This window comes from Cyprinus carpio, chromosome B18 (genome assembly GCF_018340385.1).
Source record: "Cyprinus carpio isolate SPL01 chromosome B18, ASM1834038v1, whole genome shotgun sequence".
Taxonomy (NCBI): Eukaryota; Metazoa; Chordata; class Actinopteri; order Cypriniformes; family Cyprinidae; genus Cyprinus; species Cyprinus carpio.
The window spans coordinates 6328078-6471380 of NC_056614.1; the positions used below are offsets into that span (position 1 = coordinate 6328078).

At 36.5% G+C, this 143303-nt stretch overlaps 3 protein-coding genes across 6 annotated transcripts in view; 1 reads left to right on the plus strand and 2 right to left on the minus strand.

Moving 5' to 3' along the window:
- Positions 1 to 12357: 12357 nt before the first annotated feature.
- Positions 12358 to 114308, minus strand: veph1 (ventricular zone expressed PH domain-containing 1). Of its 4 annotated transcripts, none has more exons than XM_042743643.1 (14): positions 114173 to 114308; positions 99380 to 99694; positions 91026 to 91241; positions 89412 to 89586; positions 74057 to 74220; positions 70975 to 71184; positions 48250 to 48467; positions 46591 to 46815; positions 44987 to 45327; positions 41705 to 41844; positions 41302 to 41436; positions 27394 to 27511; positions 16625 to 16761; positions 12360 to 13711 (listed from the first exon to the last, which is right to left on the minus strand). In XM_042743643.1, the coding sequence occupies exons 2-14, from the start codon at positions 99515 to 99517 to the stop codon at positions 13475 to 13477; spliced, it is 2454 nt and encodes an 817-aa protein (XP_042599577.1). In that variant the 5' UTR covers positions 99518 to 99694; positions 114173 to 114308; the 3' UTR covers positions 12360 to 13474. The 4 variants fall into 4 exon arrangements, with proteins under 4 accessions (XP_042599580.1, XP_042599577.1, XP_042599578.1 ...); XM_042743644.1 differs by having other exon boundaries at positions 99380 to 99628; positions 114173 to 114301; XM_042743645.1 differs by having other exon boundaries at positions 99380 to 99584; positions 114173 to 114279.
- ptx3a (pentraxin 3, long a) lies at positions 78687 to 83162 on the plus strand. Its single transcript, XM_019101969.2, has 3 exons — positions 78687 to 78997; positions 80335 to 80913; positions 82416 to 83162. The coding sequence occupies exons 1-3, from the start codon at positions 78847 to 78849 to the stop codon at positions 83045 to 83047; spliced, it is 1362 nt and encodes a 453-aa protein (XP_018957514.2). The 5' UTR covers positions 78687 to 78846; the 3' UTR covers positions 83048 to 83162.
- Positions 114309 to 117290: 2982 nt separating the features above from the next.
- Positions 117291 to 143303, minus strand: part of trip12 (thyroid hormone receptor interactor 12) — a 52882-nt gene continuing 26869 nt past the window's right edge. The window contains 40 exon segments of the mRNA XM_042743647.1: positions 117291 to 118944; positions 119031 to 119134; positions 119608 to 119702; positions 123636 to 123751; positions 123845 to 124007; positions 124113 to 124277; positions 124486 to 124523; positions 124526 to 124600; positions 124766 to 124880; positions 125202 to 125300; positions 125423 to 125579; positions 125671 to 125813; positions 126328 to 126479; positions 126605 to 126732; positions 126871 to 127070; positions 127184 to 127257; positions 127346 to 127503; positions 129722 to 129873; positions 130180 to 130371; positions 131311 to 131452; positions 131576 to 131750; positions 131956 to 132056; positions 132162 to 132366; positions 132571 to 132689; positions 132913 to 133141; positions 134198 to 134351; positions 134439 to 134595; positions 134771 to 134855; positions 134858 to 134884; positions 135361 to 135532; positions 136399 to 136467; positions 136700 to 136861; positions 137097 to 137189; positions 137539 to 137634; positions 137817 to 137852; positions 138781 to 138932; positions 139023 to 139118; positions 139316 to 139399; positions 139556 to 139692; positions 141271 to 141376. Coding sequence (XP_042599581.1) covers positions 118748 to 118944; positions 119031 to 119134; positions 119608 to 119702; positions 123636 to 123751; positions 123845 to 124007; positions 124113 to 124277; positions 124486 to 124523; positions 124526 to 124600; positions 124766 to 124880; positions 125202 to 125300; positions 125423 to 125579; positions 125671 to 125813; positions 126328 to 126479; positions 126605 to 126732; positions 126871 to 127070; positions 127184 to 127257; positions 127346 to 127503; positions 129722 to 129873; positions 130180 to 130371; positions 131311 to 131452; positions 131576 to 131750; positions 131956 to 132056; positions 132162 to 132366; positions 132571 to 132689; positions 132913 to 133141; positions 134198 to 134351; positions 134439 to 134595; positions 134771 to 134855; positions 134858 to 134884; positions 135361 to 135532; positions 136399 to 136467; positions 136700 to 136861; positions 137097 to 137189; positions 137539 to 137634; positions 137817 to 137852; positions 138781 to 138932; positions 139023 to 139118; positions 139316 to 139399; positions 139556 to 139692; positions 141271 to 141376 — 5120 coding nt within the window. The 3' untranslated portion in view covers positions 117291 to 118747.

Sequence of the window (143303 nt, forward strand, 5' to 3'; positions counted from 1 at the left end):
TGCGCTACCTGTACTTAATGCTCATATGTCACATTCCTGCATGTACTTTACAGAGTAAAAGCAGTATGCGTCGGCTTTGTTTTGTTATTTACTTTAAATTTTACATTCAAGTTACAAATAAGCCTCTCTTGAGCCAGGAGTCAAATCAGGTAGAGTCATTGCTCTACAAAAAAGCTTATTAAAGCAAAATTTGAGGTAATTAAGACACATGCGGGACCCCACAGGGCCTCTAGCAAATCACAGCCAGAAGACCCAATTGAAAACACATGCTGCCTCTCATTTAGTGTACACCGACTCATGCTGTTTCTTCATCACTTCACTTTTGTCCCACTCAAGGATTTTTACATGTATCTGATTGGCTTCTAATGCAATTTCCAAATCTTTTATATTTTATTATTGTTAATTAGTGTTTTGTTTCTCTATTTTTGTTTTTCTATTTTTTCGGGTAAGTTTTGAGGGAAAGTCTGTTCTTTATTTTAATGAGTAACGGACTTAAACAAAGATGCATGATCCATGGAGAGAAGATTTTCTGCTAGTGACTGATTTGGATTCACTGTGGTTTTAAAGCGATGAATCCAAGACGTGTCTTGGCACCACAGATGTCCAAAAACAACCCCTCACAGAGTGGGATATGTGTCTCTTAGGGAGAGGAAAGATCTGGAATTCAATTGCATATTGTTATTAATACTTTGAAGTGCACTGTGCTGTGTAAGTGACAAAACATCTCAGAAGAGGATCATATTGTAGACATAGTTTTTATTTAGATAAAAGCTTGTACAGTATGTGCAGCATAAAGCATCTGAACACTGTTGAGTTAAGGCTGCTCTGTGCCTGCTTAAAATTCTGTGTGAAGACATAATGACACATAAAAGCCATGTCTGCTCTGAACCACCTCAGCCCCTAGTATCAACGACAACGTATACTCTTGAAATTGCTATGCAAATGCATTTATGCCATTAAACAGTCTGCGTAAAGATACCTACAGTAAATGCCATTTTAAAGTGCTTCTGTGCCACCTTTGCAGTGTATTTTAAGGCATCTTTATACAGCTGAGTGCCTGTACCTGTTCAAAATTCAGTTTGAAGGCACAATGTTGCATAAAAGCCACACTTAACTAATATTAAGGTCAGAGCAGGCTTAAAGCATATGTAAAGTGTAAATGCATTTATGCCACCTCTGAGAAGCATTAAAACATTATGTGTAAAGAATGTTTCAGAAGCACTTCTTTGCCTCTTTTGTGTAACTTTGGCATTAGATTAGAAGAGCACCCAAGCAAAATAGAATGAACAAATACATATTTTTGGCCAAAAACATCTGTATGCAAGCACACACATGCAAAAGCACTGTCATGTTGTACATAAAGTCAACAGGAAACATTTTTACTTCCCTCATCTGCATGAAGAAGCATATTCTACAGGAAAAATATAAAGGCGGATGTGATTTTACAGTAGAGCATGGTAATGGCAATGGCAAGGTATTGGGTTTGATTCCCAGGGTATACATGAACTGATAAAATGTTTACCTTGAAGTCACTTTGCATTAAAGCTTCTGCCATTTCCATCCATCAGGCAATGGCGCGGGAAGGGGGGTGCTGCGGGGGCTGCAGCCCCCCCCGTCATAGCATCAGCCCCCCCTGGTGGGGGGCTGTGGACTAACCTAATATTGTACTTAAAAACGTGAAAAAAATAAAAATCTTAAAAACGTGATAACAATGTGTTTAATGTGGGATTAAGATATAGTGTATAAGATATAAACTAATGATTAATTATTTTAATATGTAGAATTTGTCATGCTTTGTTCCGATCAGAATAATGGGCGTTTACTAGCCGCTCTCAAGCGCACGACCGCATGCATAATTTTTGCCACAAAGAACCGGCTGAAGAAATGATTATGAATTTGTCAAAAATAGCAAGGAGACATTTAATGGTTTATTAATAAAATGGTGTTTTCTGTGTCGCTGCAAAGACGATGCGGACTCGCCATGAACGCCAGAGAGAAATGCACATTTCATATGGATTAGGCCTACATATTCAGAGAGTAGCCTATTTCTTTTGGTTTTGAATATTTTCGTTTAAAAGTAGACATTTTTAAGCTTTCTATAATAGATAGCCTATATTTCTCAAAACTGTCTGTGAGGCACAAGCTGAGTTTCTGCGCCCTCCAGTTCACGTGCAATACAAGTGATGTGCCGGCACCTTATTACATTGACTGCTAATATATTTGCTTGTTTATTAAATACAGGCAATGGGTTGATAAAATATTGATCAAAATTAAGATACAATTTATACAAAACGAAAATCTTTTAAACAGAGTCTTTCTACAAAACAAAACTCAATAAAGTGGTCAAAATCATGTCTTACCCACTCCATGTCTCATAGGCTATTGCGCATGATGTATCATATCTTTCTCATGCTGCATGCTCACTTTCATAATAAACATTGATTAAATAAATAAATAAAAAATTACATTAGCCTATAATATTTAAACAAATATGAAACCAAATATGTTTTCTTTAATGGCTACAACACATAGCCTAAACAGTACAGAGATTTTTTTTTTTTATTATTATTTTTTTTATTTATTTTTATTAAACATCAAAGTACAAGTACATCAAGTACAATTTTTGTGTATAAAACAGTAACAATCACGCCAGGGGGAGAAGACTAGTAGAGAAATTTCATGTCGTCAGTCACAACATAATGACGTCACATATTTTCCAACCCAGCCCTCAGCCCCCCCCGCATGAAACAGCTTCCAGCGCGCCTGCCATCAGGTATTGAATGGATTTTGAAAAGCAAGTGTTTCATACCAGAATTGAGCTGGGTAGTTGCAAAGGATGGACTGAAACTACGAAAGGTGAAAAGGAAAGTAATTTTCAGATTTGCTTATTAAACCGGACATGTCACAGGCAGTACATGTAGTACAGTTTAACTTTAAAGCCAAATGCATGGCGTTCTTTTGTCACTTAATATTTTATTTTGTGTCAGTCTATAAGATTACTTAGTATATGAAACCATAATCCACACTCACATAAATAGTCTGCTTTTAAGGTTTTATTTTACACTAATCACCTGTTGGACAAAACACAAACATTTCGGCTCAAGTATATCTTCAGTGTGTCTACAGTTAACAGCTGAGGTCAAAAGTTTACATCCCCCTTTCAGAATCTGCAAAATATTATTTATTTTACCAAAATTAGATGGATCATACAAAATGCATGTTATTGTTTATTTAGTACGTACCAGAATAAGATATTTCACATAAGAGCAGGGGGGTGAAAACTTTTTAAATTTCAAGGTCAGGGTAAATTTAACGTTTTTTGTTTTCTGGGAAACATGTACTTGTCTTCTGTAGCCTCTGAAGGGCAGTACTAAATGAAAAAATATGATATTTAGGCAAAATAAGAAAAATTTAGAATCTCCATTCTGTTGAAAAGTTTTCAGCCCCCGGCTCTTAATGCATAATTTTTCCTTCTGGAGCATCAGTGAGCGTTTGAACCTTCTGTAATAGTTGCGTGTGAGTCCCTCAGTTGTCCAGTTTAACTGTTCAGGATAAATAAGGGACTCATGAACAACTGTCACTAACAACAAACAAAACAACAACAACAACAAAAAACAAAACAAAAAAACAGCTGTGGATCATTAAGGTAACAACATTATTAAGAATCAAGGGGATGTAAACTTTTGAACGGGGTCATTTTTTATAAATTCAACTATTATTTTCTCTTGTGGACTAAATGTAAACATAGTTTATGTGAAATATCTTATTCTGGTATGTACTAAATAAACAATAACATGCATTTTGTATGATCTCTCTTATTTTGGTAAAATAATTTAACATTTTGCAGATTCTGCAAATTTTTGACCTCAACTGTAACTAACTTAGAATTAGTCTCTGTTGCTCCACCATGACAACAATTGATCTGTACGAGAAAAATGACAGAAAAAGAAAAGCGCTTATACTATTGGCCACTATAACAATGCTGATATTGCAACATATTTGGATTATGATTGTTTTGTGACACGTTTTGGCATGTTTTTGCTTTGTGCATCGATTCAATAAATAATTCCTGACTGAAAGTTTCTCATATTAGTTTTTACTGTAACATATTCTTATAATTGCTTAAGAAGTGCAGGAGATAGACATAGAATTTAGTTAAATCCAGTTTGGATGGAAGTTAGTAATGCTGTTTTGGGTTTGGCTGAACTGTCACCAACTATTACAGACGCCGATGTGGCTGTATGTAAATAATCCTTCTCAAACTCTCACTGTTATTTAATTTGGAAGTTAATTTATTTACAGGATGACCTTTGCTTGTGCTTTCTTCAGCCTCAAAATAATATTTTCAGTGGAGATGGTAACCATAACCCTTTGACATTCAGTCAGCACATCATCTATGAATCCACAATGCCCAGACGGCCAGTAATCACTGGTCTTTCCTACAGATTGGGCTCATGTCTAATTCTGATTTTTAAATTTCTTATAGATTTATGAAATTAGCTAATGGCTAGCATGCAGTCATAGCAACACAAATTTCCACACACGTGATGAGCACACACAGTCCAGCTTCAAAAAACAACCAGACATTGATATACAACTTAAGCTAACAGTTCTGGACTTTGAATATAGGCTACTTCTATTTGCCAAATGTAATCTATAGCTCTGCTCCAAAACTGACTTCACTATGTCTTCTGCCTACATAGGAAACTACCTTCATCCTAACCGTCATGAAACCTTAAAGATTTGGAAGTTTTCCAAAACACTTATATGCATAGAATATATACAATTGTAAAATAGTACATTTCTATTTAGGTTAAATTCTTTTATCTACAGTATATTTTTTAGTATTTAATGATTATATGTATAACAATTGTTTCTCATCCGTCATCTTCGATGTTTTTTTTTTCACTCCTATTACATCATCTGCTTTTCTGTGAAGGATACTCGCAAAGCTGCTTTAAAAACAGCTAAAATGGTTTGTGTGTGTGTGTGTGTGTGTGTGTGAGAGAGAGAGAGAGAGAGAGAGAGAGAGAGAGACTGAAATGACACAAACCTTATGCTATTTTAGCAATACACTTCACAAGAATTTAAAGTGAGATGCAATTTAACAGCTTATCCCTCTAAAGTTTACTCAGACTTTAAATATTCATCTTAAATCCATTACACATTTTTGTCACATTAACATCTGCACTGTTACACTGCGCGCTTGTTCCAAAGTGTGGAACATTTCAAGAGTTTATTTTATAAGTTTATTTGATCTAAAAGTGGCATCAAGGGCTGCTTGGAATGATGAAGAGGAAGATTTATTGAAGTTCTTCTTCACTTATGAGAGCACTTTTCTAGGCACAAACCAAAATGTAGCCAAGTGGAAAGAACAACGCAAGCAGACCAGACCAGCCAAAGACAATAAATACTACTAGTGGCAGTTCGGACAGAACTGCTTTAACCCGCATTTTAACACCACTTAGCTTTTTTTTTTCTTCGTTATTCTAGTACAAATGAACTGTAGTCAACTTTGTCCCATGTCATCTTGAGAATCTAACTCTTGAGAATTGGTTGACATTAGGTGCTTATTGTTAGTAGAATGTCTAAAGTGGACTATTGAAATGTGTAGCCTCTAGTTTACAAATGATTGGTCAAAAATCCTGCTCATTCAGTTATGAAAAATAACAATGATCCATGCATTTGTATATGAATATGTTATTATTACGTGATGGCATCCGGTGCTGAAATGTTCAGACCATCATTCCTTTAATACCGAAGGACCATCATTACTTTTCATAACTCATTGAGCAATATGGATCTATGCACCAATGGGATGAAAAACACGTTTCTGACGAGTCCTGTTACTCATCACTGTACATTAAACATCAAATATATTCTGATTGGCTGTGACTGTGTCACGTTGCACAGCTGTTTTGTATTCAGTGCGGACAGATAAATTGGTTGAATCTGGAAACTTGCCGCATCACGCTTGGTCATGATAGTGTCAGTAGGGTCTCTATATGCTGAATGGGGGAGGCCAAACATAAATCTGTCTGCCAAGATAACTCAAGGAGAAGATTCCAGACGGAACACTATATTCTCCCAAGGGTCTTGTTCATGTTTTCCCAACTCAAGTTGGCTTTTTGAATGGTTTAATTTACTTGCAGACATACTCATGTTTGTAATGTGTATTTAGTATATATGGTGGCTGTATTTGTTTTGGAGCCAGTCCAGTGTGTCTTCGGTCTGTTATGGGGGGTTGGACATGGATATGTTTTGGCTGAACGTTGCTGTGTGTTTTGGAGGGTGTTGTGTGTCTACTATCATATGTTTAAGGGCTTTGTTTTGGATTGACTGCTGTTTAGGCACGTAGCAGCAATTTAATTTACAACCCACGTGGTCACTCTAAGATCAACTTCACAAAGTCAACATACCACACTGCTAAAAAAGAAATTAAGGGAACACAGTATATACAGTATATATATACATGGTGTGATTTGTTGGAACAGAATTATATGACAATCGTCTGTGGAAACAAAAATCATCAACCTACTGAGGGCTGGATTCAAAATCACAACGAAAATCAAAGTAAAAATTTTACATTACAGGCTGATTAGACATGCATGATTTCTTTAAAGCAACTCATAATGTAAGTCTGCAGTACTCCAGACGATGTCTAGGCATGCTCCTGAAGACCGTCTGTATCTGTGGCAACCACCTGCAAAGCCTTTCCCTTTTTGGAGTTGTCTTACTATTGCCTCTCTGGACTCCAGTCACTATTTTCGAGCAGTGTGTTATTGTTCAAACTCTGGGGTTTTCAAAATCAAAAAAAAAAAAAGTTCTTTGAAAAGAATCGGAACCGTAAGCAATTTCTAAGTTTTGGTTCCGAAAACGGTTCTGGTGCGACACGTGACCAAGTGCTGTGAGCAGACTTCCGCCAGTGTTCTGACGATTCGGCGTTTCCCGTAAAGGATGTCACAAACCAAATAACAGAAACGCCGCCCTGCCTCTTTAATTACTGAGCACATTGTTTCCAATGACGTGCACTCCACAGACGCGCCGCGTCTTTAACTACCGGACACATGTTTCCCACGACTGTACGCGCACTCGCGCTTTTGATAACTGTGCACGTCGTTTTGTCTGACTGTACATGTACCAGCAGCGCGCAGCACCTGCAGCCAATAAATTACATTATATTTGTCCTATATTGTCATTAATATACATACTGACTTTAATTTGGACCACTAAATAAATAGACTGCTATTGTTATGTAAGTATGAGGGTTAGATTATTTAGTGTACAGGTCATTTCAAGAGTGATAAACAAAGTGATAGAAAATATTTATTTTCATGCATTTTAAATGTTTAAAAATGTGGAAACCACTGATTGCATCATACCATCTCCTGACTGCATTAATATTTGTAAAATAGGGGCTTTATGGAGTGTGTGTATACATGGTTATAAGTATAACAGTTTACATTTCTTTAATTTAGAGAAATGAACAAGTGTCTTAGCCCTCAAGGGACTATTTGGCCAACCAGCTTATTTCTGCTTGAAAAGCAAAATGTTCAACAATCAACTTTGAAGCACATGATGGACTAGCATTACTCAACTTTACTTACTACCTTCCAGCAACACTACATTCAATGAAGGTAAAATAGTAAAAAAACAATAATAGTTAATTTAAATGGAACTGGAATCTGAAAATTTCTATCAATACCCAACCCTACTTATGAAGAATACTGTAATATATGTTGAATTTTGACATAGCCAACCTTTAAATTAAGTTGACAGTAAGTAATAAACAGTATTGAGCATTGAGAAGTTGAGTATTGTGCATTTTTCCTTACCACTATTTTTTAATAGCTATTTAATGATTTTAATGGAACCGGAACCGGAACCGGAACCGTTAGGCGGAACCGGAACGGGGAAATTTCTAATGATTCCCCAACCCTACCTAAGACCAACCTTTTAAAATTGTTTTCAGCCTATACCCTACAAACGTGGGACAGACCTTCAGCTTGGTCTGACGCTTTTTTTCAAAGCCACTTATGTTGCATTCAAGAAAAAAAATAATTATCAGCTCATTCATTCCCTGGGATTCAAAACCATGGCCTTGGCATCACTAGCACAATGTGCTATTCTTTGAGCTACAGGAATGACTTAGTATGTTGTGTCTTTTCTAACCAATCAGACCTGTAGTTTTCCCATTTGTATTCCATTAAAATTTTTTGACTAGCTATGTATCTATTACCAAACATTATCTAAACAACCACCAAGTATCCACTGCCAACACCTTTACCCCTTAATTAACTCAATTAAAGGTGCATCAATACTTCACTTTAACTACCATTAAAGGGTTAGTTCACCCAAAAATGGCAGTTCTGTCATTACTTACTCACCCTCATGTCCTTCCAAACCTGTAAGACCTTCATTCATCTCCAGAACACAAATTCTGGAGATATTTTTGATGAAATCCAAGAGCTTTCTGATCCTGCGTAGAGCGCAATGTAACTGAAATGTTTCCAGACCCAGAAATGTAGTTAGGACATTGTTAAAATAGTCCATGTGACATCAATGGTTCAATCGTAATTTTATGAAGCTACTAGAACACTTTTTTGTGCACAAAGAAAAATAAATAAAATAAAAACAACTTTATTCAACAATTCTTCTCCTCCTCGTCCCATTTTCCACCATTAACGAGAGTACCACGACGCATACGCGTGCTGCTGCTCATGTAGAACATGCATACGCTGTGCCTTGTTTACGAGCAGAGGCGGAAGATGGTCACTTAGAGAAAAAGAATTGCTGAATAAAGACATTATTTTTCTTTTCTTTGCTTCTCGTAGCTTCGTAAAATTACGATTGAACCACTGATGTCACATGGACTACTTTAACAACGTCCTTACTACATTTCTGGGTCTGGGAACATTTTAGATACCTTGCTCTCTTTGGAGGGTCAGAAAGCTCTCGGATTTCAACCAAAATATCTTAATTTATGTTCTGAAGATGAACGAAAGTCTTACAGGTTTGGTATGACATGAGGGTGAGTAATTATTGGCAGAATTTTCATTTTTGGGTGAACTATCCCTTTAAGTGTTTGTGATTCAAAGTAATGAAAGTAAATGCTGCTACAATAATAATTCTAATTAATTATTTATTGAAAACAAATAAATCAGTTTGCATTTCATCAAACTACACAAAAGAAAAACAAAAGTAATCTTTTATTTATTTCTTTTCATTACATTAGTGAGTAAAGGGTAGATTTAGTGAAACTGTTCATCTAAATAAACTATTTAGAAAATGTCATCTAAAATTAGTCTTCAGCAAATAGTCATATCGTTTTAAACACTTAAAATAAATACAGAAAAAAAAACAGAATTAAAACATGAATTACAATAACTAACACATATTTTGATTTTATCCAGTGTGCTTTTCATGTTCAAAATCATTACAAATTTTCATAATGTCAACGTGAATTGCTGTTTGCAACCATACATATTTCAGTGTAAATCAGTGTATTCAACAAGAAAAATGTGGAGCAGGATTTGATTTCATCTATTGAGAATTATGACCAGGACACAGGGTGTACCATACCAAAATGAAGTCAGAATATGAATTGTGTATACTAAAATAATGTTTAAATAGATTTGGCTACTCACATTATCCATTAGCTCACATGGATAATTGGATATCAAAATTCTTTGGAATAACATAATCAGATGAATATTTCACAACAAGACCAAGAACACGTCTTAAGAAAGTAAATTGGGTCAATTTCATGTTGACTAATACTTCAATATATATTTAAAAATTCTATTAACACTGAATTTCTTTGAAAAATGGCTCTCACAGTCAGTAGTTCCTTCACTGTATATTCTAGTATTAAAAAAACAAAACAAAAAAAAAAAACAAACCTTGTTCAGTAACTTATTTTAAAGAGGGCAAGAAAAGAAAAAACATCAGTATGTTCATTTGAGGAGGACTAAACCCTCCAGCATTCAAACCATGCTCATGTCACAGAGGTCATGTGCACATGTGCACACCTTCATTTAGCAAGTAACTGGACAGATATTTATACAGCTGCCTGGAAGTGCATTTCAAATCAGATGAACTAAAATCAGAAAACAAAACACTTTCAAAATAAATTGAATTTTGGCTCAGAGACCCCAACACGATGACTGTGAGAATGTTGATAGTTGGTAAATGACGTAAAACTTTGTAACAAACAATGGAAATGCAAATGTGTTTTTTGGATTTTGGTTTTTGTTGTTAACTTGAGACACCTTGCTGAGCTGAAAGCCCATCTGTTATGGGCCGGTAGGGGTGTGAGCTCTAAATAAATATTACAAGATGCTGACATGCATCCTGCCTGGATTATGTTGTCAACTCAAGTAAATAAACAAAGGAAATCAACACTGTGAAGCAAAACAAGAAACATCTGTGGACATACTTCTGTTTTCAACTACAACAGAGCTTTTCATGCCATGATTAACATCTTTTTTAGCCCTGGGTTAAAGCCAGATTTAACCCTGGGTTAAACAAAAGTTTTGCAATATTCAGACACAATGAAATACTACAGTGTAGGGGCAAAATGTTTTGTGTCAGATATCCAATCATTAATTGCTTCAATTCTTAACTCAATAAATAACCTAATTTTGAATAAAGTCATCCACAGAAGAATGAAAGTGGCCAATTTATCATAGAGAAAGCATTAAAAGATGACTACCTCAGGCAGACCCCTGTGTATAATATAACTGTGGCAAACAGGGCAGGGCCGAGAGTCGTGGGAATGGAGCGAGTGCTGATGAGAGAGACCTGCGTGCCACACGTCTCGAGTCTCAAGGAGGAACTATATAAGAAGGAGGGAGAGAGAGGATCAGGCCTGGGATACTTTATGTTTTATCTGTGCGGCAGTCGGCCATGAAGTGGCTGCTACTTGTATTGGTTCTTTTCTGAATGAAGGTTTATGGTACTGCCACGTGATATTTGATCTTTTCACGAACAACCTGTTATCTGGTTTAACCAGGGGCTAAATGTGCTGAAATATTTAATATTTAAATTAAATTGTGAACATCTTCTACACAAATCTCCCTAAATTAGGTTTATTTTACATTATTCATAACCTAGCAGTCAGAATCAAAGTGCAAAGTGGGGAATTGCACCATGCAGACTGTGTTCACTACACCTAAAAATATCTTACTTACAAACTGTAGTCTGTTACAGATTACATGATGAAAACTTTAGTTATTAACGTAATCTAGGTTACTTACTTTAGGTAATGTATTCTCTACTTTTTAGATTACTTTATATTAAACTTGTTTAACACTTACCATTAAACATACCATAATGACATAAAACAGCAAAGAGAAAGGAAATATATTCCTTAACATATTTCTTTCTTTCTTTCTTTGTGAATATAGTCAGAGCTGCATGGTTTGACACACAGTAGGATTTTTAGAAAAAAAAATAGAAAGGAAGAGGAAAACAAAGAAGAATTAGGGAGAATCACTAAATTATGAATATATGACTGCCACTGTGTGAATAATATGCAATCATGTAATCCATAAAAAAGAAACTGTAATCTGATTATACTCTAATCACAAGTACTTAATTTTTGGAATCTGATTACATAATCCATAATACATGTAGTGTTTGTCACAGGGCAGAATGTAATGTAGGAGGTCCAATGTGTCTTTGCATGACAAAATAATTATTACTATAAATGGATAAAAGGCTTAAATTTGAGTCACTGTTACTGTACAACATAACTGGTATTCATCCATGGATAAAAATCGTAGAGAAAAAGGGACAAACTTTGCCTTGAGACTTGAAAGCCCACCCCAGCGCACGAAACACAGCTCTGAAATGTATACCAGTGGAACAAATTTCTTTCACCGCCATTGTTCTGCGGTTCCCTAGATCTTTGGAGAGGTCCTCTGTGTTATTCAAGGAGACATTGATCAACATTTCTGACATGCAAGTTCCTGTGGCCAAAGAACAGTGTGTACCAAGATCTGTTTGGATTCTTCTTTGTTTTACTAGTTGATGTTGATTTTTGGTCCTTTTGTGAAATCAATCCAGCAAAATTCTTTTATTGCTGTATGTTTGTAACAGTTCACATGGTTTGTGAGCTGAGGGCTAAATGTGGTATAATATTATTGCTATCAAGATGGCAGTAAAATTCAAGATTATGAAAACTTCGGTGCTTACTTCATGCCATGTACTGAAAGGAGGGCTGTCAACTGATTTAAACCAAGGTTTCCCAAACAGGGGTACTGCAAGGAGTTTGCGGGTTGATAAAAAAGGTCATGTTTTTTTATACTGGGTTTTGTTTTTGAATATTTAGGTTGGCATTTCATTATCAAATATTAATTTTTTAGTTTACAGCACAAGTGTGTACTGTATAATAGTAATATATTTATATTTTAATCATTTAAAACATACTACCAATAATAATAATTGTAGTAGTTTTTATTATGATTAGGATTATCAACATTAGAGAACTGTGAACATGTAAATATATCATTAAATTATTGAAATATTAACTTAAAATCTCAGGGTGTAGTTCAAGTAAATACAAGTAATATTACATCTACGGGGTGTGGCTGATTAAAAAAGAGTTTGGGAACTCCTGGATTAACCCTATTCATTTCTAATAGTTCTAGTGCTAACGCATTCGGTTCCTTTTCAAGGAAAGAAAATAAAATCTGACTATTTAATTATTAGTTTCATGAATTTATGTGGATTCTGCTTATGTCGTAAATGTTACTCTTCTCTCCCAAATACCAAAAGGAAAATCACAAAACAGGATGAGACAGTAAGTCAGTATTTAACATCAAACTGAATAAATGTGGCATCGGTTTAAATAATGAAGTGCTAAAACTTACTGTATTTACTGTATGCGCTAACATGTTAACTGTGACAGCTCTAATTGTATTCGATAACTGATTCTAAATAAGTCTTCTATATTTCTCTGGAAGACAAAGATGAATTAAATCATGATTGCTGTTCTCAAAACATTAAGATATGACCCATAGAATGAGCGTCAGAAGTGTAGAACATGCGCAGCTCAGTGTTACTCAGCCTCATTGTACGTCACTCATTTTCGTTGGTCATTTCCCAAATGACGCACTTGATATTTACTTGTGGTCTTGTGCTCTTTCCTAACACATGTCTGAGAAGTCCATAAGACTGTAGGATGTCCTATTGATCATGATTCATTAGGGTTCTCATGAGGGATCCTTTTTGACCACAGTGTGCCCTTGATGCCCTTTGCCAAGCTCACCGTAACAAAGGACCAACTGAGTCTTAATGGCTTGCCATTGCAAGAATTTATGTGGAGGATGACTGCAAAGGTTGAAGGTGGCATTTGAGACAGGACGTTTGTCTCTGATGTTAATAAAGTGTCATAATAAAAAAAAAAACCTGGTAATAAGACACACCCATCTGGCTTGATAAGCCCACAGGATCCTCAGCAGAACAAGCATCACAGGTATGTTGTGGCCTCGCGGTTCTCACGTTCTTTGGCCTGGGCCACAGCCACATTGATGCACTGCAGCCACTCTTCTGCATGCTTCTCATCTTGAGCTTTCAGCACATAGGTTTTGCTGTCGGTGAAGATCTCGAAGGCTCTGGGCAGCCCGCGGTCACGCCTCTTCTTTGCAACCACCTTAACACTTTGCACTTTGCTAAGTTCAATTGTGCTGTTGTCCAGTTCGTCCTTCTGTGAGTAACAAGAGGGAAAAGGCACCTTCAATCAAAGCTAATGCTTTACACTCTAACATTCAGGAAGCTTTGCATGGACCACAGCCATGTGCATTGAGCCAGTAGTCTAAGTCAGACCCTACATATATAATATAATAATACAACATATACAACAATAATATATTATAAAAATATATACTTAGAAGCAACTGAATTTAATGTTTTTGGACAATTAATTGCATGTTAATTTAATTTAAATATTTGCAATGTAATAATTGCTTCTGTTGTCTTTGAAATACAGTTAAAGTGCACTCACTGTAAACTGAAATATACTTGAATGTCATTTCTGTTTACTTGTATGTCATGTATTTAAATGTATTTATAATTACACATTTTTAATGATGATTTTGAAGTTTAGTAATTTTTTTTTATATATATTAAAGGGTTAGTTCACCCATAAATGAAAATTAGGCTGCATTTTACTCACCCCCGAGGCATCCTAGGTGTATATGACTTTCTTCTTTCAGACGAATCCAGTCAGAGTTATATTAAAAATGGTCTTTGATCTTTCAAGCTGTTTAATGCCACTCAGCAGGTGTTGCATGCATCAGTCCAAAAGAAGTTAAATAAATAGTGCCCATCCATTAAAAAAAGTGTATCACACGCCTCTGGGGGGTGAACAAAGGGCTCCTGTGGTGAATCGATGTGTTTTTTTTTGTATTAGTCAAAACGTAATAATCGATTTAATGTAACTTGAGGAACAGTGAGCATAAGCTAGATTAAAGTGATTATTATGTTTTGAATATGGATATTTTTCTTATAAAAACACATCGATTCGCCACAGGAGGCCTTTGTTCACCCCCCGGAGCTGTGTGATACACTTTTTTTTATGGATGGGTTCTTTTTATTTAACTTCTTTTGGACTGAAGCAATGGAACTCCCACTGAGTGGCATTAAACAGCTTGAAAGATCAAAGACAATTTTTAATATAACTCCGACTGGATTTGTCTGAAAGAAGAAAATCATAAACACCTAGGATGCCATGGGGGTGAGTAAAATGCAGCCTAATTTTCATTTTTGGGTGAACTAACCCTTTAACAAACTACCTTATAATCAGGTACTTTACATGTTCTTTACTAAGTCAACACATCATAATAAGTGTACTTCTTTAAAGCACAACATACATTTTACATGTTAAAACATCATGATTTAAAGGTGCGTTAAAGTAAAACTTTTAAGTTGTACAAGGGTTATGGTGCATTTGCATTATACACAATCTTGTGATGACTAGTCCACCCCTAATTCCTGATGGGAAAACACAATGGATGGGGTTTAGGCTATGGGGTTTTCGGTTGGAGGATCAAAGTGTGCATGTCCTCTCTTGATGGTTCCAGTTCTCTTACTCTATTGTTCTGCCTGTCTCTCAACTTGTTTTTAAGAGGCGCTGCACAAAGTTTGCCAGAAATGAGGCTTATTGTTGTTTGTTTCCACTGATGAGAATAAGCACCATTAAAATGAAAGAAAAACTACAGAACTGCAAGCAAATTAAAGGCATAATAAAAACAAGATACCGTGACAAGAGGCCAAATTGTCCTCAAAATCATATTGAAAGAGCTTGTGTCATGGCTGATAAAATGAAGACTCTGTCAAGACTTTGCAAAATAAAATCACTGTAGCAATGCATTGCTTTTCCAAATTAAGATTTACAATGAATCAAGATTTAATGTGCTTATGACGCTGACAAATGAATTCATTTTTACTAAAAAGCTTTTGCTGGCTTTCTGTCAGAATACTGCGTGACTGACTGATCTTAGCTTTTTAGTCACTCTTTGCATGTCATGGTTTTGGTTATGAATTCTCTTCTGCACAACCCTAAATGGCTCCAAGTTAAATGGACGCATATTAAACTGGGTCTTTGCTTTCTTTAAACACAACAGAGAGATTGTGACAAGCCATTTTAGTTTGATTTAGTTCAAGTAAATCCCTTCAAGGGAACATTTTGGTGAATCTCAATATTAAGTGATGGGTTTTTATAAAGAACTGATCATCTTCCATAAAGCATGGTACTAGACTAATAAAATTACTAGTGAGCCATTAGCTCCTAGATTAAAACATCTAAAACTAAAATACTTTTTTAGTCACCAGATATTGCTCAATATAGATGGTGGTTCAGGAACACTGTTTTTCATGCTCGTAATCTTTTGCAGTGGGTGAAGGTTCACAGGCAGATGCAAGAACACTAGTTTTCTTAAAAAATAAAAAAAAAAAGAGGACATTTGGCCCCTAATTAGAATGATACACTAACAAACACATTTTTTGAGGACTTGATTTGATTGAAAACAAATTAATTAAACGATTAGTCATGCAAAAACTGACATTTTCTCTGCATTCCCTCACTGTCATGACATTCTAAACCTATGACTTATTTTTTTCCATAGAACACAAAATCAGATTTATGGTCACCTTGCTCTATTCAGTATATTGAAAGCAGACCAGTGATCAGAGCTAGCAATTCAATAGCTTTGTGTGAGAAACAGACATAAATTTAAGTCATAGTTCACTAATAATCAGTATTGCTCTCAGTTTTCATTGTGTTTTTCAAACGTGCTCCTTTGCAAAGAAAATAGCATTTGGCATTGATGTCAAACTTTGGTTGACACGTCTAAAAGTGGCATGAAAAGAAGACTGAGCAAACAGCTTAAATTTTGGTTTGGTTCTTACACAGGGATATTATTTGACTTCTGAAGATCTGAAACATAATGCACAAGTTGTATGGAATATGTTTGGAATGAAGGTTTGAAAAATAAAAAAAATATATATATTTTTGAAGTGTTCTATGCTCACCAAGGTGAGTAAATGATTTTCTTAAGAGTCTTGACAGTAAGGAATGCATAAATAATACATCCTGTAGTCTTGTGAATAAGACACTTACTGATTTTCCTCTTCGGAAGAGAAGCTGGTTGCCGGCGAGGGTGAAATAACGTGTTTTCCACCTCTTGATGAACTTCCAGCGCACTTGTTTCTCCTTCAGCTTCCCCTCAATGAGTGGCTGGCCGTCCTGGTTAACAACTGAGCAGAAAGAGTAAAAAATGAAATGGTCAGAAAATGTTAAAATAGAGGGAAGAATCACAGAAGTTGTGTGGACTACTGTAATTGTGTTTTTATGATGTTATGATGAAATGAGGATGTGAGTAAATGATGAACTGAAATTTATAGGACAAGCCCTATAACATTAGCCCCTTTCGCAGAGTAATGACAGTAAATTACCGTAAAATTACCAGAATGACTTTTCTGGAAAACACACAAAATCAGCTGTTCACAATAAATAAATAAATAATTGAGTCAATTTCGTTGTTTTTTTGTGAGAGTAATTTAGTTAATCAGCACCAAAATACCAGTGAACTCTGTGATGTCAGTTATCAGAAATTATGCTGTGTTTTTAATTCATTAGCTCAGATGTGGAGAAATGCTTAAGTTAACTTTCCAATTTGATAATTTGTTACTTTTGAATGATATGTGTTAGAAGATGATCACACAGAACACCACACAATAGTATCTAACTGAAGAGACACAATGCTGATGAATGGAAAAGATTGGAAAGCACAACACAATGATCAAAGACGTCCAAATAACACACATTTACATAGAAAAACTATTTAAAAATAAAACGTAAACAGCCAGGAATAACATCACGTCTGTCAGAACTTTATGACTGACCCAAAGCAGACTTCTTCCGTCAGCGTCCATGTGTAGTCATTCCAGTAATCGTATTTTTTTTTGTCCACACATAGCATGTTACTGGTTATTTACTGGTAATGTTAAAACTTCTCATATCGGAAAATCACTGAAACTGATTTACCGGTATTTCTGAAAAGGTCCTGTTCACACATTACATTTTCTCTAAAGAGTGTTTTTTAAGTAAAGATAGCATGTGTAAAAGCCCATAGAAAACGGGGATATTTTCTTAGCGATGGAAACTGAAATATTCTATTCTCTTAAACAGTCATCCTCTTCTGGACCTACTCCATGCTATTTACACACACAGAGATTTAAGGGTGAAGTTTTCTCATTAGACAAACAAAAGAGCGTTGCCCAGTGTTTACCACCACGTTGCTATATCTGGTGTGCTTCAGGCACGGTGAATATTTTGTCTCCTGCCTGTGTTTGCTGGGTCTGTCTGAACTACACAAAGCGTATCACAGATCTCTCATGGGTCTATTTCAGTTAAACAGGAAGCTGTGTTATAGTCCTTCCACGATGGTACAAAGCAGCCCATTGTTTGAGTTTTCCTTTTTTTCAGCAAGGAAAACAGATGAGAATCTGCAGCGCTTTGATAGCCCGCTTAAGATTAAGCAAGACTGCTCTCTGATAATCACCTAACTATGATCCCAGCTAGCAGAAATTAAGTCCATGGTGTATTTGAGAACACTGGAGCGCTGATTGGACCTGCCTCAGTTCCCTGGAAAACAAAAAAGGGCCATTTGTTTTTTAGTGTAACCCTGGGTAAGCTTGGGTTAATTAAGCCTTTACATTATTTCTAGCGTGATTAATCCCTGTGTATTTCGGTTGTAAACATTCATGTTTAAGTTTTTTACTGTGTTTATTTTTAAGAGTGGTCACCTATATTTATAACCTTCAGTATTCAAATATGGGTAAGCAAAATCAGTCGTTTTGATTGGTTTGTAAATGTAATGGTCAAACCCCCTTAACTGGTTGGTGTATTCTGATTGGTGGATTAAGATCCTTTTTAAGGGAAGAACCGTTGAATGACAGGAGGAGAAGAGAGAGAGAAAACTTGAGTTTTGTTTTATCCACAATTGTTATGGTGTGTTAAACTTGCTATTTTGTTATAAAGTAGGTGTTTTTAGCAAGAATTTATCTGTCAGTGTTTAGACAGCGTTTCTTGTGTTGTTGTTTGTTTTATATTTTTTTATTTTTTGAGGGGTTTTTTATAGACTAAGGGCCCTATCATACACCCGGCGCAAAGCAGCGCAAGACACGGCGCAAGTGTTTTTGCTAGTTTCAGCCCGATGCAGTTCTCATTTCCCCGTCATGCGGCGCGTTGTTTAAATAGCAAATGCATTTGCAACCATTTGTGTGCCCATGGGCGTGCTGGTATTAAAAAGAGGTGTGTTCAGGCGCATTGTTGGCACGTTGCTATTTTGAGGAACTGAAAATATACTGCGCCATAGACCAACTCAAACCTGGTCCAAAGTCTGGTGCAATATTTTTTCTTTGTTTTTTAAGGAGAACGTTAATATAGGTGGGTCCAAAGTGCTTATTACACACACAGGGACGCACAGCAGCAAACAAACTTGCCAAATATTAAAAGTTTAAGGATTACAATGTAAAATAATATTATTGTGTAGGCTACATAAATATAAAAATGCCTACATAATGGATAGTCATCGCATGTATCAGAATTAGGTTACGAGCACGAGCAGCTCCTCTCTGGAGACGCGTTCTGTCATTACGCGTGAAAATTCTGCTGTGTAAATAGCAAATCCGTCATGGCACGAGCACAACTGGCTCTTAAAGGGAATGGGATATGACACTATGATTGGTTAATTGCACGTTGCACCCAAAAAAACACCCATTACTCATTAAGAGAATAGGGACAACCCGTTTAGACCATGCGCCAGGGCACGCCAACCATTTTCCCGCCGTTAAACTAGCAAAAGTGTATTCGGACACGCCCTGAGTGCACCTGCGCCGTGTGCTTTAGACCATGCGCTTAGATCATTAAAATAGGGCCCTTAGTGTCTCACACGCAGCATTGTTTACATTGGGACGGGAAGTCGCTTGTTACAAGTGTCTGTGTATGGATCATCAAGAGACGGAGAGCGTGTTGAGGACATTGCTGAACAACGGAGTATTTAAGAGCGCTGATCGGCATTTATTACAAGTTTCTCCAGCATCGATAAAGAAGTGTTGAACCCCAGATAGTGCACGGATTCCGCGAGAGAATTCAGAGTTCCTCTGGCATCGCTGGATACACCGCATCAAGGGAGAGCTCACAATTACCTTTGGAGCAAGAGAGGACTTGAGCGAAGTGATCTTCATGCTCGACCGCTTGCCATTCACTTGCATTGTGGTACTCTGAATTTTTTTTATTTTGCTCAGTTAGAGTGAAGTGGATCGTTTTGTGTAGTGGTGCACGATAAATATCGGCCGATAATTAATGCTCATCTAAAAGTAAAGCCGGTTCTCTTATCAGCGGTGAATTCCATCAGGTGCATGATTTCACAAAGAGCAGCTGTTACTACACAGAGCCATTGTTAAATGACAAGCTGCGCAAATACACGCTGATAATGAACTTGGATTTGCGCATTTTTTAATTTAACAGCTTGTTAGTTAACAACGGCTCTGTGTAGTAAACACAGCTCTACCTGATGGAATTTACCGCTGATTAGAGAAGCGGCTTTACTGACGAGATGCGCATTAATTATTGGCCGATATTTATTGTGCACCCCTAGTTTTGCATTTTAATCGGCCACAACACACCCTAGCAACGATCCAGATCCAATTCAGTCAATTTTAAGTGAGAAGTTTCCTTTACTGAATTGTTGTCATTGATACAGTACTGATAATGTTTATAGTCTATTTTGTTACCTTTTTACACAGTCTATTCATTTATCTATTTGTTTATTTATTGACATATTTATCTATTTCTTTCTTTTTATTTATTTATTTACATTTACATATGTATTTGACTATTTATTTATTTACTTATTTATTTTGATAATAAAACCTTATAGTTTTTATACTTACCCAAACTTACCTGGTGTATTTACCTGGATTTACCATATTAGTTTAGTATTAGTGTATTATATTAGTGTATTAGTTTATAATACTAGTCGAGAGACATATCACCAGATCCCGGTGCTGCACCCTAACAGAACTTGAGAGCCGTAACTCTCAAGAGGGCAGGGGGCGCTACATTAGGTTAGTATAATAATTTAATTCTGGGATATAAAAGGCATATTCTTAAAAATTAAGCCATTTTCTTTGCACATAACCCTGAGAAAATGTTGTTCTGTTATTAAAATTTGTTAAACATATAAAACATAAAACACATTGAATGCCAATTCAACAGATTATGTCAAAACAATGATGTATTGGGTGTCGGATACACTTGGTACAGTGGTACAGCCAAAATCATAATTTTTCAATTTCACATTGGCAGAACAAATGAGAAGCTTTAGAGGAGATAATTGTTGTTCTGGTTTTTTGGTTTTTTAAATTTATGAATTTGTGTGGATTTCTGTGCTGGTAATGAGTGATGATAAATTGAATTAGTGAGTGTTTATCCCATGAGCAATATAATAATTCTCTATTATGAATTCCAAATAAATTATTTTTCATTTTACTTAGATTTTTTTTTTTTCGACCTCTCTGCCTTTCTCTGGCATGCATGAATCAAAGCATTTGTACTGTACTGTGAGAACATGAGCAAAATAAATGTAATATCTATTTTTTGTAAATCCCAGAATATTAAAAACATCTGTGCTGCATTCTGCATTAAATTTGTTTGGCTAGAATGATTTCTGTTCTCTGTTTATTTTATTGTGTATATGTTACTGTATTTGAAAAATGAGTTTGTCTGTTTGTGGTTATGAAATTGAAACATACACTATGATAAGAGCAGAGGCCAAAACTGATGCTCGGCAAGTCCAAAGCAAGGAATTTTGATCTTTCTGAAATTACACGATGTCCCAAAGCATTGTAGCTGTTTGTGATGCACTCAAATGTGCTCTCCCATCACAAGCTAAGTACAAACCTGCAGTAAACAGTATATTATACTAATTTGGATGCAGCCCATTTAGAAATCTGGATTATGGCAGTTCCAATTCACATCTAGCACAGCAAGCAAAAAGGCCAATGGGAAAAGAGTTTGAGTAAGAGGTTTGGAGCACTATGTTACCAATACATCAATATATCTTCTGAGGTAAGTACTGTTTATTCCAGTTCTCCTACAATTGTAAATTTCTGCAATGAGGATATTGCAAGTCGATGTTGTTTATGGTGGGCTGTTGTTTATTTTTGTGCTGGTTTTTTTTTTTTGTTTGTTGATGTATGTTATAGATTTTTCTCTGGGCTTTGGCCAGTGTTCTGCTTTACTGTTGATTTAGAGTAACTAAAGAAAGAAGCTCTGATAGTCAGACAGGATTCTGGCAATTCCTGCTGAGAATGTGGATTCACTTCTGTAGCATTTAATGGACAGGGTTTCACATATTTTAGCAAAGTTGGAGTACATCCAACTCCATGTTGAAAACAACAAATAGGATAAAGGTTCATGCTGAGAATGTGGATTTGAAGAGGTTAAATTATATATATATATATTATATATATATATATATATATATATAGATATATATAGATATATATATATATATATATAGAGAGAGAGAGAGAGAGAGAGAGAGAGAGGAGAGAGAGAGTCATGTTTATATTGTTTTATTGTGTTTTATTTACATATATATATATAGAGAGAGAGAGAGAGAGAGAGAGAGAGAAACAAGGGAGAGAGAGGGATAAAGGTTCAAGAGTTTATATGGGGCTTTGAAAATTTTAATTTTAGGATATAGTAAAATAATGTCAATTTACAAAATTAGCTGTAAGATTAGAGATTAAATTCTGGTTATAATGGGTATTTCTATCTATAAGTTCCTGTTGGAAATTTAGGTACCAGTTTATATTAGGTGTCTGTAATTACCATGTACTTATGTCTAAATAAATTAAAATAATGAAAAAAAAACAATCTATAAAATGGATACATGAATGAATGTTAGGTATAATGTACCTATTGCGTTCTTGTTGAATTGCAAAACATAGTTACACTTTATTTTAAGGCATCCTTTTTTACAGTGTAATTATACAGTACATTTAAGAACTGAGTAATATTAATGAACTACATGTACTAACTATATGGTTAGCTTTAGAATTAGGGTTTGGGTTAGGGTTGCGTGCATGTAATTATCAGGGTTGTATCGATCCATTGATATAGATTGACACATCGATCAAATGTCTAACGATACAACGTATCGATGCCACGTGTAAAATATCAATACCTGTAGTATAAATAGGCACCTTGTTTTGGCAATGTCCATATTTTCAAGCACTGTCCGTCTATGCATTACTGCCAATGCGTGTGTTCTCATCCAAACTCATGTGTCAGGACTCACTTTCTTGACTGTTGTCTGATTACTGCTCTTATGTGTGACATTGATTTTTTTTTTATTATTGTTCGTATTATTTATTGTTCTTTATTATTTAAAAAAAGGGTAAGATAAATGTTCAAGTTATATATTTTGGTTGCATTTGAGAGTTAATAAAAATGTAGATGGTTGTTTAAAATAGGTACATAACATCATAATATCGATAAATCGATCTATATATTACTGAATCGAATGGTATCGCAATCATATTGTATAATTTTAAGAGGTATTGGCAAATATATCGCTGGGTATAAGAATCAATATTGTATTGTATCATGACAAACCCTCCGATTTACACCCCTAGTAATTATGCACAGTTGATTTCATGGATGCATTAGACTGTTTTAACATGACTTAGCACGTGAAATTTCCCACTCATAATAAAGGTCACACACTTGATCTGGTATGTTCTTTTGGGGTGGACACTGATCAACTAGACAGTAGTGACTTTTGTTTATCAGTGATCATAAGCTTCTCACTTTTAATTTAAATGTTCCACTTTTAAGTGGTACTCAAACAAGGGTCATTAGTTTTAGAAATGTCAAGAATCTTAAACTTTGACAGTCTCTCCTGCCTGATCTCAGAGCACTCAGCTGTTGAAACTGTTGATCACTATAATTCTATTTTGTCATCTGCTTTGGATGAATTAGCCCCTAGGAGATAACGTGTTGTTTCATTTAGTAAATCTTCTCCTTGGTACACTAATGAATTAAGGGCTATGAAGATGAAAAGCAGGCAGCTTGAACGCCAATATAAGAAATCAGGTTTAACTGTTCATAAGCTTATGTATGACAGTCATTTGAGTCAATACGCTGAAGCACTCAAAGCAGCAAGAACAAAGTACTACTCATTTATCATTAGTGGTGGTGCTGCAAACCCTTATAAGACTTTTAAGACGATCAACAGCCTTCTTGCACCAATCAAGTCACCAATTTGTTCCTCTGTGCAGGAGTGTAACAAGTTTCTTAGTTTCTTCATGGAAAAAAATGAAAATATCTATAAGTCTATCAGTTTGGTACCTTGCTCTGCAGTTCCTGTGATCTTTCCACCTAGTTTTCCTGAAAGTGCATTTTCTAGTTTTAACAACTCCACTCACACTTGTCATCCAACAAGCTTTTTGAACCTTTTCAGTCTGGGTTTAGAAAGGGACACAGTACAGAGACAGCCCTGGTTCGAGTTATGAACGATCTGCTTGTCTAAGCTGACTCTGGAGCCTCCACCATCCTGGTCTTGTTGGATTTTAGTGCTGCATTTGATACAGTGTGCCATTCTATCCTGATAAACAGGCTGGAGAGATGGCTTGGTATCACTGGTACGGTGCTTAACTGGTTTAAATCCTACCTTACTGATCGTTCCCAGTTTGTTGTCTTGAGAAACAAATTTTGGACATTGGACAGATCTGTCATGGTGTTCCTCAGGGATCTGTAATGGGTCCTATATTGTTTAGTGTGTATATGCTTCCTTTGGGACAAATTATTATGAAATATTGTTTGGGGTATCACTTTTATGCTGATGACACCCAAATTTACATCAGCTCCAAGTCTGATCCTACTCTCACCTCAACAATTCTTTCAGAGTGTGCGCTGGAAATAAAAACGTGGATGCACCATAACTTTTTAAAACTGAATTGTTCTAAAACAGAGGTTCTACTCATTGGCACACCAGCGGCTATTTGTAAGGGTAGCAATCTTAATTTGATTATGGATGACAGTGTAGTACTTCCATCTGCTCAGGCTCGTAACCTTGGAGTGATTTTTGACACTCATCTGACACTAGACTCTCACATTAAGAATATTACAAAATCTGCTTTCCAAAGGCGTGGTTTATAGTTTGCACTGGCTTCCTGTACAGTCACGTATTGTTTTTAAAACTCTAACATTAACATACAAAGCTATACATGGAACTGCCCCTTCTTATATTTGTGACTTAGTCACCTGTTACACATCTTCTCGTTCCCTTCAGTCTGCTGATTCTCTTACTCTTCAACAGCCTCCATATAGATTAAAATCTATGGGGGAGAGAGCTTTCTCTGTTGCTGCACCTAGGTTATGGAACGCGCTTCCCGTTGCTGTTAGAGATGCTCACACACTAGCCAGTTTTAAGAAGCTGTTAAAAACAAAAATTGCTTTTATGGACTGTCAGTAATATTCCATTGTGTTGTACTGTAATGTGTATTTTATGATTTATAGTTTCTACCTTGTATTGCATTTATTGTAGTTTTGTATTTTATGTGTTTGTAGCGCTTTGGGTTCTAGAAAACGCATTATAAATAAAATGTATTATTATTATTATTATTATTATTATTATTAAATTACTGTTATTATAATAGTAAGTACATGTAAAGTGCAACAAGGACACCTTACAATAGTGTTACCCAAAACACTTTTGCTGCTATTGAGGACGGATGCAGTTAAGGTTAGTGACAGGTTTGGTGCTACAGTTAGGTTCAAGAGTGGGTTAAGGTGTAGGAGTAGGAACAACAGTGTAATTATAGAGGTTTTAAGTTTCAGGTTTGTTTGTATAGTGCTTTTCATGATACACATCTTTGCAAATCAGCTTTTACAGAAAATCTTAAGTTTCTACATTATATTATATATAATTAGATAGGACAGTGAGAGTAAAGAAGCCAACAGCCAGGATGCACCTCATGAAAATTCTGCAGCAAAGTAAGCAGCATCATATTGGTAGTTTTGAAGCTGTATCACTGCATTCTCTCCCCCTTGTTTGAATTTCTCATTAATGTCCGAGCCGAACTCTGGAGCATTCTCAAAGCACATAATGTGCTTTATGAGCTGATGACACATCAGACTTCTGTCAGACCGTAACACTGCCAAGGTATGTGCTTCATGTCCAAGCTGTGCTTACTCTTCCCAAAGTCCTTATTTCTGTAAACATTCACCTTGCTCTATTAAAAATCAGTATGGCTCTCTGCTAATGGAAACTTTCCCACATTCCAAATAAGTAGAAAGGAGGTAGAATGTGTGTGACAATGAGCGGCTCTTGCTATTGAGGTTTCAATGAGTCTTTTATTCGCACCTTGGCTGCTGGATAGTGGTTGTGTAAAAACTTTTCCTGTTTCATTAAAGTGTCTCTTTGTGGCCTAAACATTTGCTTTCTGAAGTAAAAAGTGACGTCATCAAAATTTCAAGAACTGCAGCAATCCAATACTCCACCAAACAGCAGTGAACAATTTTAACATCCATCTCTGGGGGTGTAAAATATTAAAAGTATAAAAACATGAAGAGTAACAACCAAAAACCAGAGTAAAGACCCAAAGCCTAGAAATACTGTCTACTGAGCATAAAATATTAGAAGTGCTAGTAAATTAGCAGCTAGTAATGTCACTGTTCCGGAAATTAGCCATATTAGTTATGACAAACAAAAATGATCCAAATAGATTAAGTAAACTTCCATTTAACAAATTTCAATTGATTACATATATTAAAATATCATTGTGAAAAAAAAAATTGTTTTGTATTGTGTTGATTTTAATTAGCTAGTAGTCACACAAATCTACAAATCACACAAAACTACATTGACATTCTGATGAAACCTATGAAGCAATTAAGCTATTTTTTTTTACAGGAACACATTGTTTTAGACCTCACTACGCAAACTGCACCGACGGCAGTGCAGAAGCTCTGTTAAACACATGGAAAACGATGGCGTGTTTCAGCAATATCAATGCTGAGACCTGTGACTTTCTTTTTTTTTCAGTGATTCAAATGCCTATAAATGATCTCAGATGAAATAGCCATGCTCCATGTGCATCAATTTACAATATGTTTTATTGTTTTTGGTAAACATTCAGGCCAGAGGCAAAAACCTTCTTCATTGTATGTAATTGGTTCTAGTGGAAAAAGCACATCTGTATGTCTGGAGAAGATTCAAAACAAAGCAACAGTAATTCTGGATGCACTTGAATGGGATCAGAAGCCTCTTTGTCTAAATGATGAACATCCTAATGCTGAACTGATGTAAACTATCTCATCTACAGAAACAAGACAAACCACTTTCTCTCCTATTTTTTGTTTCTTTCTTCTACTCATGGAAAGCAGACTTCAGCAATCCTAACAGAGGACTGAAGCTGTATGTGACATCTGGAGTCCTGATGTGCTTTTGCAAAATCATGTCGCCGCTAATCATTAACGTCAGAGAAGGATAAACTGTAACTCTTTTAAAATCATGACTGTTATTCACTGATAATCTTGCCCTCTAGTGAGCTGTTAACAGCTGTGACAGGATTGAGTTAGCGAGATGAACTCGAGAACCAGATCAGCCCAATTTGTGAATGAATCATTAAGACCATTTTTGTGAACAGCATCAACTGATTCATTAAAAGACTCACCATTACTTCTCTCACACATCAGGGACTAAGTTTGGTTATTTGCAACTGAATAACCTTGGTATATTGTCGTAGGTTTGACTCATTGATTGTGTGCATGTGTTTATACAAGACCAACAAGAAGCAAATCTCATTTACCTGTGGCTTTCTCAGGGTTACTGCACATGAAACAGAGCCAACCACCCTCCTCTTCACTGTAGCTGAACAGGTCAAAGAAACGAACCTCCTCCAGATACATCTGCAAACTGTCCACATCCTAAGAGTGAATACATAGAAGGAGTGATGAAATTTAGCAGATGAAGCTACAGCACTGAAGATTACACACAAGAGAAAGTGTCATTAGCTATCACATTTCTTTTGCACATTTTAATGGAATAGCATAGACGCCAGGGCTGTGCGATTAATCGAAATCTAATCGCAATCGCGATTTGAGACGTTGCGGTTTTGCTAATCACAAAGCCTGCGATGTGGACGCAATATTAATCTGTTCCAGAGCATATGCATGACTGCCAGCCTTGAGCGGCAGCCTTACTAACCAACAGAGTGAGCACTCCTCTGTCCTTCTCCCCAGTCAGCACTGGTCTAACCAACTGAGTATACGCAAACCATTCAAAAAAAAAAAAAAAAAAGTGGGAGAGAGACAGAGTGACATTATGGCGTCTACAGGATCGATAGTTAGGCAAATTAAAACTAAAGAAAAACATATGTAACTTAAGCTTCTAAATGACAGATAACGAACAAAAAAGGTAATTTGCAAGAGCTGCGTCAAAACACATATCAAGAGTTCCCTTATAGGTTCTGCTTTCAGTAGAGGAGAATAAAATATACATTCTTAGATGTTTTTGTTAGTACATGAACGTTATCTTGCACATTTTATCTCCCCAACAGATTAATCTGAAAGAAGTTTATAATGCATGTTCACTATTCCCAATTTAAAAGACTGCACACACAGCCTGTGTCTCTGAATGCTTCTCATACTCGCTGCTCTCTGCCCCACGCGGTGCCATTCACACTTGCCGCACTCACGCAGCCTGTTTCGTAATGCTCGTTTATACTCGCACGCGATGCAATGGTGCTTTTGAAGCCTACTGACCACGCGGATGGGAGGCACACGGTCGTCCACTCAGAGCCTCCGCGCACACTCTCTGATGACGATTTTTACGTCACGCCTACCATAGCAGACTCGCGGACATGGAAAGTATAATACAGGCTTAACTGCTTGCTAATTTCACTTGGATGAAATGAAACATTCAGCACATTTTACACTTCTTAAAATCCCAAATACTTAAAAATGAATTAATCAGCCTATGTAACATGTAATACTTTAATGATTGACTAAGGAAATACAGTTAATTTATAAAATAATTATATTTCCAGTGAAATTAAGAAATTAAGTTAATTCTGTAAAAGTAATAATACCATTATAATCTTGCCAAACAAACAAACAAACAATATAACCCCTCCCAAAACACAATAGAAAATTGAATGGATTTCAGGGTTATAGCCTAATGGGAATAGTATTGGTTTTAATGTAAACTATAATGGTGTCTATTTGATGTATTCTACTGGTGGGATGTAATATGGCAGACGGCAGCTAATAGAACAACAGTAATTCCTATTGGAAATTAATGCTCAAAAACAAAAAGGAATTTTGTAATGGTTTAATGGAAATAATTTCTGTTATGGTTTATATTGTTTTTTTGTTTGTTTTTTTCAGCAGGGTAACGATACCCATACTGTGCTGCACACTATTGACAATTTTGAGCTGAAGCTTGACTTTGCAAAATTTAAATCGCAAATCAAATCGCAATATCTGTCAAAAAAAATCGCAATTAGTCAAACGACTTTGTTGTGTTGTGATATGCTGTGGAAAGCTTATTTATTCAGCTTTCAGATGATGTATAAATCTCAATTTTGAAAAATTGACATGTAAGACCAGGGTCACAACTGAGGGTCAAGTGGGTAAAATGTCTATAAGCAGGACAGACTTTTGATATAGTTATCCTTAGTGCTGTCAAACGATTATTTGCATCCAAAATAAACGTTTTTGTATACATAAAATGTGTGTGTACTGTGCATATTTATTATGTTTATATAAATACACACTTGCACGTATATATTTAAGAAATTTTATATTTGTATATTAAATATATTTATATATAATATAAATTATATAAATGTAAATATAATATACAATTATAAATATATATAAATTATAAATATAAATAATGTAATTGTAAATATTTTCAAAATATATGCTGTACGAGTGTGTATTTATAATAATTATTATACACAGTACACACACATATGTTAAAAATATATATATATTTTGGATGCGATTAATCATGATTAATCATTAAACAGCACTAGTTATCCTACAATCTGTCTCTGAAGTCTTTGTGGAAAGCCATCAATGGACTGAAACAACTGCGTAATGACAATTTGGGATTTACTTTACATCAACAGCACACCTAGACACCAATGAACAATGATAGTCATCATCTGAATGTGCTTACTAGATTTTCCAATGGATGTGAGGGTATGTGGCCTTTAGGAAGAGCAGTCTGTCAAAATGAAGACAACCAATGATATTTGAAAATTACCTGTTTTTACAAAATAAGCGAAGTGACTTTTATACTGAGTTGAGGTATTCTGAAAATAGACAATCATAAACAAGAAAAAAGAGTTGGGAGAAAAACAAGGATTTTTCAGAAGTCCTTTCCGAGAAATTACACTCACTGGCTTGTGCATTGCCTCCACCCTTAAAGGGAGAGTTTATATAAAAATGAAAACTCTGACATCTATTACTCACCCTCATGTCGTTCCAAAGCGATATTCATTCATCTTTGAAACACAGATGAAGATATTTTTTTATGAAACATGACAGATCACTGTGAAAGAAAAAAAGTTTGTTCTTGTGCATTAAGAATGTATGGCTAAGCTGCCATTGACCATATTTGATGGGCTTAAATCATTGTTCAAAAAGTCAATGACTTCTGATGAAATTTTGGTTGAATGGTCTTTCACTGGCGGGACAGAAACCAACATTCTTCAAAACATTTTTTGTGTTCTGCAGATGAGTCATACAGATCATAAAGTGATGACAGAATTTCCAATTTTGGGTGAGCTATCGCTTTAAAATTATAAAGCTTGAGTAATACAGAGCTTTTTTTATTATTTTCTTAGAGTTCCAGGGAACTATTCCATTAAGGTCTGATTTTCTACTTTCTGCATTACACACAGTTTCACCTCAAGCGAATAAAACCAGGTCATCAGTCATTACAGCTTTGTCAGACCTGAGGCTCAGAGAGATGAATGGAAAGAGTTTTCACCATCTCCTTCAGCATGGCAGCGCATTACTTAGATTAAGGTGGGGGACACAGTAAAGCCAACTTCCCCTGACAACAGACCAACGCCAAATTTGTTGGAAAAGAAACTGGTTCCAGAAACCTGTTTCAAGCCCTTAGAACTTCCATTAGAACTACATGATACAACTAATTGAGACCTAAGAGTAGTCTGACACAAGGGGTAGACAAGAGTTTAATTTTCACCTATCCTGTGAGTGACTATCACAATTGAGAGCTTTTATTTCTCTGAGTTTAAAGCAAAGGCAGATGAAAGACCATCCATCACACATCTTATGTTTAAATTTCTTTTTTCGCTTGCCTGTAGATTGATGCAAGTCATTATCGAACCCCCAAGGACAACCTCTCTGGCAAGAACAGTCAAGTCATCTTACTATTGCTCTGCCATTACTTATTTCAAGCCAACTAAATCAGTGTAAGAATCGAGCAAGAAATGTACTGTGCATTTGATTATTTGTGCCATGAAAACCTTTCAAATAGCACAAATTACATCTGATGTATTTTTTACAGATGAGTCAAGTACATAGATCTAAATGAGGGCCATGTGTGTGTATGTGTACATGTTCTCACATGTGGAGTCTAATAAGGGATATTTGTGCTATGGTTTATGTTCATTATTAAATGCTGGGCTCCAAAAATCTGAGCTGAAGAGGATTTGCCCAAATCATTCACTCTAAGGTAGTGGCCTTGAACTGGTGGCTAACCCAAAATTAGGCTCCAGGTTTCAGGGTTCTGTCACTTCGGTTGCACTTATTCTTTGCTTCCTGACTAAGAATTCATATATTGAAGGCTGTTAAGAATTCAAAAATCCGGGGAGTGTCGCTAAAGGTTAATGCTCTATCGTTTTGGAAATATCCCCTACACAAACCCAACATACATTATAACATAATATTCTGCAAGCAATTGTGTAAATTTTATAAATCAAAACTCTGTACCTGTAAATCATACTTTGTTTGAAAAGGAATGAAAGAATTTTACTGCCTTTAGTGTTCATTTCAACTGGAAACTGCAGTGATTCATACATATAGGTACGTTTTTTTTTTTTTTTTCAGTTTTGCAGGAATGTATATAGAGGCACGTATTTTCCAATGAGTCTATGTTGCTTGCCAGGCCTTTTGTTTTTGTTGAGCACCTGCCTTTCTTTGGCTTTCATGTTTTGTGCAGCACATGGCTTATGAAGATGCTCATTGGCCATGTGCTTTCATATGGTCATGCTTTGTGTGAGCACACAACTTCTGTTTGTTTCTATATGCCATTTGTTATCCTATCTTTAATCTTAACTGCACCCTTCTAGTTTATCCCACCTGTCCTCCTTTATTTACATTGTCTAATGTTGCTGTGTTGCCTGGTCCTGTCCTGCCTGGTTGTTGATTCAGTGATTTTGTTCTTATTTTTAAACTTTATTTTTGAATTCATAAAAAGCCCACTGCACCCTGCACACTCTTTGTGTCCAAACCCAACCATGCCAGCAGGTCTGTTCGTGTTGCGAACAGCTGGGAAAAACTATGGCAAATGCAAATAACATAAGTTAACTAACCATATAAATAATGCATAATTAGGATAGCAATATATCAATCATTAAAAAATTACGGTATTTCAAAGGATATGTTTTATATTGTCAAAGGTTGAACATCCATACAAATATTAGGGGTGTCCCCGAATCAGAATTTTTCGAATCTTGCTGATAGTTGAATCATATGTTTGGGGGCAGGGCAAAATACATTACCAAGAGTCAATTCAGACATTCGATAGTCATAATAACTGACATTAACACATTGGGAATATGTGTAACGGACGCCTCACAGATACAAACGGGGTAAATAATGTTTTGATTAAAAGATAGTTAACATGAAACGTCATTATAACGTTATGTAGCCTATATGACAGTAGTAATTAATGTTCTGCATTTCTGTTTTGAGCTGAGCGCACTGAAGATGACCAATATAGTGACGCATTTGATAGCAGGCCTTCAATCAATGGGATTTAACTCATTATTTATCTCATATAGAATACGCTTCGCTATTTATACAACATAACGTTAATATTACGACTTATAGGCTATCTGCACAGAATGCCCCGAATGCACATGAACGTGTCTGCGCGACTCTGAATGAACTCCTTTTGTGGATACGTTCTTCACACAACAACGTGCAGAAACACGGCAACTAAACTCTAAAAATGTAAAGCGTTTTATTATTATAGTGTTCTCATTATAATGTAATGTATATGACAGTCCCATTCATAGTTATTAATATTCTACATTGTTGTTTGTCCTGCTCACGCTGCACGCTGAAGAGACAACTTTTATTACCGTAGTACTACAATGAAGTGCTTGACCTAACCAAATGCATCTTATATAAGATAAATAATATACACGATATATATAAACTGGATGAAATGTTTTGAAATCACTTGTGCCCTACCTGATCGAAAAAAAATCCAGTCTTTTGCTCTGTCTTGTTAAAGTTTAAAATCCCTGCCACCGAGATGCTCCTTTGTCGGTCAAGGATTATGGAAAGTGAAACTTAAAACTATAGGGGTGGTTGGATTTATTTACGCATGTTAAAATGTTTATTTGAAGCTTCCTTTTTAACTTTTTGGGAGAAAACTGGTAGTTCTATGTGAAATCAGACATTGAGCACCCTATAGCCAAAATGGCATGATCATAACACCACACAAATATTCGAGATTGGTAGTCGAATCAGGGTCCTCCTATCAAAGCATCGAATCGTCAACTATTCGGGGTCACCCCTAACAAATGTTATGATATTTCAGTGAAACTTTGTCTCTTTTCCTATTTTCCTATTCAGACTTTGTCTTGTTAATAATTCTGCATACTGTTGATGGGCCAATCCCCTACTAATGGTAATAATTCACATAATTGATTTTGAGGATTGTGTTACCTACAATATATATGTCTTGCTGAACACTTGTCTAAGGCAAAATCTCACAAAAATGGCAGTTTGTCATGGTTAAATCAAAGTTAATAATAAAGATGGTAAAAGGAGGAACAGACATCTGCATCAGTATAATTAGATTGTAGACAGGCCATGTGCTGGTGATGTATTTGTACATGTAGACTTTCAAAGATTCTTTCAAAATTACACAATCAGCAGAACACTTGACAAATTGACTGTAAATGGTAGTTAAAGCTGATGTGTGTCATTGTTTGGATGGTAATATACTTTTGCCTATCTCAGTTTAATGTGCACTGACAACTTTAAGGAGCCATTTCTTAGGTTGATTTCCCACAAGAGTGTAAACACTGTGTCTCTGTAATGGTATGAAAAAATCTCTATATTTGAGTGGCTTAGTATTTCAACTTCTGGCTCCACCAATGGCATGACTGCTTATATAAATGACATCGTACAGCAACATCATTCAGATGACCAGCTGGAAAGTGTGTGGTTCACTCATAACATATTTTTTAACTCAGTGCATTACATTTTTAGATTTTTGTTGATTTATTTAGTTGTTTGTGAATTCAATGCATTTTTTTTTAGAGTTAGGTTGATTTACATGCAGTAGTAAAGGGCAGATGAAGCCACGTGACCCACGACTAGCTGAAAAAGACCCAAAACATATCTTGATTATTTTTAGCCATTTTTTTTATATATATTTAATTATATTTGGGGACGTTGTGGCCTTATGCGAGTTCGAGTCTCGGGCCAACAGGAATTGTAGGTGGGGGGGTGGGGGTGGGGGGGGTGAATGTTCCGTGCTCTCTCCACCCTCAGTACCACGAATGAGGTGCCCTTGAGCAAGGCACCAAACCCCCAACTGCTCCCCGGGCACCGCAGCATAAATGGCTGCCCACTGGTGTGTGTGCACTTTGGATGGGTTATCACGTACACAGTGTTTCCCATTCATTAACTAAGACTGTGGCGGCCCGTTCATAATTAACCGAAGATATATTTATACTTATAACATAAAAGTTAACGTTGTGTTTCATGCCATTGCTTTGGCAAGTATCCTTCAAACGAATTAAAACCGTTAGCGTAATATGACTTATCAAGTCTGTTTGTGCTGCTTGTTTCAAAGTGAAGCGCGCACATTGAGTGGGGATTTCCGCATCTCAGAGCAGCTCCGTTCACAGTGAATGCAGTGAACTCCGTTTTTGAATGTGCTGTGAGTTTAGCACGTTTGGGAATGCAACGGCCACCAGTTATGTATAATTTGCATATTTGCTACATTTTCAACATTTTAATGGGCAAATGTTTACAGTATTTAATTAAATTAGTAATGTTTGTAAACCTGTTTTCACAGAAGTTTTTTTCCGCCAAAATAAAAGTTCAACTGAAGTTTCCACCAAAATAAAAGCTCAAGGGTTTATCTCTTGCGAGCATGGCCTAAAATCAACAAATGAGCACAGAGAAAATACTGTACAGGTACAGCAAGCTCACTGTTCGAAAGAGAAAAATATAAATATTGGGGTGGGGGTTTATATGAATGTATTTCTGAAGGGAACTGACTTCACAAAAGTTTTGATTTTTTTCTCCTCTTATCACTGCTGATCCTTAAGCGCCACCTGCTGTCAGAGAGTGAATTTGCGCTCTCAATCAGACTGTCTGTTTTTGTTTAATGCAGGTTTTATCTTTGTATCTTTATTTGTATAGTGATTAAAATGCAGTGTTTTTTTTTTTTTTTTAAATATGTTTAGTTGTTGTAGTAGTAGCAACTGCCCGTTTTTTTGCAAAAACAGTTTCATGGCAAGGAAAAATATTTATGGCCAGTAAATTTTCTCAAGTCAACAGCCACTGGCAGATGAGAAAGTTAGTTTTAGGCCCTGCTTGCAAGTGTAGAAATTAGGACAAAAGTATTGCAATTTCCCTACAGTAGAGTAAGGTAAAATAATATAACTGAAAAAAAAAAGTAAAAAAATAATTATTTTCATTTATTTCACAGTGCAATTGTTTTACAATATATGGCTATTACTGTCATAGGAATAATAATATAAAATTTTTATTATTATTGTTTTATTTTTATTTGTTTGGCTTCCAAATTCACCAGTGAGACTGAGACACTACATCACAACTAAAAAGAGGGTTGAGTCCCCTTTAAATTTCAAGAACAAGTACATTCACCTTTCACCCCAAGGTGCACCAGATGTATGAATTTAACTTTAAAATGTACCAAATGTTCTTACCGGGGGCATGCCCCCAGACCCCCGTAGAGGGATCGAGGACCACCCACCACAGTCTCACAAAATCCTGTGGGAAACACTGACATACATTATTTATTTAATATAAGATGCATTTGGTTGAGTTACACTGCAGAAAAGTTGTATCATTGTATGCCTACCACAGTGATTATTCCTTCAATGTGCAGTGCAAGCAGCTCAAACAACAATGCAGAATATTAATAACTATGACCCATGTGACATCAGTGGTTCAATACTTTTTGTGTGCAAAGAAAACAAAAATGACGACTTTATTCAAAAATTTCTTCTCTTCTGTGCCAGACTTAGACGGGCATTCACAACAGCACCACGGTGCATCGTGGTCATGGTAATCAACATGGTACTTTCATGAATGGCAGTGGAGACTGATTGGAAGAGATTGTTGAATAAAGTCTTTTTTTCTTTGCACACAAAAAGTATTTCTGTAGCTTCATAAAATTACGGTTGAACCACTGATGTCACATGGGCTATTTAAATGATGTCCTTACTAGGTTTCTGGACCTTGAACATAGTAGTTGTGTTGCTGTCTATGCAGGGTAAGAAAGCTCTTGGATTTCATCAAATATAGCTTATTTTGTGTTCAGAAGATGAACGAAGGTCTTATGGGTTTGGAACGACAAGAGGGTGAGTAATTAATGTCAGAATTTTCATTTTTGTGTGAACTATCCCTTTAAGTTAAAAGTGATCATGTGGCTGGTGCCATGCCATGAACCCTACCCCCACAGCAAACAGAACCAAACTGTGGCTCCAAAACTATGACATGAACTAAACCATGGCACTGGTATTTCGTTACACCCCTACTCCGCCATCTAAATTTTAATGACAGATCTTGGCATTTTAATGACATGCCTTCAATACAAAAACTATTAAGAAGTGCACAAACTCACAAACTCAGTCTGTAAACTGATGACTCAAGATGACTTGAGTGACACACAGGAAATGATGAGTCAGTATGATGAATCACAGAGACATATAACACATTGAGGGTGGTTGGATAATTAACAGAGAGGTCCCCGATAGCATTTAAAACACCTGGAAGTTAATCTTCCCTTTCTTTTTCTGATCCAAAATGTTGGGCAATCCGGGCCGGCAGCCCGCCAGCTTTGGGAAACAAGAGCTGAACAATGAGACTACGCTATTCTAGTATGTCAAAAGAAACACGTCAACACCAACCTTGACTCTCAAAACCCCAGTGTACATATGCACCGAAAACGCTAAGACCCAGATGTGCAAAAGCTTCAGGGTAGGACAGCAAAAAACCATGGGGCTTACTACATGCTAGCTAACATGTCATCATTATCCTGTGGAGACCAGAAAAATAATAGAGGTCCTTCTGTTTGTAATGGATACTATTGCAACACTCTTCCCAGTGTCCTTTTATAGAGCGTTAGTCTGGCTAACACACACAACACATGCACATATACACTCACACAGGGATGGTAATAGGATCCCATCCACCAGTCAGTAAAATACAGTGATGTGAGGCAGAGGGGCTTTTCTATATTCTCTAAGCAGTTTTCATTATTTATTATTATTTCAGTGTGATCTATCATTAGCAAAGTGACACACTTATAATGCCTTCAATATGTTGTGTGGTAAAAATTCCTCAAAGACCTCCTACAATTTTATTTTTGTCCACTTAATTTTTTTCTGAGTAGAGAAAAAAAAAATCAAATAGTTGCAAAGGCATATTGTTGGCAAGTTTAACTCACACTCTCTCAAGCCTGTGAGGCATATGACCCTGTGCTTTCTACCATTTAATCCAATTTCCACGGCCCACTCTGATCGATTAAAACTCAAGGTTTACACATGATTTTTGCCACCTGTCCACCCAGCCGACTCAACCAAATCTACACTAGCAGACTCAAATTCTTGCTGTTACACTGTCCTTAAAGATTGGAAACAAACTGATAAAACAAATTATTCTGTTGTGTATTTGGGGAACTTTCCTCATTATGAACAGTACAATTAGCACTCAAACTCAATGCTTAAATGTGTTTATACCTGACAGTTTTTTTTTCTCTTGTACAGTTTTGTAAAAAATGTCAAATAAATTCAAACCTTATGCAAACACTGTGGAATGAAATGTAGCACTGTAAAAAGAATGTGTCACGCTATAGCAGAATGAACACACGAAGAAGATGAAGATGCAAGCAGTCTTTTAATAAATCCACAAGAGGGTAAATCCACGACAGGCAAGCAGGACACACACATAGTGATGTAGTAGACCAGATAACCAAACAGTGAACTGACTTCAACTTAAATAGGAGAACTAATGAGGGACAGACAGATGAGGATGATTAACAAGACACGGGTGAACTAATCAAAGAGAGACAGAAACTGGGTCAATGAACATCTGAGGGATGAAAACACAACAAAAACAGTTCTGGGGTGTAACAGAATGATTGTAATGGCAAAAGACTGCAAAAATGCTACAGTAAAAACCTGCTAATCTGATTAACAGTAAGATCCCCCTTACTATACACAGAGCTAACTGGACATTTTGTGTAATTTTACACTAAAAGAGCGAGCCATCTTATAATTAACAGTGAAAAAAAAAACGTAAATTGAGATTCCCAGATTCCCTATATATAACACTTCACATTTTCTTTGTTTTATTAACATTATATTAATTAAATAAAATGATTTTTATGTAAATTATGCTCAAACCATAAATCTTAAAATATTGCTGCTATATTTTTACGGTAATACCAATTGCTGTTTTTTTTTTTCAGTAAATTTAACTGATTTTTTTTCACAATGTAGTGCAATGAAATACTATGATGCATACAATGATACACACTGAGATGCATCAAAACTGACAGTTACATTATAGCCAGTTTCTAATTTTCTTTAGTTTTGAACTTAATGTATTAACAAAAGGGTAGTTTCACATTTTACTCTTGTGAATACATAAAAATTTTTTTTATGCATTTAGCAGACACTTTTATCCAAAGCAACTTACAGTGCATTCAGGCTAACAATTTTTTTTGTTTGTGTTCCCTGGGAATCAAACCCACAACCTTTTGCGCTGCTAACACAATGCCCTACCACTGAACCACAGGAACATTGTTTGGAATATTTGTCAGGGTAAGTTATTTTTCCCATAAAGTCAAACTCTGTGTAGACAAACCGTAAAATCTTTACCACAAAAACCTACTGAACATTTCCACCGTTACTGGCCAGGAAAATAGACACCTTTTGTAATGCCCCAATACATGGACATTTGTCTCACTATATGGGGTCAGATATGTCTACAGTATGTCTATACAGTACAAAATCATTTCAAAACAGCACGGAAAAAATAAAATTTTTTATTATATGAACTTTTCAATGCTGGCTAAGGCTGTCTCTTTAAGTGTAGGCCAGAGAATAAATCAAAGGAAATGTCAGGGGTTAGGACATAATTTGAGGGTTGTTTATGAGTGCATTCAAGATGGGTTTGCTAGTGTCCTGCCTCGTATTTTTGAATGTGCATATGTGCCCAACATAAACAGATTCCATATGTGTTATGTGCACTCAAAGTTCTTCACTGGACGATAAATGACCTCAGATTTATAGATGGGTTTGGTAGTGTCGTGAGACAGCATAAAAACACAAAAGACAACAGCTGTACTTTGTAATTATTCCAAAGTTGACATTTACGATGTTTGATAAGATCATCTGAGCACTTGGATTTACATGGCACCATGAAGAGGAAATGACCTAAGGTAAACATTCCCGTCTCAGCAGCTATCATGACCTCTGAACCGACACAATTTGCACGACATGGCTATAAGTTGGGCTCTGCGATGCTAAATATCTACACTGTTAAAAATACAGCTTCCAAAATGGTGTTTCTGCAGTAATGCCATAGAAGAACCATTTTTGGGTTCTTAAAAGAACTGTTTTTTTTCTTAGCGTAAAGAACATTTTAATAATCCAATGTACCTTCTGTGCAATGTAAAGGTTCTATGAATGTTAAAGGTTATTCACGGAACCATAAATGCCAATTAAAACCTTTAATTTTAAGAGTGTACTATATTTTAGTGCTTTCTTTATTGATCTCCACAGAGAACTTTGACTTGTACAGCAAGGTTGCTGTTAACACATGCATAAATAGTTTCCACTGTGGTAACCCATACCTTCTCCTCAAAGTCATAAATGTAATCCTTGATCAGGATCAGACATACTTTTCCTATCATGCCGGGCCACTTCTTCCTCATTTGTCCTGCATCGAGGAAGGGGGAGGATGACAGATTTTTCCTTCTTATTTAATCTATTTTAGAGCTGGGGATTATCAACAGAAATCAATATAAATCATTTATTACATTATCTATATACACTACTACTAAACGTTTTGAATATTTATTAAGTTTTTATGAGTCAATGCTCACTAAAGCTTAACTTATTCTGTCAAAAATACACTAAAACAGTTATACTGTGAAATATTATTACAATTTAAACGTTTTTATTTTCATATATTTTAAAATATAAAAATATTACAAAATAAATGTATCCCTATGGTGGCAAAGCTAAATTTTCAGCAGCCATTACTCCAGTTTTCAGTGCTAATATGCTGATGCTTGGTTATACTGTAATTGGCAAAATCAAAATGTGACAATATGCACTTTTGATGTGAAAAATGAATCGAGATACGGTATTAACAAAGTCCCTTTAAGACAAGTCATGTCACTCGGCGGCCATCTTTGAAATGCCTCTTGGGCATCCAAGTGCAACTCCTATCTCATTGAATGGGGAAACATCAAATTCTACAAAACTGTACACTAGGCTTGCGATTAAATTTCATATTTGAAATCACCAAAGAAAACTGTCATAAATGTTGTTTATTTTGCTCAAATAGCATTATAAAAAGCTTATTATTCAGGCTAGATCAGCCAGTGCGCATGCGCAGTCCTGAGCGCACGTCTCAGAACGCTGACTGTTTCTATAGCAACCGGGACGCTTCTAACGGCAGCTGCAGTGACGCGCTGACATTACCGATTAGCAATTGGCTCCTTCATTCAGAAGGCGGGGCTTCCTGCGATTGAGCGGCCATATTGAGCGTTGCATTTTTCCCCATTCAAAACTATACGAGTGACATGTCTTGGGTATTCTATAGTCTTTGGTATTAATCACAATATAGAGTTATAAGGATGGTCACTCTAGTGGTCACCCGCACATACTGTTTCCACCTGGTGTTTCAAATGAGTCTCTTGTAAGCACCTGTGTTCAGCTTTCATTGAGAAAACTAAGGCTATTGGCCATTTACAAAATTGCATGGGAAAAAGTATTAACATCCCTGCTATTGCACGTGATAAAGCATTATGAAATCGTTACAATGTCATATGACTTTAGTCAAGTTTGACTCAAAATCAGATGCACTGGTGTGTGAAGCCAAATCCAGTGTCATTGCTGAGTGAATGGATACATGTTGGTTCATATAAGTATGTGTTTGTGTGTGTGAGTGAGTGAGTGAGTGACAGACAGGTAGAGCACAAGAGAAACTGTTGAGGACTTTACCTTCTTGTGAGGAACAGTTGTCTGGGTCATGGCCAGTTCAAAGCTGTGAGCTCCAGTCAGCTGTGTTTTCTCCCAAAGTTTCCTCAGCTGCTTAACACACTCATCCTGACAGCACAACGCCTCGCTCACTTTACTCTGCACACAGACATGATACAGTGCTAGCTTGCCAGAATACACGCTACTCATAATTAGTGGTGTTTGCTAAGACAAGAATCACACTGACCGCTGCTCATGGTCAGATGAGATTAACCACTAAGTCAAAGTAATAAAATGAGGAACAAAGAAACACATTATAGATAATAGAACAAGTGGATGGTCCTTGTAATAGCTAAATAGCTAAACAAGTACAAACACACACACATTGCCACACAACTTGTGTCACAAAAACCTGTCTGACTGTTACCTGCAGTGCCAGTAGCATGATTTGGATCCAGAGGTGTGGCTGAGGGCTACACAGTGAGAAACAGGACTTCCCATAGAGGCAGTAGTGTCCTTTCAGTGGACAGGAGAAGGACAGCTTAGCTACACAGCCATGATGTGAGTCTGGAGAACAAACACACATAAACACAGGAGCTTGAGTTGCTTATGAATCCCTTTGCCAGAAACGGAATCTATTTCCCCAAACCACAAAATATCCTAAAATAAACTCCCAGCAGCTAAACGGCTCCATCTTTTAATACAATAGTGTAGTCAGATTCCAAACCACTGCAGAAGAAACAACTGAGTATTTATCAGTAAAACCAGACACTCGTAATGTTTTAGAGCGTTTTTAGACCTGTAGATCATTTGCTTTGTTCTGAAACAATGCTACATTTAGTCGATCTCGGGCTGATTGCCATGTTCATGTATGCCACAATGAACCAAACTAAGGGATTTAGTTTAACTTGGGATAATTCAAAACACCCTTAGTGAAATATGATTGAATATTGTCTAAATAAGTATTTCGGAATTTTGTGACAGTCTTATTTGCAATCATTAAATTGTTCCACATATATACTTGCATTATACTGGCCCAGTCCACCTAGTCTCAGCCTCCAGGCGACATGACAATGGATGGATGACTACCCATCTGATGCATTTTACATGTTGGTCACATGGTTGGGAGGTTTATGTTATTTATTTATTTGGTTGTGCTATTTGAGACTCTCAATCTCATATACTGGCATTCCAATCAGCCATTGTGAAGCCTATTTCGGTAAACTGCTACTCATAACTGTGTAATTTTGTTCTGTATATTGATTATTCAAATCACTTAAAATCAGCTTCTCTATAAACATCATTCATCATCCATTCTCTTTGGCCTTTATTGACACTATATGAGTGAGGGAGATGAAGAGTGAAGTTAGTATCGTATTGCGTTTATGTATTTGGGTTTGTATATGTGACCCTGCCAGTGTAGCATTGTGTTGAATTTTGATTGTCTCTCGATTTTTGTTTTTTGTTTATTAAATTTGGATTGTAGTTTTGTTTTGGTTTTCATATCATTTTTTATTTTTATTTTACTCAATGACATGTGGATTATGCACCAACTGTTTAATGAAAAACAAAACAATGAAAGAAGTGAGAAACTGTAGTTGGGCCTCTTAGAATAACTAAATCCTGATGGGCTGGAGATAAATGAGTGTATTCTTGTAAAAGAAAAGGAGTTCATGGAACTGGGAAGAGCAGCTTCTGTGAGACAAAGTAGAATGTGGACAAGCATATTACACTTTGGAATTAATGGTGTTCTTAGTGATTCAAATCTTTTGACTGTGCTTATTAAAAAGATTCAGTCAGATTAGTTTACTGACTTGTTCAGTGACTCTTTCTGTAAGTAACATAAATATACCAGTAGGTGGCAACCAATGAATGTTTTCTATTGAGCAAGTCATTGTATTACTTACTTAACAAGTTTGTTCAAGTCTTGCATGTCTACAGATCTCCTAAGAGACTCTAAAATTAATGTTTAAACAAACTTTTTATCCACAATAAAGCAGTGACAATAAAGCAAATGCATTTTTGTCCTTTTTGTTGACATCTCTTAGCATGCCTTATCAAACTATACAAAAAATATATGAGTTTCAAAAAACATCTTTATGTCTTTTTGCATATAAAAATTGATCTAACTCTTCTTCCTAAAAGACTCAAACACTTTCTCATGTAGTGAAGAGGCATGTTTGTTGCCAGCCAATGAAATCACATCCACACTTGAACGCTGTTTACTCACTCTAATTGTGCACTTCAAAAGGGACTAAATGCTAAAAATATATCATAAACGACTAGAGCAGAACACCAGAGAACTGCTCTCTGCTTGTGAAGTCTGACAATAATTGGCAACAATTACTGAGAACAATCAAATAGCCTAATGACAAAAAAAATAATAACAATATTATTGTCAAATAATGACAACAAATCTCGCACAAAATCCTCTGTGACAGCTTTACCACACATGACTATGACAGTAGCTGATCCTCCATGATGTGAGTATGGTTGCACTGAATCCCTCACACTGACACACTCACAAGCACACTCACATGTATTCCGCTGGTTCAGCAGGTCGCCGACTGATTGATTACCTAACAGTTTCTTTGTGGGAGAGCTGTTGAATAATGTGAAGGGGGGGCAGAGACATAGGCCAGTGCAGAGGAGATGTTAAAATAGCTTTGCATCTGGATACCAGAGCCAAGCTGCCCTTCAATCTGTCTGCCACCCTCAGCTGAACTACAGCATGTCACATTCAGTGCACTAATAGATGATAATTAGTGGTGTTTGTAAAGGCAAGCATCACTCTAACTATTGTTTAGACTTATGGATTTGAACAAAATCTTAACTTTATGAATTTAACAAACATGTAACTCATCCTGCACTGCACTACTGATATGAATCAAATCATTCAACTTTTTCTAAGCAACTGAACTTCTAGATGCCTGATGGACAATATAACAGGTGAAAAATCCAATATACTTGAGAATGAGGGTCAGGACCCTCAGGACAGCTGACTCCTGAATCTTTTCATATTCTTCATATTGTGTGTGGTGGTTCACAGCAGTGACAGAAATTAGGGGATGTTACTAAACGTTTTTAAAATGACATTTTGAATATTAAAATATCAAATTAATTAGAAAAAAAAAGAAATTATACTTTGAATAGGTGGCTGCAAGTCACTTAATGAGTGAGTCATTGATTCATTCATTCTACAAATTTGTTCAAACAGCTGAATCATTCAAAAACAAATCAAGTCACTGTCTTCGAAGTCACAACATCGATATCACATTTGGAATTCATATTAAGGAAAAAATTGCACTCGTGTTGTGATATTGTGCAACTATTCTGGTGTTTTCAAGTCTGCTTTCTTGCATACTCTGTGGCGGCCAAGAAACAAGACCGCGAAATGGGCTGATGGTGCAATAAGTGTCTCAGTGAAAATCATCCTATTTGCTAAGTTTAATGGTATTCTAATATGTAACTGGTGTGATTACATTTCTAACATATTTCAAAATTTTCTCCTCGGGTTTCTAAAACAACAACAAAAAACTGAACTAGAAGCTGACCTGAAATTCAGTCTTGTATAAACACATTCATGTTTAAATTAATTCCCACGTCCAAAGTAAATTCTGGATGAGATTTCTCCATCTGCACTGCTCATAAATGCAAGGTATTTTTTAACGTGTTACTGTGTGGATTGCTGTAAGATTTGACAGTTTACCTTCAATGACACAGTGCTCAGGTATGGGGATTTGCTTGATTATTTCGGCACAGAAGTTTTTGATTTCTTCCATGTTGTCTCTTAGGTGGATCCAGAGTCTATCTCCCTCCCGGGGGTCTCCAACCACCACCTTTTGCCCTTCACCATTTGGAGATGTTTCAGGTTGAGTGTCTGTGAGTTTGTTGTTCTCCTGCAGGGTTGTGAGGGCAGGACGGGTCTCTGGGCTGGGAATGGCCTCACAGACATCGAGTTCTGTGCTCAGATCCACCCCTTCTCCCTCTGGACTGCTGTCAGAGTTAATGGATCGTGTGCGTACAGCGTGAAGAGCCAGACTCTTTGACCTGAACACGAGAGAACCGCACACGTCAAAATACAAAAAAAGAGTCAATTTATTTTAGGCTGTGAGTTATTAAAAAGTGCCATACTCTCTTGTGTATGTAGTATTCACATTTTTGCAGTGTTGAATTTTGCTAAATCAAATGTAAGACTTTAAATGTAAGACATACATAAATAAAATTAATACCATATGTATATAAAGAATGATGAGTGCTATTTAACCCTCTGGAGTCGATTAACACGGATACGCGTTTTGTGGCATATTCTCCTGATAAGACCGAAAAGAACTTAAATTACACTTTCAGATTTGATCGTACAGATAAGAGCAATACATCAATCGAATCTGTAAAGAGTCTACTTTTATTTGTATACACACATAATAACAACAAAACTGTGTGCACTTATAAAATAAAGAAAACAAACAGAGTGCGCTGTCTGCCGCCTTGGTTCTGCGTGATCTTCATTTAGAAACACGTCATTAAAACGAACTGTAACTCAGCAAATACTCAACATAGAGACATGAGAGAGATATCTATAGAAAGCTAGACATTTCTACTTTTAAACTGAGCAAGTCTTTTCGAAAACAAGTATTCTGTGTTAAAGTAATCCATATGGAAACAATGCAATGTCCAGTCTTTCACATCTCCCTTCATTATATCTAATGCGATCACACCCACGTGCCGAGCGCGCTATTAATATTATAATGGTCCACGTGAAGCATGCGGCTGTAAACACCCCCATAACAGCAAACAATGCAGCGAGACTGTACTTCATGTTTTTTAAATGTTACTGTTCGCTTCGCGCTGAGAGGAATGAGACATAATTCACCTCAATATGACCGCTGAGAGGAATAAGATTTGGATTACCTCAGAAAGAAGAATGAAGCGGCTTGACCCAGCAGAGATAAACATGAGTAAGTCTTTTTTATTATTAATTTACTTGTATTAGTTTTCATATAACTTGTACACATTTTACTGGTTAGACTTTTTCCAAAATATAATTCCTGACTAAATGTATAATAAAAACCTTCACCATACATTCTACTATTCCATTCCATGTACAAACATAAAAATGTTTCATTCAAGTTTCAACATTTATTACATGTTAAGCTGTTCATGCAATATACCGCAAAAAGGAATAACTACAAGGCATATCAGTGCAGAGATTTGATTGACTATTTTGGTGGATATTTATTTATCTATAGGAAGGTCTATTTCAGCTATTATAAACTTTTAATTTATTCCTAAATTCCCACAGGTCAGGCCCACCTGTTGAACCTCATCTCTCTGCGCTCATCTCGCGCTGCCTGACCCAGGCTGTAGCGTCTCTGAGGACCAGGAGAAGCACCCTCTTCCTCAAATTCCTCCACCTCATCGCCCATCTTCTGCTCGAAAGCCTGGATCTTCACCTGCAGACGCTGGTTCTCAGCAAACATGTCAGAACCAGACTCAGCTTCACACGGCCTGGACAAATCCTCCACCTTCTCCTCCTCTCTGATGCACAAAGATAAAGGCAGAGTTCAGAATGGAATACAACTGCACTGCCTAGTGTATACTGAACAGTATGTGCTGCTTACTTTTTAACAGTGTTTGAAATAGTACTGACAGTAGGTAATACTTAATTTTACAGTGACCTTGTTACACATTTCATTACTATACTTACTATAGTAATAACAGTAAATTCTGCATAATTACGATCAAGTACATCAAACCCTAAAATACACTATAAAAAATGTATTTAAACTGTAAAAGACCCTAAAAATGCTACAGTAAAAGACCTGTTAATTGGTTAATGCTAAGTTCCTTTACTATAAAGAAAAACTGTAATAGATCTGACAGGAAGTTTAATGTAATTTAACAGTAAAAAACTGTTAAATGTACAGTTTGTGGAAGTGAAAAGAACAGTCAGATTATAATTTCCAGTGTAAAACTGTAAACTAACATTTCCAAGATTCCCTGTCTGACACTGGCATTATGTTTAAATAATTGGGTTTCTTAACAATTCATGTTATCAGTTATATATATATATATATTTGGGTTTTATGCTACAACTCTTGTTTAATTAATGTTTATTGCATTATTTTAGTGTGATGTGTTATAATTATGGTGTTTTGTATTTTTGTGTACTACACTGTGCACCTCCTATATACTGGTATTTACCTCAGCTTGAAAAGCTACTTGTAAAGAACTTTAATTCTTCCTCCTATTGATATTAATTGCTTAATTTAGGTTTAAATTACATTTTAATTTACAGTCTAAACTGCCAGTTTAAATAAAGTTTATTGTCAATAAACAAAAATACAAGACTAATGTCATTGCCACGTAATAAAAATGGTTTATTCCAAACATAAAAACAATTTCTTTGTAGTTGAAATAAAGATTTTGGAAAGCAATTCTGGAAAAGAAGATAAGTGAGAACAAAGGGAGAAAGAATATAAAATTTGAAAACGGACAGTTCTATGCTGTCCCTTCTAATAATTGTAAAATGAAGCAATCAATAAATACCCCCCCCCCCTAAAAAAATATAAACACTATCCAGTATTTCATTTCGTAGATTTCTCTTTATTCGTCATCTTTTCTACGCAACCTATTTTCCTCATGAGAGAACAAATTAAGTCTTAGAAACAGAGAAATGAACAAAATGTTTCTATCAGGAGTACATCTTTACCTCACTGGACTTTTAGCAATGAAACTGCCAAAGCACAGATTAGCTGAAGTATTTTGCAATTGTTAAGGTTGACATTCAGTCAAAGGCCTGCAGATTAGGGAGCTTTTAAATAGAAGTTATTCCATCTTAATAAAATGTCAATTACTTCAATAAAACTAATCACCTGTGTGGTTTAAAAAACAAATACTGGAAGATGTCAAGGTTATTTAGGAAATCTAAGCAAGTGACATAATTGGGAAAATTGTGTGTTGTGTGACTACCTGCTAAGTGTGCTGTCAGCCTCCAGCGTGCGGCCCAGCAGTCGAGCGATGGCGGTGAAACTGTTGCTGATGCGGTAGATGTCTTTTACTCCGCCGCCCAGGATGGAGGTGTAGCGATCGGTCAGGCAGCGGATTTCCAGCAGTAGTGTGTGATGGGCACTGTGATCCATACTTGCTAACAGAGACACCAGATACTGCAGCGCTGCACGAGCCTGGACCTGCACATGAGAGTTAAAATGTGTGTGACAGGTGTGACACTGAAGGCTGGAGTTATGGCTGCAGGAATTACATTAAAAACGTGTACATTATTGTGTAATGTTAATCCCTTACTGATTGTTATAACCGATAACATACAGTATTCCTAAACATTTTAACATTTTAATAATTTATTATTTTCTAAATTTTGAATATAATTATTTAACCCTTTTAAAAGGTATTTTATTAAAATGGAGCAGTAATCGTACTGAATGATTAACAGGTACCTCAACGTATACCATTTAACATGGAACATGGCTTATAAAGCACAAGAAACCTGGAACAAAATTATTGGAAGCATTATAGGACATGTAGTGCAATAAATAATATTTTAAAATATTAAGAAAGGTCCAGAAATAGAGTAAGATGACAGCATGATGACTTCCCTGAAAGGAAGTTCCTATAAACGTACACAACAGGGACTACATTACGTCTTGCACAATGTGTGTGTGTCTGGCTTTGGCTGTAAGCATCTCAAAACACTATTTTCCATTCCTATTTTAAACTTATATGGGGATTTGATTCAAAACATGTTTTTTGCCCAAGTCAGAGTGGTGACTCAAAGCAAAAACTAAATCAAACTGAAAAGGGGGGATAATAAATTATCATACTGGCATCAGCAATCGAATTCCCCTTTGAAAACATAAGATTTTTATATCATGATGTACTACGGATGTGTCAGATTCTGGATGTAAAAGGTCAAAAACAACCTCTGATATCATATACAGACTGATCTATCGCCATCCCATGATGCAAAATCTCAAGGTCTAAAGAAACAGTTTATCCATCAACGTGAAAAAAAAAAAAAAACTACTGTAAACAACTGTTTGTCATGATGTCCTGTTTCTTTAACTCTTCTTGAACATTTTTTAAATCAAAGTAAAATACTCTGAATAAAAATTCATGCTCATAATAGAATGTATTTTTGAGTAAACAGAACACAAAATGAGTTTCACATCACTGGCTTGTGTGTGTATGAATACAGTCATGTATACTTTTTAGCGATAGAGAAAATATCTAAAATCACAATATAGCCTTTTTTTCTACAATTCTAAGAAAAAATATAAGAATTGTAATATATAAACTCAGAATTCTGACTTTTGCTGAAAATCTGTAGTTCTTAATTCTTGTTACATCTCACAATTCTGTTTTTCCCCCTCCATGGAATAAAAAAATGAGAAAGGCAATTGCAAATGTAATTGCAAATGTATTTAACTTATTAATTATGGTAACAATATTGATTTCATTAATAAATCTAAATTAGTTTTTTCTCCCCATTACACCTATTTACACCTATTTACACATTTAAATCTATCTGCAATGATCTCAATCCAGTGAACCTGACATGGTCAAAAAATAAAAAAAAATCATCAGATGCATCAACCAGGCAATTCCCCTGCAGAATTAGCTCCACTGGATATTATCCCAACTCCTAAAAACATTACAAGTTGGCGCTTTGGTGGTGATGACTATATGATTATAGCCTATGATGCCAGGTTCAAGTGTTGGATTTTGCTGAATTAGGTAAGACAGTGGTCGCTATTTATTATTCATGTTGGCTGCCATTCGAATGGAAAACCAAAGCACGCCTGCAGTATATGCTCTTGAGTCATTTAAATAATTATCAATATGACGTAAGTTGGCCTGCTGGTATGTGATAGTGGCTCTCTAAATTGGGGTTTCTACAGTCTTAATGTCAGAATTGTTATGCAGTCAGATGTGCACACTGAATAAATGTTAATCATTACATTGATTTCCAATAGGCACATTTGAAAATATGCATTTCTGGTCATTCTTTATATAAACGTAATGGTCCCAAAACTGTGCTTCTCGTTTCCTAAACTCAAACACAAAAGGTACAATTTCAACAGTAAAGTGAAGATATCAAGACACAGCAATCACAAAATGACAAGATGGAGCTAGTAACAATAAAAAAAGTTTCTGCAGTTTCTGTTCAACTCAAATGAGGGATTCAGATTCTTGGCCTACACATGTGAATTTTACAGGTTGAGTTCATATGTAAACATCTGGTTGTGTTTAAATCTGATATGAGTTTTTGGCCAGAGATCAAGTCAAGAGTGCCAAGAAAAGCCTTGGCCAGCTAACTCTGTCCCGTAGACATCGGGCTGAGCTCTGGCTCGATAAACCAACACACTCCATCTTACTGTAATCTCTGTTTACCATCACCACAAATTTGTGTTTGGCCTAATAAGATCACTTTCATCAAAATTTCATTATGTTAAAACTATCGGACAAATTTCATGCAGCAATACCTTGCACAGTTTTCAGTTAAATAGGTCTTAAATTTGATAAAAACTGAAATAATGGCTTTAGCATGTTCACATGTGCTAATACTGTATCCATGTCAGACAGACAGATCTTTGGCAGTGAACTGAATATGCTCTAACGATAATAGAGAAAGACTGTTATTGTTGCATTTTATTGCAGAATTGTTTTGGTACCAAAGCAAGACTTTTGACATCCCTATTGGTTATGATGCTGCCTCAGAAAGTAGCTCACAATTTCGAAAATAAATAAATAAAATAAAATAAACATGCAAATGCTTGAATCTATTTTCTTAACTGGATTCAAAAATACCTCAGTGCTGTGATGCATGTGTTTAGATGTACATTTTATACACTGACAAAAAAGGATATAGGATTTACATTAAAGAAATTATCACTAGTATATTTCACAAATAGTTACAAAGAAATGGTCATTCACATGTAATTAAATGTGAAATTTTGAAGTAGAAAGACTGAAGTAGTACTTTCTTGTAAAACATATTCCAATAATCTTGGATAGTTTACAACTTCAAAAAATAATTTTATAATGTGTACAAATGTTTATTTTGCATCTTACGGTATGGTCAGTAAAAGTGATTAAATATTACAAAATATTTGGTAAAAAGCTCTCCAGACATGTCATCATTCTTTTTATGTATGTCGTCTAGGGATGCAACGATTATAGATTTTGTTGGTATGATTATTGTCTGAGAAATAATCACAGTTTTACGATTATGATGATTATTATGCATTTATAATGTATACAAACACCTGGACACTCTTAAGATATTAAAGTGTTATTATTGCTGCATTTTGAAACAGAAATAACACAGTATCCAATAATACAGTACAAAATAATAATAATAAAGACAAACAAAAGTCCATCTCTCCAACTGGAATTAAAAAAACTAAACATCCATGTCAGTATTTCCCTTTTGAAAATAACTAATGAAAATAGATTACAAAAGTATTTAGTGTTTTTTGTTTGTACATTCTTTAAATTTCTTTTGGACCTGAGGCAGAGAACTGGAAACAATTTTTTTGTTGGTTTTTGACATGAATAATACTGTAAAAGGGATAATTAAATAACAATGCTAATGAAGTACTATTAATATAAGACTATTAACTTTATTTATTCCACAGGGCAAACTATTAATAATGAGAGGAATACGCTGAACTATTATTGTAATCAACTGTCATCCATACATATTCATTTTAATAATTTTTATAATAATTCATATGATTTTACATGTGGTCTGAGAAAATAATTTCTATTATTTTGGTTTGTGAGATTGGAGATTGCGCTGCACACACAATCATTCAGGAGGACACAAACTTTTTGTGAACCCTGCCCCATGACTTTTATTAATAAAATAGCTTAGATACTGAATTGCTACATTATATTCATCAGCAATGAGAGGGTAAAATCACTATTGAACTAAACACATGTTTGTAGAGAGACGCGCTGACGCAGGTTTACACACACACACACACACACACACACACACACACACACACACACACACACACACACACACGCACTTCCCTCTCTCTCGCTCACATGATCAAATAATTAATTCAAGTAGCTAAATGTTATAATTAATTAATTCAAATAAATGTAATCTTACCGCATTATTTCATCATTCGCTCTTTAGCAGCAGTTTTTATGGCAATATTTAAATGACACCCTGGTCATACTCCCACACTTTTTTTTCATTCATTGCTCTGGTGGAAATAAAGGATCGCTGTTTGGTTCCTCTGTCATAGTGAATCTAGTGTGTGTAGTATCCTCCTTGTCTCTGATAAACACAGCATTTTAAGCTGGTGCACCGCTAGTGTCAATTTTTCTGTGCAATAGAAACACTCGGTGTAGCGGAGCATTTACAATTAATTAACTGTGACATTTCAAAGCGCGGTTAATTGTGAAACCAGTTAATTGCTGCATCCCTAATGTGGTCAAGGCAAAAATGCTCGTAATAGCTCTGGTGACACTATAGCTGTGGCTTCTAAACGCTTGTGTTGAAGTTTTGTTCAGAGCGCTTCAAATTTAAAGAAATATGTGAATAGGACTGCAACCTTCAGTGTTCATATAAACAGAACTTGAGAATCTGAGTGTTGTTGTAGAACAACAAAAAACAATGCTTGTCTAAGGAGAGCAGCATGAGTGATGAAGGTAGAGGAGATCTGTCTCAGCACTGTTCTGTTTACAGACTAAAGCTTTTAGGCTGTGAATTATAGTGATTGATTTGTTCGTCTGTGTGACTCAGTTAAGAGTCAGCTGAAATTCAAACTGAGCTAATTAGATCAACAACCTTTTCCCTTTGATAGGGCATGAACAGTTCCACCCACTTCATAACTGTACAGCTCATTACAGTATTATCATGGGTCTCAAAAGGATAGTTCATCCAAAAATGAATATTATGTCATAATTTATGTCTTCCTCATGTTGTTCCAAACCTGTATGACTTTAGTTCTTCTGTGAAAATATGACGTATTGCAGAATATCCACTGTGCCCTTTTTTTTAATTCTATTACATCCACATTGGACATTCTGCAGAATATTTTTTTGACGGGTTGCACAAAATGACATGAGGATGAAGTAATGAAAAACTTTTTTGGAGAACTATCTCCAGAACAATTATATGTTAGAGCATCAGTGCGTAATTGCATTTTGTTTTTAGGTATACTAAAAAATAAAGAGTGAAATATTTTGTGTATATATACATATGTGATTTACCCAAATTATTTTTTTACCAAAACACTGAAATCACAAATGAAAGTTTTCATTTAGCTGAAAAGCAGAGCCAGAAATTAACAATGAAAACAGTCACTTTTAGGCCCTTTTTTAAAAATATTTAATTTAATTAATTACATGACATGGTGATTAATTAATCTAATTAATCACATATTAATCACACATCATATACATAAAGATACTTTTAAATCCCAATACTGTTACATGAGAAAAGCATGAAATAAATATTACAAAAAGTAGCTTTTTTTTAACCTCTTGTCTTGTCATGTCTTAATGAGTAGCCTAAGTCACTGAATTCATTCGATTAATTCAAACGACTGAATCATTCAGGAAATGCCTGACACTGCATATGGGCAATAATTCATATCTCTGTATTTTTTGGGCGATTTGCGATATACAGTATCTATCTCTGCATTTTCGTTTTTGCACTTCTAACAGAAAAATTTAAATATTTCCATGGCTTTCTAACATTTACAGATGGAGAATATACCTGTGAAATGTAAGTTATGCATTCAGAAAGACAGCACATCTCAAACATATTATACAGCACCTAGTGTCTCTGTCAGCAGCACATGAAGCCTTTTTGTCAGAGCATATGACGGGCCGAGCCGTTTAAACTAATATGCGAAACGAAACTATAAACTATGACTTACCAGTTTTTAAAGGCCTTAATATGAAGCTTGTCACATGTTTAGAACAAACTGGATTATGCATCTTCTCCACAGCAGCTCAGTCTGTGTCCTCCGCTATATTTTCAGATGTGCTCGAATCAAACTACTCTATATCGATATAAAAGCTATTGCCTCATATCGAATCGCTTATAAAGAAAATACTGATATATTGTACAAACTCGATATACCAGCCAGCCCTAGTATAACATCAAAGTACCATGAGAGCTAAAGAAAGCAAACGACTCCATATGTTCTCAAATTTTAAAGTTGCATCCCCTCATTGAAGAAGAAATCTATCTTGTTTTCAGCTGTGACAATGATTGCTTATCAGGATCAAATAAAGCTGGATTTCCAAAAGTATGTGAATTTCACGGCATAAACTCTGCATCATTGTTGCAGTATACTTGCACAACATTCTTGAATAAATTATTTATGCACACTGGTCTGTTATTGTAGGGACATCGACTTTACTTTTTCACACCGCTAAACATGAAGCTGGACAAAACAAACTGATTGGTTGCTTTAGATATCTGTCAGATGGACGTTGGCCAATAAAATGTGCGATGGAGCCCAGGCCTTCTGCCGTCTGGTTACATTTGACTAGGATCCTCTAGGATGGATGCTACTGCATTCTTAAAAATAATTTAGTAGCTGTAGTGTTGTGTTGTAGTTGTTGTGTGTAATTTCTATGTCACCGGTGATACCAAATGCATTTTGGAATCTGTTTGAGTGGGCAGACTGGGTTAGAGAAAAGAATTCACTCTGAGTCTGGGATGGAACTATATTTATCCAACTAATGATAGATAGGGAGAGTGTTTAAAAACAATCAAACCTTTGGTCCTGGTAGTGATGCAGAAATGACAAGCAAAATCATTTAAAAAAAATTAGCTGCTTTACATGCAAGGAAACACATTTCCTAACTCCCTGTGAAATGTTGACAATGAGCCAATTTTGCAATTAAATACCAACTGAACAAGTAGATGTTAGTTGGTTTTTAAGATTTGAGAAGAAATATTTTGGGAAACATTCCTCCTGTCTTGCACATTTCTGGATGGACATAAATGATTTCTCATAGCAGATTCTAGCTATTCTACGTTTTTTAATAGACGCTGGGTGCCTGCATTCCCAGTTAAGCTTTATATTTGAGTTACCCATCAAGAGTGATTAAAGCTTCTGTCTGTTTAAATTTAAACTGCAGTCTGGGTGCTTAGTGTGTATTTCATGAAGAGCTGGCTGAGATGCAGGTAATCATAACACTTACCACAGCTGGATGCTTATCGTCCATTTTCTAAATGTTTATATTTCATAAGTCTTTTAGCTGATGATGTCAGAAAATAAACACTTGGCCTTTCTTTCTGCACTGTGGTAAATCTAAGCTTTATGGATTTTGTTCTTATTTTCACATACATATACTTTTTAATGATGTTTTAAACATGCCAAACAAACTTGCTCAGTTTTTTTCTGTCAGTCCTAATTTGTAGATCGGTTTGGACGGTATGCAAACTGCAGCGGATCGAGTGTGTTGGGGAGGCTGGTTTTTATGTTGTGCATGACTAACCTCTCAAAGCACTTCATCATGATTGGAGTCAGTGCTATGGGACGGTAGTCATTAAGACAAGACACAGGTGATTTTTTTGGTACCGGTATGATGGTTGTGGATTTGAGACATGTGGGGACGACTGCCTGGCTCAGTGAGGTGTTTATCTGTTAGGACATCTGTCAGCTGTGCAGCACAGTTTTTCAGTACATGGCCAGGTATGTCGTCAGGACCCGCAGCCTTGCATGGGTTAATCCTAGATAGGGTCTTCCTTACATCGGCTGGAGACAGACAGAGCACCTGGTCATTGGGAGGTATGGGCAGTTTTTGTGCAGGTGTGTCATTCTGCATTTCAAACCGTGAATAAAAGTGGTTGAGTGCATCCGGGAGTGATGTGTTAATATCACACCAAACTAGGGATGGGTATCATTTATATATCGCCATATGCTGCGTATGCTCTTCTGTATTATCCTTGTGGCGCGGCTGATACAGAAGAGCATATGTAGCATACGGTGATATGGAGAGGCACAGAGGAGAGTGTTGACAAAGGAATTGTTGAATAAAGTCGTTATTTTTGTGTTCTTCTCTTACAAAAAGTATTCTTGTCGCTTCATAACATTACGGTTGAACCACTGATGGCAGATGGACTATTCTGACGATATCTTTCATACTTTTCTGGACCTTGACAGTGTAACTTACTTGGCAGTCCATGGGACAGTCACAGGCCTCCCGGTTTTCATCCAAAATATCTTAAATTGTGTTCCGAAGCCGAACTAAGCTTTTACGGGTTTGGAACGTCATGGGGATAAGTGATTATTGACAAAATTTTCATTTTGGGGTGGAGTATCCCTTTAACATTAACCTTCTGAAGTCGGCTAACGCGGATACGTGCTTTGAGGCGAATTCTCATGATAAGAACGAAAAGAACTTCAATTACACTTTCAGTTTTGATCGTACTGATAAAAGCAATACATCAAACGAATCTGTAAAGAGTCTACTTTTATTTGTTTACACACATGATAACAACAAAACTTTGTGCATTTATAAAATAAAGAAAACAACAAGGTGCGCTGTCTGCAGCCTTGGTCTGCAGTGATCTTTATTTAGAAACACGTCATTAAAATGAACTGTAACTCAATGAATACTCAACACAGAGACATGAGAGATATACAGTATCTATAGAAAGCTTGACATGTATACTTTTAAACTAAGCAAGTGCTACCAAAAACAAATATTCTGTAATAAAGTAATCCACATGAAAACAACGCAATGTCCATCTTTTACGTCTCCCTTCATTATATCTAATGCGACCACGCCCACGGACAGAGAGCGCTATTGTTATTATAAGCGTCCACGTGAAGCTCGCGGCGGGTAACCGCCCTCATCAGAGCAAACAAAGCAGCGAGACTGTACTTCACGTAGGAATAAGACATAATTCACCTCAATAAGACCGCTGAGAGGAATTCAATTTGGATTACCTCAGAAAGAATGAAGCGGCTTAACCAAGAAGAGATCATAAGCATGAGTAAGTCTTTTTTATTATTAATCTACTTGTATTAGTTTTCATATAACTTGTACACATTTTACTTGTTAGACTTTTTCCAAAATATAATTCCTGACTAAATGTATAATCAGGTGAAACATTATGAAGTTTCATTTACATCATCTCAATGTTTCACGATGCCAGGATGTTTTTTTTATTTTATTTTTTTATGTTCTATAACATAGACAGCTCTGGTGTACATATATTTAATGTGTTATACCCCGTCATTGGTGTTTGCAATCGTCTGAGGTCAAAAAAAAAAAATAATAAAAAAATTCTATCAAGCTGTAAATATCACTGACAATAAATGTTCTATGTGGTAATTGTGTTCTTTTTTTTTTCCTGTAAATTACTAAAAGTATCAGTGACCATCATGATAATGGTAATAATGCAGTTTATTTGTGTAAACAGCATGCTTACTTTTTTATTTCAGATAAATAATAACTTGTTGCAAAGCGAGCCAATGCAAATAAGCAGCCCACTCAGGAATCTGAGCTAGCTAAGACCAATCGAGGCACACACTCCTATCTCTTCAAAGTCTCTTCAAAAAAGTATGTTCTTCAGAGCACATAAACAATATACATTTTGGAAATGCCAGGTATGTGACGTTCATTTATATATTTCAACATGACACATGAGCCTGCATTTATTTGATCCAAAATACAGAAAGTTGCATTTGCAAAAGCAGTAATATTGTATTCTATTTAAAATAACTGCTTTCTATTTGAATATATTTTAAAATTAAATTTATTCCTGTGATCAAAGCTAAATTTTCAGCATCATTACTCCAATCTTACTCCAAATGTAACAATATACACTATACCATTCAAAAGCTTGGAGTCAGTACTATACATAGAAATTAAAACTTTTATTTAGCACACACATGATGATAAATAAAAACAATTAATACAATAAATGTTACAAACAATGCTGTTCTTTCAATTTATCAAAAAAAAAAAATTACCTGAAAAAAAAAAAACATTCTCAGCTCTTTTCAACATTAATAATAATAATAATAACAATAAATGTTTTTTTTTTTTTTGAGTAGCAAATCAGAATATTAGAAGGATTTCTGAAGGATCGTGTGACTGGAGTAATGATGCTAAAAATTCAGCTTTGATTGTTCCTAATAATTTTTTTAACTGCACTCGCAAGTGAATCTCAAGTTATTTTGGGGGATAATTAAATATATTCTAAATAAACTACAAACATAAAAATATATACACATTCTTTCTTGTAACTCTTCCCTCTCAGTCACACACCTGGCTGATTATGGGCTCATTATGCAGCTCATTATGTGGGCCGATGTCTTCTCAGGTGTGAATCACACAAATATTCACGGTCAATCATGTCAGCTCACATATGCCCTTTTGAAACAAAAAGTGTCTTAGAAAATTTAAATCAATCTATTGTTTTCTGTGAGTGTGTAAACAAGATGATTTTCACATTTTGAAGCAAAAATTCTAGGCTACAAGCTTCAGGATTGACAGTTTTGTGAACAAATATTCTGTGTGTGTTTTATGGCCTTATTTTAGTGACTTAAAATTTTCAGGTTTTCCCTAACCACGCATAAATGTTGTTTTCTAAAAAACACAAACATGTACATTCATGCTATTTACATATTATTGTAGCCCAGTTTGTACTGAATACAGTGTTTTCAGACTTTAGCCATGTATATGTTTAAAAGAAACTGAAAAAAAAAGCACCAAAGTCAGGGGATGTCAAAACTTCTCCAGGCCCCCAAAACCCCCTTAGACCTCAGAGGGTTAAACCGCATAAACACATTTCATTACTCCAAATACACAAAATAATGTTCTTTTTAGCAACATCATATGACCACTTTAAACTGTTTTTTTCCTCATATTTTTACATTTACAAATGCTTATTTAAAAAAAAGTGGTCACTAGATCTACATTTTTATTTATGGTTTTGCACTTATCACTTCGAATGTGCTAAGAAATGGCTGTTCAATCCAAATCAGAAAAAAAAAAATTATATTTGTAATTCAATTAGAAGTGCTTTATGGGCAATAGCAGACAAATACATCCTTTCTTTGTATCCTTGTGTAGATGTTGTGCAAAAGTGGTCAGGTTTATTTGCTTTAAAAGATCACTGAGGTAGCTGGACCTATTTATTTATTTTAATTTGTGTGTTTTTCCTCATTATTTTATTTAACTTTTTTTATTAACTTGATTATGTAGGCTATTTATCCATTTTGTTGCCAGAGAGAGCCCACCCACACACTCTTTTAAATGGTTTGTTAAAGTTGTTGTGTTTTGTAGCTGTGTCACTGCTTGTTTGGACAGACAAATCGCTTGTCTCTGATATTATCGAATTGTGTCAGGTTAGCTTTCCTGTTTAATAGCTTCTCGGAAAACTTCAAAACAATTTTCTGATGAACTGTTTTTGGAAGCTGCTGTAGCATGTTACAGAACACCCCTGGTGATTGTGCCTGAGTCATTATTGCAAATAATCTACTTGTTCTTGAGTCATTAGGAGGAAAACAGATGTTACAGATATCACAGTTAGGCAAAACATGCAAAGCCAAATCAAAGCCGACAATTGTGCCATTTACTGGCACCGATAAAAACAGGCACTGTTCAGAAACATTCACTTGATGCCCCACACTGTGGTTCCCACATTGACTAGCTGCCCTGTTTCATCATTCAGATTGGAGTAAACATCCTTTAATTCTAAGAAACGTCCCAAAAGAATTATACAGAAAGCATGAACAAGAGGCAAGCTTGCACACTGAACCCTATAACAACAGAATGACACACGCCATTGCAACAAAGAACAAAGAATTCACCTGAGACATACCAGTCATGGAATTAGAGTGTCTTCCATAACCAACTCTTTTAATACTAAAAACCAGGGCTTGAAAATAAATAAATAAACAAATAAATAAATCGGTTCACTCTGAGTAGAATCAATATTTTAATGTTTCTGTTCCTCTGTATTGTTACAGTTCTGAAACCCGTTTAAGTAGAAAAAATACTGGTTAATAATTTTTTTTTTATTCTTTGCCTATAATAATAATAATAATAATAATAATAAAGTACAGCATTTTTTTTTTTTTTACTCAAAAAGAAAAAAAAAAAACCTGTGCATAGTCATAGCCAATACAGCATCATCTTTTCTAGATTCTGGCCAAATGTAGGCTACTAAAAATTGTTAATGCTTAAAGGACATTAAAGAATTTGTTTAAAGATATTTAAAAATGTTTGCTGCATTGTTAAAAAATGCTACTTGTAAAAAAATTCGTTTTGAGAGGAAAAAAACAAAAGTCGCGTATAGGCTCAGAAATAGTCAGAAATAGCCCAATATAGGCTAAAATGCCAGCAAAGCAAAATATTTGCAAACATTCTAAACACAGGTGTTAGTTTCCTTCTCTCCATGACAAATCCTCTAAAGTTAAGGCACTTTAAAGCGTTTAGGTTATATAAACATCAAGCCAACAAATTAAGGTGAAACTGATGCCTACCTCTCTCATTCGGCACAATTCCAAATGTTTCCATATTTGCATTGAATCTGAATGCTAAAATATTATGTATATAGGCTTTGTAGGCCTACTTCACTCGCATCGACGTAAAACACCATACTTTACATTCGTTTTGCTAATCTGTCAATGATTAAAGTGAAATATATTTCGTGTATAGGCTTATATATGCCTTTTTATGTAAGCCTATTGTTTTATTCAGTTTTCTCCATTCACAGAAGCACTGCAGGTGTGTGTGATCTGTTGAATCCATCTTACGCTTTCCTCAGATAAACTCTAATGCCAGGGCATTGCCACTGCAACTTAGCCTACTTATGATGATTTCACAGCTGACCGCTGCCATTTCACTCATTGGATGCATAAGCATCACATTTCATAGGCCGTACTACTAGAATTTGTGGTTGATAGCAAATTTCAAATATTAAATGGAACAATAAAATAACATTATTAACCGGTTAATGGCCAATTAAAATTTTCTATTCTGTTCGGGAACTATAAAATATGATTTTGTTTTGGGTTCTTTTCGGGTCATGAGTCCAGTCTGTTACTCTTCCTGCACACCACCAGAAGTTGTTAGCACCACAATGATACATTTCACCCCAAACTACATTTCCCATAATCCATTTCACTGATTGCAGACACTATAAAGGTCATACACAAATGCACCCACATTGCGAAGTATTGCCTAGGCTGTAGCATTCTAGTCTTAACGGTTTCCCTGTTACCTGTGTTCTTGCCTTGCCTGCTGTGGGTTTTGAACTTTGAACTGTTTATCTGTTTTTTGGATTGTTTTGCTGCTCTTGACCTTTTGCCTGCTTGTGGATTACTCTTTTGTCTTGCCCTTGATGCTAATGTTTGCTGGTGATCAACCCTTGCCTGTTTGACCTCACTACTCTCAATAAAGCCTGCATTTGGATCCGACCCCAAATCACATTTGTTACAGTTCCTGTCAAAATTTAGTTTGTTTCCGGTTTTCGTTCCTTGAGCTGGTTCAGAGCCCTGCCAAAAACCTAATATTTAGCTGTGCCCCATTTCAAAAAATAAACATGACTTAACATCATAATTTGGACTCTTTCCTCAGCATTTTTTTCTCACATTTAAAATAAACATTACCAAATGCAAAGCATTTTTACTTGTATAACTAAAAGTGCAATTAGTTTTGTTTGTTTTTTTTTTTTACTTTTTTGTATTCCCCCAAGACAAAATATACACATGCATCATGATTTTTGGCAAGGATTACATTGTTTACATCATCACTATCAACACTTCGGAAAGTTTGAGAAATAAACTCTCCTGTCTACTTCACAGATAGTCAAACTCTCAACAACAACAAACCACATTTACAACTGCAGAAATAAATTAGTTGCAGCACTTTGCATAACTAAAATGGATCAAAAGAAAGACAAATAAATCAACTTGTCCTCTCAAAACCAAAGATGTCATCAAACATGCTCTCAAATCATTGCAATCCCTTCACAAACAACATTTAGGAGGACATCTGCAAATAAACAAGTGGAGAGGAGGAAAGTATACAGCTAAACATTTATTTATTTTGATGTGTTGCATCTAAAAACAACTCGCTTGTTTGCCTCATACTGTTGTTGACCAGCTGCAGGGCCAATTCATATGTGTTTTCTGTGGTTCATGCAGGTTTAATAGACGTGTCACACATCACCAGAAGGAAATGAGTATGAGGGCCAGGGAGAAATCTGATTAAATTAATCTCTTATAAAAGATGCAATAATTTCTTCAAGATTTGGTGGGAAAGTAAGGAAAGTATTCAAAACCACAAGTAAAGTACATAATGACACTTACAAAAAGTATTGTGTCTGTATCTGATGGCAATACCACACTGACCACCACATTCATATACTATGGTTTGGGTGAGTCTTACATAAACAGTCAAGCAATGTCATATTTCACCCTTTAATGAAATTTAAGAAAAAATAAAATTTTGGAATATAAATTAAATATGTTTCCTCAGTCTGGCCCCCAAAAAGACCCTCTCAGCCTCTGGGCCAATGCACTCCGTCCCCCTTTGCCCCTGGTTGTGACACCCCTGGCTACTGTCCACTGAACATGAAACAAGACAAAACTGTAGTTGAATATATTTACAAAGTTTGCTTTCAGAATTCAAATAAAAACACGTGACTCAAAATGTAAATGTGGTTGACTGCAGTTTATAATGGAGTGGTATAATTAACCAAAAAAAAAATGTGTTGTAGCCAAAAAAAATTACATGCTAAATCAATTAAATCCAGCCTATTTTCGCCTTTAACTACAACATTTTATTTCCCAGAAGGAGCAGGAACACTTTGAGAAATGCAGATTCGCAGCATGTGGTGCTACGCAGAGAAAAGGGTGCAATTTAGCACCAATAGTCTGATCTATTCTCCACGGTGGTTGAGCATGTGTGTGTGCGCATGCATTTGCGCATGAGTTTGTTTTTGTGTGAAATGTTGAGTGGCTCACGTTTCAGTGGCGCCTTTCTAAAACCATGTTAACACTTCTTTTTGGTCTTTTTATTCTGCTGTCTCCTTTATTTTCCCCTCCGCAAATATGAAAGGAAGAATCAACCTTTATAGCATTCAGCAATTTGGCACATTTACATGTGAATGTTTAACAAGCCAACACTGTCTCACAAAGCTTTGTGAATGCAGGAAAGGCAGCCACATGAAGCCAGTTAGGAAAAAAATGGCCATTTTCTCAACAGACCTAACCAGAAATCTTATATATACATTTGTCAAGTCTACATACCCATCGCAGCATCTATAAAATAGTTTTCTCTAGGTTTGTGATTGGTTTTGGAAGATTATTTCATTCTTTCAGAGATACATCATGGTTGTACAGAAGTAAAAACTAAAGATGGTGCCCTATTTCCTAGATTATTTTGCTGCTAGGGCATATGGGAGCTCTGAGTAGGTCCACTCAGAAAGTAACTGGATTTAAACCTCCTTCAGCTCGTGCCATTTTATCTCCACATGGCCCTGATCACAACTGGTCAGACCGTGGTCCATCTCCAGAGCAAACACATTAGGTAACATTGAAAAACGTCCAAGTATGCTGCAGGTATCGGTTTACCAAACAGATAGAGAAAGAAAGGAAGAATGCTAGAGCTCTCTCTCTACACTAGTGATGACGTGTTAGAGTAAAATGATTTCTCATCCCTCGGCACAGCAAGCAGGCTTTAGAACACCTCAGGGATGAGCAAAGCTTAGTAATGCTGACACATCCAGAACTGTGTCAACACTTCCAGGCTACTTAATTAACATAAAAAAGATGACACAAAAAAGTGAGTAGAGGCATTAGTGATTAAATTTCTGATAACAGATACTGAAGTAGCTGAAAGTGGAACAAAAGCATATTTTAGTTGGGGGAGCTAAAGAAAAATGAACTAGATTTTACAGTTTCTGAGGAAAATGTGAATGGTGTTTGCTAATGCTATAGTCACCTACATAATACCAGGGTGCTGAAGGTGGTTGCTAAAACTCCAATTCAATTAGATGATATAGGATTTAAGACTGTACATCTATACTAGGGATGTCAACGATTAATCGACGATCAATTAATTGTCGCTAAGAGATGCAATCGATTAAAGCTGCGTTTGGCTCATGCACACTCAACACGTGCGAACGGCTGTGAGTGATGATGACGGTATATAAATGCATCATCATTCATTCACAAAGTACAAATTAAGCTTTTAATGTGATTTAAACTTTTTAAAAGTACATTAAAATAGAAACAACACAAGTTCTTCAACATGGAAAGCAATAGAAATGTAGTTACTAAGTAATTTCCCCAGATAACTGTTTCATATTGTGCGCTTTGCAGGGCTGCGGGACACAGGACAGAAAGGCTATCCTACAACTTGTTAATTCGTTCCTACGACTTTTGTGGCAACTGTCCAACTGTCCATGTTTCATTAATTTTGTTCCCTAAATAACCCATGATTTAACTGAAATAAGGGAACAAATTCATAAATCAAACGAATTCTTAATTTATTATAAAATCTTTAATTTCCCTTCCCGCATGTTTACCACAGTAAGAGATGCGAAAACAGTGATTAAAAGTGAAAGACAATAAAATAACCTGCAAAATTAGAGGGTTAGACTGTGAAGATTTAGGAAAAGAAACAATGCCTAAATGTTATTGAATTTGTGGAAATTTGTGACCAACCGGCAAACCAGAACAAAGCAGCGTAAATGTAGGCTATGGGCTCGAACGGCATCCAGAGGCATGGTGGCGATCTAACATTTTCCAGTTAACCTATTATTCCTCTAATAAACAAAGTTTTTATACCACACTTGTCATAATTAGAGCTTATAATTTGTAAATAAATAGTTGCTGGATTCAAAACAGCAATTAATAGGCGCTGTGACCGACACTGACAGTACGTTTTCCCGGAGCATTGAATGATGTCACTAAATGGTGATGCCACAACAAGCAGCGTTCACAAGTTTCTGCATGGACCTAACTAGGGCACAGGTTCTCAAGCCCTGGGACAAAATGGGATACTTTAAGGAAAATGTATAGCCTATATAAGTAATAGGGCTAACATAAAAATGACATTTTGTTTTCATAATTTTTTTTTTTTAATTATGCGAAATATATCTAACTTAATTAAGATAACGGATTTAAAGCTGTTTCAATCGCGCCAGAGCCTGGCACACACGTATTCCAGCAATTCAAACTAACATCGCAGTCTGTTCATTATCAAAATAAAATAGTCAACCAAACATTTAAAAGGTTACAGTGGTCAGTTTAAATAGACCGTAGTATACCGGTTCACTCTGCTGTTGTGCCAAGGACGTATTTGCTCATGTGAAGAGGATCTTTTCCGTCTAAATGCGAATGCATGTAAGTGCAAGCCTAGTTTACATTATAAATAATAGTTTAACATTCAAATGCATTGCGAAAATGGAAACATTTGGATTTGTGCCGAATGAGACGTGAGCAATAACCTCCAACCTCCAAAGGGTGCAATTTAGCACCAATAGTCTGATCTATTCTCCACGGTGGTTGAGCATGTGTGTGTGCGCATGCATTTGCGCATGTGTTTGTTTTTGTGTGAAATGTTCAGTGGCTCACGTTTCAGAGACGCCTTTCAAAAACCATGTCAACACTTCTTTTTGGTCTTTTTCTTCTGCTGTCTCCTTTAATTGTCCCTCCGCAAATATGAAAGGAAAAAACAACTTTTTCAGCATTCAGCAGTTTGGCACATACACATTAATGTCATTTAATGCATGTAAGTGCAAGCCTAGTTTACATTATAAATAATAGTTTAACATTCAAATGCATTGCGAAAATGGAAACATTTGGATTTGTGCCGAATGAGACGTGAGCAATAACCTCCAAATAAATCTAGGCAAAGCCGCGCTCGCTCGTCCTCATATGCAAGCATGCACTGTCACGATCTAATGCACTGTATGCCGGATTTTTAAAAACAATATATATATATATATATATATATATATATATATATATATATATATATATATATATATATATATATATATATATATATGACCATTGTCTGATTTATCATAGTTCAATCACTTCTAAAAGTTATAGCACACCTTTCAACAACTTTATTCGAGGTCCATAGTACATTTTTAGAGTTTAGGATTAAGGATTTGTTACTAAATCCCTATGAAATAGTTTAAGACAGGGTTCCTCAATAGGCAGAATAGAAAAATGTTTGGTTCACGCTAATTTCAAATAATGTGGCATGGAAATTCAAACGCAGCATCAGAAAATGACATTAACTTACATTGTGTCTACACCGGATGCGAGCGGCACGGTGCGGCGCGACAAAATACAATATAACTTATTATAATCAGTGATGCTGTATACACTTGATGTGGCACAGCGCGACAAATCCCCGACAGAAAACTGCTGACTCGTTCTATTTATGACATGCTGACCCAAAGTTCAAATGATTTGCAATGCTTTGTCGCATCCAGTGTAGAAATACGACGTGACAGCAAAAACATGGCAAGTGTGAAGTAAAGAAAAGTGGACACTGAAAATAGATGATTCAAATGTGATTGGACTGAACAGTTTTGAGTGAGTGAGTGAGTGATACCATCTTTGTTATTGATGTTGGCAGTGAGTTCACAGTTTTAACGTAAGTTTGCTTTAGCCTAATTTATTTTCAAGATCTGAGGTAAAATATCTATTGTTGCTTTCACTATGGCTATAAAGTTCACGCAAAATAATATTTAAACTCACATTAGACACTTTTAACATTAAATAAACAACATAATCATTACCTGAGATTATCACTGTCATATTTTGTATGTTGTTCCTGCCGTGACGTCGCAGAATACATTTCTAAAATAGAATTCCGTGTCGCTTATTGTCACGTGTTGCTGTCGCGGGTGGTTAGAACAAAATCTACATGGAAAAGATATTTTTTATCGCATCACGTCTGGTTGGGACACACAGTTTGATCCCCCCAAAAAATCGAAGTATAAAAATATTAATGCTGACAGATCTAATAATTGAATATGCAATTAGGGAAAGTGGAGAGAAGAGATCCAGTCTGGAGATGAGCAGGAACAGTTGATTTGCATGGCAGACATGGAGATCCAGATTTTTTGTTTGTTCATTTGTTTTTAATATCTAACAGGCAAAGTTCTTCTATATCTAAATGCAAAATTGTCCATAATTATTATAAAGACTATACTGGGGGGAAAATCTTTTGATTATTTTAACAAAAGCAACAATAATATAATAATTGCAATAACAATAATAATTTATATATATATATATATATATATATATATATATATATATATATATATATATATATATATATATATATATATATATATATATATATATATAATAACTCTGTAGAATGGCCCAACTCACACACACACATATATATATATATATATATATATAAATATATATTGGTCAGTGGCCCTTGGCTTGGTATTGTTGGCAGAATTCAGCCCTCGGCGAAAATTAATTGAGGAACCCTGGTTTAAGATATAGTAATGATAAATTAGAAACCATTCATGAGTGTAAAACAAACTATAAGTGATACATGAATAAGAACAGCCAAATGTAAATTCTTTTGATTTAAATTCACCATGGAAATAAAGAGAAATTAGAAAGAGAGTAAAAAAAACAGAGGTGTAAAGAGAGGAAGACAAACGCTGCAAAAATAGGAAGTCTAGTGAAAACACGTTTACTAAAACAACAGACCAAAAAAAGTAAAGTCCATTTTATACTCTCCTGATTTCTCTAACATGATGGAATAGCTCTTATAATGATGCAAAACTCTGAAACAAACAGTCCAGGGTGCCAATACACCAAGACAAAGATACCACGGGATCCACACATGAACACAAACACACACATACACAAACACAGGGATTCACGTTCCTCATTCATCTTAACTCTTCACTGCTTGCTACAATAACCATAATGTTGCCCAGATCTGCTTTGGAATCCCCCATAAAGAAACCAGGAGAAAAAAAACACTGCATGGCTGTTTCAGCAAATAACTTCAATTCCAACAGAAATGTGTGAGTGTCACGTCTAATAAAGATCACAGCAGTTTTAACATGCTACAACTCCTCTCTGTTTCTCTACATTAACCACTAAAGCAACACCACTACAGTCATCAAAGTACCACTTGTGTAAAATTTTCACCTCTATCAACAATAATTCTCACAGTGATTACTGTCAAACTTCCGAGGTTCCTGTTGGCATGCATATTACCTACATCCCTGATTCTTGAGAAGTACTGAGATAGTTCTCTTCAGCAGAAAACTTTTTGCAAAATATTGTACTGCCAGCCAGTCAGTGAAGCAAAATAAATAAACTGTTATGTAATGTTAACAAAATAATAAATTAATTAAAACTATTGCATTATGTGAGAAGAACAAGCCCTGCCAGTGCTACAAGTGGAATGAAACATTGGCATTTTAACAATAAGATAATACGCAGATAAGAGGCTATTACTGCAAAAGGTTGTGGGTAGTGTGTCATGGCATAATCTGGATAATGCTTGCTTGTAGCTTTTCACATAACTCTTGTTTATTAATTCTGAATGCACTATTTTTTAGTACTGGACTAACTAAACATGAGCACTACATTTTAAAAGGTGTATTCAATAGTTTGTTGGTAATTTTAAAAGTTGTATGTATCATTGTATCATTAAGAAATGAACAGTGTTTTTGTGAAGAGTCACCTGAATAGTACACATGGTAAAATGTGACCTGCAATGTTTCACTAAATCACTTTCTTTAAGGGAATTAATTATTGTGCAGAGTGCACTCTAAAAAGCACTTGTATCAGTGTTACTACAAAAAGAATTATCAATTTAGAAACAAAAATGTTCGGCAGTAGAGTGCCTACTACCTTTGTGGTATTGGCACTTAAAAAATATAGAAAAGTGATGCATATACTAAAGACCTACTGAATGCCACTTTAAAATGAAGCAACAAATATAAATACTTTTTGACACACAAGAGGTCATAATTGTTTAGTATTAAAGCACTGTACCAGTCTAATGAATCTTGGGACATACAGTCGTGGCCAAAAGTTTTGAGAATTACATAAATATTGGAAATTGGAAAAGTTGCTGCTTAAGTTTTTATAATAGCAATTTGCATATACTCCAGAATGTTATGAAGAGTGATCAGATGAATTGCATAGTCCTTCTTTGCCATGAAAATTAACTTAATCCCAAAAAAACCTTTCCACTGCATTTCATTGCTGTCATTAAAAGACCTGCTGAGATCATTTCAGTAATCATCTTGTTAACTCAGGTGAGAATGTTGACGAGCACAAGGCTGGAGATCATTATGTCAGGCTGATTGGGTTAGAATGGCAGACTTGACATGTTAAAAGGAGGGTGATGCTTGAAATCATTGTTCTTCCATTGTTAACCATGGTGACCTGCAAAGAAACGCGTGCAGCCATTATTGCGTTGCATAAAAATGGCTTCATAAGCAAGGATATTGTGGCTACTAAGATTGCACCTAAATCAACAATTTATAGGTTCATCAAGAACTTCAAGGAAAGAGGTTCAATTCTTGTAAAGAAGGCTTCAGGGCGTCCAAGAAAGTCCAGCAAGCGCCAGGATCGTCTCCTAAAGAGGATTCAGCTGCGGGATCGGAGTGCCACCAGTGCAGAGCTTGCTCAGGAATGGCAGCAGGCAGGTGTGAGCGCATCTGCACGCTCAGTGAGGCGAAGACTTTTGGAAGATGGCCTGGTGTCAAGAAGGGCAGCAAAGAAGCCACTTCTCTCCAAAAAAAAACATCAGGGACAGATTGATCTTCTGCAGAAAGTATAGTGAATGGACTGCTGAGGACTGGGGCAAAGTCATATTCTCCGATAAAGCCCCTTTCCGATTGTTTTGGGCATCTGGAAAAAGGCTTGTCCAGAGAAGAAAAGGTGAGCGCTACCATCAGTCCTGTGTCATGCCAACAGTAAAGCATCCTGACACCATTCATGTGTGGGGTTGGTTCTCATCCAAGGGAGTGGGCTCACTCACAATTCTGCCCAAAAACACAGCCATGAATAAAGAATGGTACCAAAACACCCTCCAACAGCAACTTCTTCTAACAACCCAACAACAGTTTGGTGAAGAACAATGCATTTTCCAGCACGATGGAGCACCGTGCCATAAGCCAAAAGTGATAACTAAGTGGCTCGGGGACCAGAATGTTGAAATTTTGAGTCCATGGCCTGGAAACTCCCCAGATCTTAATCCCATTGAGAACTTGTGGTCAATCCTCAAGAGGCGGGTGGACAAACAAAAACCCACTAATTCTGACAAACTTCAAGAAGTTATTATGAAAGAATGGGTTGCTATCAGTCAGGATTTGGCCCAGGAGTTGATTGAGAGCATGCCCAGTCGAACTGCAGAGGTCTTGAAAAAGAAGGGCCAACACTGCAAATACTGACTCTTTTCATAAATGTCATGTAATTGTCGATAAAAGCCTTTGAAACGTATGAAGTGCTTGTAATTATATTTCAGTACATCACAGAAACAACTGAAACAAAGATCTAAAAGCAGTTTAGCAGCAAACTTTTTGAAAACTAATATTTATGTAATTCTCAAAACTTTTGGCCACGACTGTACAGTATGACCAAGCGCATTAAGTGTTCAACTAGTTGGATTTGATGCTTGAACATGTATTGTGATGTAAATGCCCACCTCACTAGTCAGACCCACTGCCCCATGGATCTTAGCGATGTGTCCCAACAACCAAGGGTTCTTCTGACCCACATTTCTTAGGGTGGACAGGAAGGGAACGAGAGAGGCAGGGCTTGCCTGAGCCACGTTCACCAACACACCCAAGGTAGTGTCACTTAGATCACTGTCACTGATGTAACCAATCAATGATGGCACCAAAGACGACAAAACCTGAGGAGACAAAAAAAAGGGTGGGACAAAATTAGACATTATGTTGGTTTAAAAATATGTTTGGCTAATGTTTAATGTTTATATTGCTTTACTTCTGAATTAACCCCATTGGACTGAATGGAATTTAATTAAATTCCTTTGACTTTATAACTCATGATTGCTCAAAAACAGTCCAAATTTATGAAACCTACATATCAAAACAATATTAAAAAAAAAAAAAATTTTACTTGCATAACTTTAACTTTCAGTTGATAAAAGTGACACATATTTAATGCTGCAGTGGTTTGTCAATAGGTGTTCATATTCATGTTTACCAAGTCCCAAAAGTGTGAGATATGGGGAAAAATTTAGATATATCTTACAAATGTTTCTTAAATTAATTTAATTTCATAGATAATATAACAAAAAGTATTTTTGACACCCTAACATAAAATGTACAGCTTTTTTAAAATTTTTAGATCTCTTAAAAATAAAAATTGTAAAAGAAAATCTGGAATGAATGAGAGAAGTAATTATTAAATAAATAAATAAATGTTTTGAGCGCATTAAAGGGATAGTTCACACAAAAATGAAAATACTATCATTAATTCCTCACTCATGTAAGTGCGTGGTGCAGCTGAAACAGAACTTTCTTTGCGCACAAAGTATTTTCGTAGCTTCGAAAAATTACAATTGATCCACTGATGTCACATGGGTTATTTTAACGACGTTTCTGTGCCTTGATCATGGTAGAATCCTTGCGGTCTATGAGAGGGACAGAGAACTCTCAGGATTCATCAAAAATATCTTTATCTGTGTTCTGAAGATGAACAAATGTCTTATAGGTTTGGAACGACATGAGGATGAGTAATTAATGACAGAATTTTCATTTTTGGGTGAACTATCCCTTTAAAGCACTTCTGCAGTTCTCTGTGGGGGCACATAAGGACATGTTATCTGGCCTCTTGACAGTCAGGGTGTAATAACATAGTAAAAACACCACAAACACACTCATTTGGTCCTGAACTTTTCTTTCATCAGAGGTCCCTTATGGATGTTATCGTGCTGTGTAAAGAACCACAGCACTCTGGTTGGTAGATTTCAATGCCACCCACTCATTAACCAGAGTCTCTGGTTGCTATATGAGTTTGCAGAGAAAAACTAGTGAACACAGTAACAGGAGAAAAAAATGTGGAGCAGAAGGAAACTCGCAATCACCCTCCCGTAATGGACAGTTTATCTAGATTTATCTGTATTTTATTTATATGTATTTTTTAGCTTAGAAAAGAACAGTGACTCACAGAAGAAATATAGATCATCAGTGAAATCTTGTGCTGGTTGACATTCATGTCTGACAAACTGCAGTGACGAATAGAGGCAGATGAGCCACATGGGTTACATGAGCTCTTTTCTCCAGAATGAAATGAATCCAACTACACCCTTTAGCAAGGATTTGCTTAATCCTCTCATTTTTCCTTCTGAAACACTTCACCTTTGAATTGGCAGTGGTTGAGAGGACAAAGAGAGGATCTGGTAGAGCTGGGAGGGCAGCAGACAGGACGTCCTGTGAGAAGCAGGATTCCCAGCCTCTGTCAGGAAGTGAAAACCTCTGACTAGTCTTTATTAATCCTGTTTGCTTCCAAATCGCTGTATAAACTAGCAGCAATGGGACAGAGAGAGTCTGGGGTATCTCCTCTCCCACATGATTTCTGATTTACTATAAAAGAAAGTTACTGATGTATTATGAAATTCTATGTTAGTCTATGCTGGCAGGTGCTGGATCAGGTGTTGTTCAAGTTGGCAGACTGGTATATCATCAAAGGATCCTAGCTGGTGAAGCTGAAATATGACCAACGACAAGTATTGTTGGTTATGCCAGATAATATACACTGTGTATATAATGTCTGCATGGATGCAAATAAAGAATTAGTATTTCTTTAGATTCATGGTTAGCCTATTCATTGAGTGTCACCAGATAGTACAGAATTTAGAGATATATGCACATAGATTATAAATGTAATGTTAAAATAAAGGGAATGAAAAAAATATATTTTACTACTATGTGAGGCTATAACCATATTTTAGATTAGTGATAAAATTAAATAATCAGCCATTAAAAAATCCACTTTTTTAAGCACTAATCTGAATATTGGGATGATATATTCCTCTGCAATATCCCCTCAGTGTCTGTGATGGATTTGGCTCAGGAATGACAATATTAATCCTTGAAAATAGTAAAAAAAAAATTATTGAATTCTCATTTCCTATTTTGGTAAATGTAAATGAAAGGAAATTACAACAGATAGGCTACATTACTGTAAAATAATGACTCATAATCTTTCCTAATCTTACTACTATCCAGGCATCCAGTGTGTTCACTGATGAGATGAGTGATATGCATCTGCTTATAACCCAATGCAAAATTAACTCCTCATGACTAATGCATTCTTCTGACTCCACGCATCTGCTATTTGCCAGTAGGCTGCTCCTCAAATCTCCCTCAAAAAGCATTTCAGATGACTGGTTCTGTTTCTGCCAAAACTGTGGTTTCCTCTTTTCTTTTCCTGTAAATTTGTCTTCAGTCAGAGCCAGGGGGAGCCAGCAGTTTAGGATGTGCTTTCTGATATTTCCCCATCCATTTGGCGTTTGCTCAACTATGGTATCGCCAGAGGTGTCAACCATTAAACTGTTTTACTGTGTTTGACCTTGTACTGCAGCTGTCTGCTTTAAAATAAATGCTAAATCACTCAATTCATACTCATTTATTTATCAACCCCTCCACTCCCTTGGTGACCTTTTTAATTCTTTTACAGAATAACTCACCTTGACCAGACTTCATCCTCAAACAGCACGTTCATTCTTTCGCTCACTCATTTGTCTCTCTTTCACTCACCAGGGGGTGAAGGTCAGAGATCATCTGCAGAAGTCTGAGCAGGTGCTGTCTACTGGCCTGGTCCAGCTGGGACATCATCGCCGTCAGCTCACGGATGTGTTGATGGATGGGCTCTGATTGTCGTGGATACACAGATGGCAGCACTCTCAACAGCATGGCATTACCTATCAAAATCAATAATTAATCAATATAGCACACTTCTCATATACAAAAGTGAGCCATAATTTATGTCCAAATACCATAGTTATTGTTAGTAAAGTTACACACACACACACATACATATATATATATACATATGTATATATACATATTATTTACATGACTAAATGTAAACATATACATATATACATATATACATATATATATATATATATATATATATATATATATATATATATATATATATATATATATATATATATATATATATAAAACACGATAGATGACCTGAACCTCCAAAACTGAGTGAGGGCTGATTCATCATTTAAGCCCTTTTCTTGATAAATGCACTGTTGTTGTATGGATTTAATTGCTCTTTGTTTCCTTATTAAATTAGTTCAAAATGTCAAGCCTTGCTGTTTAAGCAGACACACAAATGGCAAAAATTATCTCACAGAGTAAAAAAAGACTTACAACATAAAGATAGAAAATGATTTGTACTACAACAAAAACAGAAAGCTTTGGAATTTGAAATTAAATTTAGGTCTTTTAAAAGGCCCACTTTATCTTTAACCTGGTGAATCTGAGCACAAGAAAGATCTCGGTTTGCCGTTTGACCTCCAGTGGAGCTCCATGAAATAAGTGAGGGAACAGGAAGTGAAAAGACACCATGATGCTAGATCATGGAGTTGAGGGGGGAACGGATGGCACCAGTACCAATAAAATCATAGCAGAGGGTTTCAAGTACCGGTCAGTAACCTCTGAAGTGTGACAATTACAACAAAATGGGACACGTTTACTACTGCAGTCTAAAAATCCACTTGAAAAACAGATCAGATTTGCAGGCAGAGGAAAATGATCATTTACAGTACACCTAAATTTTTAAATAAAAGATTGTGTAACATCACTCCAAAATTTCCCCTTATATGTTATGCAATGGCCCTTTGAAAAGTTTACTGGAAGATTATGGTAAACAGACTTTGACAAATTAGTTTACCGATTTCCATGACCCAGCTGTTACTAACACCCTGATTTAATGCCATGAACGATTTTTACAGATCATCCACTTAACTGCAAAAAAATTACACTTCATCAGAAACAAAAAATATGGTAGGAAACTCCCACCCAACATCAACAACAAATCTAATCTCTGCTCTGGCAAGCCATCTAAGTCAGGGCGGTCGGTTAGCGGACATAATTCTGTAAATGAGATGTTTCGCATGGCTCAGGGGGACATTTAGGATTGCAGAAGACCTGCCCACCTGTTTCTACACACAGCGGGTTATGTTAATGAAGGATTAGTGTTATAAATAACCTTTCATAATGAGACAGCTGGGGAAACGTTGCTGGCCCTAGACAGTTCATAAGAAATATCGACATTCTTTTCTTTGCCAGGTGTTTTGGCAGAAGGTATCTCTAGATACCTTTTTAGAGAAATATTAACCACTAACGAGCACAACTAAAAGCTAGTAACCAAGTTAAGCAAGATATAGCCGCTTCCCTAGAGTTTTTCTACATACACATGTATGAGATCTTAGTTCCCCCAGTCATGAGAGCAAAAATTGTGCCAAAAAAGAAAACCACAGCTGATCTGACAATATCTTGTTATTATTATTATTGTCTGATGTAGATCACTATAGTTATTAAATAGTTTTATATAGCTTATTATATATATATATATATATATATATATATATATATATATATATATATATACACACACATAAATACATTACAGTTTATTACAGTACCAGATATGTAAGTAAATGATTGAATATGTATTACATTACACATATTACACATAAGTTAAAATATGTTTTGTTTTATTTCGATATCACTGAATCCATCGCTATCAATTCACAAGACCTATTTTTATAACTGATTAAAGCTTAACCAAGTAACCAAAAGTAAGAATTCTCCTTGAAAAGCAATCCATTCTCAAAAGGATACATTAAACCACTCCACAGCTGTTTTTAACTGTATAATTCTTGTCTGCACAGCATCTATTGTAAATATATCATTGCATCTAGCCTGAAATATTCCTTTTAATCAGCAGTTACACATTTGGTTCAGTACAACAGATAACAATGTGCACTCCATGTACAATAAATTACAAAAATTGATTTCAAGGGAATGATAAACATACAGGTGTTCATTTTAATATTTCCTTCCTGCTCAGTCCACTTTTTGGGTTGTAGGTGTGAGGTTGTCATGGATTATACTGTGCATTTTAAAACTAGATTAGAGGACTTCATTGTCCGAGCTTTGCCGTCAATTATGGTGTAGGTTCTGTTAGAATTTCATGATCAGCACTTTTCATTCCAAGGTGGCAGACTGACGGCATTAGCCAAAGCTGACCTTCCACTGTGTTCCCTTCAGACAACAAGACCAGTCATTCACATTTGTACCATCCAGTAACCCTGGCCCGAGTTCACATTCAGATACGCCTCCATACTTTTTGCACCAGGGAACAAGAAGTAGATGTTCTCAGTAGGGAACAACATTAATGTGGAAAATCAAACACTGTGGGGTATGATCTTCATCAGAGAACATTCATGCAGAACAGAGAATGTGTTGATAAGTGAAATTTTGTTAATGGACTAATGTTTCATGTAAAGCTCACATTTTGGAAAGATTTGTTGGCATGCTGATGTTGTCGCAAACCTGGCTGCGTAAGCAGAAAAATCCATCCGTTGAAGTTTAAGGGATTTTGTGTTGCAGACATATTAATGTCGACCTCACAAAGGGTACGTCATGGGACCTTTCTGTTTCGATAAAGTGCCACTTGTGCCTGCTTATGAAATATATCAGCCATGCATCAGTCCAAAAAGTTCAGAAGGCATTAAATCATTTGCAGTTGGGTATGGAGTCTTTGTTTCTGAGTAAATGTGCATGACTGTGAAATTGGCGCCTGTGATTTGCACCAAAATGACAGCAAATTTCTATGACTCAAACCCCAGCACCCCCAGGAAAGAAAAACAGAATCTGAGCCTTTCTGACAAGCATGTTTTCTTTAAGATTTATCAACCGTAATAATCAGGATCCATTATTTCTATACAGTACAAACCCAAAATAATAGATTATTTATTTTAAAACACATCATTCATTAATAAGATGAATTATGAGACCATGAGAATGAACAAAATGTTTTCTGCCATTTAAAAAAGTTAGAGTTAGGTTTTTGAACAGTGGCCCTTATCGGCAGATCTTAATCGAGAACCGGAAGCATGTCTGGTTTTCCAAGAGTGGGATATGGACTGGAGAAAAGGAGTTGGGACTAGTAAAATGAGGGGAGGTTAAGGCTTGGATTTATACCTATTCACAATTTCTAACAATTTTAATCACTGGTGGTGACAAGATCACTGTACTTACTGTACTGTAGTTGCTAGTAAGTGTTGCTAGATGTGTTTCTGTCACTGGATGCCCTCCCTGTTGAAAAAAAAACTGCATATGCTGGTTAGGTATGTTTTGAAGCATAGCAACTGGTTTGAGCTGGTTTAAGTTGGTCCTTAGATGGATGGTCATGAGCTGGTTTATCTTGTCATGTGCTGGTCCTAAGCTGGGGTGCATTTCTCAAAAACAAATTATAGTCACAAATTATGTCATTACCAATAGAGTTCAATGGAATTAACAACCATAGTTAGCTAAGATGGTTTTTGGAAATGCACCCCAGGTTATCTCCTGCTCAGGACCAGTTTAAACCAGATCATGACCAACTAAGGACCAGCTTAAACCAGCTCAAACCAGCTGCCATGCTTCAAAACATACCCAACCAGCATATGCTGTTTTTTTCAACAGGGCTGTCATCATTGGTAAGCTTAACTTGCCCTAGCTTTTAAAAATCTGATTACAAATGAGATGCATTGCAGGTACAGACAAGAGATTCTGTCTCACAAGAGCTGGAGCCTATGCTCAATTGCCTACACTTCTTGTGGTACAGTAGTTGCAACATTAGATCCTTGTTAAAATTTTTCAACTTCATCAGAAATATGACTATGAAATTAAGGGCTGGGGGTAGGAACGGGTTGGAGGGGGTATGTCTAAAGATTAAGATACCAGTTAGATGAAGGAAGAGGGGTCACGGGAAATATTTCTAATAGACATTAAGTGTCAAGGTTATAACTAGGAGTTGGCTTTCGGATAGAGACTACAGGTTAGATTAGTGTTCTTTAATAATATTTATCCATTCATTTCCCTCTGATTCTAGGGGTTAGTTACAGTAAGGAATTAGGTATTACAGAAATTCCTATGACTTTTCCAAGCCACCATTTCAAAATTCACTGGTACTTTCCCTTTCAGGCTTTCAACTTATACCTCTTTCCCAACCTTCTCCCCCAATCTCTCTCTCTCTCTTTTGCAGGAGCAGTACAACAATTTGCCTACCCATACCTCCAACGAAGAATTTCTCACTGGAGCTAACTCTCTCTCCCCCACCTCTTTCTCTCTCTCTTTCTGAGCGTAATGTTTATATAGACCACAGAGCTCCTCTATCAGGCTCAGTTCCCTTTTAGCTGCAGTTCACCAAACAAGCAGGAGTCCAGCCAACCGATTGCTCAGCATCTAACAAGGAGGGCCACCAGAGAGAAAAGAGACAATTATACACAAACACTGAGCCTTGTTAATATTCACACATGGCCAGCACGTCAAAGCGGACATTCCTCCAGGCCATGTGTCTGGTGGTTTCATTGTCCAAGGCAGTACCTGAGAATTATGAGGATGATATCGATGTTAACTTCGGACCCAATTATTTTAACGAGATAACTGAGGAGGACCAGATGGAAGGTGAGTAACCAATAAAAATAAATAAATAAATAAATAAATAAATATATATATATATATTCCATTGTGATCAGTACTGTTAGCTGTGAGTTACGGAGACATGCAAGTGGTGACAGGACAAATAAACTATCAGCGTGTGTGAGGAAACGTCTTTCAGAGAGGTGTTACATTAACAAGGAAAAAGTCAAAGTAAACAAATAATGTGACTCAATGGGATCGTGTGTTTAAACATTTGTGAATGCAGGAATATTTGTTGCAGTATTTGTTGAAGTGTAACAGAATTCATGTCTTGTGCCATGACATAAATGAATGTTTTGTTTGTTGAAGAGGTTATACTTTGATTGTGTCTTGCCTTTGGAGTATACTGTATGCCTCTGAAAACAGGAAAAAAATTGACGGAAAAAGAAAAATAGAATGAAGCAGATAATAAAAAAATAATAATAATAATAATTAACCACTTTGATCCAAGAAAAAAAAAACAGCTAAACAAAATAAACAAACTTTTTGAAAAAACAATTTTTAGGTTAAACCTCTTAAATGTCACCCGTCCCCTCTGTGGGATGCCTAAGTTTACTTTACTATATTACAATTAAATCCTAACCTAATCATGACAAACTGTATATCGTTGGAAAGGTCTAAGACTCCTAAATAGATATTTTACCAATGTTTTTTTGTTAAAAATGATGTAGGAAAAGTAATAGATTTATTTATGACAAGAGTGCACCGTCAAAAATCTACATCATAAAAGGAGTTCTGTCCTTTGTCAAAAAAAAAAAAAGTATTTTTCATTGCCTTTTTCTCTATCACACTTTAGAAATCATCAGAAATTATATATCAGCTGAAAATTTAAAATCTCAAAATTCATCCTTTAAAACCCATTTTAAAATCAGACATTTCATTATGAAAATGGTACATCAATATCATATTACAAAATGTTTTCATTCATGAATTATAAAAATTTAAGTTTGGATCGTGCACTTTCACGTCTATGTTCAAAAATGTAAGTGAGAGTTAAGGGGTTAATTTAAATTAAAAGATGATCATTATTTTTAAATTGAGTATTCTACTTTATAAGTGAAAATGTCCTTATAAGCGACCCTAGATATGTGTTCTGAATTCTATATGAGTTTTCCAGATCTACACATTTAATCAACTATGAATTGACTTAGCTGCAGTATTTCATATAGTTCACAGAGTTCCACAGGACCATGATGAACTTTCCGCTGCTAACACTTCAAACTCAATGGTGTCACCATAAGTACATATAAAAACCATGTCATCTGAACTCATGTTCTCTTTCTACATTCCTCTCCTTTCCTTTCCCTTGATTTCTCTCTCAGGGGAGACCCCCACACCTTCCCCTGAACCCTGCAAAGGCCCAGTCTTCACTAAGTGGGATAAGCTCTTCACAATGCTGGAAAATTCCCAAATGAAAGAGAACATGCTCCTGCAGTATACCGATGATATCATCAAGGTGGAGCTGCAGAGTCTGAGAGAAGAGATGTTACAGTTTGTGGCACAGTACGGTGGCTCTTGCGCATCTGCGGTTGAGAGCTCGGTTCGACGGGCTGGGATTCAAACAGAGACGCGTTTGCAGAATGTGATGGACCGTGTGCGAGAGGTCTCAGCTGATCAGTCTACGCAGCATGATGCAGCCCTGCAGCAGCTACTGGCTGCTAGTGTAAACCAGGCTGCACGGCTTGAGCGACTGGAGAACGACTGTTTAAAATGGCGGGGAAGAGGTCTGGCCTCCCAAGCCAAGAGCGTCCAGACCCGACATCTCATGCAAGAAGTGAGCGAGACAGAGAATGGAGGTAGGCTGGAGAAGACTCTGGCACCCATCTCCAATGAGCTGCAAACCATCCGGGAACAGCTGACCCTTTACACCAAATCAGTCTTTGCAAACAGCCTTCCATCAGGTGAGACATCTAAGTTATAGAAAGCAATATTAGTCAATATTTTTACCACTTTATTGAGAGGCGCATAGAGCAAAAAAAAAAAAAAGAGCAAGAAATGGCACAGATAACAGACCACACTGTGTATAGAAAGGTTAGATTTATGCGCATTTAGATTTATGCCATAGGACCTAAACAAAACATCATGAACCAATTCCTACCAATTCCTTTGCAGGTATGTTGCTTTATATGAGTTAATCTTCTGAGGTCAATTTGGATAGGACTAAAAAAAGACTGGCAAGATGACGATTATGTTTGGTTGATACAGATGATTCTGGTTTGGTGCTATACATTTTGAGCTGTAAATCTGTGATTTATGCAATAGACATGTTAGCATGTCAACTCACACAACCTCTGAGCAGACCACCATCACCCCAAGGAGGTTGATACCACCAAAATCTGATAAATGTTTAACCCCCCAAGACATTCCCCAAGCTCCTATTGAGTTGGGAAACAAACTTTGTTTGCATCAAGAGAGCTTTCACCTTGTCAGTAAGCCAGATACAGTTTCTAGTCAGCTTTAACTAAAAATGATTTAATCTGCGAATGCCCATGCCTCCTGCATTAAATAGCTTTGTAGAGGTAGAGTAAATGAAAGACAGAGGGAGGTATAATTATGAACAGCAATGCAGGGCGACCACACCAAAGCATCCAGGGGGGAAAACAGAACCAGATGAGACTGTTTAGAGAATGACTTAGCCTTCTTCCATTCTCCCACAGCAGGAAACCCAAGACAAATGTAATGAAAATATTGTAAGCTACGGTGGGATAGGAGAGCCGTGGCCTGTCATAGCAAAGCAATCACCCATAGGAGAGAGAATGTACCAATCCCATTAACCAAGCCCCCTTCAATCCCTTTCCGTTTTACAAGCCTTCCATTGTAATTGAGTTTCTTCTGGTTGAAGGTCCTCTCAATGGTTATGCCAGCTAATCGTGCACAAAACTGACCATCCATATAAAACATGCTCATGCAAACATGAACTTATAAAAGACAACTGCACAGGGATGATCATAGTTGGGTTATACCTGATCATTTAGCAGTGAATAAATGCTAAAAGCACAAGAAAAAGAAGTCTCTTGATCTTTGTCGCTCTTTGGGAGGCTCAGCAGAAACAAATCCTGGACAGGATCCACTAAATGTTTACAATGTAACTCATTACTTGGAGAACCCCCATTAAAATATAAAGGATGCGCTGAAGATTACATCACAAAACATTTTTATTATTTACACTTTGTGATGAACCCTCCTCGAAAGATTTATGTGAAGGTTAGACAGATAAAATCATGAGCCTTCAGTGATGCAATCGTATGTACCTATTGATAGGTTGAGTGGTGTATTGGTTCTCCCTCTGAATTAAATAGGGTAACAGACATTAAAACAGATCAATTCTGTTCCTTCTAACAGCGCGTAATCTAAGTTTGTTAACACTCTCCCTTTCCTTCTCTCAATTCTTCTTCCTTTCCAGGCTGTGACACTGGGCTGCTCTTCCCCACACGTTCATCTACAGCTTATGTTGAAGTCTCACCCAAGACACCCTTTCAGAACAATGCGGTCACCATTTGCCTGTGGGTGAAACCAACTCAGGTGCTCAACAAGACCATCCTCTTCTCTTACAGTACAACTGGCAATGCCTACGAACTCCAGCTGGTGTTGAATGGACAGAGTGTCTTCTTTACCGTCGATGGTGAAACCCATTTGGTGCAAGCTTCAGGGGCAGCTCAAGAGGGTCAGTGGGTGCACATTTGTGCAGTCTGGAGCTCACATCAGGGCTTGGCTTCACTGTGGGTGAATGGTAAACAGTCTGCAAGCTCTCCTGGAGTGGCTGAAGGTCATGAGTTACGCAGCAAAGGAAGCATACTATTGGGGCAAGAGTATGGACGTTTCTTCAGGCATCTTAGTATCCCAGACACTTTTGATGCGGAGCTGGCCTTTACAGGGAAGATGACTGGAGTGAACATGTGGGACCGCGTTTTGGATTCAAAGGAGATATCTCAGCAAGCGCGGCTGGATGGGAGTGGTTGTGGTATCCGTGGTAATGTGGTGGCATGGGGTGTTTCTGACATTGAGCCAAAAGGGGGTGTCAAGTTAATATACTAAATTTCTCTACTGTCTTAACCACCTGAGCCCTGTAGACCAATCAGCTGAGCTCCTACAAGCACATATTAAGAACCTGCTTTGCTACACCTGCACAAAACAATAATTATTCTTTCCTTAAATGTGCAAAAAATGCTCCCTTATAGGGAAAATGTGATTTAGCATGTTGAAATTGTTATTTTGGTTGGACTGGATTTAGTTTATATCATATATAAGTTTTTTTTTTTTATTTGATACTGTTCTGTTTTACAAGAATGTTTAATACAAAATGGAGGAATTTTAAAAAATATATATATTATGTATCGTCAAACTATTTATCTTGATTTGTAATGTTTACATTCAGATTTGACTTAATTTTTAATCTATTTGTATTGTAATACTTCAGTCCATTGTTATTTTTATGCTTCTTTTTCAAACTATAGGCTCTATTACATATCTTGTGATTGCCATTTTAAAATATTTTGTTATATGAGTTCTGCTAATTAATAACTTTTTTTTGTCTTTGGTTTGTATTTTTACCACAAGACGGATGTTATGTTTTGATGACGGAGCTGTGGAAAATGTTTACAAATTGCAACTTTATTTTTTTGTTTCCGCTGATGTGATTAAATGTATTGTGTTTTTTTTTTGTGTGTGTGTGTGTGTGTGTTTTTTTTTTTTTTTTTTGGTTGTTGTGTTTATATTGTTTTGATTATGAGGTTAATGTGTATTTTTAATGTATATAGATTTTTTTGTGGGTTTTGGAAAACAAACCATATTAGATGATTTTAAACTAAAAATAAAAACATTGTCATTCAGGATCTTTTGAATGAAAAAAGATCAAGAGGTGAGTGTTTTAGTTAATAGCGTATAACAGTTAATTTTGATATATAAGTTATTTAGTGATCCAATACATTATGGTTCCATAACCAACAGCCAAATCATTCTTAAATTAAAACTTTGTAAAGAGTTTACCAGTGAGATTGTGAAAAATGTCAGTAAGTGAGTGTGGCCTCGTCCCATTAACCAACAAAAAGTTGTTTCATTTGAAAGCTGAAAATTCTGCTGAAATTTTGCACCCCAACATAACAGGAAACAGGATTAGTGAATATCGAGTATCAGTTTTAATATATCTTGTTTTGTTTAGAAAAGAACTGACCTTTTAGTTCCATTGTACCTCTTTTCCTTTCACCCTGTGACATATTTTTATAAAATGTTAAATTTAAAGAAAAAAAAAAATACACAAACAAAAGATAAGTTTTTTAGTGGCAGAGCAAGTGAGTACATTTTGACAAAAGATTATGAGGACAATTTTTTTTTTTTTTTTTGGAATATTATGCTCAATGATGATGAAACTTGTACAATAATATTGTGTATTAAAAAAATCAAGTAAATCAGGTAATCAAAAACGAGACATTACAGCACCGGCCACATTAAGTGTCTGGTATTTTAAACGTGTAACATGCACCATAACCAAGGATCTGGATGACACTGGTCACGGGTCAGCATAAAAGAGGAACAAATCATTGGCTTTGCAAAAGCACTCAGGCCTCAGACTGATTAGTGGATCCAGATGGTGGTAGGGAGACTACATTCTTGAAGGGATATTTCTAATAATGAGCATTGCTGGAGGGAGTTTGGGAGCTATTCAAAAGCTTTAATGTTTTAAAGATGCTATTTTCCATCTCTACCTTTCCTGCTCCTGTAGTGAGTGTACACAGCAGGGCAGATGTGTCTCTAACACACTCCAGACCACTACAAACACTCATCGTACCTCCGACATGACTTCAGCATGAGACCCCTGTGTCAACATAGTAAGGAAACATGAGAGCTCATGGTGAAAAAGAGACTAAGTGATTGTTTAAATTGTTGACTGTCCTGCTGAAAAGAGCAGCATACACTATCTTTTGTCATGGTGGTGGTGTCACATCTAGTTTTCTACACTAATCTACACTAAAAAAAAATTTTGAGTAGGTTTTTTTGTTGTTGTTGTTGTTGTTGTTGTTGTTATTTTTACCACCAGTAGCCATTAAGTCATTGCTGAAGTAAAGCTGGTCGATGGTCTTCTCTTCTTTATTTACTTACCATTTTAAATGTTTGATTTTCAAAAAGCCATTTGTCAGAATGAGCCTGGCCTGAGCATTAAATAGACCATGAAATTTGTAATCTAATTGTCGTACCAATGAAGTAGTTGTTTTTATGAATCACTGCTCTACCCTTCCCTTTGTATTGTTCAGCATTTAGAACCCCTCAATGGTACCCCACAAAACCTAACCTGAACCCCATTACCTCACCACACTTCCTGCTTCACGGACTATGAAGAGGTTGCACATTACTGGTTTTCTGTAAACCCTTGGGAAGTAGGACCAGGGTGGTGTTAATGAGAAAAGGGGAAAGGAGACTGATTAGGAGGACAGACCCCAATGGGAGGCTTGAGGAAGGACAAGTTTGTGCTATTAAGTTCTAAAAATCCAATAAGCTGGTCCTCTGTAGTTGCTCTGCTACAATGCATGGCATATGCAGAAACCACAAAACCTGATATGATTATACTGGAAATAAAGACTACTGCTGTAAGTTAAACCAAGTATTGCAATATCACTGAGTCATGCTATATTTCGGCAAGGAAATGTAGACCACTAATTCCTCGAGAGTTGAAGATTCTGGTGTTGTTCTTGTGTCCTGTGCTGTGCTGTGCAGATTTTGAGAAAGAGCGAGTTGGGTAAGTGCTCTGTTTTCTATTTCTAGTGCAAGCTGGATTCATTCAACTCGTGTATTGGCTTTCTTCTGGAGTGCTGTGATGGTACAAGATGTAATCAAAGGAGGCCTGAGAGCGTATTTACACATTGCATAGGGCATATGGAAACCCAAACATTTCAATGCAAGCTGCTTCGCTGTAGTGGTCAGCCAACTGTCGACTGTACCTCAGGCTACAAAAACCTGGGCAACTGTTGAGTGGAAGTTGTCATGACAGTTTCAAAACTGAGAGTTACGTAACCAGTTCTTGGATGAACATAATGGTCAAGCAGCAAGCCCAGTTTTAAGACAATACACTTCATTTAGATCTCGAACCCCCATGAACAGTTGAATAATACAAATTAAAACCAAAGAGGGACCTTCATCTGAGGCAATGTTTTTTGTGTTGGAAAGAAGCAGAATGTTGGATTTTCAAGGTGTTTTTAAAATAAAGTGTCATAGTATTCAAAGCATCTTCTGTACTCCTATTTTTCTTTATAAGCAAATTGATAAGGATCTAATTTATACAATACATTCTCTCTCAATTTCTCTGTCACAATACGCGATATGTAAAAGTGATTTTATCACTATGGACGTTAACGCCACTGGTCTAAAGTCATTATTTTCCTCTGCTGGATGTTTTTTTGGAACAGGGATAATGACTGTTTTTTTCCATTTTATAGGAATAATTCCAGTGTCGAGTGATAATTGAAATAATGGACTCCAGGTTGGAGTTAATTCATCAGCAAATGTTTTAAGTAAAAGAGCTGAAATACTATCCGGCCCACTGGACTTTTTGGTATGCAGCCTTTTAAAAAAATTAGCAGCAGCACTTGCGTCCACCACAATTCTATTCTTTGTGAAATCACGTTACTGAACTCAGCAAATCTCTACATTTATCAATACTACCACTCCCAGTCAGTTCAAAACGATTATAAAAGCTATTAAATTCATTTGCTTTTTCAAGTTCATTTAAAATATGTATTTCTTTCTCATTTGAATTTAAATTTATCATTCTTCTAACAACATCCCACAACTTTTTATTATTTGAAGTTGAAATAGCTTCTCTAACACGTAAATTGTGTTGCTCTCTTGCCTCCCTCAATTTTCTCATTAGTTCCCTTTGAATTTCTCTAAACTCCATTATTGTTTTTAAAAGCTTGATTTCTCTGCCTAATATATTCCTTATTATTTGGATAAATCTTAATGGTCTTTTTGGGACCACAGTAATAACACAAAAGTGAATATACCCTGTAATCACCTCCGCAATACTGCCAATATTGTCATCTTAATAAAAACGTCCCAATTTGTAGCCAGAAAACAATCATTTTATTTCCCTGTTTCAGTATTTATTCTGTGGCTCAATTAAAAAGCATTTACAATACTGTTGTCCTTTGGCTGACCCAAACTACAATATATGACAATGACTGAGGTCAACGTAAATTTGAGCACACTATTCCCTAATGAAGCCATGTTTGTTTTTCGCCTCTGACTCTGATGACTCTGGCCAACGAACTCCCCAATCGACCCTTCCTTTATAACAGAGTTTTAACACTAGAAGTAGAACCACACCAATGAGATCTTTATCTTCTATGGGCAACGATTTGCGTGTGTGGAGTGTTTGAACAGCTGAGTGTATTTTGGCACATACACCATGTTAAATATACCATCAATTCCTCGTATGACTCATAAAAAATGCTAATCTTTCATTAAAAAACACTCAATTACATGTACTTTAATCAGTTTAGAACAATGGATGTAATAAAGTTTGTTTCATTGTGAATGTCTCAAATGACCCATTTAACTGAGTGGTTTTGGGACCAGAAACCAGAACCACACACAGTGCGGGCCAGGAAGACCACATGTCATCTACACTACGCCAATGCTGTGGGTGGCACACTAGTGCTTTGGAAACTAAACAGTCACCAGTCTCTCTGTGTGGATATTCTTGCAAAGGCACAAAGGAACTGCTTCTCTAATTACCACAAAGGCAATGAGGTGCACAGTCTGGAAAGCACTGAATCTTGGGGAATATGATTGTTTTTTACCTTCAATGACTCACCATTCTATTCTACTGCGTAATCAAATACAGTTGACTTTGCCAAGTAGGACGTGTTCCTGGATCAACATCTGTTGTTGATCCTGGAACAATATTTTTGTCAAACAAACACAGCCATAAGCCTAACAATTAACTACCCTAGCCCTAAACCCAGTTATATACCTAACAATGTTTCCTAAGTAGGATCAATGCAACAAGTTCATCTGTCTAGAATAAATGTGAAACTGGTATACCATGATACACAGCCTATCAGAAAATATTTCATTTTTATTCAGGGCGTTCTTACTCTTAACTCGTCACATATTAACTCTTGGTCAGGATCCCTCGGCCTCACTTTTCAACACTCAGGAAACCCCTTTAGCGTCAGGTCATGATGCATGTGTAAAAGTTTACATTTTATTTTAAAAAAATGTAAATTGTATAAATATTCATACTTTCATAGGTATTGGGGCATTTAACCCCACTCCTACCCTAAACCTATCCACTTCTTAACAACATAAATACTTAACAGGCAAAATCACAGGTATGTATTGTATAAATATTTATTTACAGGTATTTATTAATACTCCAATATGTAATTTCATCATGGCGATATACTACCATGTCCATAGTGTCTGTGTATGCTGACAAAGGTTTCTCATTGTAAGAAATGGAGCACATTGCACATCGAAAAACAGTGCTAAAGTTGTACCCTGGGCGTTAAAAAATGACGCAGAGGGATCCTGACCAGGTGTCAGTATATGTGACAAATTGGGAGTGAGAATGTGTTGGTTTATTGTAAAGTTATAAAGAAGGACAAATGAGATTTCAAGATGGGCAGAGTTACCCACGTTAACTTTAATGAGATTTCAAGATGGGCAGAGTTACCCACGTTGTTTTTTTTCTTTTGTGGATCATTATTTAATGTCTATGCACGTTAACTTTGATGACAGAATTGAAGAATCCCTTTTAGCTACTGTCAAATGTTCCTTTCGGTTTAAGTTTTTGGTTGTTAGGAAAAGAAGTCCTATTTTTTTTGATTGAAGAGAATGATATAATAAGATGATGAAGATTTTTTATCTTTTGTCACTTTAACAAGCCGTGCCTGGTTACACAATGTCAAATGTGACTGTTACATTGTTTTGTTGGATCATGTGGCATTTGGGACAAATCACCATAACCGTTGGTGCATTTAGCGTGTCTATGGCATGTAGGTTTTTTAGTGTGTATGGTATCTAATTGACATAACCTGACCCCTCTCACCCCATGTTGATAACAGGTTAAACTTGGTGACTTTGCAATCCAAGGGTTGTGAGTTCGAGATAAAGAGGCAGGAATTTTGTAGGTGGGGGGAGTGAAGTACAGCTCTCTCTACCTTCAATACAACGACTGAGGTGCCCTTGAGCAAGACACAGAACCCCCAACTGCTCCCCAGCTGCTGGAGCAAAAATGGCTGCCCACTGCTCCGGGTGTGTGTTCACGGTGTGTGTGTGTTCACTGCTGTGTGTGTGCACTTTGGATGGGTTAAAAGCAGAGCACGAATTCCAAGTATGGGTCACCATACTTGGCTGTATGTCACTTTCACTTTTTTTTCACTTTCCCATGTTGCACCCCTACCTCCCAGCACGCTGCAGGTGATGGCCTCTGTGTGTTGGGCCAGGAGTTCTGCTTTAGCAATGGCAGCCAGTGACAAGTAGCTGGACATGTTTCTGCTCAGCTCTTGGTTCCCCTGTTTCAAGAACCGCACTGCCACAGGGACCGCTAATGCCATCACTGGAGGCCTGTTGTAATTCTGGAAAAAAAAATTAAAAAATAAACCTGCATTGTCTCATATTCTTTCACTTAACCATAAAATGTTTACTAGTTACCACCAATACAAACATTGAAGCCTGAATTGAAACGCTAAATTAGAAGTTTCATTCAAATAAAGCAAAATCAATATACCAGCGTGTGCTAATTCTGTATGCCAATAAAGATTTTAATAGATTTAGGGAGTGATCACAAATGGTTTAGCTGGCTGTATAACCGCCAAAAATAACAAGAGATACTATGATAGGCATGAAAGGCAGCAGTAAACATATCAAACGATTAAAATGAACTAAACACATAAAGTATGTGAAATGTTCTGCTGCCCCCTAGTGTAGAAGATGTGAACATGTCAGATTGAAAATCAGATGGATATTGAAAGAAATGGAAAGTCATTTTATCATTACTATACTACACAGCAAGTACATTTGATATATGTGGTCAAAATAAAATAATTCAAATTTATGTTTAAATCTTAACAGTTTGAGTGCCATAATTAGTGAATTATTCAAAAATATTGATGAATCTAATTACTGTACATTATAGACATATAATAACGTATGAGTATGAATTTCATTTCTTTTGTAGCAAATGAAAAGATTTTCCTTTACTGTAAAAAGCATGGGCATTCACATTCTTGCCTAAAGGGAAAAGGTCCTTGAATATCAGAACTAAAACTTTAAAAGGTATGACGTAGACCAAACAACTTCCAAAGAACCCAAGCTAATTATAAAACACCCACTTGAATATGTGACTGCTGCTCAGATCAAAGAGCCCTTCCACAAATAGTTCTGAAGAACTCAGGCATAAGACTGTTCAAGCTGCAGATCTCTAATGAATACTGATCTCCACCACTACCCAGAATGCTTCACTGTAGCTGAGCCTCTCTCTAAGCCCTGCTCTAAGATTCATATGTGGCTACTTATGTAAGTGAATGCGCGTGTGTGTGTGTGTGTGTGTGTGTGTGTGTGTGTGTGTGTGTGTGTGTGAGAAAGAGAGAGAGAGACATAAAAATATAAAAAGAAAGAGAGGAGAGAGGAGTCAATGAGTGGAAGGATGTGGGAAATCTGACAAATATGGACCCTTTTCACATTTCTGGGGCTCTCAGAAGCGAAAGTCATCATAGTTGTAGTCTTAGCCTCAGACATCAGAATGACTGATGCACAAGTCACACAAAATGAGAAACACTTCAGGAGTTTTGAAGTCATCGTCTGATTGGTTTTTCTGGGAGAAGTGAATGTCAATGAGCCTGTTTAGTAAAGACATCACACATTTTTCTTTTTATGTTCATGGTTATGCTGCACTTTTTAGACCAACTGTGCCCTGACTATTACCGTGAGGAATCTGCTGTCATGTTTATAGGCTAAATGTAGGGAAATCATTAAGGGTCATTTGTGTGCTTTGGCCCTTAAGTGTTGCTCCTACCTGCAGGATGCAGCTGGTGATGTCGGAGGCGATCTTGGCATGGGGTGTGTCTTCGTCTTTGCCCTGCGGCTGGAGGTTATGCTCGAGACAAGACTCCCATAGTGACACAAGAGCTGCTCCGTGCCTCTCGATTGAACCTGTTTCCCTAATGGCTGTAGTGATGCGTGTGATGCAGATCTCCACCACCGCTTGGTCGTTGTCATTGGTCAAGTAGTCCTGCAACCAATCATAAATCACATAACCGAATGAAAGAGATGTGCATTTAAGTCTCTTACATGTTGCAAATTTTCAAGTACTTAAGAAACCTTAACAGTAGAAAACACAATCAAATGGTAGAAATTTTATGTTTTTTATACTGAGATATATCTATGACTTAATTTTAAAACATCCAACACCTAAAAGAAAACTATAGTCTACTCTGCAAACTGATTTGATTTAGTTTGACCACACCGTGTGTAAATGCCAAGCTGATGTGGAGTCACAGCTTTATAGATGTTCATTTATTGGTTATTTTGAAATACATTGCATTTGTATTACTGTTTTAAATCTTTTGTTTTTACCTCTTTATTATACAACATGAAGTTGTTTTGCACTGATTTATCATTCATTTACTATAAATCTTTGTTTTGGTTTGCATCCACCCTGTTTGAATAAAAGAAAAAAAGTTTATTTCATTTCTGAAATATTATAATCCAGTGAATAGGCCTTCTTACATTGTTATGTAATATATAAAACATTCATGGACTGATATCCATCCACTGACTGTTAAGCTACAGAGTATTTACATGCAAACAGCTTTATTTAGATTTTTGAAAGCATGAAATATCTTTAAACTTGAAAGTTTGGTAGCAAATATTTTCATCTTTGTGGTGTGACATGTTCAGAATGATAATGTTATGCAAGTGACTGTGGAAAGGAGGACACTGTAGGCCCTGGAGAGAGAAATACAAGAGAAGAGAGAATGAGAGGAAGAGAGAATGAGAGAAGGCTACCCCTGAGACGCTGGATGAGCCCAAATCTGTTTACAAAAGCCAGCCAGAACAAAGAAGCCCAATGAGGCAAGAGAAACTGGATTTATCACGCTCAGTGACACCAACATTCCTTTCAAACTTGTCTCATTTAAATATAAAATGTGCTAAATGTGAAAATGGAGGTCACCTTATTCAAATTATTCAGATTTGCAGTGCTGACAGGGTCAGTGATCAGCCAGAACAAGCCATATGCTCTCTAACTTCACTTTAACAGCATAACATCAACTAGGCATGTGATCAGCTAAGGAAAAAAAAATAAGGAAAACCCATTCAATATGACAATATAATAATAACCATTTATTATAATTATTATATTTTCAGATAAAGATAAATATATTAGTTGCAACCATTGTACAGTAAAATAAAGAAATTGAAAAAAAATATTAAGTAATTATGTAAGCAATTATAAAAGTAATTATGTAAGCAATTCATTTTACAGAAGAATAAAGTTTTATAATTTGGCAGTAAACCACAGACCTTAAAAGATTTTCTTTTCTTGACAACAGATTTATAATAGATCCTCATCCACGCATGTTGCTTTTTTAAGTGTTTATTATGAGTAGGGCTGGGCAATAAAAAATATCATATTGAGATTTAAATAAAATTTGATAGCTCTGGTCTTTTTAACTTGATGTGGATTAATCTAATAGACTGTCATACAAAAGAAATAGCAGAAACAGCCAGTCAGTGCATGTCAATTATAAGTTTGCATGTTCTGCATGTCTCTGTGACGTAGTGATTCTAGCTATGACTTTTAACTCAAATCACACTTCACAGAACAGTACAAAACAAAAATAACCGCACTTTTTTTTCCCTGTTTCTTTTTAATTTAACTCAAAATGGGGCTTATTTCTTTTTACAATATCCCTTGCTTTTTTTTCAAAGCACGTTAAAGTAGACAGCCAATAAACAACCAAAAATAAACCATCTCATGAATTAATTCACCACATAGGACAGCATCAAGGGATCATACAACTTTCAAATGAGAAAGAATAATACACAGGTCTACGAGTCATCAATAGATATCAAGCTCAATAAATATAAATATTCCAACACAGGTAAATAATCCAAAACAGTACTTCGGTGCATCCAATCTCAAAGTCCATAATTAAAGCAACCCAACATAACTTATCAACTCATATAACATTAATTCATAACACAGCAACATATGGTTCTCTCAACAGTTTTGATGACTCTTTTGAATGTTTGTATTCTTAAATGGAGGGTTCAAAGGAAAAATAATTGATGTTTGTGTGTGTGTGTGTGTGTGTGTGTGTGTTAGATGTCCGTTAGACCCATCTTTTCCGAGAGTCAATGATGAGTAAATAGCTTCATGGAGATCATAGATAACTGAACTGTTCAAGGCCTACCTGGAGTCCAACGCACAGTCAGGGGATTTTGCGGTCCAGCCAAGACAATATGACCTCACTCAAAGTGCAGCATTCCAATCCCGCGTAGTTCAAACACAGCTGATAAACGAATGGCATACCAAGCATCTAACCACTCGTCCACCGTGCAGCCAGCGAAACTCCTGTAACACTGTAGTCTTCAATCTTGTGGTTCCATTGTCAGCGGCTTTACTTCACAGCGCTTACTGTCTGATGATTCAGATTTCATATGGCCCAGACACCACGAGGAAAGGAGCAGCTTGCAGGAATTGTAGATTCCAGGCACTCCTCCGCAGTGCAGCAAACAAAAGCTTTAAGACAGTCGTTTCCAGTTGCGTGGTTTCAGGTTTTGCACATTTTAAATGTCTACGATCTCCAAGCACTTCATAATTATTACTCTCAGTTCAGCAAACAAAATTTACTCAGAGGCCACAACTCCCCTCTCACGTGCACCCACACACCTGTCTTTAAATTGATTTGATTTCTCCATTTCCTCCAGCCTACTGACTCCTCCCACTTGATGCATTGCATTTTGGGCTTTGTAGTTTGTTTCCCGTCACATCTCTCTGTCAATTAGTGGTAAGGTTTTTTCTATTACACAAACTCAAACACATGTAACGCTCATGGTTCTGTCTCATTATATGAGGGCAGTCCATATGAAATTGCTCTGAGCTGCTCTGAGAATCACTTCACAATTTTCTCACCATTTCATTTTCATTTAAAAAAAAAAAAAACTACTCAAATACACACTGAAACTCAAAAGATCTTTGCAACAAACTGATAAAATAAAAGTCTGTATATTAAATAGTTCTTTTATCACACATTACTGTTGATAGAATTCATGATAAAAAATTACCAGCCAACCATTTCATATACTCAACAGCACTAATTTTCAGTCACTTAGCAAGTGTTTATTTTGTATTAGGCTACTTACAACTGTAATGTACAATATGCTGATAAATAGCAGCGTCCTGACCGACTCATGGTTGAATTTTGAGTTGAATGCTGTGCTTTAATTTTTATATTACCACAATACAAAAACAAATTTGTTTATTTTAATTTAACTTTTTAATTTACTTTAGTTTCTTGAATTAACTTTTTCAGTTATTTCATGTAGAGCAGCACGATTCTGGATACATTTAGAATTACTTTAGTTTCTTGAATTACAACAAAATAAGATCACGATTCTTCAGTTTCGGTGTGATCATGCTTGTCAAATTGACAGTCAAATCATTGTCATTTAGGAATAAGATAGTGTGGGCATTTGAATCGAGACTGCAATTATTTAAAGTTTAATCATGCAACTCTACCACATCACCAAATATGGTTTCCTGTACAAGAGAGATGAGGGAATCAAATGAAGAGTCAGAATGATGGTCTGACCGGAACTTGAAAGATCTTTTCACTGAAATTAGTCAAATGAACACTACTTTGCAGGAGGTAGCAAGTGATGTGATAACTATTAAAGCGACTACTACAGAACTTAAAGAGGTGATTAGTTCTGTACAGGCCAGACTCAACGGCAAAGAAGCCGAGAATAGCATCTAGCATCTAGAAGATTCAACAAATCTCCTGACTGGTGATACTGAGAAGATGGCAAAACTTGTGGACGAACTCTGGAATAAAGCTGAGGATTTAGAAAATAGCAGCAGGTGGAATAACATCAAAATAATCTGCCTTAAAGATGGGAAAGAAGAAGGCTGCAAAATGAACGAGTATGTCCAAAAGATCCTGTCAGAGGGGCTCGGGTTGACGGGGTCGGAGTTCGAGATTGAAAGGAGTCATCGGGGCTTAGGGCCAAAGCCTAATGATTATCAACGTCCCCGGGTCGTGCTGGTGAAATTTCTACGTTATACAGCAAGGAAGAAAGTCCTGGCAGCAGCAAAAAAGAGCAAGGGATTTGAATGGGAGGAATGTAGGCTTTCCATTTTCGAGGTGTCGAGAGAGAGAGCATTGATGAGGAAAAAATTCTCTGCAGCAAAGAAGTTACTCTGGGTCCATGAAGTTCGACATACAAGTTCATCCAGCCACTCTGAAGTTTACTTGGGAAGGAAAAAAGCAGAGTTTTACTGACCACATAGAAGCGGAGAGATATATAAAGGAGCACATCCAACTACAAGGAGGGGACAAGTAAATTGCTGTGACTGGAAATATGTAAGTCGAAGTATTATGATACGTTGTTGAAATGGTGGGTCGAGAAAAGCTTTGGGGTCTGTTTTCCCAAGTCAGCGAGTGCGCTCTGACCGCGAGCATCACGGATCAAATGTGTGACCCAGAAGTGGGCTCACTGCCCCTTAAGCGCAGTGTTTTGAGTTTAGTTTTTTCTCCTTTATTTGTTTTCTGTATGTTTTTCAAGGTTTCATTGTTCACAAAAATGTTGGAAGTTAAATAATTGGTTTTCTATCAGAAATGACTGTGGGTATAATACCAGTTTATATTTTAAAGGTTTATTTCTTATTTATTTTTGGAACTTAAGCAAGTTCCATTAGAGCACAACAGGTGCACAGTTTTACACAGTGTGTGATGGATAGACAATGTATAAATATCATATCTTGTAATATAAATGGCTGTGGGTCACCTGTTAAAAGAAAAAAAAATACTTGCATATCTTAAGATCAGAAAAACTGACATTGCCTTTTTACAAGAAATGCATTTTAAAGATGAAAAGGAAGCTTTGAAACTTAGATGTGATTGGGTCGGACATGTGTTTCATAATTCGGTGTCAAGCAAGTGGAGTGAAGTAGCCAAACTAGTGAGAAAGAAAATACATTTTGTATTGATGAATAAACACAAAGACAAGGAAGGTCATATACTTTGCATAGAAGCAAAGCTCAACAATGTTAAAGTAGTGTTTTGCAATGTATATGCACCAAATAAGGAGGAGCCTGAATTAAACAAAATATTAGCCAACCTCGAGGGACATGTTATACTTGGAGGTGACTTTAATCAAACTATGGATGGCATCCTGGACAGAAGTCAAAACAACATCAGATCAATCCCCAGAGATAGGGCTGCTATTCACACTCTTAAAGATGACAATGGATTTTTGGATATTTGGAGACTGGTTAATCCACGTGAACAAGAATACACATACTTCTCAAATTGTCACAAGACCTTTTCAATAATTGATTAACTCTTTAATTGACTCTGTTGCTGATTGTATAATTGGAGTAATAGGATTAAATAGATCATGCACATGTGGAATTAAAATTAGAAGTAAATGTAGATTTTAAGAAACGGGGGACGTGAAGACTAAATACCTTTATGCTGGAGGATAAGGTCTTTGTAGATTCATTGCAGGATGACATAAAGATGTTTTTTGAACTTAATATTGGGTCAACTCAGAGATTAGCAACAGTATGGGATGCCTGCAAAAGCATTTATTGGGGAAAATGTATTGCGTATGCAAGTAGGAAAAAAAAGATTTTCATGAATTCTTTAATAAAAAAGCAGAATATGCATTATTTAGATTGAAGACCAAGTATTATGAGTTGGCAAAAAGCTGGGAAACTGGGACAGATAAAGCAACATGATGCATGCCACGTCATACCTGCAGTTAAGGAGGGAAATAAGGTGCTCACCTCCAACAAAGAATTTAATAGGGTTTTCAACCAGTACTATTCAAACTGTACACATCAGAATCCATTTACAGTCAGAAGGATTTAAAAGACTTTCTAGCTAATGTTACATTGCCCACTTTAACCCCTGACCAATGAGCCTCAACAGATGGACCTATTACACAAGAGGAGGTCAGAACTGTTATAATGTCTTTGAAACCTGGAAAATCACCAGGCTCTGACGAATTCCCAGTAGAATTTTATAAGAAGTTTGTTGATGAGTTGACCCCAATATTAACTGAGGTATATGCAGAGATACTTGAGGATGATATGCTGACTGACAGTTTTAATGAAGCCTTAATATCACTCATACCAACACCGGATAGAGATACGATGGATCCTGCTAATTACCGTGCCATAAGTTTATTAAATGTAGATTAAGTGTTAAAAATTATTACCCACACGATAAGAAAGTATTTTACCTAAAATTATACACAGAGATCAGGTGGGATTCATTAAAATCTTCGTCTGACAATATGAGAAGGCTATTACATCTCATGTGGATGAATCATTCTAATCTTGATCCCATTGCTGCAATATCACTTGATGCGGAAAAGGCCTTCGATAGGGTGGAGTGGGGGATTCTTTTTGAGGCTTTAGAAAAATATGGCTTTGGTTCAGGTTTTGTGAAGTTGGTTAAATTTCTTTACTCCCATCCTAAAACAGCTGTAATTACTAATGGAATAACATCATCCTTTTTTAATCTATCTAGGTCCACCCGCCAAGGCTGCCCTCGTAGTCCACTATTTTTTACATTAGTTTTGGAAGTGCTTGCTTCAATGATTATAGAGGAACCAAGAATTAAAGGTGTATTTGCAGGGGAAAGAGAACATAAATTACTGTTATATGCCGATGACATACTGCTAGTAGTTAAAGACCCTGCATGTTCCTTAACAGTACTCCTTAAAGAGTTACTCCATCCCAAAATGAAAATTTTGTCATTAATCCCTTACCCCAATTCGTTCCAAACCCGTAAAAGCTTCTTTCGTCTTCAGAACACAATTTAACATATTTTGGATGAAAATCGGGAGGCTTGAGACTGTCCCATAGACTGCCAAATAAATAACAGTGTCAAGGTCGTATCCTTGTACGCCATCTGCGTACTGCTCAGATTTGTCAAAATGGCACTACGCTGATTTGGAGAAACACAGAGGAGAGGAATTGTTGAATAAAGTAGTTATTTTTGTTTTCTCCATGTACAAAAAGTTTTTTTGTGGGAAGGTAAAAGACCCCAGGATTGGCGTTGTGAACTACCAAGACCCCTTCAAAAATCATCTAAATTTTATCAACTCAGTTTAAGGATTGGTGATAAGAACTGTGAAAACTTTGGCAAAGAGACATTAATTGTGACAGATAAGGACACTTAAAACAGAATTTTCTCCTACTGTGGAAGGTACATAAAGGAAGCCAGAGGTAAATTTATCCAGTATAAGGTATTACATAGGTATTATTATACACCAGTGCAACTTTTTAGAATGGGTTGTCTGATTGATAATAAATGCTGGAAATGTAAACTAGAAACTGGCACATACATTCATCCTCTCTGGCAATGTTCAAAGATTCAACCTTTTTGGGAAATTGTGTTGAAATATCTTGGAAGATGTTTGGGATTTGACTTCCCAGTTTCATCAAGGATTTGTCTTTTAGGAGATAAATCTGAGATTCCTCAGATTAAAAATAACGAGTTTTCCCTTGTTAATGTAGGTGTAATCACAGCAGTACGACAGATACTTCGATTTTGGAAAGATATTCAATGTCCTTCACTTAAAATGTGTATATGATAGAGAATGTATCGTATGAAAAAATGTTCGCTAAAGTGAATGGAAATCACATGGATGTTGACATGTGGGAGAATTTTATTCAGATTGTTACTTCAGGCATGGATCTAGTTTCAGTCATCCTTTGAAGTGTGACTTGCTTACCCTGTTGTGCATTTAAGTGTCATTTCTATTATTATTATTAATATTATTTATTATAATTACTTTTGTTTGTTTTGTATACAGTGCATTTATTTATTTAATTGTGTACTGGTATGTTTTGTTATGTATAAAGAAAACCAATAAAAACTTAATAAAAAAAAAAAAATACTTTTGTTTGTTTTGTATACAGTGCATTTATTTATTTATGACCTCCCAGACGTGGTCCTTTTCCTTCACCACCCTGTCTAATCTTAACCTGACTGTCTAAGCTTTGGTCTTGTTTGGAAAAAACAACACCATTGTAGTAAAATTCTAGAAGGACTTTGTTTTTTTGACCCCTTTAAAACTATTTAAGAATGTTGTGTCATGAATTTACTATTTTGGGATAAGAGTACTCACTGGTGAACAGGATATGACTTTGATTTCCTCCAGGGCTTGGGACAGACAGTCTTCAATCTCGCTGTCATCCAGAGAGAAGAGGTCTCCTGCACGGGACAGGTCTCTCTGTCCCAGCACTAGACGGAAAAGCTGGTGCATTCTGGGACAGGCTCAAACTTGAGCAGGCTGCCCCTGCCCTGTGTTACCACGATGACTTGACATGCTCCTGAAATGCGCCCAGTATACATGCATCAGACTAACACCTACAATCTGAGACAGAGAATGGAAACAGAAGAGAGAGAGAGGAAAAGTGATCAAAGTAGTGAAGAAAGACAACTATGAGGAAGATGAATTAAGGGGAAAAAGGAAAAAAAAGAAAAGACGGAGTGAGAGACAATACAAGAAAAAGACAGTTAAACTTTCATTTTTTCATTGCATTTAAACTTTCTTTGTAAACTTTGCAAATTTTTTATTAAGGGCAGTAGGGTTATACTTAGACTTCCAAACCTGAAATGATATTCTTTAAAACTATAACATTTAAAATAAAAGAGAAATAGTTCACCAAAAATTCAAAATTATTAGTATGGTTTTTTTCAAAACAATATCCAGACTGCAAATATTTTTTTAGATGATATTTTTATCTAAACACTTTATAAAATATAAAATAACTATAAAAATAAAAAACACTTTTGATACTTGAAATAAAATAAAATTTAAATGAAATAAAATAATAATAAAACACACACACACAAAAAAAATACTAAAAATTTAGCCTACTCCGTTTAAATGGAATTCAGAAAAATTAAAACAGGAAAAAAAGGGAGTCCAGAAAATTTTAACAGAAAAAAATTATTTTGGGAAAAAAATAATAATGTAACATGACATAAACAACATGATAACTGTAAGTATATGATGCTTGATTCTTTCGAATACTTCTCTTTTTAATGGCTCTTTTTAATTCTCTTTTTAAAAATACAGCATAACACTTCGGAACGAGGTAAATGAATAAGCAAGTTGAATAAGTAAAGTCAGGATTTTCATTTTCACTAGTCCTTGTATGCGTAAAAAATGGCTTATGCCTCTAAAGTGAACCTGGATGGAACTCCAGGCTGTCAAGTTTTCTGTTAGTAAAATTTACTCAGAAAACAATTCTGCCAGTGTTTTCCTCGGAGTTAATCTGTAATGTGTTAAACCCGTACCTGCCAGACTCCATCATTCATTAGAGAGTGTAAAATGTCACACTTTCAGTCACATACTGTACTCTGCGTACATGAATCACTGTAAAGAATGGCTGTGTTTTGATATTTCTAGGAAGGGTCTATGGGATGTTTTTTGTTTTGATTGTTTTATGAGGATTGACTGTCATTCGTTTATCTTGGTTATACTGCAAGTTTACAAGTTATCAAAACATGCAGCTTTCCTTGACGGCAATCTTGTGTATGAAACAGCTTGATTCACAATATTCTGTTGCCAGAATACTGGCAAGACTCAGCAACGAATGAAAATCTGTGTGTCAAAAATAATATTTTATTTTGAGATATAAATGTGTTTGTTTTGTGGTTTTTTTTTTTTTTTTTCAGTGATCCAAACGGATCATAGGTCCTGCCAATCAGAAGGCATTATGAGGCAGGCAGCCAATGGTATGTCAGAGTCGCTGAGGAGGTGACAACACAGATGCACTTCACACCCCGTCTTCGCATTCCAGAGCTGAGCATCGCTAGGATACCACAGCAAGAAAGCTCACGGACCCTTCGGAGGTCTGACTAAACCATTAATACTCAAAAACAATCACAATGACTTTATCAGGGCAAGCACAACAGGCTCCTAGTCTGTCAGCCTCTATTTAAAGCTGAGAAAATATATTGTCCAGCTGCTTATGCAGCAATGACTACTTTTACATGCGCACAAATAATGCGATTATTTCCAATAGTCAGAGTAAGGACTTAATCGCATCATGATGTTTACATGCAGGGCTCCAAACAAAAAAAATCGAGCAAGGAGCCACTGGCTCCTATAAGAAAAAAACTTACGAGCCAAATAATTTTTTTAGGTGCCACAGAATAAACGTGTTTTATTTATTTTATGATTATTATTATTTATTTATTTACATTTCAATCATACTGTCATGTGTTTATGTCTCATCTTTTCTTGAGTTTATCAGCATTTTAATCCATCTTGTAGATCCATCTTGTAGAGTCTGTACCAGTATCATGGAGCATAAGCATCACTTGGCCACTGAGTGTAGCTTGGGCTCCTCCTACATGAGACATTTCAGTAAGCTGTACTGTAGGCTCTCTTATAAAATAGCCTACCTTTTGATGTTAATTCATGTTCACTATGTACTATATTAGTAAAGAGAAAGATTAAATGGGTTCACTTAAGGAGAGTGAACGAAGGCCGACCGTCGGCTTGGTGTGTTCCAGGAATAATTTTAAAGCTGGTACTTTTTATTAAAAAGTGACAAAGCACAGAGCTTTTTGCGATTAATGGACGGCAGTTGCACTTCAAATAATGAAGTTCACGCATTAAAAGAACACAGACCAAGATCTTGTTTAGAAGAAGCCTTATTAGTAATTATTATAAACGAGAATTGTTAACGATATTGCCAATATTCACACAGCTGACAGCTTTACATGTTCTAGTTTGTTCAAGTTGTGCACGAAATAGACGCTGTATTTTCTGCACGTTCCCTTCTTCCGTCTCCGTCATCTCGCTGCACAGCGGAGCTGCGTTTATCAGACTGTGTGCGTCAGCACTGATGTGCGGCAGAGATGAGGACTGTTTGAAACTCTCTTTTTCCACTAAAACTTTAATGTGCATCGTCTCAGTTTAATAGCCTACGTGAACATAACAAAAGATCTGATCGCAAATCAATTAGGAAAAAAGGCATTAGATTCAAATTTTTAAGTTGTTACATGTAAATATATACCCAGATAGCAATAACACTTGGGCTGATTCTGGCTGAAATGCGTCTCTGTCGGTTCAGTCTCGGCATCGGTGAGAAGATAATGGACCAGAGCCACGCCGACTCTACAAAACACTTCTGGCTGACAGACGGCTTTCTCTCTATGGGCCAATCTCGGCTGAAAGCTGTTGTACACGCGGCAGGTCCACACTCGGTGTAGTTGTGTGTATTAACCTTCGGCACGAGTTCGTTTTATCATAGACGGGGCGCTGCTAGAATGAATCAAATCATCCGCCTGAGAAAACTTTTTTAGCGGTGAAATCCTGAGGAGCTTTCGGCGGGTAGTCGCCAGTGGCGACCTCAGCAAAAACGTCACTCGCAAATTAATATTTATGGTCGCAAATGCGACTGTTTTAGTCGCAGTTTGGAGCCCTGAAATTGTGAGAGTAAGTAATTAGTAGATTTATGTTTTTTGTCGCAATTGTTATTGTTTTCTAAGAATTGTGTTTATTTTTTACTGCCATTATTCATACACCTCACTACACATCACAAATGATGGACTCAGAAAGAGCTGGTTCCTTATTGGCCACTGTTTTAATTTATTTACATCTAAGGCAAAACATATTTGTACGGTTGGAGGCATTTCCATGCTTTTTTGTCACCATGTGATGGCAATTCGCTTGCCTACGCTGCCGTCACATTCTACTCGCCGTTTCTGGATGAGGGTATAAGGAACAGAGAGGGCTGCAAGTTGTGTTTTCCCCAGAAATGCAATACTTTCTTCTCCGCCATAGTTTCTAATCTGCATATTATTACAGGTGCATCTCACGTCATTCATGTATGTCACGAGCACATGCGCACTTTGGTCAGAGCGGCAATACTGCAAATAAGGTCTTTACATGTCTGTATATTTCGATTAAAATCGGGGTACACCACCTATGTTAATACAATTATGCTTGTTGCGATTAAAGTATTGTGTTTACATGAGGTAAATTTTAATTGCAACATTGTCAAAATTTCATTATAATTGCATTAAGAGGGTGTATGTAAATGCACTCATTTACCCTCGTCTTACTCCACAAAAGGCTTTTAACTAGGGATGCACCGAATATTCGGCAACCAAAATTATTCGGCTGAAAATAGCAAAAAAATATCTTTCTGTGTTCAGCCGAATAAGCGAAAAGGCCAAATAATATGTACCGAACAATGACTAACGCAACCAAATAGAGGCATGCACTAATGCAGCGAAAATGATCTCAAACGATTAGTAAATAAACTGCAGAATTGTTATTGTTTCTAATGCACGCACAAATTGTGTGTATTCTGATGGTGCTGCACGAGCTCGCGGCGCCAGGGTTCAAAGTCCAAAGCGCGAGGAAAATCTGCACTGGACTTGTTACTCGTCAGTTGCTAAGTAATGTTTTTGTGATTTTTTTTAAAGGCATGTGACAATGTGATACGTGCGACAAACATCTTCCCAAATTCGTAATGAAAATCATTTAGAAATCTGCATGCTGTTGTCAACAGAAAGAAGCACTGAGATCTTCCTGTTGGTTTCTGCCAAAAAAAATCTGAAAAAGCAACAACTCCATCAACATTCATAAATGATAGTATTGTAATTTAACTGTCGTTCTGTAAAATAAAATAAAAAAGTAAGCCAATAATAATGATAATAATAATTACCCTACAACAGCTCTATTAATACATTTCAAAATTGGGATCTGTAATATACTAATGTTTTAAAAGAAGTCTCTTCTGCTCAGCAAGGCTGCCTTTATTTGTACAGTAAAAAATACATGCCTGATCCAAGTCTCAAAAATGGCCAAAAAATATTATTTATATAGCAAAGGAATACACATGCATGCGTCATTGTATTGTTGTGAATGTGCATCAAAGTCTGACATGGAAGAGAAGAAATTGTTGAATAAAGTCGTTTTAAAACGTCTGTGCATTAAAAGCAGTAGATGACAAAACTATAGCATGTTTAGAATAAACTTAATCTTATTGTGTGTTGACATGGATATATATATATGTTTGTGCATTTATACTAGTCTTATACTAGCTTTTATATATATATATATATATATATATATATATATATATATATATATATATATATATATATATATATATATATATATATATATATAAAGCTAGTATAAAACTAGTATAAATGAACAAACACATGATGGCCCTATAATTTGTAACTTGATTGAACAGAAAGCAGGTCACTGGTTCTGGTCTCTTAAACAATCACCCAGTCACAATTCAGTTACAATTAATCTTCAGGATACGGCTCAGCAATCTCAGGAATTCAGTCTTTAAAAAAATGCTGGCATACACACGCTTCAGTGCACACATGCATGCACAAAAGTGCTAGAATGAAAAGCAAAGCACCTCCACAAACTAGCTAGTTTGTTCTTTGTGCACTGAAGTTGTGTTGAAATTATGTGAATTTATGCTGTGAGTTTATCCGGCTTGCCTCATGTAGTAAGTTCCCACTAAAACACAGTACTTAATCATTAAATGTAATAAATATTTTCGTATGTAAATAACATTCAGAATCTGTATTTGAAATAAATTGCAAACTATAAATACTGCTAAAAGAAAAAAAAACACAGGAAATTATATTTATTTCTTAAGCTTTTCAGATAAGTTTAATGGTGCACCAGAAAAATATTTAGTAGCGCAAAAGTCCAAACTTTGTTTCCATTTATATCGCAACTAACTTTCGCACAGCTGGTGCATCCAGCACCTAGAAACGATGCAGAACACCCTACCACCTAGCAAGTTAGCAACCACTCAGCATAGTGCGGAGGAAAATCACCTATAACTTGGGAAAATGTAGAAAGGCAGAGCATATCACGTTAAGGACCACTGATTGCCTGAAAGTTTGACCTATGTAAAGATCACTAACTAAACGTAATCTTTTCTTAAGGGAAGAGAGACTGACTAACATTGAGTCTTTTGTAGTCTCGTCTCCTCTACTGCAGTAATGGGCACCTGTTGATCACAGTCCCCTTATGGAGATGTTCATGCTGCTGAGAGCAGATAGAAGAACATCCTTCTGATCATTACATTATACCAATTCACACGTTTTGTTTACATCGTGCCCTTATAGAGAAAGAGTCAGATCACAACACACGGTTTGTGTATGCTGTCCCAGAGAGGGTGGGAGTGAGTTTCAGTCAAAGAGACTGCTCCAGTCTCCAGTCAAAGAGAGGCTTTGTGTGGCAGGGCTGAGGGTGGGAGTATAGTGCCCATTCATACATTCCTTCACCATCGCAATCAAAACAATGCAGCCCGCCAGATAAATGTCCTTTGAATTATGCCATTTAATTTCAGATGTTTGGAGCAGAACTGTAGTTGATTGTATCCAAACTGCTTATGTTGTTTTCGTCAATTCATGTTTGTTTGAAAAAAAGAGGTTGATGATTAAAGTAAAATGTAAGCTAGTAATGCAAGATAAAAAAAAAAAAAACTTTTTATTTTTTTCCCAGGTTTGGTGCTTTGCATTTTAATAGTTTGATTACTATTATTATTATTAGTATTATTTTTACAATCAAAAAGGGTGTCTAATCAGTTGAATTTGGAAAACTTTAACAATTTAACAATTCACTAGAATTTGTTTGATTTGACATAAATCCTCTGTTGTTTGTTTTAATTTTTCTGGATTCTGTTATTTACGATTTGATAGAAATTCTTTATCAAAAATGGTGGTAATCAAATGAATGCATAAAACTTTAACAATTTAATTAAACTTTCAAAGAGTCATCAAATGAATTTGTATAATTCCTTTTTGTTTTTTTGGCAAACAAAGTGCTGTACAAGTTAGGGGCTTTTCACACTGAAAGGGAAAATTCAGCGCGATGATGCTTTTGAATCGAAACAAAAGATCCCTATGCGGCTATTCACACCAGGCACAATTACGATAAAAGCAAGGATTTTTTTTTCCCGTCCGGTGTGTCAATTTTTTCCCCGTTGCTCCACGATGAAGCGAGCCGTCCAATCAGATTTGAGCTTAGATCACATACCCAGAGCAGCTGAGAATGCCGAGTTCCTGTTTTCTTGGGTATCTGAGAACAGATTTATTCTCACATGTTTTTAATATAATTTCTAAATTCTTCATTGAATTATGTGATCTGGAGTGTCCGTTTTCTTCCACGTGCACGAGTGTTATGAGTCAGAGCACGTTAACTCTCTAGATCTTCCGTGTTTAAAAAAATGAGTGAAACATTTTTCCACACATGAAATATGAACGCAAATAAACATATGATTATGACGATATATTTTCTGTATGTTTCTGACATTAAGCAGTGAGGCGTCATTACACATAGCCTACAAAGAGTGCATGTCTGCCTATTATAAATCAAAATCAACTATAGATCACAATCGAAAGTTATTACAAGCACTCGATGATTGTTTATAGTGGTTTTTAAGCAAAAACATTAGTAATCACACATGTTCAAACGTGGCTTGATGCCAATTGTAGCCTACTTATATTTATATTTAAGATGTTTCCTTTAAGCATTATAGATAGTTTGTGTTTCTGGCGTAGAACCAAACTTTATTTAGTTATATTTAATGCTGTATATTGAGCAATGCATGATGTTAAATCAATGTATGAGATACATATCTAGCATCTAGCACCACCTAGCGTGCAGGCAGAAGGCGATCAATCGTTTCATGCTCGGTGTGAAAGAAACGTTTGTCTGGGATTCGCCTCGCTTTTTCGCATCGCGCTCAGTGTGAAAAGGCCTTTACTCTTTAAAATCAAAACACTGATTAGGTTAATAACTGCATTATTTTTAGATTATTATATTTATGTATAGTAATACATTTTTTTCATACTTTTTTCAGGTTAAACAAAACATTTATTTTGACGAGTTGTTGTGAAGACCTTTTGAATTTGTGTGTGTATATATGACAAATGTTTTTTATCAAATGAAATGGTGAGATGCTGTTGAAGTGAAATCTCAGAGTATATGTGGTGATGGTGTTTTTTTTTTAATGTTATAGTATATTGTGGTGTAGTGTGATGAAAACATCAAGAATGCCATATGTGCTTGTTTGCTTGAGTGTGTGTAGTTGACGAAACCATGCCATTTATTCAGAGAAACGCAAAACATACAGATCTTACATTTAGCCTAGTCTTTTTATGTGTTTTTAGTCTTTTTATTTTAAGTGTTCAGCACTACTTTTAAATTACTCATTCAATATTTTCCAAATTGCATTTTTATATGCCTGGATTCTGCACTTCCATCCATGTTTTACACATCACAGAAATAATAGGGCACTAATAGTGAACCTGATATGTAACCATCCTTGAGAATTAATTGGGTATAAAATGTAATGGGTAAATTGAATGTAAGCATGTCAAGATCACTTTTCACTCAAAATCAAAAGCAGAAATAAGAAATTGTATGAAAATTTATAGGGATGCACCGAATGTTCTGCAACCAGAATTGTATTGCTAAATAAGCGAAAAGACCGAATAAGTTGTACCGAACAATGATGTGACGTGATCAGTGTTGGGCAAGTTTTCTGTGTGGGTTTATTAAGTTTTGTGGTTTATTATTTTTAAAGTAATCACATTACTGTTCTGATTACTTTATTTCAAAAGTAATTAGTAATTAGTTAGATTACTAGTTACCTTTCTTTTTTCTCCATGAAATTTATGAAATCCCAGCATACACGCTCCCGATAAATATATGTTATTAAAGCATCAACAGTCACAGAACACTGTTATTTTTAACTAAAGTAAGTGGCTGCTGCGTGAATGCCAGCAAAGAGCGATGCATTTATAATCTCTAAAATACATCTCCGTTAATCGCAATCTCACAAATGTGTTATAACACAATAAAAATATGCATAATGAATCTTTCATAATGTCTACAATTCATGTTATAATGAGAGGATTCGTGAGCACACAAATTTAAGCACTGCATTGCTCACGTGTTAGAGCCTAAATAGAATCTGTCAAAAAATTCTTATTAAAAAGTAGGACTTTTCTAAGAGTAGTAGACTTTTATAAAGAAGCTAAAAGCAACTTTCAGTAAAGTCTATGACTTGATTCTTAAGTGTTGACTGAGTTGACGTGTTGTGAAATAAGGACTACAATGATGTCAACACAAAATGGCTGACCTTGACCTCTGAATCAGCCAATAGTGAGCCTGCTCATGTAAAGTCACAGCAGCACAACACTAATAATTTAATGTAACTACAATAAAATCATTTAATTAAGACACTGAAAAATGTTAATATTTAAACATATTTTTTTAAACGCTTTGCATTGTGTAAAATCATCACAAATTATTACTGATGCTTCGGTTTTTAATTGGTACTGTATGTCTCCTCGTTTACAGTTGGAGCAATGATGTGAACATGAGTTCCATTAGTGGCTCCAACAACTCCAGGAAAGCCCACAATCCTCATAAAAGTGGCTTGTTTTTGCAATATGGTTTGGCAGTCAGTTGGAAAGTTAATTAACTGCCATATAGTAGTGGCCAAAAGTGAGGTCCGGCCTAGGAAATTGGACATCGTCACCTTTAAATAAATAAATAAATAAATGTGCAAGAATTTGTAAGCATATTGCATAGTTGCTTGGAGTCAGTTGTTTTATTTGTGATAATAATGCAATGCCAAATTGTGCAGTCAATACTTTTAGCATGCTGTCATACAAAGAAATTATGAACACATGCAAAAATAACAGGACCAATGAAATATTGATAACTTATGTTGTAGTCAGTGTGCAAAATCTGCAAATGTTTCCAATTTAAATATAAATATAGATCAGTGAACTCACCTTTATGAGGTCATCTAGCAACATTAAGTGACCAGTTTTAGATACTTTCAATTGAAAGCAGTTGGCAAAACTGGTCTTTTTTTTAATGGTTTAAGTGAAATGTGGGGTCATTTAAAAAAAATAATAATAATAATAAATCCACACATCACTTTTGGCCACTGTTGTGTTTGGTGGGGTTAGTGGCACAATATGTAAGACCCTGCTTACTGTGTCATCACCAGTGTATTGCTGCATTTTTCCAATTTTCCAGCCAAAAAAATAAATTTATTACTACATTTCTGCAGTTAGAGCACTGACATGTTGAGTGGAAGAGGTTAATTAAATTTCTTACTTTGTCAGTTACAAAAAAATAACAAAAATACATAAAAAATGACTTTTTGATCTTGACAATCAAGTTTGTATCGTTTTATCAACTCCATATCATTGAATAACTCCAATATGTCATATCTTTGCTGGAAAGTGTTTGTCTCCTCCTCTTGCTGCCATCTTGTTACTCCTAACGAGGTTAGGAGACCTCTTCAGCTCTCTTAAATAATTCAGGAGCTGAGACCTAGACTTAACATTTACAAACATTTATGAATCACTCTAATTCTTAAGTCGTAATTTTTAGAATTTTGACACACTTAGGACTAAAATTGTACTCTGAGTGGCTTTATACATATGGCCCCAGGTCTCTAATCCACTGGCACTTGACTCGACAGCTACATCCTTTTTACTATCTCTAGATTATAAAACACTGCATTCTGTCAGCAATGTAACGCGGCAGTAACGTATAGAGACCTTGGCTTGTAACTATACTCTAATTACTATTTTGAAAATTATAAAACTTCAGATTACTCCGTTACTAAAAAAGTAATCAAATTACAGTAACGCGTTACTGCCCAACACTGGACGTGATCAAATATAATAATAATTACAACAGCTCTATTAATACATTTATTATAACATTCACACATAGTGTTCAAATTGGGATCTGTAATATATTCTAATGTTTTAAAAGAAGTCTCTTCTGCTCAGCAAGGCTGCATTTATTTGTACAGTAAGAAAATACATGCCTGATTGAAGAAGGGGGCCTCAAAAATGGCCAAAACATATTATTTTACTAACTTATTAATTTTAATTAAACTGTGCTTTGTTGATATGTCTGCTAGAATTTTAAAAAATAGCAAGACAAAAAATTTGCCTATTTAATTTATGCAATGGTGAAAAAATTGGCAAAATATATGAAAATACGGGAAAAAAAACATTTTCGGTATTCACCCTTCGGTCCAGTGTTTCATTTTGTTCGGCTTCAGCCAAGAATTTTCATTTTGGTGCACCCCTAAAATTTTACAGTAAAATTTTGATTTTTTTTTTTTTTTTTTTACAAATAAAAATACACAAGCATTAACTAAATTCAACATACACTACATTGTAATGTAATGTAAAAACACAATATAATAACTGGCTATAATTGGCTCACAGTACAGAAATGTGTTGAATTAGGATAATGCTAATAGGCTTCATATTATTTTTCTTCAAAATATCATTTCTTACTTCTGTACAAAATGAACAGGCACATGTTGATTTTTTACCCTTTCACACATTTTTGTTGCAAAGTGGGTCACACATGCTGGCATGCGTGCAGTGTATGCTTTACATTATCTCATTATGCAGATGCGGCAGAAAAGTCTCAGGAAGACATGTGTTTATGTTGAAAGGTGGTTCACACATGCTGGCATGCGTGTAATTTGCTAAATATGCTTATGAAGGAATCAGCATGAACAGCTAGCAAAGATGTTGCATTATTTATGGTCTGCAGTACTGCAGCTGCTGTGCAGGAGTGGATGACAGGAACAATGCTGGAAGCTGTCGGCATCTCATATGCTGCACATGAAGTACAGATACTCACACATTTCTTGCAGTGGCCTTTCTTTCATTCCTGCACACACATCCACACAACACTACCATGGCTCAACAGACAAGTTCCAGCTTTGGTATGGGAACAGATATGGGAAAATACTGCATTTTAAGCAAACGTGCACAATGCCACATGCACATCTCAAGATTCTCTATGGCTACATGACGAATGCAGCTGATGCCACTTCTGTCCTGACTCCTGAGTGATTTTTTTTATTGTTAAATGAGAGATTTTGGTAAATTTTGGTGAAATTTATTTGTGTGTAGAAAACTGCTATTTTGGATGAAAACCTGGAGGCTTGAGACTGTCCCATAAACTGCTAAGTAAATAACAGTGTCGAGGTCCATAAAAGGTATGAAAGTCGTGGTCAGAATACTGCATCTGCCATCAGACGTGCAATCTGGATTATATGAAGCTACGGGAACACTTTTTGTAAGCAAAGAAAACAAAAATAACGACTTTATTCAACAATTCCTTTGTCAACGGTCTCCTCTGTGTCTCTCCATATCACGTATGCTGTGTATGCTCTTTTGTGTCATCCGCGGCACAAGGATGCACTGTTTTATTTAAAATCAAAGCTAAATACACGTAGAAACAGCGCATCCTTGTGGCGCGGATGACACTGTTATTTATTTGGCAGTCTATGAGTTAATTCAGAGACATTCCCTTGAGGATTTATGAATACGAGTTAGCAAATCTTTAGCCATCCACTAGGGGGCAATCGGACTCCCACTGCTAGTCGACAGTTAGAGCAGAGTTGGCTTGAGTATCAGTCACGCTTATTGACAGTGTAAGATGATTTACGGTTAGCCGTGTCGGAAATCCAACCACGGATTGGCATGTTGTTATCTCAGAAACACGCTCAGCCATCACACTGAATCAGGTAAACTGGTTATACATTTATGTTTCAGTATAATTACGCACGCTATACCAGGAGCGGTTCTAAACCCTTTTAGGTGGGTTTCAGCCCCCTGTCACCTTAGCCCCCCAAACTATCTTAACAATCAGGCCAATGCTGCTTCCTCAAGAAAGTTTTGTTTTAAGTCTTGTCAGTTTAAACACTAAAGTAATTTTAAGCCATTTAAGCCCAAGACATTTCAATGCGGTAACTTACTCATGCGCTGTGATAAAGCGTTTCTATGCGCACCGCGCTCACACATGTGAAGTGCACAAACAGATTGCCTTCTCGGACAGCAGGTGAATACCAATGGTTGTCTTGACAAGTATCCTTGTAAGCACAGTCGGTTGTTTTAAGTGAACGTAAACAGTAAAGAAAATATCACATTTACATCAGTATAACAGATCCGTGCATTTCTTATGTAAATAATGTTAATCACAAAGAGCAAAAGAAAACTTTATTTGCTGCTTTAACAGCTTTAATGGATATTTTTGCGTTATGTTAATGTTAATAAAGTAATTCAGTTTGAATATGGTTGAGGGGGCACGAGTGAAATTAGACAAACTTGTGGGGGGCATGTCCTTAAAGGTTGAAAACCCCTAGTCTATGGGACAGTCTCAAGCCTCCAGGTTTTCATCCAAAATATCTTAAATTGTGTTCCAAAGATGAATGTGATTAATGACAAAATTTTTATTTTGGGATGGAAAACCCACAAAATTTCCCCATCTTATGTGAAAACGACCTCAGTAATATTGTTCAACTTTAATAATATTGGCTTGATTTTATTTTTATTTTATTTTTTTAACTTTGCAGTGGATTATTTATTAAGAATAACAGGTAACATTATATTTGTAAAATAATTAAATTCGATTTCAATTCTATTTCTATTAAAAATTATATTCCATGTCCATATATTTCAGAAGAGTAGCTACGTAACTAAATTATTTATTGTTCTGTGTGTGAACAATGTAATATTGAGTTGACTGATGCTAATCATGTGAAATGCTGATAGCCATAGCAACGTTTTATGTTGAAACATGAACGCCAACAGCCAAGCAAGCGATAGCTACTTTCGACAAAATATTAGAAATATGTTTAGTAAACCTGTCATTAAAAAATAAATAACTTCTTGTTATTTATATACATTATATTAAACAATTAATATGCGAATAAGGCTTGTGTGAGTAACTGCAGTGGAGATAGACACACTCCTATCAAACAATTAGAATGAGTTAAGTCACATAACGTACCTCTGTCTGTGTGAAGAAACCAGCTTTGAATTAAGTTTTAACTAACCAAATAGTTTTTTAGTACGGTGTTAAGACATTATAGATAAATACACATTTCTCCTTTATCATCCCGCTTTCTATGAGCGTGCACGGTCCCTCATCCCACTCTGACTCTGAATGTTCGTTGAAATGCCCGCGAAAATTAGTACAACTGATTTGTTTGTTTTGAACAGTTCGATTCAACGATTCGGTTCATAAACCCGATTCAGAAATCCATCACGTGGTCTCTAGCATCCAATCATCGCTAGTTTACCATTTACAGTCTATTTAATTTTCACCTTTATTGCTATAAAGCAGTATGTCGTAGTTTTAATGTGTTGATGAATCCGCTATACAGTGGTAAATTCGTTTTATTTGTAACATTTCTTCTATTTTGTTATTAAAGTAATTTGCTTTTCTTATTAATGACAACGTGAAGAACGGTTTGAGAATTAGGATACAGCAAAAAGTGTCATTGGAAGGTGAGTTGACTCGGGAATCGCTCGATCTGTGAACAACAGACTGCCCAGTTCCGATTCACTACCAACTCGTTCAGGTTTTGTGAACCGGTTCAATCAATTCATTGAAAAAGGCAGATTCAAAAAACGATTCGTTGACGAACTGTTGCCAATGTGACTATCGATGGAATGCGCGCGGAAACCTTGCAGCACCAACGGTAATATAAGATCATTATTCATCCTTCAAGACTGACTTTATGCAGCAGCACAGCCGCTAGACCGAGCTAGAATAAGAATACGAACCATATTTGCCTAACAAAACAACTTTATTTAGGATATTATTGAGATCCTTTGCACGTGACTGTGTAACGTTATTCAGAGTGACCGCGTCCACAACAGTTAACGTTACATTAGTTTTAGTCCAAATTTGAACACATCGACATACATCGAGTTCACTGAATCTTATTTCAAGCAGATGGATGTTGTTTCTCGCACCCCTCAGATCAACTTTAGCTGGGGCACATTTCCTCAAGCATCATATCAGCAAATACAGGCTCTCGAAATACTCAAGGTCACTCACCCTTTCTGTCCAGCAGTCCGTGGCTCTGCAGCTGAGATGAAAACATGAACGCGAAATGTTGGTTTTCTGAGGAGTCCAAGGCGAGATGCTGTGTTCCTACCAACTTCTCCCGCAAGACGCAGGTTTATTTTTCCAGTCAGTCACCGGAGAGCCGTGTGGCCAGAGCTGGAGTTACATTCAGCAACAGGTGCATGTCTGTTACATTCGCATTCTCCCCTGAATATCGTGAACATTTCCATCACACATCAAACTATACACTGCGTGGTGGAAATGACATCGACATTCTCTACATCCTAAACACACAAACCGTAAATCTTTTTGTAAAAGTTCACAAAACTAAATAACACTGCTTAAAAGATATTTACCTTGACTTTTCTTTGTTTCACACATTTATGTTTCATATGATCTCAGTCTGGTTGGTTCCTTAGTAAACAAGTACACTACAGTGTTGAAGAACCTATTGACATGGCTTTATTTATTTATCTTTGTTCAGATTATTTTTACATCAGTTGTTTTAGTCGTATGCATTGAGGGGAAAAAAAATATATATAGGTATAGAAAATGTTTTGGAAATCCATTTTAGTGTTACATTTATATATTTTCTTTTTAAATCAAGCGCTGGTTTTAAAATCCATGTATAAACAATATTTATTTTGTTACCGTATAAATCAGTCTCGGAGTTCACATAAACATGTCAATGTGAGAAAACACATTTGGACTGATTGATTCACCATTATAAAATTATACATTTCAAAAAATTATATGAAAAGTAAAATAAGTATAGTTATTCTTGGTTTATCATTTCCTTAAACTAAAACACATTGAAGTACTAATTTATGGTTTACTATATTTATAATTACATCTTTTATAAACTAACTATTAAGGTCTATAAACTTACAGAGAAAGTTGGATAAAAATAAGATTAAAATATGTTTTTAAGTTGGTGTATGTATTAAGGGAGTTTTAAAACATTAAAATAATTTGTGAATCAATCTTATATGTTGAAAAACGTTTACCAGGTTAGTTTTACCCACCAGGTTTTTCTCCAGCTCTCTGGCGCCCTCATCTGTCCGTGAAAAGAAAACGCAACCATTCCCCGCCAGTACCTTTAGATGACGGATTGGAATGAAACGATTCATTTTAGTAAAACTGAAAAAACATTATATTTAACACAAGTGACCTGATTGTCATGTAAATTAAATTTAATTATTGTGATTTGTGAGTGACTTCAACTAAATTCAGGTGCAACATTTGGCATATTTTAGCTATGTGTTAGACTTTACACCTACTAGAATATTAATTTAGATGCAATGTAAAGATTGCTTGTATTTAGTCCAAAATATCTTGGTCATGTTATGTGTTTTAACATTTACGAAACCCTTAAAATACAGAAATGTAAACAACAAATCTTTCTACCAAGGGTCTACATTTGGACACATTTAGACCTATTTAAGTAGGCCTTCTTGTTTGGCGGTAATAGCAGTAACAGTACTTTAAAATAACTATGACAATACTATTATAAATTAAATATTCCCGACAGTACAGGACACAACAATAAGCACGGCCCATGACCCGGGGATAGCTTGAAAGACACTTGGGACAGGTGTCAGAATTTCACAACTTTATCATCTGCATGTGTTTTTAAAAAATAGTTCACTTAAAATAATAAAACTGCTGAAAATCATCCAAGATGTAAATCAGTTTGTTTCTTCACAGATTTGGAGAAATGTAGCATTACATCACTTGCTCAGTAATGGGCTTCTGCAGTGAATGGGTGCCGTCAGAATGAGTCCAAACTGCTAAAAATGCCACAATAATCCACATGACGTCCATCAATTAATGTCTTGTGAAGTAAGAATCTGTTTGTAAGAAACAAATTCATCATTAAGGTGATTTAACTTTGAACCGTTGCTTTCTAGCCAAAATACCAATCCATTGTAATACTTTCTCCAGTGAAAAGTCCATGCCCAGTTGTCTTCTCCCATCAAAATCCATATATTTGTTTAGAAGCATTTTATAAAAGGATCTTGATCTGTGCTTATTTCTCTCCTGATTCAGAAAAGATGACTGGAGAATGCAATATTATGAATAAAGGAATCAGCAGCTAAAGTTAAACTGCCTTGATGGGTTTATTACAAACATGCAGCTTGTAGATTATTATGCGGTTTTGATCAGCTGTTTGGACTCTCATTCTGACGGCACCCATTCACTGCAGAGAATCCACTGGAGGGAAAGTGATAGAACGCTACAGGAAATTTCTGTTTCGATAAAAAACTCATTTACAGTACATCTTGGATGGCCTGAGGCATTTTCAGAAAATAACTAATCCTTTGAGTCACACCAATTTCATCAATCAAGAGACGTTTCCAAGTAGGTCTAACAGGAAATTGAAATGCACTTATCAAATGTAAAATAATACACACTGTATAAATGAAGTTGTTAGCTCATTTTGCTGTATGCTGCTCCATGCAAGTGCTGTGCATGTGAAAACATTACACAAGGCAACATTCCTCCCAAATTTACAATGTGCTTTCCCACCAGAATAAAAGCTCTATGGTTTAACGTTTCAAAGCAAATAAATTGAGACAGCCATAAATATTTGCACTGTAGTCTTAAATGTTGTTAACCCTCCCCAAATAAGAAAACCAACCAATATTCACAGCTCAAATACAGCAAATTTATTGCATTTCTTTCATATCTGTAACTAGCTAAATTATTTCATCAGGGTACTTTAACTCATATACTGCTGGGGAAGTCGTGGCCTAATGGTTAGAGTTTGACTCCTAACCCTAAGGTTGTGGGTTTGAGTCTCTGGCTGGCAATACCACGACTGAGATGCCCTTGAGCAAGACACCAAACCCCCAACTGCTCCTCGGGCGCCGCAGTATAAACGGCTGCCCACTGCTCCAGGTGTGTGTTCACGGTGTGTGTGTGCACTTTGGATGGGTTAAACGCAGAGCACGAATTCTGAGTATGGGTTACCATACTGGGCTGTATGTCACTTTCACTCATTCAGAAGAAAGTTTCTCTCTTACACTTCACTGACTAAAGGCAACTACTCATCTGCTTTTGACGCTTGACATGTTCATTTTATACTTTAACCAACACCAGCACAGACTGAGTCAAACAATTACTTTATTTATGTTCAGGTAAAAACATGAACCTGATGCAGTAAATTATTGCAGATCTTAGAAACCAGCACATGAACAATGAGGACAGGAGAGCGCACAGCAGCACCTCCTCCTGGCCACAGACTGCAGTGCACACCACGGTTTGTTCCAAGCCAGCAGCGCAAAAATAAACTACAGCAAGAGGGGAAAAAAGAAACAATAGAAAATTAAAAAAACCAACAAAAAATAAGGGGCAGACAATCCCACCTCAAACCGGGTGTGAAACCTGCATATAAACTTTATTTTATTTAATGAACTTTTTTTTTTTCTTTTTTTTTTTGAAATGCTATCTGGCCATGAAACCATAAAATAAGACCAGCCAATTATTTTAAATGAATTTCTTGTGCTCAGCTACATTATGGGATTAAAGCCTGGCTTCACCAGCCAAGCAACTTCAAAGTCCCCAGAAGTCCAGCAGAGGCACACTACTATAACCATGTAGGAGTCTATTCATCCAACACAATCAATACATCTTTTCAACATGGAGCTGACACTTTATGTGAAATGTCGGCCAGAAAACAAATCCAATTTGGGTTAAAAAAAAAAAAACAAATAATAATAATTATAATAATAATAATAATAATATAATAAAGATACTACACTTCCAACACTACCTGCATTCAACCACCTGGAACTCTCTTGCACGTTCAAAATTCTCTCAAATAAAAAGGAGGGCAAAAAAGTGACACACAAGAGGAGAGAGAGAAAATAAACAACAAAGTGGAACCAAAATGTAACAAGACGTTCGGGGGTATAATACAGAACAGAGGGGAAACTGGGCAGGAGAGCACACAGCTATTCTATCAAATGTGTCGAATAAGCAAAATCTGCAAATGTTTGTCTGTACAAATGATCTTTGGAGCTATAGGAACCCTCGCCGGTTTGATGGATGCCCCCTCCCCAACAGGAACACACAGTGAAGATGTCATTCACCAGGAGAAAAAAAAACATCCCTTTTTTTCTTGATACATCAGAAAGCAACGCAAGTTTTAAAATGTCACCTAGGTTTTCTCCTTTTTTTTTTTTCGCTTGAACATTTCTCAACTACTGATATATTTTATAATCTGCTCTGAAGTTTTTTTTTTAAATGTTTCTTTAAAAAAAATTCTCCTTTTTTTAATATGAGTCGCATAACACCCTTTCCTCCTGGTCAGGAGTCAAAAGGAAGTCTCTTATGTTCTATGGTTTAGTTTCTGCAAGCTGCTTTTCTTTAAACAAGTAGGCTGTACATATTTTGCCTCGATGTTGGTGTTTGTTTAAAAAAAAGAAAAAAAGGAAAGAAAAGAAAAAGAGCAGGAAAAAAGGAAAGAGGAAGAGGAACTCTAAAGGAAGAAGTCACGATTTGTGTGGTTCTGCAGTGAGTTGATTGAAGGCCATTTTGAGTGAGAGGGTGCAGGAGGTGAGATCAAGACAGATGGAAAGACTGCTGGCCCTCGCGCGCAGCAATCAACAGTTTCTCGCGCATGATCTCGATGCTGGAGTAATCCGGCAGTTTCAGGTAGTTCACACACGTCATCACCGATGGAAGGAAGTCGTCCGGGTTCTCTGTCGACTCGAACGTCTTCCGAACGATGGTGAGGGGAGGGTTTAAACTCCGGAATCCTGAGAAGAAAACAAAGATGGAGGCCACGTTATCTGAGAATATCTCCCTGACGGCTGATTCTCTGTGGATTGAAATGGTTCCTCACCTCCGACAGGAAGTCTGGGGCTACCTGTGACAAACTGCAGGAAAAGTCTCTGCTGCTCTGCATCAAAACTGCTCAGCACCTCAAACAGGAACCGCACTGCACGGCTACAGACACAACAAAATCTGTCATTCATACAGCCAGGGACGTGTGACGTGTGATTATAATGCATGTTGTGATTACAAAGAATGAGCGTTATTGAGGCTGGAACACACTACACAAGCTAAAAATCTGTTCACATTTTAAAACACAAGGCATCAAACACTTGCCAACTTAGTAAATGAGTTGGCATGGCAAGTAATGCCTTAATGCCAACTTAGTTACAGAGAGAACTGGTCATCATACACTACCAGACATCAAGTCATTAAAAATGCAAACTTAATTAAAGCAATGCTAGGAGACAAATAAATGAAATTAATGTTTTGTACAATCAGCTCAAAATATGAAATGTGTCTGATGCCCTTTGACTGGATAGAACCAATGGCTTTGACTATGGTCAACTAGCGTTGAGTCCTTCAGACTGCAAATCAGGGCAAAAGTCCCATAGTGCATTCAGGCCTACGCAGGCATGACTGTATACCTGTCATGTGTGTAGCCGTGGTCTGGTCTGCAGCACTCCATTAGTGTCTTCACATCCCAGGACTCTGACTTACTGCCACATAACAACTGATCCAGCTGGAGAGCACATGAAAAGAAAAAAATTTAACTAAACACAAATTTCATTGCAAAACCACCAGTTAAAAAGGTCATGAATGGCATATTTTTTTCCCGCTACAACGTTAAAAAGTAGTCATGATTTAAGTTTAATCATTTTAGTTCTCTGATTTGAACACTCTGCAAAGCGTTGTTATTGTAGTAGTATTTATATATTACAGTATTTATTTTTATTTTTGGTTTTAAATTTTTTTAATTAAAATTTGGTCGCATACCTTGTCAGTGTTGTGCGCTTACTTAGCCCTTTGTTGTGATAAACAGTTAAGTGTGTTCAGCTGAATTCAATTTCCGTTTTGTACAACAGGTATAAAAAAGGTTAGTATATCGCGGCAGCACTCCTGTGAAGACCGAAGAGTGTAAAGACCATCATCTCTACCGTGCGACACCAAGCAAAGGGATATAAGTATCGCTTTTGATTCATCCTTTTTCCTATTACTTGTTTCACTTCTGTTTCAGTTTTTATAACCAATTCTTACTATGTGTTTCCAGATCCCTACCATCACTACCACTCACAAACCACGCATCACACACTGTAGGCAGTGCAATCCTAACAACTTTGCCTGTGTCTGCTAATACGCTACTTTCTTTTTCTATTGGTCTCTGGAATTGCCAGTGCGCTGTAAACAAAGCCGATTTCATTACTTCTATTATTAGTCATTCAAAGCTAAATCTCATGGACCTGACAGAGACCTGGATCAAACCAGAGGACACTGCTACACCTGCAGCCCTCTCCAATAATTTCTCATTTTCCCACTCCCCCCATTCGACTGGAAGAGGCGGAGGTTCTGGTCTGCTTATCTCTAATGATTGGAAATTTAATCTTTTACCATCTTTGGGTATCAACAGCTCCTTTGAATCTCATTAAGTTACTATTACCTGTCATGTTTGCTTTCTTCCCCTAAACTGTTAGCATATTTTGATGCTAACAGTGCTACTGATACTTTCTGCTCCACTCTTACATCCCTTGTATTCCAGGCCAGCCCGTACCACCCCTTTTACCCCTTGGCTATCTGATGTTTTCCACAAACACTGTTCTAAGCTCAGGGATGCTGAAAGGGTGTGGTGCAAATCCAAAATCCTACTGACCTTAATGTGTATCAGTCACTCCTCTCTTCCTTCTCTGCTCATGTCTCCACTGCCATAAAATTAACAATTCGTCTAACTCTCGCATGCTCTTTAAAACATTTTCCTCACTCCTTTGTCCTCCTCTTCCCCTTCCTTCATCAACTCTAATAGCAGACGACTTAGCCCCATTTTTCATTAATAAAATTAAAAACATCAGTGCACAATTTTCCACACCACAATCTGTCAAGCACATCTTACCAGCAAACATACACTTGTTCACATCCTTCACTCTCTGAGGCAGAGGTCTCCAAACTCATCCTTTCTAATCATCCTACTACTTGTCCGCTTGATCCTATTCCATCTCATCTCCTTAAAGCCATTTCTCCTGCAGTTGTACCTCCACTCACTCACATAGTTAACACATCCCTTCACACTGGTGTTTTTCCCTCAACATTTAGACAGGCTCATATAACCCCACTACTTACGAAACCCACCCTTAACCCATCTCTTTTAGAGAACTACAGACCAGTTTCTCTTATTCCTTTCATTGCAAAAACACTTGAATGAGCTGTATTTACCCAAGTCTTTGTCTTTCTCACACAGAACAACCTCCTTGACAGCAACCAGTCTGGTTTCAGAAGTGGACATGCAACCGAGACTGCCTTGCTCTCAGTTGTTGAAGCCCTAAGACTGGCAAGAGCGGATTCCAAATCTTCAACACTTATCTTGCTGGATCTGTCTGCTGCTTTTGACAGTGTCAACCACCAGATCCTCCTGTCAACCCTATTGGCAAAGGTCATCTCAGGAACCGCACTCCAGTGGTTTGAGTCTTATCTATCAGATAAGTCTTACAAAGTATCTTGTAGAAGGGAGGTGTCCAAGTCGCAACAATAACTACTGGGGTGCCTCAGGGCTCAGTTCTTGGACCACTTCTCTTCTCTGTCTACATGGCATCATTAGGTTCTGTCATTCATAAACATGTTTTTTCTTATCATTGGTATGCTGATGACACTCAACTCTTATTTCATCCTGATGATCCGATGATAGCTGCTCGCATCTCAGCCTGTCTAAAAGACATTTCTTGCTGGATGAAGGACCATTACCCTCAACTCAACCTTGCCAAGACAGAACTGCTTGTGGTTCCAGCAAACTCATCGTTTCATCACAATTTCACCATCCAGTTAGGCACATCAACCATAACTCCTTCAATAACAGCCAGAAACCTTGAAGCTATGATTGATGATAAGATCAAGATCAGGCCCTTTCTTTCGGAACATGTTTCACAACTCCTTGTCCAAGCTCTTGTTCTGTCCAGGCTTGTCTATTGCAGTGCTCTCTTGGCAGGTCTTCCAACCACTTCTATCAAACCTTTATAATTAATCCAGAACGCGGCAGCAAGATTCATTTTTAATGAGCCAAAAAGAATCCAAGTCACACCTCTGTTTATCAATTTGCAAGGCATTGATGTTTACCTAGAAAACCACCACTGGCTCTGCACCCCTTTATTTAAATTCATTACTTCAGACTTATGTGCCATCTAGAAGCTTGCATTCTGCAAGTGAATGACGCTTGATTGAGCCATCCTAAAGAAGCACAAAATCACTTTTACGGACTTGTAAATTAAATGTTCCCTCCTGGTGGAATGGGCTGCCCAACTCAATCCGAGCAGCTGTGTCCTTAGCCATCTTCAAGAATCGGCTAAAAACACATCTTTATTTGACCCTCTAACTCCAGCACTCTATTCTAATTCTATTCTTAAAAAAAAAAAAATGTCCCTTTTAGACTTGCACTCTACTGATTTGCTGCTTGTTTTCTAAAAAATAAATAAATAAATAAATAAAACACTTACCACTAGCTCTCTAAACTTTTTGTATTCTATCTGTTATCTTTTAATTTATTATAGTTAAAAGCAAAAAGACCTCTAACACTAGCTTGCTATATTTTTCTATTCTATCTGTTTTCTTTTTATATATTATATTATTTAAAAAACCCTTGCTATGTGTACTGCGTTAAGCTAACAGACTTGTTATAGCACTTGTATAGCATTGCTCTTTTGTTGATTTTGATTGCTCCCATTGTCCTCATTTGCAAGTCACTTTGGATAAAAGCGTCTGCTAAATGATAATGCAATTTTTGTGCTTTTTAAATATTTCTATTTTTTATTTCAGTTTCAGTTCTTTAATTTAGTACTTCAACTTATTTTATTTCAGTTAGTTACCAACGCAATTTCTTTTTAAGCTTACATTTTTCATCTAATATTTAAATATTTATTTTACTTCTATTTCAATTAAAGCATTTGTTGTTGTTTTTTGTTTTTTTTTACCTTGAAATATCAGTTTCAAAATCATTCTGATGATACTCCGACTTCAAGTAAGGTGTTTCTTTCACAGTCCCCCCCAAACATTTGTTCTTAGAATATGTAAATTTGGTAAGCGGGTATGAAATTCACAAAACAATGCACTTGTACAGCTGATCAGTGTAATTATGATAGTGACACTGAGAGCTCACACTGCTTAAAAAAAATGACAGCTCCAGCAATTATAGGGTAAGAGCATTCTTTGCTTTCTGTATAAAATTAAATCAGAATTTGATAAATTACATATTTTATTGGTACTAAAAAGTTGACAGCTTAGTCACTGGCTTGAGTTTACTTGCATGTAAAAAATTAGGTAAAATTTGAATTCTCCATTCATGACACCTTTGGCACACCATTTAAAACTTGTCTACAACTGAACTAAATCCTTCACGTGCAATGAGAAGAATAAATCCAACAAATGCAGCAGGAATCTGTGGCACCTTCAGTGCTTGGTCTTTAAAAAAAGCACTCACCTCTTCAGGATAGAAGTACTGCAGGTGTTGCAGAGGGAAGACAGACTCAAATCCTTCCCTAAACGACTCAAACTGCCGAGAGACGCCCTCATTGAGTGTCCAGTAGACCACCAACTACAGACAGATGGATCTTGAGGTTGTGAGCTTAGGACAGACACAACAGGATACGTTGAAGGTTAGGTGTGTTGGTTTTGTTTAGTTAAATGATGTGATGTGTTAGTTTATTTTGTGAATTGTTATTGGGAGGTCTTTGCCCCCTTTCTTCAGCTCGATGTTTGGGAATCCAGGCAGAGTGAAGTCCAGGCCCAGATCTTCCACCGAGCAGCCATTCATGTTGAGACTCTCCAAGGCCTGCTGTAGGGTCTCCCGTGTCTGACAAATACAGACAGTTACAATACAAAAAACAGTCCAAGTGTTGGTTGGTTTTGAGTGTTTCATGTCTCTATGTGTCATGTAGAGTTAGCAGCCAGTGCTCACATGTGATCTGTCCTGCTCTATTCTCTTCTTCTGGCGGATGATGTCCTCCAGGTGCTGGATGGATTTGGCAACGCCAGGATCAATGTTGACCAGATCATGAGAGCTGATGGATGATTCATGCCTCAGCATCCACTTATAGAATGGCAAACCTAGAGGCAAGTCCAACTAGAGACAAAACCTAGAGGCAAGTCCAACTAGAGACAGAAACACATCTCAATTAACAAGATTCAATGACATGATGTTATTTTTTTTGTTTTTAAATTTTATGATGTAGTGGATTGTTTTTAAATTTAAAAAGTTTTGTATTTCTGGTGTTTTTGTTTTGTTTTTTTTTTTTATTGTCCTTAAGTCATTTTGTCACGAGTAAACATACCAATCTGAAGTCCATGATCGCTTTAGCCATGGGTTTGAGATGGTTTGGTAGTTTTTTTTGATTTGGGCAAACAACCCTCTGGAACTGAACATATACTTGGTACCCTCCTGCCTCCCTGCTCAGAGACAGACGGAGTGAGTGTGAGGGGGAGAGAGAGAGCGAGAGAGAGAGAGAGAGACAGACAGACAGACAGAAGAAACAAGCTTAGTGAAGAGCAGTAGAATGCTATTTGCATTACACTGGAAACAGTGCTCAAAATTGACAAATATGTGAGAGTTACCTTTAGGGTTGGAGAGAGTGACTTCCTCTCCTCTCCAAAGACCTAAATCTGCCCTCTGTAACTCCTGTGACACCAGAGCATAGAACTCTTGCGTAGGTCCAAGGCCTGTTAGAACCTGAGACCCGTTCCCACCTGAGACACAGAGAGAAGACCGATGGAAGTAAAGTGGGATTTGAGGAGAAGTAGAGTCTTATTTAAAATCGCACTGGCTGAAATACACAGACTCCATGGCCTAGTGAAATAACAGTGGTGGCAAACAGTCAGTATGTTTATAGCGAGCTACCAGAACACCACCACATCCGCGGGGCCTCCTGTTTGTTACTGTAACACAGTAACGCAAGAACACAAACAATATGGTTGAAATGCACTGGTCAAGAATTTGTGTCTGTGTATTTATGTAGATTATGTTTCTGGCCTAATCGTCGGTCATGTGTACCTCGTTCTCGTATTGAATTTCCAGCATGGCTCTGGAACTCCCGAGATCTTGCATTACTGACTCTGCTTGCTTCAGGAGCTCATCACGGTTTATCGTTCTCTATACATACAAAACAAAGAATAAGAGAATGTTAGAAAGTTGTTTGTGAATACATACCTCTGCTACGGCATACATAAAGCAATTACAGCATGCAAATGATTAAACAGGAATTTTAGGGCAACCTTCTTCCTGTCAAGGCGTGGAGCGACACGGCTGTCTTGTGAGTCAGACTGGTTAATCTCTGGGTTGGTGTCGAGCAGGCGCTGCATGGCGCGATCGCGGTCAAACGCCGTCACGTAGAAGAGCATCTGCCGCGTGTCAAACGGGAAGAAGAATGGACTAGGGAAGAGAAGATTAAAGGTGTAAAAAAGTACAGACCAGATAGTTTAAGACCGCATGAATGAAAAGAGTAAGATGAAGTTTGCAGTACCAGGTCTTGCCGAGCTCGGTAAGCCAGGTGGGGATGTTCCCTGTCATGATGACCAGTGGATCCTGCAACTGTCTGTTGGCCTTTGCTGTCAGTTTACTGTTGATAAATTCACCATTGGGAATGATCTCTTTACATGCAGCATTCTGGGGAAAAGAGACTGATCAATGTAAAATCTACTCTGTTTGATTGTTTTATTATTGGGTGAATCTCACTGAAATATGTCCAGGGGCCTGTTTCATAAAACAAGTTTACCAAATAAGCCAGGGGTCAGTTGCAAAAACTGTTTAGACTAGTCTTAAAAAGTTTGTCAACTAATTGTTTTTCTACAAGACTGGTCATAATACTGATTACCCCTTGGCCACTAGTTGGTCAAACTAGTTCTTAAGACAGTCTTAACATGAGGGCTAAGTTTATGCAACTTGCCCCAGGTTTATTTCAGTTAGTCTGACTTACTGTCAGTTGATTTGTTCGAAATAGGTCAGACTAACTGAAATAAGCCTGGCTTATTTGGTAAATTTGTTTTATGGAACAGGCCCACACCAAATCAAACATTTAAAAAAAAAATTTAAATCTATTTTTAATTATTATCATAAGCATACATTCTGATAGAGTTCTGATAGTGGTATGAATGGAAGTGTTCTTGAACATGGTACTCACATCGTACAGGTAGAACCAGTATCTACTGATGGAGTGCAGGACCCTCAGCAGCAGAATCACCTCCATTGAAGGGTCATCAAAAGTGATGCCCTCTGGAGGATCACTAATGAGGTATGACTCTAATAGGTTTGTCACACTGGGACACACACCCTCTGAAAACACACAAACACAAAACAAATCTAGTCTGAATAAAGATGGATTCCAAGGCAGCCCTTATTAAACTCTTATACAGCTTTTATAGGTTATCAGTACACATATGCACATGATATTTCCCTACCATGCCACAGTTCGTCCTGTTTCTTGGCATTTCGAGGGGAGGTTTTAGTGGGAGCTGTCTGTGCGCGACCCCTCTTCCCTCCGACAGTGTCTTTACAGCCATCTTCATCCTCTCTGACTGGCTTATACCTGTAACACACACACACAAACAAGTATTTACACGCACTATGAATACATAATAGTTCAAATAATAGGGTTGCAGACCTGCAAACATTAGTGACTGTGCAGTTTCTGAAAGAGTGAGAAAATGGCGTGCAACTTGTGTACCATATAGTGTGTGTTTTGGTCCAGATGCCAGCCCGTCCCAGAGGATTTGCTTCATCATCTGTGCTCTCTCGCTCTTCTTCAGCCTGCAAGCTGAACTGCCTGACAGCCTGATAAACAGTCATGTTGTATGGCAGCAGGTGCTCTCCTATGTAGAACTGCAGTCTGTGACGTACACTCCCAGAATTCAAGAACTGGGCAGCCTTTGGGAAGCGGTAGTCCAGAGTATTAAAAAAATGGGCAGCATTTTGGAAACATTTTGAGATTTTGGTATTAGTTAATATTTTAATATTTTCATGAAAACAATCATCCATACCAAAGATTCATCAATCTCATCATCAGAACCATCATCATCACTATCTTCATCCTCCTCCCTGATCCTTCCATACCCTGTGGAGACCGCAAAAGTCAAAATCTCATCTGAGAACTCAGAAACCAGAGAACTGAGAACATCATGTTCAGATTCTTGCATGTTTACCTCTAACCACAAGGTATCTCTCAATAGCCTGTACCAGGGCCAAGGGGTCAATTTTGACTGGCCCGCCCTTCCACTGTTTTACATTGGTGCAGTCTGGGTGTCTTTGCAGCTGGCACTTCAGCTGATGTGTGTTGAAGAACTTAAGGGCTTGTGAACCCCTGCAAACAAAAGAATAACAATCAGCATGAGATAAAAAGATATAAAAACATGTAGATTGCTACCATATTAAATATTTAGTTTGAATCCATAAAAATACAAATTATGTATTACAATTTTAAACTTATGTTTTAAATTGCTTTAAAGCAGCAATTTTTCCATCAGACTCATTTGTTATATGTGACCCTGGACCACAAAACCAGTCATAAGTAGCAGGGGTGTATTTGTAGCAACAGCGAAAATACATTGTAAGGGTCAAAATTATTACTTTTTCTTTTATGCCAAAAATCATTAGGATATTAAGCAAAGATTATGTTCCTTGAAGATATTTTGTAAATTTTCTACCATAAATATCAAAACTTAATTTTTGATTAGTAATCTATTGGTGTGACCCCAAATAGGTGACGATTCGATGATTTGATAGGAGGATCCTGATTCGACTACCAATCTCACAGTCGAATATTCCCAAACAAAAATAACAATTTATTCAACAGTCTTCCGCCGTTTTGGAGAGCACCAAAGAACATAATCAACAATCAGCATTGTTGACATTAAGGGCAAAGAGCATGCATGAATGTAATCTGCGTAATCAGCATTGTTTACGCTTAGGGGAGAGCATGCATATGCGTTCTGATACTCTCTAAAAATGCAGAAGACAGTAACTCAGGGGAGGAGAATTGTTGAATAAATTATGTTATTTTTGTTTTCTTTGCACTCAAAAAGTATTCTCGTAGCTTTGCAAAACTGAATTTGATCCACTGATGACTCATGGACTTTTTTAATGACTTCCTTGCTACATTTCTGGACCTGGGAACATTACAGTTGCGTTGCTGTCTACGGACGGTCAGAGAGCTCTCATATTCCATCAAAAGTATCTTAATTTGTGTTAAAAGGAGGTCTTACGGGTTTGGAACAACATGAGGGTGAGTAATTAATGACAGAATTTTCATTTTTGGGTGAACTAACCCTTTCAGATAATGCTGTAAATAAGAACCTGAAAAGAAAGAAGCTTTAAATAAATATTTTAATGTGGGTGAATAAATCCAACCACCCCTATAGATTTAAGTTTCACTTTCCATAATCCTTGACCAACAAAGGAGCATCTTGGCGGCAAGGATTTAATTCTTTAACAAGACACAAACTGACACAGGCAGAGTGAGAGATTGGCAGAGTGGATATTTGGATCAGGTAGGGTACACAAGTGATTTCAACACATCTTAGCCGGTGTATATACATCATAAATATATTATTTCTCTCATATAAATTGCATCTGGTTGAGTTGCGCTGCAGTAAAGCACTTCATTGTAGTACTAAGGTGATTATCTCTAAAGTGTAGATTAATAACTATGACTGGGACTGTCATACACGTAACATTATAATGAGAACCATATTATAATAAAAAGATGTGAATTTTAAGAGTTTAGTTGCCGTATTTCTGCATGTTGTTGCTTGAAGAACGTGTCCACAAAAGGAGTTCATTCAGAGCCGTTCAGAAACATTCATTTCTGCATTCAGTTAGCCTATAAGTTGCAATATTAACGTAAGGTTGTATAAATAATGAAGTGTATTATATATGAGATAAATTATCAGTTAAATCGCTGTTGTAAGCAGACCGTCTCCGATGTCACAAAAATTGCCTGCACACGGACGGGGTGCGCGGCTGTCCGTGAGCCCTCCTGATGACACAATGCGGACTGTGCATGGACGTGGATGGCCGAAGTATACTTTGGCCTTTACACATTTTCCGAATGTGTTAACGTCATTAATTATGACTGTCAAATGTTTGACTTGACTCTTGGTTATGTATTTTATCCTCCGCCCCGCCCCCAAACATTTGAAGTGGATCAAAATCTTCTAATCAAAGTAGTCCTAAAACCAAAATGCATTCTTGTCCAAGTACAACTTGAACTTTTTTGATCCACTTCAAATTTTAACTACTGTAGATGTATCTCGACCAAATATTGTTGTATCATAAACCACACATCAATGGAAAGCTTATTTATTCAGCTTTCAGATTATGTATAAATATCAATTAAAATTTTTTTTTACCCTTTTAACTGGTTTTGTGGTCCATGGTTACATATAATCTTAGCTTTTGGTTTGATTTCATATTAACAATTAAAAAAAAAAAAAAAGAATTTGAAAGCTAAATTTAAATGGAAAGATAAGTTGATGTATTTACAACAGGAAAATTAAAGAAGATAGTACAGAGGGAATTACCTGCTTCCGTTGCCGTTCCCACTGGGAAAATCATGCACTTTAACAGGAAACTGTTCCATCTGACTAAGGCAGTTGTTCATCTTGTGCACCAATGCCAGCAGTGGGCCATTCTCTGTTAGGTCTAAACGCCCCAGAGGTTCCTGCCCTGGTATCTGAATCACATATAACATACAATGAGTCACACTGATCACACCAGTAACTACTACAAACAAACAGCCCAATTAACTTGTCAAATACATTCAGTCCTAAGGGAAAAGTGTTACACTGTCACAAAACCTAGTGAGTTGCCTTGCTGTCTCTATATAACATGCATACATATTCCTACAAATTTCAGTGTCTGAGATGCTTTGGGGTAGGATGTGCCAATAGCTCAGCTAATAGTAATTAGCAGTAAAACGCAGGAAAATCATCATTGTGAGAGACAGGAAGCTGTATGTGTTTTTCCAAGTGTCACTAACCGGGCAGCCGAAGAACACATGCAGGAACCTCTTGATTCTCTCGTCTCTACTGATTGTGTCCCGTTCACTGTTTGATGTCAGATACAACAACAGCTGCTTCATAAGCCCACTGTGCTGGATCTCAAAGGAGGACACGTCTGATTCAGACACAATACTGCTTATCTCCTCTAGACACTCCACACCGCTGTCAACCTGAAACATGCATAAAAACAGTTTGAGAGAAAGAATACATTCCACTGGACGACAAAAACTCAAATATGGTTTTCTCTCTAATCTGTACACATTAAGAAGTGATAAACAGCATCATGCTTATTGTTTCTGTGGAAAAACATTTAAATTAGGCAGCATGATAGAATCAGCATAATAACTGCTTTATAATGTAGGGACCTATGATTTTCGCGATGCTGAAAACGTGGATTGCAACCCACCATGAAAATGTATTCATGGCAACCCATCAAAATAAAAGTCTGGTTTGATTTGAAAACATTGTGCCTATTACTATTTTTCAGTAGAATGTACATAGCCTACTACTACTGAAATGTAACAAGCATTATTTTTTAAGGAATAATCACACAACATTTCTTCCGTTTTAATTTTAATACTAAAAATCCCCTTTGTTTGCCAAAAAATAAAGTTTGCTTAATTTTCAATAATTAAAAGATAAATGAAATTAATATTTATGCCTTCATTTAATAACCAGAGAAATGTAAATACACAACACAGAATTTCTGAGGAAAAAAAATTCATAAGGCTACTTTAAGGAAAAAAATAATAATTAAGTTGTTTTATGCATTCAAATAATTAGACATGCTAAAACACAGAATTTAGTAACAATAAAAATATGGTGAAAAAAAAAAAACATGTAATTTGTTAAACTTTTAATAAATTGATGTGAAAATTTTTAAGTTTCATGATTTTAATTAATTAGACATGCTTTTTGAGTACTAAAATTTAATTTAACTTTTAAAAAGGAATTGAGAAAAATTAAAATGGAAAAAAACAGAATCCAGAAAAATTGTAACAGAAAAAACAGAATTTGGAAAAAAACGAAACAGAATTTAGGAAAAAATTAAATGAATTTCATAGGGCCTTATTAATGGCTACAAATGTTAACTTTGTGTCCAGGGTTACCTGCAAGTTCAGATGTTCTGTGGCAGTGCAGAGTCTTTGCAGGACGTTCAGTGCAGGGTTGCTTCCATCCACGCTTTCAGAATTGAAGTAACGCTCCACAAACTTGCTGGCTTGTTCTTTTATCCAAGCTTTTATCTTATCCCTGAAACATCCAAAAAAATAACTATGGATATCAAAAGAACTTATATTTTGTAACCCCAAAACTGTAACCAAGAGTCTGAAGAATGACAGTGACAAACTAATTACATTATAAAAAAAGCTTTACCTGTTGTTTGAAACCGAGTCCTTGGGAGGCACTCTTGCCAGACCACTGACCCCTGCAGTGCGTGAGGGCTCTGAGTTGGCACTGTTTGTCTGAGTCCCCAGCTTACCCCAGGTCTTGGGATTTAAACTGGCCAGGAAAGAGGACTTGGGGGACTGTGTGGTTGTAGGACTCTTTGCTGTGGAAGAGATACGCAGAGTAAGGTAATAAAGCATTTACAACAGTCACAAGTGTAATAAAGCATGCACAATGGTCAAATAAAACACACCAAAAACCAGCTGAACATACAAAGCATTGAAAACTGTATGTATGTCTTTGTATTAAATAAGAAAACAAGTACTTTTGGCGCCACTGTAATTCTCAACACAAGGAGTGCTATGTACCCTGATTATCCACTTTGTCATCGTCTCTGGGTGGGGAGTACTTTGGACGCCTTGGTCCTCTTTTAGGAAGGCGCTTTCTTTTGAGAACATCACTCAACCTACTAGAGAACAGAGTGTTCTGTTTTTAAACTTTAAATGGCAAGACATTAGTTACCAAGCCTGCAAACTCTCGATCAGTAACAGTGCGTGTGAGAGTGGCTCTATACCCCTGCGGACTGAGGTCCAGCGAGTCGTCCATGCTGTGCTGGAAACTGGGAGAGCCTAAGTCTGGTGTGACGTTAGAAGCAGCTGTAGTGGTTGCTGTGGTGATGGTGGTGGTGCAAAGACTAGCTGTGCCGCTGGTGCACGCTTTTGGAGGGCTGGTGAGGAACACCTCGGATTCAGAGAGGTTCTTTACCTGGTGCATTACACCTGAACAGAACAAGAGCGAGAAAACAGCAGTGTTGGGTGTAATGCATTACTGTAATCTAATATATATTTTTGCGCGGGATGATGTATTGTTGAAGACAACTTTTTGTTTTTCCGTAATCTCGCCACAGCTAGTGAGATTTGATTCTTTAAAGTAACTTCTGCAGAGGTTTGGTGTGAAGCTTATATTAAAACCAGATCCAGTACCTTCCCGCCTGAAATAAACACTGAACACATCTGGAAGCTTCTGCATGAGGATCTCAGCCATCTGCAGAGAGCCGACTACAATCTTCAGGTCCTGACTGGACAGCATGGAAGCTATGTGGCTACAGACAAAAGTCATTTGCACACATTAGCTCAGAATTAACGGTCAGGAAAATATTCTGTTAAAGTTAAAAGTCTTCAGGCAACATTAGTTTAGTGTTAGTCTGAAATGAAAGACAATTATATCACGAAAAGGAAATAGGTGCACAAATGAACACCAGGACAGTGGTGTGACTAATTAACATCTTCCTGCTTACACACAGAGCTCTGCATTCACAGACTGACCTAGACACAGCATGGTTTCGCAGTACGTCTTTTAGCAGCTCAGCATCTGCGAAGTATATGATCCGGAGGATGGCTCTAAGGCACTTGTGTCTGACGGCAGGCCCAGCTGAGGAGCTGTACACCTCATACAGAACCCCAAACAGAGTCTTTATGAAGCACTTGGCCAGCTCAGGGTCCTCTTTCATCAGCTGAGCACGTGCGTCCTCTCGACGCACCTCCAAGTGCCCTCCTGTGAAGAGACAGACAGAGTTTTAAACATTTTATTCTTGCTAAATATCCCGTATAATTTGGTAATGTGCCCCATTTATGGAAGTAAAATCAGATTCCCTGTTTATTGATTCTATTGTAAGTGTGTTTGTTTTTCCACTGGTCATAATTATTTGACAGTAGAGGCTGCCCAACATATCATATTTGCTGATTAAATGGCGCAGTTAGTTGCTTTGTGGACTTTTTTTCTTCCATTACACCAGAATTATTTGATTACAATGAATGGTTTTAATCATCTACTCTTTTTTGGTTTTTTTTGTATGGTTTTGATCTTGTAGTCTTTGAATTGTTTTTAGAACACGTTTGTAATTGGTGTTATCATGAGTTTTATTCGACCAATGTAAGAGATGATAACATCAGTTTCAATGTTAAGTTTTTGACTTTTTCAAGGCTATTTTGATTATTATGGGCATGATTTTTGATTTTTTATGATAATATTATGAGTTGAGAGTTGTACAGTTTGTTTTAAGAGTTGTGGGTTATAAAGAAGACATGCTGTAAAGTAGATCTTATTAATTAAAATTTCATTATTAATGTCCACCAAGTTAATGTGATAAATGCTAATAGCTTATCTTGCTTCTGATAATCCAATCTCTTGCTTCAAAAGACAATTTCTTGTCTTTCTGCATTTCTTGTAGATTATGTATCATTTAAAAAATATATATTTTATATCATCAGTGTCAGTAGTGCCACGTGTTTTTATGCAGTTTAATTTATCTTAATTACAAGTGCTGAAATAATAGAGGCTCAGCACTATTTTACATTTTTCTAATATATATATGTGTATGTGTGTATTTAGCTCAGCACTATTTTACATTTTTCATTTATTATATATGTGTGTATGTGTGTATTTTTTTTCTGACATATTTTCCAATTTAGTTATTGATTTAAAAAAAAATATCCTTCTATTTGAGAGAAAATAAAAACTATCTGACAGTTTACAACAAATGTGTCAAGGCAGTATTACGCAGAAATTTTTCATGGAATTTCAAATATAGTATAAGTGTGGCATGTGCACCTGTGCTGGGGTTGGCAAGAGGGTTGGGTTTTCTCTGAATGGCACGGGCAGTGCCAGTGTCTTCATTTATCTGCTGCATAGAGTTGAAGTCGATGGTGTAGACACGGCCAAGTGTCGATAGACTTATCTCGTCTTCTCCATTCTGGTGTGCAGTCTAAGAAAAAGCAAGCAATTAAGATCAAATGGTGATTCTGAATTATTAGCTGGTCTTCTGAATGCCACGCTAACTACATCAACATACTTCAATGATGCGGCTGTCGATGCGGTTGTATGGGTGCCACAGGCCTCTGTCATCTCTCCACTGCCAGATGGCGCCCTCTGTGGTCTGGGCACTGCCTTTCTTCAGCATGGCATCAACCGCAAAGATGCCCTCTCTGGGCAGACATGGCATCAGCTCACTACAGCAGAGAGATAAAAGAGTTACCAAACACACTCATTATGGTTTCCTCTTCTGACTTGTGAGGAAAGATGACAATTTACATTTTGGAGTGAAGTAACCCTTTAAGTGTCATCATAATTTCTCCAATCTGAGTTTCCATTTACTCACACAAATCGAGGAGAGGTTTCATATACATGATTTGTGTGTTTAGTTAGTGAATGTTATTGGGGTTTCTGTGAAAGAGGTAAATCTGCTCTTGACAGCTCCCATATACGGTTCGAGGAGGAAACGCAGGGTCTCTGCTATATCTGAAAACACAAAACACACTCAGTCCGTCAATAAACATTTACTTGGGGTTCAGTAATTGGATAGTCTTTTTCATGTTTTAAAATATGGGTCACGATTAGTTCGTAATTAGTCTTTTAATGGAGTTGTTAAATGGGTCACGAGTCGGCGTGTGAGTGCTCCTGTTTCACTGTCCTTACTCGTGCATGTGAGTGACTTACTCTGCTTCATGTCCTTATGCGCACTACCATGATGAACATGCCGGAGCTGAGCACGGGTGGAGTGAGCACCAGCAGCATGCGCACTACCATGCACAGTCACTGGAGGCCACTCGCACAGTCAGGTACTCATATGCATGTCTCTGCTATATCTACAAACACACAAAACGCACAGTCACTCAATATACATTTACTTGAAGTTCATAAAACAGGCCACGTATCTCAGTGTTGGCATTATTTTCTAATAAAAACAGGACTCCTTACTCGTGCATGTGAGTGACTTACTCTGCTTCATGTCAGTGTTGGCATTATTTTCTAATAGTTGGAGCACATGAGAGAGAACATGCGCACTACCATGATGAACATGCCGGAGCTGAGCACGGGTGGAGTGAGCACCAGCAGCTGCTGGATGTTGGTCAGCAGGTCCCGTGACGCCACCTGCTGTAACAGGTTCTGTGACACAGTGACACAAAGGGCAGCGGTTAATGAGGTCACACTAAATGCACCAAAATGTTTTTGCATACCAGAGTAGGGACGGCAAATGCACAAACAAGTTGTTTTGACAGTTCATTCTAAAGTGAGTCACAAGACATTTGCAATTTTTAAATGAAATTATTGAATTAATTTTTTTTATATTTTTTTTTTATTTTTTTAGTGATTTTTTAATATTCTTTGTATATTTTTTTAAGATTTGTTTAGCTGTTTTACTAAATTGTTTAATTTTTGCTCAAAAATTAAATTATTGCGGCTACATAACAAACATTATCTGCTAAAATGCACTTTAAATGACTGACCGGAAATAAGAATGAAAAGCAGGAAAAAAATGGCTAATTCACAGCAGGCAAGACGACTGAACACGACAACAAAAAAAAGAGAAAAAAAACTAACTTCTGCCAAAAATTCAAACCCCACAATTCATTTTTGGAATATAAAAAAGTGGATGTTCAAAATCTGTAGTTTTAACGAAAGCCCTGGAGCTGTGCAGTGTCCACTGGATGACGCAAAGTGTATTTTGGTTGAAGAAAAAAAGCATTTTTCTGTGTCAAAAAAATGTTGATTTATTTGTATATGTCACAGTGTAACAATACAAATCTGCTTTAAAGTAAAAAATTATAGTGTAGCAATGTTATACGTTTTTTGATGTATTCCTAAAATAAGTTAATGATAACTTATCATTTTGTTGTTTATTTACTTATTTTCAGTTTGTGATGAATCATTTAGTGATTTATTTTTTTATTTTTGATCAGACAGACAGGTTTAAGGTTAATAATATTTAATAAGATTTGCCGTGTTTGTGTGCACGAGTAATCATTTCTCACCTCCTCATGCTGAAAGTTGTCCACCAGCCTTGCAAAACAGAGACAAGTGCTTTCGACAGATTTTTTATCCTGTGAAACAAAAGTCATAAAAAAATGCTGATACATCTGAGGTACACAGATTTTACTGTTTACACCCAAAGCCCAGCATCTGAAAGTCAAACAGGTGTGATTCACACTATGGCAAACATATCGCTTACGTCCTCGAGGGGTGTTTATGTTTGTGTTACATATCTAGACACGACAGCCGTGCATCTGCTCTCGTAAATGTGAATGAGATGTCTGCTGTGTTTCAGCTCAGCACCTGGTGTGTGAGTCTCTGAGTGAGCAGGGGCAGAGAGTCAGCGACGAAGTGAAACTCGTCCGGCGTGATGCTCTGGCAGCAGTTAGCAGCGATGGCTAATGCGTTCCTCTGAGCATTGATGCTGAAGAACTCCAAGTACAGCAAGCAGTCAGCCAGACCTCCCTATAGACATTTTCAATAAAACAGCACAGCCTTAGTGGAATGTAATTTTCTTTAATAAATATAATGGGGCCAACAGAACAGATTCTCATTCAAAGCACACCTGTGTCCACACATCTACTCTATATTAACGCTTTGAACTTTTTTTGTGATTATTCATTCAGTTTGTCTGGTGTCTTATCATATTGGTTGATCTAGTAATTAAGTAACATGACACTCAGAAAGCATCAGTACTCACAGCCTGCAAGATGGCTTTGCTGTGCCTCCGTGACAACATCTCCAGGGCAGTCAAAGCTTGCTCTGCCACATCGATAAACTGGATTACCTGTAGCTGTGGACACAAGGGAAACATGGATTTGAGACAACATACACAAAGACACCTCTTTTAATGACTGGCTAACTTTCACACATATGTAATGTCAGACTCCCATCAAGAAGGCAGACACTGAATGTGTGACTGTAAGTGGTTATACGTGATACTTTGTGATGTTGTAACTTGTTTTTGATGATAACTTGCTTTTGCAACTTAGTTGGTAAAAAGTGTAAGGGGCAAAATTCGATGTCTATATTTATACTATTATTTCAAAAGAAAAGCCTGCTTTCCTTGATATAGCACCTTTAATTATGTCATCCACATAATTGGCAGCCAGGTTTCAAAGAAATGGTGAGGTGCAATTTACCTTTTCCAGGAAGACAGGGATGGCATCTACCACCACAGCAGAGGAGCGTGGCAGAGCCTCCATCATGTAGGTGAGGGCGCGCGATGCATGATTCATCTGAGAAAAGGACACATGGGGTGAACCGTTATTACGTTATTCTCTAATTTTAAGTGTCAAAATTTAATGACTGTGAATAGATGGTTGAAATCATTGCCAGGTGATAGATTCGCTGCAGTTCGCACAATGTTCTGACTCTGCACGGACACATGCACCCACTCACAGAAGTTCCTAATACTCACAATATCAAAATTATGCTCCATCTGTAATAGTGTGATCTGCAAAAGGAAGACAAGAAGAGAGTAGGATGTGAGGGTAAGAAGAGAAAAGCAAGAGAGGATGCTTGACTCAACACAGAAAGGACGTTGTTTATCTCTTGAATTATGAATTATAAAAAGAACAACAGGGTTATATATATATATACCCAGGGTATCTACAAGTTTTTTAAATTTAAGGAGTTTTAAGCTTTAAGACCTGCACAAATTCAATTAATACCATTTGGGTAAGGTAGGGCACTGTCTACTTTAACATCCTAAAGAGTAAAATTACTGAAAAGAAAGTAGTAGTCAACAATTTAAACAACTTTACAGCTCAAACAACACAAGGTTACACCAAACTTTATCTATAATCTCTCTATAATCAATAATCTCATATTTCAACCTTTAAAACTTTTTTTCAAAGAGATGAGTCAATTATAAATTATTATATTCATTTTAAATATGTAGTTAACAACACTGTGTACATTTTTCACAAACAAAAAGGGCAGACGGCTGAATGAAAATGCTACTGTGGCACTTCTAACCCCTGTATACAAAGCATTATCAGAAGAGAAGGCAAGAATTTAGCAGGAATTAAATAAATACCATAAGGTAAACACTGCCATAATTCTTCAAAAGCAGGTCATAAGTGATCGTTTGGCATAAATGCGCAGTGTTCATTGATGGCAAACTGCTCTGAAAACAGCAATCCTGTAGAACGCACAACTGCATTATATTTTTTAACTATTTATGGACTTAAATTTGAATAAATAAAAGGCTTAGGACTTTAAGTACCCTGCAACTACTTTCTGACATTATTTTTATTTTTTTTTTTTGTCTTAATATGAATAATTTTTGAATAATTTTTTCCTAGTTCTTTGCCAGAATAAACTACTGTATAACCCAGATGAGGTCCAGGTGAATTTCCTTATGCAGGGAGAGTACTCACCAGGGCAGGTACGACGCTCTTGACAGGGAATCCTCCCAGCGTCTCCTCATTACCCATCACTAGCAGCTGGCACATCTCTATAGCAGCCTGGAGCTGCTGTGATTCGTCTCCTGTAGCCTGAAGCCCCTGCAGCAGCTGTTGTGCCTTTGAGCCTGCAAGTGCAGAGAGAGACAGAATGTTGAGCAGAGGAAATACTCAATCATCCCACAAAAATGACATAAACATAAGTCAAGGTCACTTACTAGCTCCACTCCCGATGGTCCTATGAAACAGCTGAGACATACGGGGCCCAAATGGGCCAAACAGGTGAGGAGGAAGGCCCCTGGCCTCCAGTAGAGCTGTAGAGAGAGAGAAAACTAGATGTTTCGGTTTCATTTTCATTCACTTTGATGTCAATGATAAAAAAAGGAGTAGAAAAATAATGGATTTTGACAATAAATAGTAATTGTAATTACTATAAAAAGTAAACCATGTATAACACACAGTATCTACATGAGTAACAGGATTGTGAAATAAAGTGCTACCGCACACATACCTTGCAGTCTTCCCATTTCAGAGTCATCTGATTCACTCTCTCCAGAGGTGGTCATGCCAACAGCTCCAGCCACTGAGCTAGACGCTCACAGCAGAGAGAGAAAATGAGCACAGAAGGCCACAACATTCAATAAAACATTTCATGCCGACATTAAAACACAGTCATTGTGCTCTTAACTCATACGGTCATAGTATCACATACAATGTATAGTAAAATCTCATTACACTGCTGCTCTTTTACCTGACGCCCCTTGTGGTGTCTCCTCTGTGCGCGCGGCTGATGAATTGGCACCATCCTGGTTGTTGTCGGAGTCGGCCATTTTCTCCTGTCGGCGAGATTCGGCTGCCCCGCGTTTGCCCAGGCCCGAGCCTCGCCGACTAGAAAGAAAAGAAACAACAGGGAAAGAGAAAGACCAATATTCTCATTAATATCCACACATACTACACTAAAATGATGTCAAACTATCGAAATACACTATTTATTTTAAGGAAATGTCCATAGCCAAACAGCACAGAATCAATTCAACTTTAAAGAGTGTGAGCATTTAAAGCAAAAGATGACATAACTGTAGCACACACTAATAAGAAACAGAACTTTATCATCAGTGTATGCCAATATTATTAACATTTATCGTTCTTGATGTGAATGGGGCGTTGTTAGGAATGGGGTGTTGTTAGCAATGACACAGAGTCATTTTAGGAAAAGACTAACACATTGCAATGTTTTATAAAATAAAGCAACAATAACTGAATTTATTGATGTGATGAAGTGATGTGTGGAGTTTAAGTTTTTCTCAATGGCTTTAAATGACACTTAGCCAATTATAATCAAGGTTTCCAAGTATTCAGAAAAAAGTTAGCAAAAAAAGTTCTACTACATAATCCAAAACACTGCACCTGATTTCTTATGAGGATGAACTGGAAGTTCCAGTAAAGTAAGTAACAGATTTATTATGTTGATTGTGTGGAATTTGAAGTAAGGTAATTTGTGTGGGTAAATCTTTCACCCTAAGGTGCCTGGATTTTGTTTGTCAAAATTCACCGAACAACAGTAAATGCGACCGCAACAAATACATGAGCAAGACTAGTATGGATTGCATCTTCCATAGATAACAATACCTATCTTTCAAAAAAACTTTTAGTAGAAAAAACAGAATATTTAGAATGTTTATTAAGAGCATGCCACTGACATTTTCATCCTCGAAAATTTTTATATGGATTTTACCCTAACTACAGCCTATTGAAGTAAAAGACTATGTCTACTGACACTGTGAGCACAAAGACTGTAGTATACTATACACTGTAAGATTTAAGTGCTTCGCTAAAATGTGTAGCAGGGCTCCAGACAAAAAAAATCCAAGTATCCATTTCGATCTCTCTCGCAGCAGAGACGAGGACTATTTGAAACCATTTTTTCCACTAAAACTTTGAAGCGCATCATCTCAGTTTAATACGTGAGCACAAAAGATGTGATCGCAAAAGAATCTGAGAAAATATGGCATTACATGCACATTTTTAAGTCATAACATGTAAATGTATATAGTCACCAGTGGCGAGCTCAGAAAAACTTTACTAGCAATTTAATATTTTTGGTCACAAATGCGACCGTTTTAGTCGCAGTCTGGAGCCCTGTATAGTGTTCATAAACGGCTGTTGAGATCATATTCCCAGTGAAACTAATAGAGGCTTGGACCCAGAAAACGGCTATGCTTTCGTCAGGACTTAGCAAGCAGTTTGCCTTTCAAAGCATACTACATTTGAAAGCATGTGTAAAAACAGGGGCCCAATACATGCACACTATAAAGACTCATACTTCTCCAGAATTTTCTCCAAAGGAAATGAGCAATAAAAATGTCATGCACACAGCCAGCAGGGCACATACATGTATTGTTTAGCTTGTGCATGTTCTAGATCAGTAGGCTGCTCTGGGGTTTGAAGAGGCTGGCGGTTCAGTACCTGGTGCTGGCGCAAGAGCCCGTGGTCTTTTGACGTGTGCTCCTCCGACAGCTGGGGAGCTCTGCTGGGGGAGACTCACTACGCTTCTTAGTGGACTTCCTCAAACCTGGAAAGAGAAACAAAGCATTAAACTCAGAATTAAAATCAGACAGTTAAAGGATAGCAAGCCTAATTTAGAAGCCAGTCACAGAGAGAGATCACAGGACAACAGCGTGTTTTAATCAATTACACAGAGAACAGTATGCTATTTATAGTCAGGCTAAATTGATAAATCATAAAAGGAGGAATTTGAGTTTTTTTTTTTTAATTAGTATTATATTTCTTATTATAAAAACATTTGTCTGTAATACAGATAAAATGGTGAAAATATGTGAACGATTGCATTGCAGGCTAATATACAGTGTGCCTCTAAATTTCCAGTCAGGGGCTACAGTGCTCCTAGTAAAAATAGCTAGTCTGGAGCCCTGCTACTGGCTGTTTATTGCTGTAGGTATGCAACACTGAGAGACGTATTTGTGATGCCCTCTTCTGGAGATGGGGCAGGAATATGTAGCTCATTTGCATTTAAAGTGATACACACCAAAACAGCTCTTTTTTTTAGACACACCCCAAAAATGAAATTTTCCAAATGTTATAATAAATTATCTGTGGGGAATTTTGAGCTGAAACTTCACAGACCCATTCTGGGGACACCCAAGACCAATATTACATCTTGTAAAAATGGCATAATGGGTGCCATTTGATAAACAATCTAATCAAAATAAAACATTCCGGTCCCACACTGGACGAGAAGCACAGCACCACGTTGTGGCTATGTCAACTCCTGGGTATCACATACCAGACGGCTCACTTTCAATTAATGCTCGACCGATACTGGTTTTTTGACAGCCGATGCCGATATCTTGGAAAGCAGGGTGGCCGATAGTCGATATAATTAAAACATTTTTTTTTTCAATATTTAAGAAATTTTAAATACTATGCCAATGGATTAAAAAATAAATGCATAAAAAAAAACATACTTATACTTTAGATGACAAAGTATTTTTCACAAATAAATATTTAATAAAAATATAATTAAAAAGGAAGTAAACACTGTAACCAACAGGGCACTCAGTATTCTGGGAAGTGTGTGCGCATTGGGAACCGTTTTCTCAAATAAAGCCAGGGTAACACTCATTTTACATACAGCACACAGTGAAAATGACATGAATATGAAAGTGGACAAATGCATAAAGGGCAGCATAATCTGAAATCACGAGATTAAAGTTTAAAGCATTCAATTCACATGGACCGACTGACACACAGAGAACACATGATCATGCTGGATAAAAATGCACACTTCACAAGATCGCACGACTGGATTCGACTAAGTTTGCAAGGTTTGTGATATTAAATGTTTATTAGTCATTCAAAGATTTATAAATGATTAGTGTATTTGCTTAATGCTGAAGGGAAACGAGAAAGTATTATAATGTTTGCCTATTACTAATAATATAAAAGCAATCGTTAAAATACTTTCTGTATACATTAACTCCTTTGTTTAACCGTTCTATCTGATTATAAGACAGACTTCTATCCGTATTACACAAAACTGTTAATGGCAACGGCGAACAAGAGTGAGAATGTGAGCACTTTGTGTTCAGACGCTGGCATTCTCAGCGCCATCAAAATAAAAGTCTAGCCTCGAACACATCAGACAAGCAGAAAAACTTATCGGCCGATATTTGCAAAAAATGCAAGGCCGATATATCGGTCGACCACTACTTTCAATTCAAGTGCCGGTACAAAAAAAAAATTATTTAACCACCAAACAGGCAAAAGTTCACTTTAAGAATGAAAAATGTTGTAAATGAGTTTGAAGTTCTGCACATCTGATTTACGTTTCTGTAGGCTGCATGAACAACCAATATGTTTTCTTCCATCATTAGCTTTAAATATATAACTTTTCTGGCTAATGAAAGCATAAAAGTGTCCAACTGGACAAACTTGTACAAACACATGGTAACAATCGTGACATTAAACATCAGCGCTAG

Bases quoted from the DNA above. Each gene is read 5' to 3' on its own strand.
- ptx3a (XM_019101969.2), top strand. From the start codon at position 78,847: ATGGCCAGCACGTCAAAGCGGACATTCCTCCAGGCCATGTGTCTGGTG. The intron at 78,998-80,334 runs GTGAGTAACCAA...TTTCTCTCTCAG, and splicing joins TGAGGAGGACCAGATGGAAG to GGGAGACCCCCACACCTTCC. The intron at 80,914-82,415 runs GTGAGACATCTA...CTTCCTTTCCAG, and splicing joins TGCAAACAGCCTTCCATCAG to GCTGTGACACTGGGCTGCTC.
- veph1 (XM_042743643.1), bottom strand. From the start codon at position 99,517: ATGCACCAGCTTTTCCGTCTAGTGCTGGGACAGAGAGACCTGTCCCGT. The intron at 41,845-44,986 runs GTAAACTGTCAA...TTTGTTCTCCAG, and splicing joins TGAGCACTGTGTCATTGAAG to ACTCACATCATGGCTGTGTA. The intron at 16,762-27,393 runs GTAAATGAGATT...CTTTCTGCTCAG, and splicing joins TAACCCTGAGAAAGCCACAG to TTGTTAACCAGGACGGCCAG.